The sequence below is a fragment of the Cydia amplana genome, chromosome 6, assembly GCF_948474715.1.
Source record: "Cydia amplana chromosome 6, ilCydAmpl1.1, whole genome shotgun sequence".
Taxonomy (NCBI): domain Eukaryota; kingdom Metazoa; phylum Arthropoda; class Insecta; order Lepidoptera; family Tortricidae; genus Cydia; species Cydia amplana.
Window position 1 is genome coordinate 20,318,979 of NC_086074.1, and position 136,019 is coordinate 20,454,997.

At 38.3% G+C, this 136,019-nt stretch overlaps 3 protein-coding genes across 5 annotated transcripts; 1 reads left to right on the forward strand and 2 right to left on the reverse strand.

Moving 5' to 3' along the window:
* Positions 1-14,696: 14,696 nt before the first annotated feature.
* LOC134649062 (mucin-2) lies at positions 14,697-93,787 on the forward strand. 2 transcript variants are annotated; one of them, XR_010096937.1, is made up of 12 exons: positions 14,697-14,749; positions 23,326-23,385; positions 23,606-23,815; positions 24,106-24,195; positions 24,560-24,772; positions 25,098-25,289; positions 25,770-26,604; positions 26,717-27,138; positions 27,361-27,480; positions 27,600-27,794; positions 27,929-29,005; positions 93,776-93,787. XR_010096937.1 is itself a non-coding variant. In XM_063503776.1 (11 exons), exons 1-11 carry the CDS (start codon positions 14,722-14,724, stop codon positions 28,942-28,944), a joined length of 3,381 nt encoding a protein of 1,126 aa, XP_063359846.1. In that variant the 5' UTR covers positions 14,697-14,721; the 3' UTR covers positions 28,945-29,012. The 2 variants fall into 2 exon arrangements, 1 of the variants encoding a protein (XP_063359846.1); XM_063503776.1 differs by lacking the exon at positions 93,776-93,787 and having other exon boundaries at positions 27,929-29,012.
* Positions 32,527-42,287, reverse strand: LOC134649297 (rhomboid-related protein 2-like). 2 transcript variants are annotated; one of them, XM_063504024.1, is made up of 5 exons: positions 42,215-42,287; positions 34,718-35,108; positions 33,858-34,010; positions 33,349-33,524; positions 32,527-33,182 (listed from the first exon to the last, which is right to left on the reverse strand). In XM_063504024.1, exons 2-5 carry the CDS (start codon positions 35,066-35,068, stop codon positions 32,876-32,878), a joined length of 987 nt encoding a protein of 328 aa, XP_063360094.1. In that variant the 5' UTR covers positions 35,069-35,108; positions 42,215-42,287; the 3' UTR covers positions 32,527-32,875. The 2 variants fall into 2 exon arrangements, with proteins under 2 accessions (XP_063360094.1, XP_063360095.1); XM_063504025.1 differs by having other exon boundaries at positions 33,858-34,006; positions 34,714-35,108.
* LOC134649180 (protein piccolo-like) lies at positions 51,625-55,919 on the reverse strand. The gene is made up of 3 exons (XM_063503896.1): positions 55,829-55,919; positions 54,414-55,476; positions 51,625-52,605 (listed from the first exon to the last, which is right to left on the reverse strand). Exons 1-2 carry the CDS (start codon positions 55,917-55,919, stop codon positions 54,428-54,430), a joined length of 1,140 nt encoding a protein of 379 aa, XP_063359966.1. The 3' UTR covers positions 51,625-52,605; positions 54,414-54,427.
* Positions 93,788-136,019: the final 42,232 nt, after the last annotated feature.

The window sequence follows — 136,019 nt, forward strand, 5'->3', positions numbered from 1 at the left end:
AATAAATTATTAGCCCTAAATCCTGGTAGTGAGTGTAGTGACCTACCAAGTGCGGTAGGGTGCCCTTCTGCAGGCTGGCCGCTTGCCCCGCTGGATAAGAATGCTGATCCGCATCATCAAAAGCATACAGATATAAAGCGCTTTGACAGCTCCTCATAGAGGCAACGCGCGCTAGGCCGCACGCCATAAATCTAAGCTAAAGTCTTAAATTCGAGATCATGAACATGAAATATTGTTCGCTATAATATTAAAATCATAGGTATTAGACCTATGATTTTACTATTATACCGAAAAGTTAGCAGGCGGCCGTGCCGTGGTCGTGATAGGTACAGCATGCGTGGACCAGACAAGCAAACCCTGAATTATGTCCCTACCTATTTTACTATACCTTTGTTCACCATTATGTTCACCTATGTATATTTACTCTTCTTTCCAAGATAATCATCTTTTTCAAGATGTAACCCGTATAATCGGGCTGTATAATTGCCTCAATTTTTTTACACAAAGTTGTATATAATCTTAATTCGATAATTAATGATGTTTTACATATTTATCATATACTATTTTGCAATTTTTTCTTGGATATTTGTACGTTGTTTATTTAGATTGACGATTACTATGACAGCGTTTTTTTTTTCTTTTTTGGCATTTACTACAGTAGCCAGTGTCATGTCGATATAAAAACACTTTAAAATGGAAAGGTTGAGTCCTCAATACAGTGACATTATAACTCAAACAAGAACCATCCAAAGGGGGGTGGGGGGAAATTTCGTTATCTGCCTCTCTATCACTCTTGCATATACGAGCGAAATTTAATGGTGGCAGATAACGAAATTGGTATCGCGGCTAAACCGCCTTGATTCATCAATGTTATATTTATTAGGAACAAACGTTGACTGCCGACTGTCCTATATATTATACTACTCTTTGCTGCCCACTTCTAGCGCTGGCGGTACACCGCGAAAATCAGTAAAATGCTGCAAATGGTGTTAAAGGTCTGAAAATCGGTACGATTGATCTTTAGGACATTTGAAACAATTTGACCCGAAGCGCCAACAAATAAAAAAAACGAGAGGAGTTATGACGTCATGTTTTTTTGTATGAAATAAAAAAAAAATGTTTAGAAACCTATCGTGTATGGTATTAAACGAAAGGGCTTTCTGAGCCAATGCTAAAAATATATCACATAGTTACATTTCAGTCATTTTGTTTAAATTATAATAAAAATAGTTTTCAAAACATACCAAGTTTGGGCTTCTCCAGATACAATACCATAATTTTTTTTTGTAAAATATACCTCAAATTATCCCTAATATCCTCATATCTAACCCTAATAAAGCAATTTTGAAATTATTTACATTTAGGTTTTTTTTTTTAATTTTTCAATTTTACAAAGTGTAATAATAGCCCTGCCGAATTACTCAATACGAGTAATAATGTCATTCGGGTAAAATAAGAGTATTGAAACTTGCTTTTTCTACTCCCGTACTGTTATTTGTCATTTAAAGGGTCGTGCACACACCTTTAAACCCCTAACTTATAGTTATCAACACAAGTCTTTAGTCTATTCCCCAAAAAAATATTTGTGCATACACGCAGTATCTTTTTGGCACTTTTACGATACTTCGTGTAATCACCACTTAAAAAATATTGTATGGAATACATTGTTTCCAATCTAATTTTAATTGTCATTTCTGACAGATGAGTAAACCATATACATGTTTTGGTTAATGGTACGATTATTTTCATCTTTATAGGGCTGTATCTCCTAAACCGTGCGTCGTAGCACAAAAATAATCAAATTTTCGTTCCCCTTTGAAACTCCTAAGTAATATTTAGAAAACACGAAACCAAAAAAAAAATAAAGATTTTTTTTTATAGGGTTGTATCTTCTAAACCGTGCGTCGTAGCGCAAAAATATTAAAATGTTCATTCCTCTGTAAGAAACCCTAATTAATATTTAAAAACAAAACACAAAAAGAGATTAAAAAACACAAAAAAAAAACTTTATAATGCTGTATCTCCTAAACCGTGCGTCGTAGCGCAAAAATAATCAAATTTTCGTTCCCCTTTAAGAAACCCCTAAGTAAGATTTAAAAAACACAAAAAAAAGAAAAAAAAAAGAAAAAGAGGAAGAAAAATATTTATAGGGCTGTATCTCCTAAACCGTGCGTCGTAGCGCAAAAATAATAAAATTTTCGTTCCCCTTAAGAATCCCACGCACTGAACAACCTATCACATTAGGACATGAAACAATCATCATCATCCATTTTTATTATTATTTCATTGCATTTCAAAGTAAGTGCTTGGTCGTAGAAAAAGTATTGTATGCAACGTTGTTTAACTGAGTCAAAAAATACTAGTGGCGTCTTTATTAACAATTTTCGGTTGTTGTTTGTTGTTATTGTTGCTCACGCCACTCGCCTTTTTTGACCTCTCTTAAACAACAGTTGCATAAAATACTATTACATGTTCCTTTGGTAATATCTAAGCTTTAAGTAAGAAAAAGTTCTGATGAGTGGGGGGTGGAGAACTCGGGAAAGGGGGGACGTTAAAGGTGAGTTTTTTCGGTTAATTCTTTCTTAATTATTTCATAGACAATTTTTACTACGACTTATAGATTCCGAGATATAAGCGACTTTCTGAAAAAAAACCGTTATATATTAATTTTATGCTTTCTTTTTAAATATTTAATTGAGAGATTCATAGATCACACTATGTAAAATTGAAAAATAAAAAAAAACCTAAATGTATATAATTTCAAAATTGCTTTATTAGGGTTAGATATGAGGATATTAGGTATAAGATTAGAGGTATATTTTACAAAAAAAAATTACCGTATTGTATCTGGAGAAACCCAAACTTAATTGGTATGTTTTGAAAATTATTTATATTATAATTTAAAAAAAAATACTGAAATGTAATGATGTGATATATGTTTGGAATCGGCTCAGAAAGCCCTTTCGTTTAATACCAAACACGATAGGTTTTTAAACAATATTTTTTTATTCCTTACAAAAAAAGATGACGTCATAACTCCTCTCGTTTTTTTTTATTTGTTGGTGCTTCGGGTCAAATTGTTTCAAATGTTCTACAGATCAATCGTACCGATTTTCATACCTTTAACATCATTTGCAGCATTTTACTGAATTTCTCGGTGTACCGCCAGCGCTATATAGGTATACTTGGTCAACCAGATCTTGACAGTAGAAAAAGGCGGCAATTTTGAAAAATGTAGGCGCGAAGGGATATCGTCCCATGAAAGATTTGAATTTCGTGCCTTTTTTTACTGACATGATTTGGTTGACCAGCTATATACATATTACTAGTTTTTTGCTTTGTGCGCGGGGCCCGAGGGCCCCGCGGTGTGCGTGTTGTTGTTGTTTGTTGTATTGTTGTTGTTGTTGTTGTGTAGTTGTTGCTGTTGTTGTTGCTGTAGTTTTGTTTTCCAAAGGGAAAAAGAAATGAAATTGTACTTTTGCTCGAAAGAAAAGGTCCGCATGCGAGCATTTCATTCCCGCAGCTCGGCCTTCGGCCTCGCGTGCTTGGGGACTGGTAAGGGACGCTCCGGGCCTTCGGCCCTACGCGGAGCTCGGCCTTCGGCCTTCGCTGGGTTTCGAAGCTCAGCGTCGGGCCTTCGGCCCGCCGCTTCGCTTATTAAAACACTCGGGGAGGGTTGGTTTCCGCTTGGGAGCGTAAGCGGGAAGTTGGAGCTCAAACACGACCCAATAGTAAAAGTGTCTTGACAAGCTCACGTCGGGCCTACGGCCTTCGGCCTTCGGCCCGCCGTTTCGCTTGTCTAAGACACTTTTACTATTGGGTCGTGTTTGAGCTCCAACTTCCCCCTCTCGTGTGACGCTTCGGGCCTTCGGCCCTACGCGGAGCTCGGCCTTCGGCCTTCGCGAGCCTCGACGCTTCGCCGCCGGGCCTTCGGCCCGCCGGCTCGCTCATCAACACAGTTGACTCGGTAGAACGCTTGGAAGCACTTCATTCACGCAGCTCGGCCTTCGGCCTCGCTTTAAATTACTGGGGGTCGCACGCTTGGGGGTCGGGGTGAAGGCTCCGGGCCTTCGGCCCGTCGCCGGGGTCGGCCTTCGGCCTCCCGGCCTGAAGCTCGCCCTTCGGGCTCGCTTAACACACTTTTTGTATAGGATTTCGCTTTGCTCGTCATTCCCGCGGCGAGGCCTTCGGCCTCGCCCAAAATTACTGGGGGTTGGACACGCCCGGACGCCCGGGGTGAAGCTCCGGGCCTGACGGCCCGTCGCGGGGTCGGCCTGCGGCCTCCCAGCCTGAAGCTCGCCCTTCGGGCTCGCTTAACCTACTTGGAAATTTGACTTTTGCCCCCGCCCGCGCCGTTTTGGACTTTTCCAAAAAATTTTTTTTACATGGTAATCTTGGGCCCCCAGGCTCGCCGCGTGCCAAATCTCAGCGCGCTCGGACCGACTTGAAAAAAAAAAAAAAAAAAAGTCGGCCATTTTGAATTTTTTTGAATGCAGTTCCACTTCTCTCGAGGCCCTCTATGACATTTGGTCGAGCACCCCCCGCCCATCTCGCGCCGTTTAAGAGTTGCCATACAAAATAAAAGTGGCCAGTTTTTCCGCAATTGAAACATTTTTGGAAAAATTTTTTTTTCATAGGAATCTAGGGGACCCCGAGATTCCGTGACCGAAATCTCAGCGCGCTGGGACAAACTTGAAAAAATTAAAAAAAAAATGTTGGCCCGTTTGAAAAAAAAATGGCGGCTTCAGAAACTGCCCAGGGTTCTCTATGACATTTGGTCGAGCACCCCCCGCCTAAGTCTTACCGTTTCGGCGTGCTCCTATGCAGAATCGTGGTCTTCCATACAATCCAAAAATCCATATTTTTCTGGACCTACAAATTCCGAGCTCTATACGAAACTTTTTTTTTTTTTCACCCAAGTGCTACAGTTTTCAAATAAAACATCTATATATGAAATCAGTCGTAATGTAGCTATATATAATATTAACTAGTTTTTTGCTTTGTGCGCGGGGCCCGAGGGCCCCGCGGTGTGCGTGTTGTTGTTGTTGTTGTTGTTGTCGTTGTGTAGTTGTTGCTGTTGTTGTTGCTGTAGTTTTGTTTTCCAAAGGGAAAAAGAAATGAAATTGTACTTTTGCTCGAAAGAAAAGGTCCGCATGCGAGCATTTCATTCCCGCAGCTCGGCCTTCGGCCTCGCGTGCTTGGGGACTGGTAAGGGACGCTCCGGGCCTTCGGCCCTACGCGGAGCTCGGCCTTCGGCCTTCGCTGGGTTTCGAAGCTCAGCGTCGGGCCTTCGGCCCGCCGCTTCGCTTATTAAAACACTCGGGGAGGGTTGGTTTTGCTTGGGAGCGTAAGCGGGAAGTTGGAGCTCAAACACGACCCAATAGTAAAAGTGTCTTGACAAGCTCACGTCGGGCCTACGGCCTTCGGCCTTCGGCCCGCCGTTTCGCTTGTCTAAGCCACTTTTACTATTGGGTCGTGTTTGAGCTCCAACTTCCCCCTCTCGTGTGACGCTTCGGGCCTTCGGCCCTACGCGGAGCTCGGCCTTCGGCCTTCGCGAGCCTCGACGCTTCGCCGCCGGGCCTTCGGCCCGCCGGCTCGCTCATCAACACAGTTAACTCGGTAGAACGCTTGGAAGCACTTCATTCACGCAGCTCGGCCTTCGGCCTCGCGTGCTTGGGGACTGGTAAGGGACGCTCCGGGCCTTCGGCCCTACGCGGAGCTCGGCCTTCGGCCTTCGCTGGGTTTCGAAGCTCAGCGTCGGGCCTTCGGCCCGCCGCTTCGCTTATTAAAACACTCGGGGAGGGTTGGTTTTGCTTGGGAGCGTAAGCGGGAAGTTGGAGCTCAAACACGACCCAATAGTAAAAGTGTCTTGACAAGCTCACGTCGGGCCTTCGGCCCGCCGTTTCGCTTGTCTAAGCCACTTTTACTATTGGGTCGTGTTTGAGCTCCAACTTCCCCCTCTCGTGTGACGCTTCGGGCCTTCGGCCCTACGCGGAGCTCGGCCTTCGGCCTTCGCGAGCCTCGACGCTTCGCCGCCGGGCCTTCGGCCCGCCGGCTCGCTCATCAACACAGTTGACTCGGTAGAACGCTTGGGAGCACTTCATTCACGCAGCTCGGCCTTCGGCCTCGCTTTAAATTACTGGGGGTCGCACGCTTGGGGGTCGGGGTGAAGGCTCCGGGCCTTCGGCCCGTCGCCGGGGTCGGCCTTCGGCCTCCCGGCCTGAAGCTCGCCCTTCGGGCTCGCTTAACCTACTTGGAAATTTGACTTTTGCCCCCGCCCGCGCCGTTTTGGACTTTTCCAAAAAATTTTTTTTACATGGTAATCTTGGGCCCCCAGGCTCGCCGCGTGCCAAATCTCAGCGCGCTCGGACCGACTTGAAAAAAAAAAAAAAAAAAAGTCGGCCATTTTGAATTTTTTTAAATGCAGTTGTATTTCTCTCGAGGCCCTCTATGACATTTGGTCGAGCACCCCCCGCCCATCTCGCGCCGTTTAAGAGTTGCCATACAAAATAAAAGTGGCCAGTTTTTCCGCAATTGAAACATTTTTGGAAAAATTTTTTTTTCATAGGAATCTAGGGGACCCCGAGATTCCGTGACCGAAATCTCAGCGCGCTGGGACAAACTTGAAAAAATTAAAAAAAAAAAGTCGGCCCGTTTGAAAAAAAAATGGCGGCTTCAAAAACTGCCCAGGGTCCTCTATGACATTTGGTCGAGCACACCCCGCCTAAGTCTTACCGTTTCGGCGTGCTCCTATGCAGAATCGTGGTCTTCCATACAATCCAAAAATCCATATTTTTCTGGACCTACAAATTCCGAGCTCTGTACGAATCTTTTTTTTTTTTTAACCTAACCCTCACAGTTTAGAAATAAAACGTATACATGAGAAATCAGTCGTAATGTAGCTATATATAATATTAACTAGTTTTTTGCTTTGTGCGCGGGGCCCGAGGGCCCCGCGGTGTGCGTGTTGTTGTTGTTTGTTGTATTGTTGTTGTTGTTGTTGTGTAGTTGTTGCTGTTGTTGTTGCTGTAGTTTTGTTTTCCAAAGGGAAAAAGAAATGAAATTGTACTTTTGCTCGAAAGAAAAGGTCCGCATGCGAGCATTTCATTCCCGCAGCTCGGCCTTCGGCCTCGCGTGCTTGGGGACTGGTAAGGGACGCTCCGGGCCTTCGGCCCTACGCGGAGCTCGGCCTTCGGCCTTCGCTGGGTTTCGAAGCTCAGCGTCGGGCCTTCGGCCCGCCGCTTCGCTTATTAAAACACTCGGGGAGGGTTGGTTTCCGCTTGGGAGCGTAAGCGGGAAGTTGGAGCTCAAACACGACCCAATAGTAAAAGTGTCTTGACAAGCTCACGTCGGGCCTACGGCCTTCGGCCTTCGGCCCGCCGTTTCGCTTGTCTAAGCCACTTTTACTATTGGGTCGTGTTTGAGCTCCAACTTCCCCCTCTCGTGTGACGCTTCGGGCCTTCGGCCCTACGCGGAGCTCGGCCTTCGGCCTTCGCGAGCCTCGACGCTTCGCCGCCGGGCCTTCGGCCCGCCGGCTCGCTCATCAACACAGTCGACTCGGTAGAACGCTTGGAAGCACTTCATTCACGCAGCTCGGCCTTCGGCCTCGCTTTAAATTACTGGGGGTCGCACGCTTGGGGGTCGGGGTGAAGGCTCCGGGCCTTCGGCCCGTCGCCGGGGTCGGCCTTCGGCCTCCCGGCCTGAAGCTCGCCCTTCGGGCTCGCTTAACACACTTTTTGTATAGGATTTCGCTTTGCTCGTCATTCCCGCGGCGAGGCCTTCGGCCTCGCCCAAAATTACTGGGGGTAGGACACGCCCGGATGCCCGTGGTGAAGCTCCGGGCCTGACGGCCCGTCGCGGGGTCGGCCTTCGGCCTCCCGGCCTGAAGCTCGCCCTTCGGGCTCGCTTAACCTACTTGGAAATTTGACTTTTGCCCCCGCCCGCGCCGTTTTGGACTTTTCCAATAATTTTTTTTTACATGGTAATCTTGGGCCCCCAGGCTCGCCGCGTGCCAAATCTCAGCGCGCTCGGACCGACTTGAAAAAAAAAAAAAAAAAAAGTCGGCCATTTTGAATTTTTTTGAATGCAGTTGCACTTCTCTCGAGGCCCTCTATGACATTTGGTCGAGCACCCCCCGCCCATCTCGCGCCGTTTAAGAGTTGCCATACAAAATAAAAGTGGCCAGTTTTTCCGCAATTGAAACATTTTTCGAAAAATTTTTTTACCATAGGAATCTAGGGGACCCAGAGATTCCGTGACTAAAATTTCAGCGCGCTAGGACAAACTTGAAAAAATTAAAAAAAAAAAGTCGGCCCGTTTGAAAAAAAAATGGCGGCTTCAGAAACTGCCCAGGGTCCTCTATGACATTTGGTCGAGCACCCCCCCTCTAACCCCCACCGTTTGGCCGGGCCGTCAAACATTTTTCGACCCGGGAGCCGGATCCAAAAATCCATATTTTTCTGGACCTACAAATTCCGAGCTCTGTACGAATCTTTTTTTTTTTTTCACCTAACCCTTACAGTTGTCAAATAAAACATATATATGAGAAATGAGTCGTAATGTAGCTATATATAATATTAATACTACTCTTTGCCTACGCCTTTGTTTTAAACTTTTTTTTAACAAGTTTTCACAGACAATTAATAATTTGACATAGACACATCAAGGCGGTTTGTTTACAAAGGGGCCTATCGGGAAGTGCGAAAATCGAAACTCAGCTATTTGCCTCTTTATCGCTCGAATATGCAAGAGTGATAGAGGTTAGATAACAAAATTTCTAATTTCTGACTGTATTTTTCTTTAAATATTTTCAAATATAATTAAGTTGCGTTGTTTTATCACAAAGTTAAAAAGACTTAAAAGACCACTTGTCTGTATCATCACCATCAGATCAGCTCGATGGTAACCATAAAAATATTGTATTGTCACCCATATTACATATTATGTACTTATGTAAATTTTCAGCTTCATTGAACACCCGAGAAGTGGGTCAAATCTAGACACGCGGTAGCGTGTCCAGCCAAGTTCAAAGAAAAAGGAACTGGCGACGCAGCAACCGTGTGTAATATTACACGAACCATTTCGAGCTACTTTTGACCCCTTCACAACTTGAAACCTACTTAACCTACACACATGAAATTTGGCACATGTATTCAAGTCCCTTAGCTTGTTCAAAATACACTATTTCATAAACATAGCTCAAACTGTTATTGATAAATTAACCTTTAAAAACCGGCATTTTTGTGACTGACTGACATATAGATCAAAAACGTAACCCACTTCCAGGTGACCTAGAAACTTGAAATTTGGCATCAAGGTAGACTATTAGGTGTATATAGAAGGAAAAATGTGAAAATTGGAAATGATTGATATTTTGATGGAAAAAAAATAATAATTAATACTTATAGACCAAAAACCTAACCCACTTCTAGATCACTTAGAAACTTGATATTTGGCATCAAAGTAGACTATTAGGTGCATATAGAAGGAAAAATGTGAAAACTGGAAATTATTGATATTTCGATGGAAAAATAATAATTAATACTTATAGACCAAAAACCTAACCCACTTCTAGATGACTTAGAAACTTGATATTTGGCATCAAGGTAGACTATTAGGTGCATATAGAGGGAAAAATCTGAAAACTGGAAATTATTGATATATCGATGGAAAAAAAATACTTATAGACCAAAAACCTAACCCACTTCTAGATTACTTAGAAACTTGATATTTGGAATGAAAGTAGACTATAAGGCGTATACAAAAGAAAAAATGTGAAACTGAAACTTTTTGACAATTAACCGCGCGTTAGCGAGGGTCTCCTTTTCAGCTTAGGCAAACTGCTTTCATGATGAATACTATAGTAATTTCTGTACAAAAAGTAATGATATCCCAACAAAAACATAAATGTGAAATGAGAGCCAAGTTCAATATTGAGAATATGTGTCGTTGTTAACTCGCCGACAAAAGAATTGAGATCTATATGGGTGCCAAGTTCTGTGCTGTGTAGAAAATCCTGAAATTATAAAGGATTTGTCTTGGCTAGTTTTTACGTATAGGCATATAGGTAATATATATTTTTCTGTTAGTTTTTCAAAAACTTGGTTTGTTGTTAAAAACTAGCCAAGACAAATCCTTTATAATTTCAGGATTTTCTACACATTTATGTTTTTGTTGGGATTTAATTTGCATGATTTGATTGGAACCACATTGGAACAGACAGACAACCAACGGGACAGATGAAACTAAGTAAAAGCTTGAAAAAATGTGGCTTTTTCAATTTCTATTGCAACTTCAGATGAAAACGGGGTTTCTATTGTTTCCCAGATAGTTTTAAGCCATAATGTATTGTTTGCTCGAATTTTCGTTAGTCATAATTCATTTGGTTCAGAAACGCGTCACTTTTCACGATTGCCATAAAACAAATCTAACCTAACCTAACCTATCTATAGGATAACCTAACTAAAATCTTGAAATGTTAACGGTTTCAGTTTTATGAGTAATGATAATATGACAAACAATACATTATGACTTAAAACTTTATGGGAAACAACGGGACCCCATGAAAACGTCCTTATTGAAGCATAAGGACCCTTAATTTATGGAAAGCCACATATAACAACCAATTCGAGGCTACTAGGTGGCAAAATACGACTCAATACGAGTAGGTAGGTCAAATACACGAGAGTAAGGATTTATATTTGGCCAAATATTCTTGTGACAAAGTTATTCTTCCTCGCGTTATCTCGATTTTGCCACGGATCATGAGAACCTATTGTTCGCTTGACAATTAATCTCAAGGATTGGCGTAGGCACTAGTTTTTCCGAAAGCAACTGCCATCTGACCTTCCAACCCAGAGGGTAAACTAGGCCTTATTGGGATCTGTTAGGCTGTTAAAGTTTAAAGTTACCTACTCGTAAGTCTCGTAACACAACATATAAGTTTCACATAACAGAATTACTTACATATATATATATATATATTATGTACCTAAACATATTACTTTTCTAAAAAAAGGACTGAAATCTAGTGCTGCGAAGAAACGGTATTTTTGTTCGGCTTTTTTGTTGCTATTTGGCATATGGATACATGGTAGAAGAAGTAAGTATGGAATCCTCCTCCGTTTTGCGTGGTCCGACGCACCTGGCTGGGTTTTCGCGATTTTCCGTCAATGTCTGTCAATACCTTATTTCTTACGAACACCTAAAATAATAAGTTTAAAATTAATCTCAATGTCTCCAGTTTGCTGTTCATTCAAACTGACAAAATCCAAATTTCTGAGGCAATATACGACCGCTGTCTTATATAAGCCATTAAAATTCGTCATGAATAACCCCACGTTGCGTTGTTATAAATTTAATTAAATAAATAATTATTGTATTTAATTTATAACAACTAATTAGGCATAGCGTCCAATTTAGAATATGACACAGGCACTAGTTCTTACGAATTTTACCTTAATTTATTAATCAAAGGACCTGAGGTAAAAGTGAGAAGAGGTTAATAAGCAGATGCACCAGCTAGTCGCCGACGCTCCGCTTCCCCCGGGATTAGCCCTTAAGCCTGCACCTAACAGACTGGCTCATAGGGGGCTATGAGCTTGCTGTTGCGTCAATTTTCATTTTTAGAAAAAAAACTAGTCTACTAACTACTAACAACACAATAAATGCTTATTTTGCCGCATTCTTCACTATCTCTCCCTATTTCACTGCCATCTAACCCAGAGGACAAAAATATAGCTTATTGTGGCTACTGGCTACTCCGTCTTCCTCATGACTCATGATATTTTACTTCACCATAAAGTAATTGGTGTAATATCAAATGATATTTTTCACACAAGTTACAAGAAGTTCATTGCTAAGAGCCGGGGTTAGGACCCACGACGATTGGTTTAAAATTTAAACTTTATATATAATTTGTTACCTTTATTATACTAAATCTGTTTTCTTTTTGACATTTAGTGGTATATGTATTGCTGTATGTTTATTGTCAAGTTTTTTTTAATTCTGGACAATTGTCATATATTCGTTTTCATGATAGATCTACACCAACGCAACTGCATGTCATGTTCTTGCGGTTTATTTTTATAACGCCAAGATCGAAATTTGACTGTTAACTCCATCTTGCGTCGAGTAGAGGAATCAAAAAACTATAGAAAATAGAAATGCAGTTTACTCTATGCCATAGAATCCCCTTTTAAATGTCATAAATCCAAACATGGCGGCCATACCAATAGACAACCAAGTCTAGCGATGAAATGATTTGTTTACATGAGATTCACTGACAGGTGACACACTTTACCTATTCGACAACCCATGATTGTTCAGATTCAAATGAACTTCAACATGCGACGTCAAAAGTGGCATGTCGAATAAGGCCCCTGATCCCATTTAAGTTTTTCATAAAATAAGTCGTACCTACTAACGCCTTTAATTGGCGATATTTCAGCGATATTTCGAAATAAATTATTACTGTGATTATTTTATATGATATACGAGGCAAACTAACTATAACTATTTTGGCTCAGTGATTCAAAGAGAATCTTGGCCTCCGAAACGAGAGCATGCCACCTGTCCCGATCCTGCGCAACTTCCTGCCAGTTACAGTCTGTGCGGAAAGAGAAGAGTCGTGGAATGTATTGGGCCCTATACATTCCACAACTCTTCTCTTTCTGCATAGAGTCTACTAAGCTGAAGCAAACGAGCAGATGAAGTGCCTGATGGTAATGTACACCAGCAACACCAGAGGGATTGTACGTGCGTTGTTACCAGCCTTCAGGATGGGATTATGCTTTTTTCTTGAAATATTGAAGGTCGTATCGGTTGGGAAATACCACAGGCTACCTACAATTAATTTCAGTTTAGTTGTGTGAGCAAGAAATTTCTGGAGTAACGCACAATTGAGCACTAACAACCATCTAAGCGGTGAAGATGGAAATGTTGTCGCGCAGAGTGACGGCGGCAAGAAGCGGCAGGGATTAATCCGAACAAGTCACCGGAGCACTCAATCGTCTTCAAATTTTCAAAATAAGTAAATGGAAACAAACATCTCATCCATAGATTAGTGCTCTGCCGATGTTCCGGGAAGGGCTAGTGCGAATATCGCACTCCAATTACTCAGGTGATTAGCTGTAATGGGCCGTTTGTTCGTCCGCCGCCGCACGCGCAGCCCTTCCGGCGCAGTGTAAGTATAAGTAAAGCAGTAAGTATCTTAACAAAGAGATTAGGAGCTAAGAATAAGCATTGCTTCTGCTGCATTTTGGCCTTAACCATTGCGAGGCTCCTAACGGAGATCTTTGCCTTGATTTCCTTGTCTTCTGTATTAATTAAATAAAAAAAACAGTTGGGCTTGGTGGGCAAAGTCCCGGGCAATTACCCTGCTCGCCTCGCCACCTAAAACCGCCACAGAGTCTTGCCTACTCCCCGTAAGACCGCCACTGATCTTCCTTTGCTTAAAAACGTTATTTTGTGGAGGCCATCACAGGGTCTAAGTAAGTACCGACAGTGGCGACAGTACTGATACCCGTCGGAAGAGGTAACAGACGGACAGACAGACAGAGTTACTTTAGCATTTAATATAATAAAATTAATATGGATATCTCATAAAGTCGCATTACTGCTGTACTTAACTACTAAGCTGCGCATCCGACGTGTGTGATGCTATGTCATTTTATCGCAGCTCCGTACCGTTGGGAGCAACATAGTAGGTAACCGTTTTTGTGCACGGTCAATACGCAGCGTTTTGACGTACTGAGGGTTTATTCCCACGTGTTACCGACTTTTTTATAGGACAACCTCCTTACACGAACTGACTAAGTCTCACAGTAGGCTCAAGAAGGCCTGTGTACAGTCGCACAATATCTTAACACGCACTTTGACGCCCTGACAATAGAGGCGTGTTCAGATATTTGTGATACCTTAGCCGCTCCGATATATCTGATGACGACTGTACATAAAAAACACTCATGAAGTCAACAAATATCAGATATTGATATTTGTTGTTGTTGTGAGATGATGAGCACAGATTCTGTGCTCATCATCAGCATTAGGTAAGTTTAAGTAGCTACTAAAATGACTCAATTGACCAATTAATTACTAAATAAGAACCAAGCTACGCTTACGCCATTTGCTACGCTTTCATTGACAATTGCCAAGTTGCGTGACGAAATTATCTAATTACTTAATAAGTTATGATATAGGTAGCAACAAATTGCGGTAAGAATATAATAAATTTTATGGGATTAAGTAGTCGAACAGCTTATTGAAACGGATTCTATTCTCTGTGTGATATTTGAGACAACTAGGTACTTATATTTTAAACGTCTAAGTAGTCGAATTCCCTTTTTACATCTGCATTCCTTGTCATTATTTTATGAATATCACGGATGCTTATAATTACGAGTACTTATATCAAGCTTATATCGCAACTCAATTTGCACATTAGGACCCATTTAGACGATGCAAGAACTCGCATGCGAGTTTCACCAACAGTCCACAATGTAACTAAAATCGCATGCGAGTTCGCGCACCGTCTAAATCAGCCCTTATTCAACAAAACCGTTCTTTAATCAATCCAATCTGTCCAACGGCAACCCTATAAACCGACATGTCAGCCGATAAACGCCACCAATTCGCAACATTGTAAAAGCTTCAAGTTTTCATGAAAGTTTCGCAGATCGCGTCAGTAAACGCGCGTGCGCGAGACGCTACGGTCGTGCCGCCATGCTCCTCGCGATCATCGTCTGCGCAGGTAGCAGGACATATCAATTGCTTTTCATACCGAGGCGTATTCAGAAACTACTTGTCAAATTTGTCTTGTATTTTTACGCGTTGTGATGCGCTGATTACATAAGTGCGAGCGTGATGTTGGTATTGGTATTATATTATTGTTTCTGAATATGCTTCGATCCTTCGGTCAATGACCCTGTGATATACGCGAAGGATGCAAGGCCCATTTTTATTGCCGCGATTTATGGTTGAAATATCGAATGGATAAAATATCGATCGGTTTGAAATATCGATAAACGCCAGGTTTTGCTGATTTGTTTGTGTTGCGTGTTTGAGATGAGCTTTATGGCGGTCGTCGTTGGTATGTTCTTTTGGTGTAACGAAATTAAAGTGTTGAGTTATAGGGATCCTTTGTGAGTTAGGTATTTATTTGTATATTCTTGTTATTCTTATACTGATATACAGTGTGTGGCCTATAACGCGGGAGAAAAATTAAAACGTAGATTCTGCTCCTCAAACTAGACAATGTTTGTTCAGCGACTTTTAAAAATAACTTGTGGTTTGTATTTTAAAACACTTTAAAATTTAATCGAACACGCAATGTATTACGAAATTGATTATGCCTGTACGGTGACAAGACTGACGGGCAATGTCAATTAGACGGAATTTAAAGTACATTGAAAATATTATTTAGTTTGTTTGAAAAAGGGACAATTTTAAGACTACATAATTTCAAAAAGTTGTTGAACAATAGTTTTATTGTTTGAGGAGTAGAATCTACATTTTAATTTTTCGCCCGCGTTATAGGCCACACACTGTATAAGTGCGAGTTTCTTTAGGCACACTTCAATACGAGGAGCAGTTTGCTCGGTATCCACTGCAAATTGTATTTAAAGATCTTGAAAAATCTATAAAAGCGTGTAATATAAGTCATCTAAAGCTAGGTCTAGTTATATACAATATATGTACATATATAGTATATGTAGCTATCCGACGTAACTTTTTTTCTGATAAATTGAACCGCAATCCAATAGAAAGCATCCATAATTCAAGAAAACATGTCATAAAATGATTACTTACTTAAAGTACTGGTAATTCTAGTAATTAATATCCGTCTTCCTAATTGCAATACAGGAGCAAATAAGTAAATAAATATTATAGGACATTCTTACTTAGATTGACCCCCCCCCCAGCCCCCAAGGTAAGCCCCCAGGATGCTTAATTGTGTTATGGTACTCAGTCAACGATATATATTACAAAATAAATAAAAACATACAATAAATAACTCCTTTAACATAAGGCATAAGAACGGTTCGCCCACTGTAAACAAACAGACTGACACAGAGAATTAACCCCTTAATTATAATAATTTATTAAATGCCCACCATATTATAATAGTAGTTGTTACAAATATACAAGGTGTGACGTCCAATAAGAACCTGCTACAATGAACCATGAACTTTGGTCAGGCTAGTGACCAGTGATATGTCTCTTTATAGAGACTCATTATAAAAATGCGAAAATAACTAGTTTTAAACTTTGCAATTCTTTAATTTTATATTTAATTATTAATTGTATTTTTCAACAATAAACAAACGGTTATGACTTCGTCACCGTATTAGTAGTAGTAGTTGCTATAAAAGTTCCAAATTATATCTTTCTACATCGAACGGTCTCATAAGAAAGCGTTTAACCGATTTGCAAGACTAAAGTAATCCCATAATTGCTCCGAGAACTAATAAGTTATGCACGGAGTATTAAAAATGAACATACATACATAGACATACCACATACATACCGATCGATATAATAATCCTCCTTTTGCTTCGCCGTAGTCGGGTAAAAATTGGGTACTTCCCTTATCTTAGGCGGTGCCAAACCTAATCTAACCGCGCGATCATCTCCCGCGCAGCAAAGAGTTCAACGCGCGCTGCGCCCGCGCCTCTTATTCGCCATACGTAACAAATTAACTTAATATTCATACTTAACCGGGTAATGAATAAAACATCTTTTACTTAAATCAGAGCTTTAAATATAAACGGATTATAAAATAATATTAGAAGTTGAAGAGAGAAGTTGTGTCACCAGCTGAATAGGTACCTACGTAAATGAAGTCAATATATAACCATATTGGTCATATGGTCATTTTTGTATTGTAAGGAACTAGGAATGTCAACTATTTTGCAAAGGGGTAAACGGTTTTTATGAACACATAAATTACACATAAGAATATAAAGAAACTGTGGAAACTACAAGTATACTTATCATTGCGCATTGGTAAATAAATTTGAGGTGTTTTGTGTAAAAAGTGACCAATATTCATTAAATTTAGTTACAAATACTTTCGTATTAAAATACTGCCGAAACGATATGCTCTTACATGCTCAATATGATTGATTACTTAGGTGTAAACAACTAGATGACAACTATGATCGCTTTACAAATATTAGTTGCCAAATTATTATTTTAGACGCCAACTTATGACTTCAAGTTCCCTACACATTTTTTGGGTGGCTTCATTTTGCTGCCCGTTTTTTTAATAATATGATGCTTATATTTGAAGATAATATAAATGAATTATCGCTAAAATATGAATGCACAGCCAAATTATATTATTATATGCCCAATGAAAGTTCCTGTTTAATATTTTAATTGCCCGGTTAATAATAAGCCTATTATAAGTTCCTATATTTCGTTGTGCCGCACCGCACCGTCCACCGGACAGAGATCCTACCGATAAAACTGCGGCTCTTTAACTTTGAACTAGACAGACGGCGTTGCTTATCTTTTGTTTAGTGATCGAATATCTACCAAATTTTGTTCTGAACATGTTGTACTTACCTACTACGCTGGCGTTTGTAAAGGAAAATTCCACCAAATATAAATCTAGGTTTAGTGTTCTTTTAATAGTTGTTAGACATTATTCAAAAATTTACGATATGCGAACGTCGTTGGAATTTCCGAGCTAGAAAATAATTGTAAACCTTACCTGAAAGCTTAAATAAGGGTATATATAGCTGATGTCATTCCAATAATCTCTGATGCTTATGATTTTGGCGTTCAAAAGGCAGGAAAGGAGGGAAAAAAGTAAGTACCTACCTACCTGAATAAAAAATTCTTAAATGCCATAAAATGATCTGTTACACTAATTTAGAACTTACGGTTTTTACGGTTTTTATAAAGGAACAATAATGAGGTCAGCCTTTGCCCAAATTGAATGCATTTCTAACGTAAGTATAAATCATCAGGAACTATACTTCAAATTAAAAAAAATTGAAGTGTCGTATAACTGTATTAAACCCAAAATAGGACCATTAGGACCCCTATTGTATTCACACAAGTACAAAAGCCTTCATTCAGTTTATGCTAATAGTGAATGAATAGATGCCGGCGCCGGCGCAAGACGAAATATGTATTATCTGTCACTTACTTTAATTAAACTCGTATTCGGTGTAAAATTATTACACGTAATGGGAACATAATGATATAGTTAATAAATAAGACTACAGTGTTTTGGATTTGTTAATATGAATATTATCATAATAACTCGTAAGTCTCCAGACTATAGGCTCCTTTTTGGAGACCCAGTATTGTAAGATATTCTGCATTGTAAATAAATAATATTGTGCAACTTTTTACGCAAAATATGTAACGTAGTGTTCCCACTTATTTGCCATAAATGACACTGAGCAACTCTGTATAGTTAAACAGTGAGTCAACACTCATTTCTATACAAGTAGCAGGACTCGTAGGCTCAAACAGAGACAGCAAAGTGTGCAGTAAAGTAAAGCAATGACACTCGATGTGGGTCGTTCCTATTCACTGTGAGTCGCAAAATTATGCCTCCCGCTACGCAACTGACAATACTGGCTTGTAGCTATTTAGGCTGACTTTGAATAATATTACAATGTAAATATATTTTCGGCAGGAGTGTTAAACCTTGGCCATAATACTGTAATGTTGTTGTAATTATCTTTTCAAATTCAAAGTGTCCTAGAGAGGCGAGTTTTCAGGCCAAAGGCCGAGCTGCAGGAAAATAAAGATCACTGGAGAATCGACTCGACTAGCTCGAATATCGGGCTACCGAGAGCCTTAAAAGCTCATCGATGGAACCTAGGAAGTCCCTTTGTAACAAAAGCTGTCGAAAAGTGACATCCGCTAGTATTACAAGTTACAAGCTTTTGAGAAACGGGCCCCCATTCTAAGATTTATCATTGCCTAATAAAATGATCAAGCTTTTAATGCAAATTCCTCTTGAACCAGATATGTGACACTTAAAACGAACGTATCGGGATGACAGATGCTACGAAAAATCATGCGACTATTTCCATACACTATTTAAGCTTCAATTGGCGTTTTCTATCAAAGATTGTCATCTTGACTAGGCCTGAGATTGTTACCATGCAAAGCCCATTGCGTCAACCAATAAGGCACAGATCCCATACAAAACCGTCACTTTTCATACCGTATGCTAATACCATGACCCGCTATCCCACAACCAACTTACCTAGTCATCTAATCAACCAGAAAATATTCAAAATTAATAGTTAGGTCGTTGGAATAAGAACGTTACATTATTTTCGGCGCGACAACTGGTTTGGGTTGACAAGTGTAAATGTTTGTCCGTCTGTCCGACCGGAATACGGCATACTAATTTACGTACGTGTAGGTTGATGGTCTAGTAATGTGATATGAATTTACGATATTCATACTAAGAGAACCACCACTTACTTAAAACAACACCAAAATCTGAATCTTTATTGTTATATTATGTTGACATATGTTACAACTGAGACGAATTTAACTTAGGTTTTACTTGTAATAGCATGGAAAACTGGCGGTTACACGATCAAAATTCCTCTAGAAAGTTTTATATTATTATTAAATACTTTTATGATTTAATGTAGTATTTCTGCAACAGAACTACGTGAAGCGTTTAACATTCACAAAATTTTCCCATAAACGCTTTTGAAATAAATTGTAATATTTAAGTAACAGTCGTACCTAATATGGTCTTGTTTTGATCGTTACGCTCTATGCATAGCTTAATTTCATGCAGTTAAATTACTTTGTTCGAACACATTAATAACAAAATGAATATTTATTGATGCATTTATATTCTCACTAACAATGGCGGCAAGCGGCAATAGACCATACTATGTAATATGCCCAAGGAAATAAAAAAAACTTTAATATCTAATATAGGCATTGCCACTGATGGTCTTACTAGAATCATTTCTTTTTAAAACTTGATGTCGGTTACAAAACCATTACAAATAATTAAAAAAATCTAACTGTGGTTATTATGTAGGTATACATGTACTTTACATCAGATTGTGTATAATTATTTTCCAACTAGTCAACATTCACCGAGGATAACGGGGACTTTTCCATATAAACTTATTATATGGAAAAGTCATCCTCCACTAATCCTCTCAAGATTAAGTCAGCTCCACTGGATCAAGAAGTTATCTGCCTAACCAGCTAGTGGTCAACCGCCCCGGGCTTTGTTCTCCGTTCCCAGGCCGGCATGGGAACGGAACAGTTATCCGGCCGGGAAATGTGAACAATAAATTATATTCACGCGCCTCACAGAGGGTCAATCTTGATTGTCCGCCATTTGAGTGGGAGGTGAGATTTTCTGAGTTGTGTATTAGGCTGCGCTTGTGCGAGGAATCGAGGATGCGTAGCGAGGGATGTTGTTGTTTTCTTTACGTGTCCTTTACGCTCAGCGCAGATCTAATGGACAATATTTTATCGATTCTTAACAAACACATTCTCGCACATGGAATGGAAATCCAAAGCGCGGGGGGGGGAGGGGGGGTTAAACTTCCTTAACTCAGTTGTTAGAACGGTGGGCCGTGGTCCGACAGCCAAAAAGCGCAGTTTTTATTACCAACTAATCCCTGTTTTACAAACTATGTAACTTCTTTAGCAGGCAGTTTTCCCGAAAGATAAACTAAATTAGTCTTAAATCAAATCCCTGTACATTTTTTTAAATGAAGTCCTTAACTACCACCACGAGGAAACCCAAAGTAGCACTAAATTTTTTATGCCTTTTAGCTAAAGGAGTACTGTCGGAAACTTTAACCAACCACCACTAAAAACAAGCAGGAAATTATACGTACGGTAGTTATCGTTTTCGCAGACAAACGCCCGATGCGCCGGTGCACTGTGGCAGCCCACACGCGCATTTTGAGGTCGCGGGACAGTGTAGGACCACCCACGCGGGAATAAGGACAACAAAACACTGTGGACAATGGATACCAAGTTTTATATGCGCGGTGGAAACTGGAATAAAGACAAATTATCGTTAAACACTATTGCTACGAAAATATTCATGAAAACAAAAGATTTATTGTGAACTTTCTATTCTCAGATACTGCAGACATCTGCAGCGTGTTTTAGAGCTGGTTTTTAGCTAGGTTTGTAACAATCAGCCAATTAGACTCTAATCATCATTCCTCCAGCCCAAGAACCCATGACTGCAATGTATTTTGCCTGACAGTTCCCAGGCCCTTTGTCTCCAGCCGCGAGGCGTAATTTTCTGGCCAATAATCTGAACAAATCATCGCGCATGGCTAGGTGTCAAACTGGTTGGACTACAATCAATCATCAGTATCTTGGGGTCTACTTATGTTATTGCAGAATATGAGAATTGCCGGCAGGGCGCAAATAAGAGTAGTTATACTTGTTATAGTCGTATAAGAATGAATTTACTTTATCTAAAACAATTGTAAATCTAGCGAAAGTGCCTTGGGCAATAAATAGGTCGAGTTTTTACTTTGATAAATGTTTGTATTCTAAATTCTATTTAGTCAAAAATGTTGGCACTTAATAAAAGCCAAAAATATTTACGATTGGAGTTCTAAAGGAGTTCTTTTTGTACAAAACTATACCACTCCCGCAGATTTTGAGGCCTAATTGAATCATCTTTGAAAAAAGGTGTAAGTATTTTGTAATAGGTACATGAATAGGTAAACTAAGTGACACTTACATGCATGTTGTGGAGTAGATTTAGTTTCGTTTAATAAGGGCCAGAGCTGTAGGATTCAGGTTCTAAAGCCTTACTTGACATTAAACACCCATAAAACCCTGCCAATATTGATAATCCATAAAATGGCACATTCATTACGTGCGTGCGCTTAGCAAACAACTCTCGTGCAAGCATAAGTTACCGCTGACAAATCCTAGCGACTAAACCTGCCAAGCCAGTCCTGTGGCCATCAGCAGCGTTCGAACTTTAATAATATGATCTTAATGTGACATTACTATTCAATAGGTATTCATCTTAACCCCTTATTTATATAATTTTGCACACTTCTCTTAAATGTTTTCTCTTTCTAACAAACACAACTGGCAAAATGACAGAGCGATTGTTAGATTTACCAGAAATTTATGAACTTCGCCATTACTCTCATCAAAGGTCGGACATACCACATATATGGAAATAAATCACTTTATCACGACAATATCTGGGTGACCGAGCTTTGCTCGGAAAACATACAAAAACTCAAAAATGCACGTTTTCCGAGAGATAGACCTAGCTAGATCGATTTTTCGCCCCCCAAAACCCCCATATAGCAAATTTCATCAAAATCGTTAAAGCCGTTTCCGAGATCCCTAAAATATATATACATATAAATAAATAAATAAATAAATAAACAAGAATTGCTCGTTTAAAGGTATAAGATATCTGTTTACGAATGAATGAATGTGTATATAATGTAGTTTCACTTCAACACTTACTTACTAGTCCTCGCACTTTTTAAACGTAAATAAATATTTTGTAGGTAGTTACTCTCAGTCGCTGTAGTGTCAGGTGTCAGTTGTGCTTGGGTCAATACCTAAGTATGTAGGCATTCGCGATATAATAAGTGTTTGCGTGACCTACGCTACGAGCAATATCAAATCAAGACCAGATTTGTAAAGTAAGAATGTGTCTCTAGTGTGTATCGTCTGGTCAATGGGCGCACGGCGGGTACTGTTACGGTCCATTCACGGCGCTCCCACGCGTCCGAGCAAAACACGGGAACGGGACAGTTCTGCACGTTAAACGCTGCGCTGTCTTGCTGTGGAATTAACAGGAATCTTTAAATCATGATTATGAACACGGAAAAGATGAAGGGATGTTTTTAATGTGCAATCAGCAATTATTGAATATCAAAAATCTGCATATACTGGTTATATATAGAGGTACTAGTACCTAACCTAACGAATTTGTTTCTATTTAAGCATGTTATGTACCGATTAGAGAACGTACCGAATCTAAACCTGGCGTTTATCGATATTTTTCTTCTGCATGCCAATTTAAGGCTTTTGCTAAGAAGTTTTTGTTCTGACGGAAAACGTAACTACCTATACATAAATAGAACGTATTAATAAATAGAATGCAAACTTGCAAAATAATACTATAAGACATCGGCAATAAAAATAGTATAAAGCTATAAACAAATGGCTTCCGGTCTTCTAGGTTCCTCTAGCATAATTAACTGCCATTTTGAGCAAGCTATCTTTATCTACCCATTTATGATTATTGATTAGTTTTCTTAGCTACTATACTGTGGGTTTCTAATAATATGTATTTTTATATTTCAGGATTATTTCAAGTTTATGCTGCTAGATTTAACTATACCGACCGCAGCATCCGAGCTATAGGTATGTATTTGTATAAGAACCAATCTCATGTTTTCTTCTTCACACAAAACCCACCAGTAAAGGCTAGCAGTCTGAATGGTAATTTAATGTGTCTTTGGCGAAGCGTATATACTGTATCTGTGTGTGTAATTGAACTCTTCATAAATATCGGCTGGACCAACATTGCTGATAATATATATTTGAGTTGGTTCCTAAATTGTTTAAATTTACCTTATTCCAGATCCATTAGACCCCGGAGGCTGCTACCATGAGGGCCGCTGGCACGCCGCCGGCACGCCTGTCCGCACTCGCGCTGCGTGCCTCCGCTGCACGTGCGCGCGAGGCGTGCTTGCGTGCGCGCGCAGAGCGTGCGCGCCGCTGCCGGACCCGCCGCCAAGGTGCCATGTGCTGCATAGGAAGGGGTCTTGCTGTCCTGAATTGCATTGTCCTGGTATGTTATCATTTTCATTATAGGTATTATACGTGCATCTGTTGAGCATAGGACTCGACTTGCTAGAGGGTTTGGGTTAGTAGCTCATTGGCTATTCTCATTACGAAAGTTCTAGTTTTCGCCGTTTTAAGTTATGGTGTTGTGTTAGGACTAGGACTTACTCCACCTACTAATACTTCTTTCTGTTAGGTATTAGGTATTTATCTTATCTAGTTACCTACAATTAATCATAGACTTATAGTTATTATCCAAAGCTCTGATTACCTAATGAGATATTTTGTAAATTCCAGATGGGGTGAAGTTGACGGAGCTCGGCGCATCAGCGCGGTTCGAAGACGAAGACTTCTCGGAGACAGCTTCCATCTCGTCAGTCGGACATGGTCAGTAACGTTCCATTATCTGTTTGTAATCTACCTTCCATTTCTTACCAATTCTGCTCTGTTTTAGGAATAAGCATAAAATAGACGGGTATTTTTCCTTGCATTAACCTGGTGATGAGTCTATTTTACCTGCCTTATTCTTATGATATCAGTATTTTGAGTTTTCGAAATTTTCATGTACTAGAACGCTATTCGCGAACCGCGAAAGTACCGAAGGCGTACAGCGAACCCTACCAATACATGCCCTCAAACAGTTTGCAATCCTTTCGCAAATGGCGCGCTAGCAGCACTTTCGCCAGATCCGTGAACCATTTTATTAAGCCCATCAGTTTAACTGTGCTTGACCGTCCAGCTCGGTTTCCAGCGTGCGTGGAGGGCGGCTCCGTGTTCGGCGCGGGGTCCGCGCTCGCACCGGGCGTGGCGTGCGAGCAGTGCTTCTGTTTGGGCGGCGCGCGGCGCTGCGTGAGGCCTACATGTTTACCACCGCCGAGGGGATGCGTCGCGCGGCCTGCTCCAGGAGCGTGCTGCCCTCAGAGATACTACTGCTCACATGAACCTCCAGCGCATGGAACACACGGTAAATTAATAGTTTACATTGTTGGGATCATTGTTTATTTGGAATTATCGTGCATTCGCGTGCATTGGAGAGTTTCTGTCTTTGGGCCCCCAAAAACTATGACTGTTCAAAATCTTAGACAAATCATTAGGCAGTTGAAGAAGTCTGAAGTCCAAGGATGTACCTACATGGAAACGTTAATTTTTTACTGGCACCTGTGTTGTAACTGAAACGCACGCGTCTTTTGAAGGAATAGTTGACGAAATTAGCAATTCGAACGAAGCCTTACAATAAGGGTCTAGCTTCTTGTGTTGACATCAGTATGACAGTTAATCGCTCATTTCAGACTGCAAGGTGGAAGACACGTGGTACAAAGAAGGCGAGCGCATAACGTCAGCCGAGCGCGCCTGCACGCAATGCTTCTGCCTGCGCGGTGCAGTGCGCTGCCAGCCTCTGTCATGTGCACCGCCTTTACTAGGCTGCAAGCCGCTCCTCCGGCCTGGCGAGTGCTGCCCTCATCAGTACCACTGTGAACATGGTAATACATACATTTTAAATTACACAAATATATTTTTAGGTTTATACTTGTGAGACTTTAGCGTATTTTGAGTTCGATACCTTACTTGATGTAATCCCAAGCAGAGCAAAGCTTATTAGTCGCTATCAGGATAAGGTGTTCACAAATATTTCAATCAAGTAAGTAATTATATATATTTTTGGTGGCGACTTAGAGAGTAATAAAAGTTGCCTAGGTGATAGAAATAGAAATTCATTTATTTGCAAGAATGGAGGTCAAAAACGTTACAAAAAGGGTAAATACAAAGTTCCAAATACATTCCGCCACATAATGGCATGCAATATTATTTACATTCTTAATTTAATTCTAAGCTTAATTCTAGGTGGAGTTCAATATTAAATATTAATTCATTCTAGGTGTCTGTCAATTATATTAGATTCACTGTCAATATACTTATGTAGTTGTAGTGCTCGTGCTATAGGAAATTTATTTCTGTTTCAGATAAATCTCATCCGTTGCTATCCAGCAATTCACTAATATCAGTGCGGAATGACGACCGCTCACTTCACACGTCCGAGTCAAACAAAGTTGAAACATCAACAATATCTACTAGTACAACAACAAAAGCAGTTTCTTCAAGTATTTCAAGTACTAAGACGAATTCTCCCACGACATTTGCTACCGAAAAAGCCCCTGTCAGCAGAAGCAAAGTAAAAAGAAAAACTGATGAACTACACGCAAACACCACTAAGAACTCAGATCAAAATGTAACCTCAACAACTGAATTGCCTTCTACGACGTTTGCCAGTACCACTGAAAAGCTAGTCCGATCTAATTTTGAAACTTCAACAATGGATTTACCCGAACCAGAAGATTTGGATGGCCATGAAGATTTACCAGACACGACTTCAACAGAACAACCAGAAGGCTCAGTCAGGATTGTTATTAATGGAACCATCAACTGTACAGCAGAGCTTTCTTCAACGTCATTGCCTTTAAATCTGACAGTCAATGACACTGAAAGAATTAAGATGGAAACGCAACCTCGAATACCAATCCTAACGACAGGGAATATAGAGAGCCACACCTTCAATCCTAATGATATTATAACTGATAGAAGTGTAAATGGAGAATTTGATGACAATGAGATGTTTACCATCAACGTGACTAGTTCTCTGTCTACGAATTCTTCCCGTGTTACTTCAGGACCGTCAATTTCAACAGTGTCAAAGATAGCAACTGACCTACCTTCGGTTTCAAATATGTCGAAGAAAACGAATGAATTTGATTTCGATTATGCTGAGCCAACTCTGCCTCCATCTCTACCTAATTTAAAGTAAGCATAAGTTTAAGATAAAGTTACTGGTTTAAATACACCAAATTAAGGAACGATACTGCTTGAAAGAAAAATATACTATCCTCAATATGATTTTAATTTTTGTTTTCAGGATCATTCCATTTGTAGCAGCCGATGCCGTTGTTGACGAAGAGTCCCCGAAACAAGTGCTCACATATCCAATACTCGAGAGAGAGGACAAATACCCTGTATATTACCCAACTTTAGAAGGCAAAGATACTCCATTCGCTACAAGACGAGAAGACATTTACCATCCTACCCAATACCCAGTCTTCACCTCAGAGAAGGTTGACACGTCACAATACCCCGCTTTAAGTCACGAAGTTGACATTATTAGTTCTGACTACCCCACTGCCAATAATAACTTGCTGCATGAACAAACAGTGTCTGCGTCTTTGGGATCGCAGGCTTTGGAACTTAACAAAGCTGTCACCAAAATACCAAGTACAAGCACCACGTTCAAGCTGGAAACACCGTCTATCAACTTGTTTTCGCCTCCCGTTGAGACAGAAGGTATACCACCAGATCTTTTATCTTACTGTAACTTAACTTTTTCTGCCCTGGCTTTTCCATTGTCGGACCAGGCCAGAGTAAATAAAGGCCTTAGTAATTGTAGATAAGTTTAATTGTATGTTGATTATATTGAGCGACATAATCTCTAAGCAATAAAGCTCTTTAATAAAGAAAATAAATAAAACTTTTCCAAGTTTGGCATAAAGTATTTCTTGATTTCAGGTGGATTCATACCAAAAGGACCGGGAATAATAGACGAGTACTATGCAGTATATCCTAGCACACCTTCCGCGCCTTCTGTGCCACACCTGACCACTTCAATGCAACTGGATACAGTAAAAGGTACTTACCACTTTCTATTTCATTAATGTGTTTATTTAATATTTTTTTAAATATCTCATTACAGGAATATGACAATGTACTATAGGTTTCCCGCCTACTTCATTCATAAAATTTTCTAGATTGCTTAACGGCCGACGGGCACCGCGTGCCCGAGGGCACGACCATGGACCTGCTGTGCTCCGTATGCTCCTGCCCCTGGGGGAAGATCCACTGCAGCCCCCGTGCCTGCCTTGCGCCCGACGGCTGCTACTATAACCCTGAACAACACTCTTCCACGGCGGATGTCTGCTGTGGTGAACTCGTTTGCGTTGAAGGTAAGATTAACCATTTTTAAGCGAATACCTACCACTTAAATGTTTCTATCTCTTATCTTTTTAATGTCACATGTTACTGAAATGGTGATAAATAAAACGGCATAGGTTACTAAATAACCCTTTTTTTGTTGCAGAAAAAGAAACTACAACGACTACAACCACCACAACGACTACAGAAAAGATTTCAGTAAAACCTAGTGAAAGTACAAATTACAATACAAACAAATCAGTTGACAAAATTACAACACAAAATAAGACAGTGATAGGAGCTGCATTGGTTCCTAAATTGGAGAGGGAAAAGTCTACTAATGAAGTAACTACAACAGTTGTAAGTGAAATAGCTAATAACTATAAACATAATATTAGCACTACGTTATTAACTGTGAACACACCGTCATCAACTGAAGCTATTTTCACTTCTCCATCAACTTCGACCGCAGCTCCTGAACATGAGGTCAATCAAACACACTTCCCTTCTCATGATTACGAAGAAGAGGAAGACGACGAAGGATTCTCCTTTGGCAGTGTTCTGAAACTTCTACTCAGTGACAGTTATGATGCAACTACAGCTGCAACTCAGAAAAAGAAACCTGTTATTACAACGACCAAAGCACCGCCTACTAGAATGCCTCCGTCTCCTAGTAAAATAACCTCACCTCCCACTAGAACGACCTCTTCTAATAGAACGTCGACTTCTAAAATAACTACCACTCCGCAACCAACTAGCTCCATAGAACCACCTAAGCCGGCCATAGCTCCATTCGTCCCTATGCCTCACCACTACCCTTACCCGTACCCGCCTCCTAAGAAAACCTTCCACCAAAACACTGTCAACAGGATAGACCACCTCGTGCTTGGAGAAGCGACTGCCATCAGAAAAACGACACCACGCCCTCTACCCTTCAAACCGGTATCCCCAAAGCTAACGACACAGAAACCCACAACTACTACAAGAAAAGAGATTCAAACGTCATCTCCGGAACGAGCTCCAGCGAATGTGTTGCCTGGAGTAGGAGGTTTGAAACTGGCTGGATGTAATATCTATGGACGTATGTACCGCGTGGGCAGGATCATAGCAGAGCTGTCGACGCCTTGCCAGGAGTGTCGCTGCACGGAGCTCGGTGTGCAGTGCCGACCACTCGCTTGCTGAGAATCTAGCGATATTTTCAACTGCTGTCCCCAACTGAACAAAAACACAATTAAGAATATTCGTACTTGAAAGGAATAGTAAGTCGATTTTTAGCATGTTTTTTGGTTTTCAGCTTAAGCCTTTCAGTACGGAATTACAATTCTGGCTCTTATTATCTGCAAAGTAGATGTACATTATCATTATCAGCATTGACCGTCTCCGAAGTTGTTTTGGTCTCAACAAATACTAACACAACTTTGAGTGTTTAATTATATTGGGAATAGGAGTTACAAGCAGTTAAATTTCAAGCAGTAACTTGTATAGCAGTTGGAGAACTGCATTCACTAAATGGGAAGGCGGGCATTTTTGTACAGAGAGTACGGTCGGCAGTGACCAGCTGTAGTTGATAGGGAAGTTTTATTTATTTAGCGAACATTATTGCATTTATAGCCTCCGGCAATGATCTCATACGTAAATAGACTCAGTAGCATTCATACATGTAAAGTGCGGCCTACATGTCATACTTAATGAATAATGATTTTTTTTATTATGTACCACACCGCACGCGCTCTCAGTGTGCTAAAAGCATAAGAAGTACAATAACAAATAGTTTACCATTATTTTATTCATAAATATTTATCCAGACAAGATTAATTTTCTGAATCCTAATGCTAGAATAATATTAGGAATATAAATAAATATAAATAATAAAATAAATATTATAGGACATTATTACACAAATTGACTAAGCCCCACGGTAAGCTCAAGAAAGCTTGTGTTGTGGGTACTCAGACAACGATATATATAATATACAAATACTTAAATACATAGAAAACAACCATGACTCGGGAACAAATATCTGTGCTCGTCACACAAATAAATGCCCTTACTGGGATTCGAACCCAGGACCGCGGCTTCACAGGCAGGGTCACTACCCACTAGGCCAGACCGGTCGTCAAATAAATGCCCTGAGATTAACCATAACGATTATGAACTACTGTAAATTAATACTTAAGCAAAATAAGTGAGTATTTTTATAATAGCTCAGTAAATAAAAATATTAAATCTTTCAAGTTTTTTTATATCTCCTCCTTGTAAATTATGTTCTTACTAGCGGCCTCTATTCTCGAGTAGTAGTAGTACTATGTACCGCTACTCGTCACCAGATGGAGCTAATTTCAAAAATGACTTTATCAATAGTGGCGTATTTAAAAAATCTTTCTATTATATAGCCATGAAAGCTAAGATGCAGTCGTAGTAAATAAAAAAATCTGTAAGACTACCCAACTATAATTGAATAATAATTATTTTTGGACCATAGAGATTTTGGACTAGGTACAGTTTTACAGTGATAAGGTTTATATAACATCATGTTCAAGAACTATCATGATTTATTAAGGGTTTATAAATGAAACTTAGTTCTTAAGATATTATAATCAAATATTTATTACAAATAATATCACTATGATATGATTGATATGTTAAGGTAGCATTCCAAATGAGTGCTAAGAACCAATACAGCTAGAAGCTCGATGCGTCGTCAGTTTTCAGAAACAAAATATATTATTAAAAAAACTGAGACTGGAATAGACGTCACAGTTAATCCCTGGAGCGCCCCAGAATTACCGTAGTATGGAACTCCTATACTAGTTACTCTTTTTTCAACATAGTGACAACCCCGTGACGTCACGATATACGACAGGGAGCTTAGCGTAGATGACAATTAATCGTACATCGACAAACGTAAAACGAAAAGTAAAAACTTGTCCGGATGACAGATGTTAAGATAAAGTCACGTGACTATTTCCATACATTATAGTTTTTTTTTAGCATTAGAAAGAACTGGAAAGAAGGTAAGCGTTCTTGACATGTCTTTTAATTGAAAAACGCTTTTTAAAAATCAGTAACTATTACTTATGAAAGCAGAAGAATATAAAAGATCGTATTAGATTCATAATTGTTACATATTTGCCGTAACTTATTTTTAAAATGTGTTTTTCAATTAAAAGACACATCAAGATTGTTAACCTTATTTCTAATGCTAAAAAAAACGAACTATAGGTAAAGTCAACGTACTGGTGCTCAGCTCGACGCGGTCCCAGTACATGTCATCTTGAATCTTAAGTCATTGTCAATAGAGGTGACAGCTGGGTGTCATCTATTGGGCATTAGCATGTCGAGCACTAGTACGTTTACCTTATTTAAGTGTCGATTAGCGTTTTCTATCAACGATTTTGTCATCTTGTCTAGGCCCCAGTTACGAGTATGGCACAAGAGACACCTTATAAATATAAGCACAGACAAATGAATTATTATAGAATAATTATGCAAAGCATTGCATTTCGATATCTTCGAGTGGAGCTAGTGGAATTATTATTGGTTAATCAATAAAGTTTGAGGTTCAATCTCATGAAATACCTATTTATTAACCCTTTGAACGCTTCGCCTATCGTGTGTGGCGCGTCATCGTGAACCTTGTCGGAATGTAGCCTGGGGGCCTTTTACTCCCATACAGGTGTAATTAGAGTGACAGAGAAAAATGCCCGCAATTTGCGATATTCGATTTTTGCGGTTATAGCCCTGTAGCCGCGCGCGCGTCAGTGACGTCTTTCGCGGTCAAAGGGTGTCAGTCTTCATACAGTGGGTACGATTCTTTAGAAAATAATAATTCATTTGTCTATAATACAAATGGGCTTAAAATTACCTACCAGACTAGAAAGGTGTAATCTCGAAGGTTCCAGAACGTAAACATGAAAAATAATGACACTAATAGGCACTTGAGAACATCACTAGCCAGATTCTAACACAAACTTAAAACAAACCTGTTTCAGTACGTATGTCAAAGTCTACTATGAATACTAGTAGTTTACTAAAATAGTTCTGAAAAGCAGGTCATAACATAATACCCGTGAGGAGAATCATAGAGAAATAAGTAAGCTTAGTCGAGTGCTCACTCCGGACTTGAGTTTTCTTACTCAATAATAATAAGTTGTAAAAGAGGTATGTTAAACGTATTATTAAATTATTAATAAGTTTATAACTCGGTTAATTCTTAAATTTTACTTTAGCCCAACGTATTAAGAAAAATAATAACCGAAATTAAATGGAATTTCAATCAAAGAAATGAAAGATGGCACAAATTTGTGAGCAATACAGTTAACTAGGCACCAAATATCTGCATTTTATTGTGCACCAATCAATTTGAAAAATACGTTAATAATTGTTTACATTCTTTGGTTTAAAATACGTCAAATTAAAAATAAGTCACTTCTCCGTAACCATACAATTTACAAATATCCTTAAATATATAATAATGCTTATAATCAATTTATGTATACGAGTAACATATAATCACAAGCCATTTGAACCCAACGTTTTCATGCAAAACTATCTTAAATATTCGATTTCATAGAAATCAAGACGTATTACTAAGTACCGAGTCGAGAGAAATATTTCTCATTAATTTCATAGAACTGAAAAACCGTCGAAAATCTCATAAAAGGCCAAAAACGTTAGCCACCAGGCACAACACCCGTCTGAAAACATAGTTTCAACGTTTTCTCGTTCTAAATCTCATTTTTCAGTTCCATGAATCAAATGATAGGTATGTAAGTACATACAGGGAGTATGGCCACGCGTGATTTAAAAGCATCACATCACAATATCCAACACAAAAAGCTGTGCTAACAAACAACCACTTCTAGTAAAATTCATACGCCCTGTATAAAAGTCATACATTTTCAGCAACAAATATTCCCATGTTTACCAACATGAAAATAAACTAGAAAAATTTAACAATATCAATACGTTAAGGAAGACTCGTTGCGATCATCTGCATCATTCCTTTGCTGCTGAATCACCTACAAAGGTATAAATCCCATCGAAAGCTAATGTAATAGCGGACGGAGGAAATTGCACTTTAAGTCGCCTCTTTAAGGCTGGTTATTGTGCGTCATGTATCCAACTCATACCAGAACACATAATGGATTGTTGCTAGGGTTGTCCCTCCTATTAATGCTAAGGCAGAGATGAGCTTGGCGATTAAAATAGGTGTTTTATTGGAGTTCTCTCCTGAGAAGACGAGGAAGCCAATAGGGATGCCGACAGCGGCTCCCAGGGCGTGAGCGGACCAGGCTACTGGTACCTCGTCGTGCCACGCGCCTGCTGGCGTGCGCAGCAGCACCCAGCTTAGCGTCTCTGATGTCGCCAGCACCACCACACTTAGAGGTCGGAACCACCAGAGCGGGATGTGGCCGAATCTGGGAAAGACAATTATAAGTTAATAAAAAAAAGGTATAACTTTCATTTTTAGTAGTACAATTGACGTATTTATGTATTATAATATTAAAGTTAAAAGAGGAGTGAGCAGATTTTTTTTTAAGTTACGACGAAAAAACCAGTGTATGATAACTAGTTAAAACTAACCTAAGGCACACGTTAGGTAGATGCGCTGTCAACAAGGCATAGACGGCGGCGGACGCTCCGACGACGCGTACCCGCGGTTGTAATGCCCCGGCGCCGAGCGCGCCCGCCGCCAGCCCCGCCGTCCAGGTTGCGCACACGCGGGCGCGGCCCTGCTCACGCTCCAGCATCCAGCCCACCTGTAACAACAAATTAAAACAATATTAAATATTATGCATAAACGTAAAGGTACATCCAAACTCTAGATCTGACGAATTCGGTGCCGGCGCACCATTTGTGAATGTGTAAAGATAGCGAGCTACTCGTAGCGATTCGCAAACGACGAGCGAACAGAGGCAATGTCCATATCAGGTCGGACTTTAACTTAAAAATCCACATGTTTTGATTATTGAATTATTATCCAATAATAAACACATAAAACTAAATTCGGATCTTTTATCTGTCTAATCAGAACAGTCTTGTTCGGTTTTGCTATTTCACACATATTGTAATCAGTCAGTGTTTTAACTTACCGCAAGGGCTACGATGGCGTTGGTAGCCAAGTGCGTGGCGGAGGCGTGTACGACGCCGTACGACAGCAGTCTCCACGGCTCCCGCCACCACGCGCCCGGCGACCACTCCAGGCGCATGCGCGCGCGCTCCGAGCCCCACAGGTACATTGCTACCTGCGCAAAAAATAATCGTTCATTGAATTTAAAAAGAAAGGATAACTATAAGTAAGTCAGAATTAGATGCGAAGCTGAGCTCTGATATAATTTGTTAATTGAAGCAAATTCTACAAAATTAAAGCAGGAAGATGGGTAACTCCGGATCACACCACTCCAAAAATCATCCACATGAAGTCCATAATCATATCATAACCATATGAGTCACATAATCATATAATATCTAGTCCATTTTCGAAATTAGCTGACGTTAAAAAATAACCCGGAATTACCGGAATACACTTTACAGCTGTTAAAAAACCAACTCATGTAAACTTGGGATATTTTCGTTTTTAATTATTGCAACATTTCATAAAACCATAACAAAGTAATATCAATCACGCGCGAGTTTCCCTGAATGTGAGCAGACGTAGGTCGCGGGTTTTACGTATTGTGGACCAGGAAAACATTTAAGCATAATTGACGTAAAATACTTTGTAACGAGTAAGTAATTAATTAAATAGTTGAGTGATATCCGGCCTTTAAGATAAAAGCGTCTGAATATTGTAAATACATAAGTAATGGTTAAGCTGTCTTTTAGACATAATTTATTAAGCTTCATGAAAAATATTGTAAAAATATATGTGCGATTTTGCATTTATTAACAATTTTCATAGTTCAAGTGATGTAAAAATATTTGTAAATATAAAGAGAGATAAGAAACTTACGATTATAATAATAACGGTGAGCATAAAATAAGGCGGTTTGAGAACAGCATACAACTTCTCCGATCTCTTCTGGAACTTCGTCTTAACTTTCGGCTTCTCCTCTATCGGCTTCTCTTGCTTCTGTTTCTTGAGAACATCCCACACTCCGAGCGTGAGGCCGGCTTGGAGTTTGGGGCTCGGCGGGGAGTCGAGGAGTCGGCGGTGCTCGCCAGGGCTCCTGGTCTCCCGCTCGAGCCACGCTCGGTTCGCTGGAGGCCGAGAAGGTGCCACGCGTCTTGGAGTACCTCGTGGTGCATGCACTGGTACTGGCCTGTAGCCCGCTCGATCCTCGACGTCGGCATCGGGCGCCATCGCGACCAACTACCATTTTCCGTCAACCTCTCGCGTGCGTCTGTAACCAAGTAACACTATATTGTAGCGCCGCGATATATATACGCGTTTCAGGAGGATAATTAAATAAATCAATAAATAGACATGTGTATATTCCTATAATTGCACCGGGAAATTGATGGGTAATTTGCTTGCGGTTTGTCCGCACTAGAAAATAAACTAGAGTATTTTATTTTAGTTTCCTATGTAAATGCACTTCTATAAATAAACTTTACAGCATTACTAATGTCGATCAAATCGTGTCTCAGGGAAAAATGTTTCCAATGCCACGTTTTCACCCATTGTATTGTATTTATAAATTATTATTCATTTTATAAACCACAGCCGTGTACTCATAGCGAGTTATTTTGACATAATAAATTTATGAGTTACCACACACCTATGCCATACAAATAGCTGATGTACGTCAAAATCGTAGTCCAAAATCAACCTCCTTAGTATATTTATATATCATATAACTTATAAGTAACAGAGAAGGTTGGTATAAAAAACACGTTATGTCCTAAAACTAAATTCATGTCCCTCTTTCACTGAATTGAAATTAAAACCCTTACGAAATTCATTTTTGGGAGATAGATTATCAGTATACCAGAGGTAACTAATTGAGAAATAGTTGTCCTATATATTATATTATACTACTCTTTGGAAATAGTCTACCAGTCAATAATAATAATAAATGTGTACTATTTATTGTCTATAATCTGATTAATCTGTCATTATTGCAATAATATTTGTTATAATTTCATAATACGAAATCTCAGTAATCCTATTCCAAAAGTTCTGAAGGACCAAAATAAATACACAATGATTTAAAACCACAATATTTTAAATAGGTTATAGGTAGGTAGAGTCAGCATCAATAGTAATAAAGTACTAAGTAATACTTCACCGTAATAGGGTATTTTCCTACTAGTCAAATCAGTTACTTTTTTAGAACTATCAAAACGATTTGCTAATATGGAATTTATATGAAACATTGCATCGTGACGTCACGGTCAACTCACCTACTTTTTATATTTCTATCCGATTTATTAAATAGAACTTGTGTTTAAAAATAACTCCTATCTGTGTTTTTCTAATAATTATCTGGTGCTTTATTTCATGCATGGTGTAAAATCATTTATTTTAAATACAGTATAATACCCTATTGTTCTACATACAGGGACTTATAACTTTTTGTTAAGGTATCAGAAAATGATAGATGCTTTTGACGCGTTTTCGCTGCTGACTGTACAGTGTACACGACTACACGTCAGGTGAGAACCTACTTAGCGTCGAGTAGTATAAATATATTATAATATTATGTAGGAACATATTTATACCATATTAAATGTAATAAATTATAAAATAATTATTTGCAAATACTACTTATCCCTAATAAGTACCGTCGGGTTTCCCACAAACAGGGCCCTTATTTATTATTTATCTCCTAAGACAATTAGTATTACTAGGCAGTAAATGTCTGAAATTGTTCGACTTTTGACGGCGCCTACGCCATTTTGTCGATGCTTCAAGCAAACTTGCGGTTTTGCGCGGGCGGGGACTATATTCGCTAATTGGGTTTTCATAGAAACCCCTATAGAGATTTACGTTTAAACTGTTTTCCTAATTGCGACGTGAGTATTGTTTATATTTTGAATGAATTTCGAAGAATGCGAAGTAGCGTAAAGAATGTTGTTGTTTTGAAGGAATATGATTTAAATAAATTTGTGATGTATAATTTAAGGTTTTTAGGAAGTCATTGTTGTTTTTAGTTACAATTTTCAGATTTTAACTGGTTATGCTTATTAGAGAGAACATAAATATTTTGGAGTATTTATTCGTGCCTGTTCATGAGAGTATATTCTTTATATGTGTTTTTTTTTTCGATCTATTATAACAGTAAACAGACCGTAGGTAGGTATTTTATATTTTTCGATCTAGCAACCTCATGCATGTTAATAAATCTAGACACGTGTACAACGTACAATATCACACCATTGTTTCGCGTAGCCAGCTCGATTCTTATCTGCCGACCGTACAGGGATACCAAAGGGTATTGCGTAAACTTTATCGCGACGCCATAAAACACACCAATGGTCAGCTGTTCGTATCATCTTTCACAAAATTAACTGACAAATCGTGACCCTTGTTGCGACGAGATAAAGACTACCAAAGATCAGTTGAGCTGTTGTAGGTACTGTGTATATATACCTAAAGACAACAGACTATAAAGCTCTGTGGGAGTGTCAATGTTGAATCGACGTGGTGGGTCAGTAGACAATGAAGTGATTGGAACTTGATAATGGCCTATTTTCTTTATTAGGAAGTAGATAAGAATGTTTTGTTGACTTACTAGTACAGGACTCGTCATACTCTTATTGAAAATGAATCTTTAGTATTTATTTTTATGATATACAAGGCAAACAAGCAGACAAATCGCCTTATAGTAAGCAATTACCGTCGCCCATAGACCCGTGCAATACCAGAGGAGTTGCAAGTGCGCTGCCGGCCGTTGAGATGGGAGTACGCTTTAGCGACAGTCCATTCCACAGTTTAGCTGCATGTGCGAGGCAGGAAGTTTCTGGAGAAACGCACAGTTGAGGACTGCCAACAATCTAAGTGGTGAAGATAGAAATGTTGTCGCGTAGGGCGATGGCGGACAGAAGCGGCAGGGATTAAACCGAACAACTCCTCGGAGCACTCCCCGTTATACGTTTAGTATTTAACACATTCATACTTAAATGAATTACAAAAAGCATGTGTGTCTGGAATGCACTGTGCACATTACAATGCATCGTGTGACATGCCTGGCCTAAATGCCTGTATGTTTTCGGTGCGTGTCGAATAGAGCTGTTCAATATGCATCCCTATGCCATGAAGATGCAACACCAGACTAATGCCGTCACAACACGTGCAACGTGCAATAAAATGCAATGCATTGTTATTGGTACCATTAGCTAGTTCAGTTTCATGGAACAAATTTTACTATTGATCTTCGTTTGAAAGGTATGCTAAGGGTAAGATTGGATCGGTTCAAGACTAGATATTTCATTTTTTTCTAATCGCGTATTGGTAAGCAATTACCTACATGTCCATTGGCCCATGGACACCTGTAACACGGGGTGTTGTTAGTGCGTAGATGGCCTTTAAGTACACTATTTTCTTGAAGGTTGTATGGCTCGGGAAATACCGCAGGCGACAGTTCATTCCACAGTTACAACCGTACTACCAATAAACTACTCGTAGTCGTTTATTTTCGGGTGCTGCCAATAAAACTATCAGTATAAAGCGACAGGTCTATTTAAAGATGTTTGGCAAACGTAGCAGGAAAAGGGTGGATTTAGTTCTTAGACATCCTTTGCGTAAAATCATTACGAAGAGTAATATCATCATCAATTATAAGCAGGCATCGGAGTTTTTGTCGCATGGTAAGACTAATAGCAAGCTATGGAGTCGACATTTGCCATAAATGTAAACTCTTATTCATACTCATACTCATGATTAATTTTATTTAATATGAGAACAGATTACTAAATAGTTACTACGTATATCATTTTAATTTATTAAACCTCATTTGTTGCAATAAATGTATATTACATTTGGGTGAGTTGTACTTCACAACTCAAGCACACTATAGCAGATTTTTCATAGTCATATTGTAAATCGTTGTATGGCTCTATCCATGCCAAAATTGCAGCTATTTCTGGGTTAGGCATAATAATTAATTATGGAATATTCCTCAACGTATTTACCACATACATATATAAATAACTACTACATTTGCAATCACCAGTGATTGACACATGAAAAATACTAATCAATTTTATCAGCGGTTAGTACCTACATGACATTAGGTCTTTCGCAGCGATGTAGTTTGTATAGTTGTATGTTAAAATAGTTGAAGTTATGAATTCATAATGTAATAGAAAAATGTTTTTTTATATAATTCGACTAAGATAATATACACGACCGACCGCTCTAAAGGCATTTTAAGATAAATTAAATAAATGAGTATGAGTATGAATAAGAGTTTACATTTATGGCAAATGTCGACTCCATAGCTTGCTATTAGTCTTACCATGCGACAAAAACTCCGATGCCTGATTATAAGAGATAAGAAGGTACATTCAATGTACCTCAGTTTCGAATTTAAAACCTTTTGTTCTACTATAGTTTCAAATTCGATACCTATGACTTTTGAATGTATTTTTTTAACTTTGGAGGCTAAGTAATTGCATGCAGCACAATAAAGGAATACCTATTTACTTTAAATACATTCTAACAATTTATTTCCATTTATAAACAATCCCAAAATATAAGCAAACAACAAAGTCATGAAAGCTTATCAATCTGTTTAAAATTGTAGTCCCATATTACCCCAGTATACCTTAATTAATTTAGTTTCATCGAACTACTGGTACGAAACATAATCCATTCAGCACTTCTGGAATTCTACCCACGACAGTCGATGTCGTAATATTTTGTGGAAAGTTCGGTAATTAAGTTACCACAAATTGTTACTAAATTACCTAGTAGTAATTGGTAGTATCATTTGAAATCTAATATTTAGTTAATTTCATTTTTATGTATATTGGTTTTCTTTGTATCTTTATATTTTGTAGTTTCACAGTTCCTTGGTTTTATACTGTAATGCCGTGTTACTTATTTGATCAATAAATAAATAAATAAATAAATTTGAGGTCAATGACCTGTACAGTTCGCATTTGTAAGTATTTGACGTTGACTGTACACTTTGTATAATATATGTAGTGTATAAATAAATAAAATAAAAATAAAAAAGCCTTTTATTTCAAGTCCAATTTGTTACACTTATTTCATTACAACAATATAAGTTATCATTTATTTATAAGTATTTATTTTAGGTATAATGTCAATTAGAATTATTTATTGTTATTGTTAAGTCAATTTTCACATATTATAAATATACAAAGTATTAATTATTTGTGGTGGACAAGAACCCCTCATCGGGTGAAGGCCTCCTCCAAGGACTTCCATCTATCCCTGTTTGTAGCTATATCTTTCCAGTTTATACCGGCTGTTTTATTTATGTCATCAGTCCAACGGCTGTTAGGTTTCCCGGAGCGTCGTTTGCCTGCAGGTCCTTTCCAGGTGGTAGCTTTCAAGGTCCAGCGCGAGTCTGACAGCCTGGCAAACAACATGCAAACAGCATGTAGTGTATATGGGTGGATTAACTATTTCTCGTTGTTATTCTGTCCGGTCAGCCAAGAGACAATAGTAGCATATTTTGTTAGAAGACTTTGTACACCACCTTCTTTTGACACGCTTGGTAGACGGCCCTCAATGGAAAGGGTTTAAAAGTACCTATCACATAGAAGCGTGTTGGTGAATTTAAATGCCTAAAAATTAGGTTTTAAAGAGTGACCCAGGAGAATGTAACCATGGAAACGAGTGACAAGAAAAAGTTGATTCACCTATATATTATGTAATCTACAAATCGCTACAAATCATTATCCTTTATCATTGCATACACTGTTCCATGGTTGTACTCTATTTAAACGGAGAGGATTTTTCTGCTAAATCCAGGCTTATATTATTAATGCTACAGTTAAGACAAATACTATATTATTATTTTTATTAATAAAAAGGAACATACGAAGATTAAAGCGACTGCCATCAGACATGCCATACGCTTTACAGGGATTAGTCCAGTTTCCGCTCGATGTTGTTCTTGTCGACTTGCTGGTAAATATCAAATGGTATTTCGAACATAATTTTCAACAAACTATGTAAGTACCTATTGCAATCCTTGGTCCGATCCCGCTATGAAAGTAGGTATTTGACTTTGAATGATTTTACCTAAAGAATAATAAGCTCCTTGGTATTATTGTAGACGTTACATATACCTAAAGTCTCATTCAATAGAACTTGCTAACTATGTAAACAAACCGCCATACTTCAATTGACACTGAATTCAATGAATTGAATGTCAATTTACTAGTAACTTTTGTTTACATAGTTAGCAAGTTCTATTGAATGACACTTTATGTAAGGGGACTTTGCCAAGGTGACAAATTATACATCGACAAACTCTAAACGAAAAGTAAAACTACGAAAAGTCACGTCAAGTCCATACATTATTCTAGATCAACGATTTCTACGACGACTCTATCAACGATTGGCATCTTGGCTAGACTCTATGAATGACACATTCATAGTATATCAACAAACCGATTTGGCTAAACAAAGGGCCACACAAGGAAGTGTCTGTCTGTCTGTCTGGCATCTGTCGAAGGCTGTGTCAATTCAATTTAATATAGACAAGATAGCCATCCGATAAGCCGAGGCCAGGAACATCATATGTTCTGTCAAGTTGATGTGGATCTATTCGAGAAGTTGTAACGACAGTTTGAGATTTTACTGGCATAGTGACATCTCAATAAGATCACGAAAATTAACTATAGGTACATTAATATCGCCCTAAATAGGTAACAGCCCATATCATAAAATTAACAAGGTCACAAGCTGTTACTATACACCATTTTGAATAATATAATTTTCTTATGATATTCACATTTACATTGTAAACATATCGACATAATTAGTCATCTTAAGCTCGATAAAATAAATTAACAAGTAATTAATGAAATGTTGATTGGCATGCAGTATATCATAATGAGTATGTAATTATCGGCAGCTTCTTTTAATGATAACTTGTTTGTGGAACATGTAATTGGCACTTTTATGAGATTTAATATTAAAGTAATATTTTCCTTTACCTACATGGGCTGGTTCTTATTGTTGGCGCATTTTTTTGTTAGATTTGGATGTTTTGCTAGTTCGAGGAGCTCCTATTTATTCAAATACGAAATCACGGAAAATAGCATTTTTCGTAAATCAGTCGCCGTATTTTTTTAGGCCATATGGTGAAATTGCGTTTATATTGTACATAATATCCATAAATTTTATTGAATTATGACAAATAATCGGCCCACTTTCTTCTTTACATTCTCATTGTAAATTCTGAATTTATTTAATGTTCAAATAAAATACTGTTTCACCTATAATACACCTGGAACATATTACTGACATTCTAATATATAAAAAAAAGTTATATAATTAAATTAACGAGAATAATTATCTTACCATTTTATTATCAATAACGCTTATCACTAGCAATAAAATCCGATTAAACCCTTCACTTTTTAACACAAATAATTTTTCTAGATTCTTTTACACTAATAATCAAACTTTAAATACACTGAGAGGCACCTAACTGATAAGCTTTGTACGTGCGGACCGCGCGGCGCGTGATACGAGACAGATGGTTAGAATCAGATGCGCGTGAGTATGCCGGCGCGGCGCGCTACCTGCATCCCGTGACGTCACATCATCTGCACTTTGATGCTGGGGATTGCGTTGTCATAGAAACGATAATTATGTACAGGTAAGGTAATTTTACAACTGTAAGGGACCGTGCCGGGGCCCGCTGCGTGCGGGGTACCCCGTAACGTAAAGCGCTTAAATTTGTTTATCTTCTACGGCGGCGTAGAATCGACGCTGATAATAAGACAGATGCTGCATATCTTCATAGTACTTAAACGAAATGAAATTAAAATATTCTGAAATAAGGTTGAATTTTTAATAATTGAACCAATTTAGATGAAATTTGATATGGAGATAGTTTGAGGCTCGGGACCATAGGATAGTTTTTATCTGACGAAGACGCGAGCAAAGAATAAAACTGAACATCTTTCGATCTCAGTATCTTTTATATTTTCCATTAACTATGCACCTAGCTTTGTCAATCTTAATGGTAGTCTACCTAGTTTATTAGTTATAACGTTTTTTAAGTTTACGGAATGTAGGCTTTGCTTCAGTCAGCTAATAATACAGATTTTATTATTTAAGGCCCACGCCAGATGCGTAACCAAAAAATATTTTCAATAAATCGAAGCCTGCAGGTTGGCGCCAGGTGCACTCGATAAGTAACATCTGGCTCGTTGCTGTGCGTCGACGCAGGTAGCTAAGATGGCGGAACCAGTGTAGCTTGATCTTTACAATTGTCATTTGCAATAACAAAGTGTGGCACTGTCATCATTAACGTCAAATTTCATAAATATGATGTTATAAATTATACTCCCCCGTGCACTGTGTTCTGTTCAAGTTGGTGTAAAGTTAGCTTATTAGGCTAACTCTACCTTGAGAACTGGCATCATACGAGGCTTATAACAGTTAATATCTGGGAGGCCAAGCTTTGCTCGGAAAACATATAAAATCTCAAAAATTAGCGTTTTCCCAGAGATAATACCTACTTATAGCTAGATCGATTTTTCGCCCCCGAAAACCGCATACCAAATTTCATCGAAATCTTTAGAGCCGTTTCCAAAATCCCCGAAATAAATATAAATAAATAAATACGCAAGAATTGCTCGTTTAAAGGTATAAGATAACCAAGTTAAAATCATTCGTTAATGGAACGAAGAAGGTCAAATTACGTCTTACAATACAATTCATGCACACCGTCTCAGAAATATTTTATATCTGATACAAGTCAGGTCAACCTGAGACCGCGACTCGGTAATTGTTTGGAATAATCCTGGGATCAACACCCGGCGCGTGCGCACCTGCCATCTCACAAAAAAACGACATGACAATGCTGACTTGTATAATCTAAACCCAAGACCGAGGACAGCAAAGCTTTACGTAAACATATAACGCATGTGTAAGGTTTTCTTGGAGCGAATGCTTAGTGATAGATTTTTAAAAGCATTGGAGATGACGAATATGATGGCGATAAAAGATAACAAAGCCTCAGATATCTTTGATATATATTCCTCTAGATATAATTTACTGAAAAGTGAAACTAATTAAATGTATTAAAAATTAAGATTTAAGACGTCAGCAAAATGTCTAAGGGTGTTTTTTCTCATGTGTTGAGTACAATTTTATTGTAAGGAAAGTTAGAGCGTATGTTCGTGTGTAGATCTTTCTCTATTTACTCGTATATCATTGTCTGTTATAGTTTTTTCTATCACACTGACAATTATTTATTTCAAAGATATTAAGGTCCCTTTATGCGTTAATAGTATCAAATTATGGCGCAGGTGGTGTATACGATAAAATACGTACTAGAGTCTGTGCGGAAAGAGAAGAGTCGTGGAATGTATAGTTAGGGCCCAATTTATTCCACGACTATTCTCTTTTCGAACAGACTCTATGACAAAGTGTTTTTAATGACATTTTGTTACCAGTTGTGTGGCAAAGACAAAAAGCGGGAAGTGCTATGAAAACAAGAGGGATGTAAATATCCTCTGTGTTTAAAATGTGGTGGAGATATGTAAACATTTAAAACTATGTATAATAGTCGCAGTGGTCTGAGGACCTACCGCGAACCACGTTCGACGTGTTACCTCCCTGCCACACGTAAGTACGAATTTATAAGTGCGACAGAGAGGCAACACGTCGAACGTAGTTCGCGGTAGGCGCTCTGATGTGTTTGCGACAGACACGCCCGTCTGGCGGCTACGGGACATGCGTGCCCCCAGATTCCATATACGTAGTTATAGCTTTAGTCCTGTTTAGTAGTACCAGAAACCCATGTTGGGTTTTTTAAATAGTTTCCTTAAGCCATAAATAATTAGAATAATGAAGTTATGCATTTATAGGTAAGTCTTAAATAAATTGATTAGTTATTAAAAGGACGCGATAAAACATTTAGTTTTCCTTTGATTCATACAAATCTTGATACCTACCTATTAAAATATATAATTATACAAATGTATAATATATGGATAAAATATTTAAAACTTTCGCGTTTTGAACAACTATTAAAACATAATTAGCGTAACAAACAAACGAAAAAAAAAAAGAATAAACTACACGTAAAATACACGTAATTGTACCTAAAGTACACATAATTCGTTCCACATACCTACATTCACCGAAAAGTTGTAATATTTCACTGTGTCCGTGTGTGTCGCATATGTGCAACAGATGCAACATCATTTCGAAATACGGGCATACGCCCGGAAACAGGCAGGTGAAGGCCAAGGCCAGGAATAGCTACAGCAAAATGCTTTTTGCACGATTTACGAGCTGCTCGAGACTCGAGCACTCGAGATGGAGTTTTATATCTTGTTAGAATTGCGTCAGTAATATAACTGCCAATATGAGCACTTGTGCGAGCGGTTACTTTATTTTTATACGATTTATGGTTTAGAACTTTAGAGCTTTTAATGGTTATGGGTGAGGAAAAACATTGAAAGGAGGCGTTGTATAATAAAGGGCTAAATTTCTTGTGTTAGAAAAATTTACAAATCACAGTAATCACAATTTACAATAGTCTTAAGTAATTTAATTTACAGTACATATGGTGCTACTTTCCCGAACTAGTGCGGGAAATAGCACTTTCCGTGCGTACCTATGTCGAAAGTATAAAGTGCCATATGTACTGTAAAACGTTGTACGATACACGTGCGAATAGGTAATTCGCAACTCGTGTCGATTTAAAACACTCGTTTCGAATTTCTTCTTTTCCGCACTTGTATCGTAAATATTTCCTAATACTCAGAAATATATTAATTGAACTTCTTCATTCATTTACGAGGAATTTAAATCAGGTTATCGTTTTCAGAGAATACCAACACGTTGAAGTCGTTTAAATAGATGTAAGAACGTGTTTGAAAGAGGAGTACCTCTCGTCTGTTTGCGCTTTTCTCGAAAACGATTTTTTCTGTTTTATACGACACAGCCGAGGTTTAAACCTACGATTTTTGACCGTCATACACACACGAAAGGTAGTAATACATAATATTATCTTATCTAAAATATATAAATGAAATAAATATTATCTTATCTAAAATATTATGTTATAATATAGGTATGTACATTTTCAAACTTGCTGTAAATACCTATCATATTTCACTTGGTTCTAAAAGAAAAGAAAGAGGTTCTTGATTCGGTTGAATGCGTGTTTTAATAATGTTTGTTGTCCCAGAACTTCATAATTTCTGAACTATTTGCAATATTATTTTTACTCAAGATGTAGTGGAGATGGTTCAAATGGTAGGTATACATATACAAATGCATACAAATACACACTCACACAAATATTCTCTCATACTATTTTTTTGTCCATTGATCATTCTCATGTACTTATCTCCAAAATTCTTCTTCTTCGATTTTCTTGTAGTATTCTGACACTGACGTTCAGATGACGCTGTTGTTGTTTTGTCGGGGTTTATAAATTTCTAATTTAGATTATTTAGATATTAAATGTCACGTTATAAGTATTTTAGCGACAGTTGTTACCTCAATACATATTTTACCTGTTTTGCATTTTAAGGTTATAAATTGTATGCAGATGGCAGTTGTATGTAACCGTCCCAAGCTATGAATAAACACTATAATTATTTCTAATTACTTGTATACTTGTATAATTAAAATAATAATAAAGGGGATGTGTCGGGGTTCCCCGGGAGATGTTCTATTTCCCGAATACAATTATCCTCGGTCACTGCGGTCACTTGTTTGTACACTTGCTTTTAAGGAAATTGTGTTGTTTAGGAAACAACACAATTTCCTATCATTGAATATGACATCTCGGATGTCATCTGGAACTATTTTTAGTGTCATTATAATGACAGTAATACACACTAATGACTAATGATGATGACGGACTTACGAACAATGTCAAATGAGACAGTAACGAACTCCAATTATCCTTATACAAAATTAGCCTCAGTAAAACACAAGGAAACAATAAAATAGGAAGTAAATAAAACTTTATTTACAAATACAGTATTTTTAGGTACCTATGTGATTAGTTGGGTATTTTATTTCAGATAAATACAACTTTACCTCTCTTATTATCTACAGAGTTTAAAAGCCACCAAGTATAATAAGTTAGTAGTTAGGTAGTTACAGGATGGCCCAAAAGTACGTTCATAATTAGGGTTCCGTAGCCAAATGGCAAAAAACGGAACCCTTATAGATTCGTCATGTCTGTCTGTCTGTCTGTCCGTCTGTCCGTCTGTCTGTCCGTCCGTATGTCACAGCCACTTTTCTCCGAAACTATAAGAACTATACTGTTGAAACTTGGTAAGTAGATGTATTCTGTGAACCGCATTAAGATTTTCACACAAAAATAGAAAAAAAACAATAAATTTTTGGGGTTCCCCATACTTTGAACTGAAACTCAAAATTTTTTTTTTCATTAAACCCATACGTGTGGGGTATCTATGGATAGGTCTTCAAAAATGATATTGAGGTTTCTAATATCATTTTTTTCTAAACTGAATAGTTTGCGCGAGAGACACTTCCAAAGTGGTAAAATGTGTGTCCCCCCCCCTGTAACTTCTAAAATAAGAGAAAGATAAAACTAAAAAAAATATATGATGTACATTACCATGTAAACTTCCACCGAAAATTGGTTTGAACGAGATCTAGTAAGTAGTTTTTTTTTATACGTCATAAATCGCCTAAATACGGAACCCTTCATGGGCGAGTCCGACTCGCACTTGGCCGCTTTTTTTTTTATTGCGACTGTTCAACTTTCGTAGGAATATCTGTTTTTAGATAGCGAGTTAAACTATTGAAAAATAGTATAGAGTTAGATTTCTAGTTCTATTTATATTTAAAATGAGTTAAAACTAGTGCGATCACATTGTGCGTGATGATAATAGGTAAGGGTGTGCTCAGTGGCAGTTTTCTCAGGTCAAAATAAGGTAAGGCGTGTCATCTGAAGACAAGATAGTCCTCCGGAGGATGCCTGCATGAATCTACAGGAAACTTAGCTAAGAAATGGGTAATAATTATTATAAAATATGTCAATTTTTTTTATTTTTAATTAAAAATAGGCACCAAAACATCGTACATTGTACCATAACAGAGCTCGGTATTTATTTATATTTAGTCCGATAAAAAGAGGAAACCAGTATTGTTTATTATGTAACCCACTATCCAAGCATATTGTAATTGTAGTAACATTGTACTGAGTTGCGTGTGAATCATTTGTTAGTGAACTTGGCACTTGCACGAGTCCCTTATCGTTGGGTCAAAAACATTCCTAGTTTACGTACGTCTACGTCAGAAACAGTTTAAAAAGGCCCGCATCATGGGGCATTTGAATGAAATTTATATGAAACACTAGCATGTGACGTCACGATCAAATTACCTACTCTTTATAGTTTTATACGGGTTTTAAAATAGAAATTGTGTCTAAAAATAACTGCTATCTACGTTTCCCTAATAATCTTCTGGTACTTTATTTCCTGCATGGTGAAAAATAATTTATTTTAAATATACAGTCAAATACCCTATTCAACCAATTTTTACCAACGATTACCAGCAGGTGAACTAGTCCCAACTAGGCCTAGTTTTCTCTCAAGTTGCGCCTGCTCCTGTTTATGAGCTGACTGTTTATAAAAGACGCATGTTACTGTTTTTTTTAGTAAATAGTGAAGATTATATCATTCCTCCTAGGTAATAATAACCAGCTGAATTAGCGACACGGGTCGTAGTGCTCCTTGTCCCGACCTGACCGACTTCACAAATAAGTCACTAGCCTAAGGTATTGTATTGAGGTCACCGACCTTACAATTACAACTAGCACTGACTTGGTACCAAGTACACAACTGTACACAAACCTAGTTCATTAACGTTATCTTTAACCTACATCGAGCTCCTTTGTGTCAAATCTACTTATCATTGCCAATTATTTATAAATATCTGTGAGACCGAGCTTTGCTCGGAAAACATATAAAAACTCAAAAATGAGCGTTTTCCCAGAGATAAGACCTAGATAGATCGATTTTTCGCCCCCGAAAACCCCCATATAGCAAATTTTATCGAAATCGTTAGAGCCGTTTCCGAGATCCCCGAAATATATATATAAATAAATAAACAAAAATTGCTCGTTTAAAGGTATAAGATATTATAATATATTTTGTAATCTCTCTTTTTTTGTGACAATAAATGTTTTCTTATTTTTAATCCTTACTTTTATCATTAAGTAGTATTATTACATACCTACCTAGTGCAGTAGTTACCTGAGACTTTCATATTTACTGGCTGAGGTGTGTATAATATTATTTTTGTGTTCGATGGAACTTCGCAGCAGAAAATATAATATAATTATACACATATAGTAATAAATATCTGGGTGACCGAGCTTCGCTCGGAAAACATACAAAAACTCGAAAATGCGCATTTTCCCAGAGATAAGACCTAGCTAGATCGATTTTTCGCCTCCAAAAACCCCCATATAGCAAATTTCATTTAAATCGTTAGAGCCGTTTCCGAGATCCCCGAAATATATATGTAAATAAACAAGAATTGCTCGTTTAAAGGTATAAGATAAGTACAAAAAAAAATTAATTAACCCAGAAGGTAATCGTTGAAAGAACGTTGATATTAGATAACCTTATCTATTTTACCTTCACTGACTATTTTATTAGGCTATCCCTAACAGTGCCTGAACTATAAAACTAGTAATCACCAAAATGCTTAAGAAACTATAACAATATTAGAACCTTTATTACCTTAATACTCATATTGTTTTTGATTCGTTTTTAACGTAAAAGAGTTCAACAGCACGTTATCTAAATACGAATAATAAATAAATCAATTATTCAAACAGATAACTAATTGAGATTATAATAATTACCTGTCCACTTATTGACTCGAATGGTGACGACGTTTTGATATGCATTATTCACATATTTAATCGTTCACTTATTCACTAAAAATAAATGTCTGGAGTAGATATCAGTATAAGTATGACAAAATAGCAAAATTTTATTTATTTATCATTTAACACAATGTTCAATCTTAACACCACATCTTGACGTCACTACATATTCACTATCACCAAAAACCTTCACGATTTGTTTCAGCTTCTTAACTTCATCTAGATATACTTTGAAAGACGCCGCAATTTTATTTTTAATTTACACAGAGCACGTACAATCCGTTCGCACATAAACAGTCGATTAACAGACTACTAATACTAGACAAGCAATTAAAGTTTATCTGTGTGATAAGTAATCGGACGCGTTTACCCGCCTTGATAACGGCCAGCTGACTGCGCTACGAGCATCAAACTACCGCTCGCTTAAGCAAATATGTATTCTAGGTCAACCCACTAAAGTTAGTATTTGCTTGTGTGGGCGGATGCATGGGCAGGCCATGTGTTTTAGAGGCGTAGATGTGTTTATATGTTATGATTATTACAAGTATTACAACTGAGAGATTTAGTACTGGTACGGAAACAATGTTCAGATCTAAAATTAGTTGATGGTAAATTGCAGCACGTGTTGTAGGTATTGGCCTTCTTCTCTAAAATCTTCTCGTTCAGCGTTACCGTATACATTTCCCTTTGTTCAAGTTATAGATACTTTTGTTTACATAGCTCAAAGATGTTACAATCATATTTTCATATAAATGTGGACACAAAATATGTACTTATTCTATGCAAATAAAGATATTCTATTATATTCTAATATGCCTAAAAAACCAGCGCTTCCTAATTCTGAATTTCAGCGTGACGCAAATGATTTATTACCTGCAGAAGTATTTGAATCCAAACGTATCCGTAAACAACATGAATAAATTATCTGCTAAGAAAATGTTCTAAATTGAATGGAGCAAGGGCCCGATTCGGATTTTGAACTAGACATCTATTAGATGTCTATTAGATATCACCAACTCTTGAACGATTTCCACAAGATATTATTAGGTTTAAAGATTTTTATTACTCATAAAGAACAAAAGTTCACTTACAATGAGCTTAAACTATAAAGAATTTCATGCATGGTTTACAATTACAGACATCCAGATATCGATGATAATAATTAATATACATTATCACTGATATATTTTTTCAGCTTGGTTTTAAACATTTTTACCTGATCAAACGAACTTACCTGAAGTGAAGTTCGATCATAATTATCCTGTCTTCGCCGAAGAGATTTAATCCTTTACCATGTAGTAGCCCATGCTACGCGCAAACTCAACCGCACAAGTTTTAGCGTAGAAAGAGAGAAAAAACATTCCTTTCTCTCTCTCCACTATCCCAACCGGTGACGCTGTCAACCCAACTGTCAACATCATTCTTTTTAGAGCACTAAGGAGTAACAAAAGATAACATAACAACATTGATAATCAGGGAAGAAGTGTACGGAATGTACGGATTGCGACCTTCCTGGGAAGGGTGGGTAGTTAAATCTCTTCGGCGAAGACAGGATAATTATGATCGAACTTCACTTCAGGTAAGTTCGTTTGATCAGGTAATTATCCTGTCTTCGTCCTTCGAGATTTAATCCTTTACCATGTAGATGTTCAGAGAACGATCAATGTTGTTAAAGTAAATAAATAAATAAAAAATCGCAATTATCATTTATTTATTTGTTCGTAAAGACCAACTTATAACAAATTAACGTAATATATTATATTATTCCACAATAATCATTATCAACTTATGAATCTTATGATATTCCGACAAATCAACTTATACCACAGTAGGTATGTCTCTACTGTAACAATAAAGGATCAAGTAGGCTTGTTTCTGTATTAATTATGGGCCTATTGTAAAAATTCGCAAACACAGTTGATCGCTCAGTCCAACCAGCTGACTTTCGAATGACATCGACGCTTAGACCAGCGCGCGAGGCAGCCGAAGTTGATGCGTGCCTCGTGCTGTGAGCGGTGAAAATAGAAGTGTCGATGCCACTCTCTGTGAGGGTCTGTTTTATCCAACGCCCTAGACTTTGCGATGAAGCTGGTCTATGCGGTTTCTTATAGGTTAGAATAAAATGCTCCTCGGTATTTGATCGTAAAGCTGATGTTACTAAGGCGTACTTTTGTAAAGTCGAAGCTGGGCAAATACCAAGTCGAGAGCGGAAAAAAGGTAAATTTAAAATTGGCTGAGCTCTGCCAATAGATGAGGTTTTAATTAAGTTAGTAATAGTGATAATAATTCGGTCTTCAAAGACTTTTATATTAGACATTTTTATAAATGATAACGTTTGCATTCTCTGCCCCGTTGCGAGAGCTAGCAACATTACTAATTTTTTAGACAACTGCTCTAAATTAACTGTATCGTTATCCATGTTTTCTAAGTAATTCAGAACCACGTTAACATCCCATGTACAAGCATACCGTGGGAATGATGGTTTTAACCGAAAGATCCCTTTGAAAAAACGTTTGAGACTTAAATCATCACTTATCATATTTGAAGATATTAAAGAAATAGCTGACCGATGATTGTTTAGCATGCCATACGACGACCCCCTTTGAAAACAATTCGTAAGAAATTCTAATAGAGATGATATTTTGAAATCGTAAAAATCTACATTATTCTGAGAGCAAAAATCCCACCACAACTTAAGGCTCGTCGTATACTGACTTCTAGTCTTCTCTGAAATTGATGAAAGCATGACCTCTAATGCCGTTTCAGGTACACATTGTCTACGAAACCCTTCCCGGATAACACACACGCTACCAGGGAAAGATGACGGTGTAGCGGGTGTGTTGATCTGAAAGGAGAAGAAAGTAGATATTTACTAGGTTGAAATATTATAGCTTCTTTGATACATAGAGACATGTAGAACGGGTACCATGGCTGAGATGGCCATTGTGGGACAACCACAATACCTGTTGCCTTGTCTGAAACGATCTTTTTTAAGGTTTTTAAAATCAAGGCAAAGGGCGGGAATGCATAAAAATAAAATTGGGACCAATCAATTGTAAAAGCATCAATGTTATATGCAAAAGGATCTTTTTTCCAGGATATGTATAGGGCGCACTTTGCATTTATGCGAGAGGCGAATAAATCTATGCCCGGTTTCCCAAAACAAAACACTATTCTAGCGAATTCTTGCGAACCTAACTCCCATTCTGTGTCAATATTTAATTTTCTAGATTCGCTGTCGGCCTCGACATTAAGCGATGACCGAATATAGGAAGCAAAAATAAAAATGTTCCTTTCCTCACACCAATTCCAAATTTCCCTAGTAATTTTGTTTAAATGTGGATACTGGACGCCACCCATTCTATTTATGTAAGAAATTGCTGTTGTGTTATCCACACGCAAAAGGATATCACATTCTTTTTTATTATTAGCGAAGGACATAAGTCCGAAGTAGGCTGCCAACAGTTCCAGATAATTTATATGACTGGTACATTCTGTAGCAGTCCAATGACCGCCCGTTTTGCTAGTACCACATGCTGCACCCCAGCCTGTTGTTGAAGCGTCAGTGAAGATTTCAAGTTCATAGTTTTGATCTCTTATTGGATTAATGGCAACTAAAATATTCTTCTTCCACCACAGAAGATCATCATGTAAATTGTCTGCAACTTCCATGAATGAATCATAATTTTCATTATTATTCAGTAAAGCTAAATATTTAGCTCTTTCTAGAGACTTTGTGTGAAGCCAGCCATATACAATTGCTGGACACGCCGCGGTAATGGAACCCAAAATACGAGCGAAATCACGGATACGCATTCTACTTGATGTAAGTAACATAATTATACGTTGCAAAATTGTTTGCCTCTTTATGTCTGGCAATTGTATAGACATTGTCTTAGAATCTAACACGAAGCCCAAGAATTTGCAAGTGGTTTGGGGTACTAGATTAGATTTTTCGTAGTTGATAACGAAACCTAACCTAGTCAAGCAATTAATAGTAGTTTTTGCGTTTTCTAGGCAATCTGCTGCAGAGTTTCCTAAACACAATATATCATCTAAATACCTAACTGAGAGTAGACCTTGAGATCTTAAATATGTAGCAACGGGTTGTAAAATCTTTGTAAATATGTATGGTGCAGAACAGATTCCAAAGGGGAGAGAAACAAATTCAAATAAATTGTCTTCAAAATAAAACCGTAAAAACTTTGTATGACTTTCATGCATAGGTACTAAAAAATATGCTTCTTTAAGATCTATATTAATCATGTAACAACCCGGATACATTAGTTTAGTAGCTGTTCTCACATCTTCCATTTTGAAGTGTTCTGTATAGATATACTTATTTAATTTCTTTAGGTTCAAAATAAATCTTTTGCTACCATCACTCTTAGGGATTAGAAAAATATCAGATATAAATTGACCCGTTGCAGGATTACAACGCCTTACAGCATTTATTTGCATTAAGTGCTGTATTTCCTTATTCATGTCAGTTAATTCGTTCGACGTAAAAGAACGTCGTGGATAATCAAAAGGGTCTTGAACAGGTTTCACAATGAAAGGGATCTTATAGCCTGACACAGCGGATAGTATAAAATCATCATCCGTAATTGATTTCCAATCATTAAGAAAATATTTTAAGCGCCCGCCATGTACCTGACATTGCGCAGTTAAGTCCGTCGACTGGTTGAGGAGCGGTGCGCAGGAGGAGGTGGTCGGCGTGTTGAAGGTGGAGGTGGAGGCTGACGGCGACTTGGCAGAGGTGGTGGTGGCGGCAGAGCTGCTCGTCTGCGACCTTGGTACTGGTATGCTGGGGCCGACATTGCTGCTCTTGGTCCACCGAATCGGTGTTGATATGTGTGTCCCCCTCGCTGATATCGCAATCCTCGGGCTGTCGATGGACCTCTTCCATTTAAATTAGAAGTTGTAGATGGTGGCTGAATTAATTGTCCTGTCTTTTTTATGCCGCGAGAGTCCTTCACCAACTCACCCAATTTTTCTCCAAAAAGAAAGGTGTCTCTTTTTCTGTCTTTGAAACTCTCAGCAAAGGACTTGTCTATTAGTGGCATAATTACTGAGCGGCGGGTATCAGTTTCAGCATAATGGGAATCAGCTAGCATAATGCCCGCATCATTGAGTGTACGGATAATATCTGGGATATCCGGAGTTCGTTTCAATAGGCCAGTTAGAGCCTTGCCTAGCGCTGAAAGCGCTTTACCAAGCTGGTCCTGCTTTGCAAGTAGCCTTTTATCTCTGAGCTTGCATGCCTCGGCCAACATGGCTCCAATTTCCGGGTTTAGGGACGGGCTTTTTGCTAGAGGAACGTTTTTGGGAAACGGGTATTTTTTCAAAAGTTCTTCTTTCTTTTCTTTTTTAAGCCCTTCCAACAAAATTTTCTGGAATCTTGCCGCTACGTCGGCTTGCAAATCATCACCAAATTCAACAGGATCAGTTTCTACAATTCCCAGTTCTTGTAATAGACTAGGGTCAAAGTCCCCTTCTGCAACGTTCTCCTTCATCTCCTTGTCATCGCCACTTGCCGCATAACACGGGCTGGTGAATGCTGTGGTATCAGTAATCTCACTAGCATCATCAAATGCGTACGAATAATCGTCGTATTCAGCCTCGCGTGTTTGCTGTTCTTCGGTGTTGGCGAGATCTATTACATTTTCGTTTGGTATCTGTTCATCATATAATATCTCATTGTTCTCGGTATGTTCTGAAATCCCGGTGAAAAGAAATTAGATAAGTAGGTACTTGCATCGGTATTCGAAGAATATCACAAATATAAATAACATATTTCCAATGAATGCAATGGAAATACTTAAGTTTCATAGAACACATGCCGTTGAATGCAACGGTTTTTGGAAAAAACAATTTAAGAAATGTCATCCGAAGAATACAACGGACGTAAATAGCGTATTTCCGATGAATGCATCGGAAATACATGTTTTTTACGAAATACTCTCCCGATGAATGCAACGGGTTTTCAAATAACAAAAATATCACCTATAAATGGCGTATTTCCGATGAATGCAACGAAAATACTTTACTATGGAAACACAAATCACCTTCGTTTTGCAAATCCTGCTGATTTGGAGCTATATTTTCTGATTTTTCAGTGCGCCGCTTACGTTTTGCTTCAAGCTTTTCTTCATACATTTTTAATTTTCTCATCCATCTTTCTTCTTGAGACTCGCTATGCGGTCGCTTCGACATGATTTCCTAGATTTTTATTGCACTTGTGCGAACGCCGCGCGCGCACGGACAAGAATGATGTTGACAGTTGGGTTGACAGCGTCACCGGTTGGGATAGTGGAGAGAGAGAAAGGAATGTTTTTTCTCTCTTTCTACGCTAAAACTTGTGCGGTTGAGTTTGCGCGTAGCATGGGCTACTACATGGTAAAGGATTAAATCTCGAAGGACGAAGACAGGATAATTAATGATTTACAATCTTTCACTTCACTGGGTAAGTTATTATACATCTGTGCTTATTACGATATTTTAACGTAAAAGTGACATTTGTTGCCCGAATTGAGCTGCAAAAGAGAACTACATAGTTGAAATCCAAACTACAACGTATCTAGTATAGAGATGCACCGGATATCCGGTTACTATCCGCTATCCGGCCGTTATTTTAGTATCCGGCCGGATACCGGATAGTGACCTACTATCCGGCCGGATACCGGATAGTGACCTACTATCCGGCCGGATACCGGATAGTGACCTACTATCCGGCCGGATACCGGATAGTAAAATTAACACATTTTGGGGTAAATATTGAATCTAAAAAACAGTCACGGTCATAATCGAATCAGTTTATTCTTTTAAAAGTGATAAAACTCGTTACGATCCTAGAAATGTGTCCGCGCGAACGTTTACTACGAAATAGATCGAAATCTGCACGACGCGCACCTGCAAAACTCAAAATATAGGTATAGTACCGCCGGCCGAATATCCGGCGGCCGGATACCGGATATTCGGCCAGTGTCCAGGCCGGATATCCGGTATCCGGTCTCCGGCCAAACAACTATCCGTTGCATCTCTAAATCTAGTACATATCGTATCGTTCTCTAGTCTAGAAAGGATCTTGTTTTCCGACACTTTTCCGAATACCGCGTCAAGTCCATTTTTTATTGCAAAAATATCAATGTTAAGGGGGCCAAATATTACGCAAATCGTTCCGAACAACTGACAGGCTGATATCGTCCGGCGGACTGGTAATCTGTGGGCCCCTTTTTGGTCACTGTCCACTGTTCTCCCGTTTATCTTAAGTAAGTTCTTACTTCCACACGGCTTTTGTTCTTTAATGTACTTGTTGGTCGATGCCCAACACAAAATAAAAGTTCCATATTATGTAAGGCTGACTTTTTCTGAATCATTCTATCACAACAGGAAAAATATTTTGTCCGTGGTTTCGTTTCTACAAACTCGTTTTTGTCAAAAACAGCCGGATTTTTAGAACGGAAATCTAAACTAATCTAATCTACAGGATTCTCTTCGGTTGCCAAATGAAACATCGGTGAAATGATCATAGGTAGATGAAACAAGTTCCAGGTTGTAATAAGACACTATAGTACTATAGAACATTATTAAATTATCGTAAAACCCCTACCCCCCCACCCCCTCGTTTTTTTTCGAAAATATGCGGTAAATGATACGCCAATCAGGTAGCTGACTACCTATCTATAAGATATATAAACACCATAATATACGATAAGACGTTAAAAATGTGGAATATGTCGCAAATCTCTTCTCTATTCTATCGCTTTTGTCTGGAATGGTAATAGTGAGTGAGTCAATCTTTTGTAAATGTCTGGCTAACTGGCTTGTCCGACGATCAATTGTTGGGACATATACAAAACAAGTGACACACGCGTCTGATTATGTTTGTAATTCCTTAACACTTGTTTGTTCTCTTCTTCGAGGTAGGTATGTGGTATGTTTCTTAAAAAACCAATTCAATGGAATATATATGTCAACATAAGCGCTTGTTATATGTCTTAATGTCTAATATTCAGTCAGGTCTACAATCGCTTGCCGAGCTCGGAACAGTGTGTAGGTATCTGTATGTTCGCGATAAACGCAAAAACGACTGAACGGATTTTCATGCGGTTTTCACCTATCAATAGAGTGATTCTTGAGGAAGGTTTAGTTTTATTTTATTTGTTATTTTCGAGCTTTGTTCGATGTAATCTCCTAGACCGACCTCCTCCTAGGTAGAAAGGTAACAACGATAGGTATTTCGAATTTAGATTTTTGCGGCAGCCTCAAAGAATCGTATACTTAGGTAACACAGTCGGGTTACCAATGAGAACACGCAGTCTGAGAGCTGCGGTGAATAATTGAGCCGATCGATGGACTTCCATAATGCACCGAGTCGCCTACCGCCTGCCAGGCAGGGGGCCTACCGCGAACCACGTTCGACGTGTTGCCTCCCTATCATACTTACGTACGAATTTACAAGTGCGACAGGAGGCAACACGTCGAACGTGATTCGCGGTAGGCCTTCAGGCTCGGCAAGATTTGCATCGAGCTCCAATCACAATCAATAACATAACTTTCGGGTGCGTTTTTGGCACGGTTTGCGTTTGCGACTACTGCTTAGTAGCATGTGGAGTGCATATTAGTATATGCACTCCATTTCAGTAAATATCTACTTACTTATTAGCCACATTAAAATTTGCGAATTAGTTTCTTTGTGCTTTTATTTTAAACTCTTTCCGTGATATGTCAAAGAAAAACGCCACGCATTAACAAAGAAAAACAATGAAGTTTTCAGAAAACGACATCTGAATCTGAATCTGAATCATAGCAAGTAGGTAGTCCACCACTGTCCGAGATAGGTAACAAATTTAAAATACCGACCTACTATCTCCATTTCCTTGTTAAATCCAGGTCGTGCCTGCGTCCGCCGATTTGAGGCACCTAGGTAGGTACGTACTTCATTACAGCATTGCGTGACGCGAAGCTCCGATAAGCACATTATCCCAAAACTATCTCATACCAATACTTAAAATGACTACAGGCAGTACAGGTGTGCCTTATGTCTTTGTAATAAGGTTTACGAATGTTAAAAGTATGGACGATAGAAGGTGAATCATTTTGCGACCGTGATAACTGTTGGGGTCATGCTGTTTGTATAAGGAATTAAGGATAATACCGGGACTTTCAGTGTGGAGGTTCCGTACTTAATCGAATTGTATTGTGACGAGAGAAATTAGCTCTTCGGGATTAAGTAGGTAAATATGTACAGGCACACTCTGTATAGGTTTAGATCCTACTGAATTTTTTATGTCACCTAGTAAGTACCTACTTAATTCTGGTAGATACAATTGGAAAAAATGCTAGTAATAACCTCACGATTTTCATAAAAAAATATCATAAAAAATGTTTCATGTCGACGTTCCGTCATTAAATAACTCATGCAAGTTAACGACTCAACTACTGATATAGTTACACCGTCACACGCACAAAACTTTTAGCCTCGTAAACGGGCGTTTTTTTTTGTTGTCCCCTACACTTTTTTTTTCAAATTTGGGATTTTTCATGTTATTTTTTATGTTTGACTTTGTCCTCGTAAAAGTTGTGGAATTGGGTGTAAAGGGATTACTGTAAATACTTACATTGTCTTAAGTGTGTGGTGTGCAAAAATTGTGGGTCCAATAAATCGTTCTTGAAAAGATGCAAAAAGATGACTACAACTCGGTCAGGATCTTTATCATAGACAGACAAGAGGTGTAGGGCAAATCCTAGCGTGGTACGGGCATATAATAAGCGTAAGGACGAAAGTCATGTGACGCGAGAGGTAGATGTAGATATTAGAAATTAATATGGAGTGGAGGGTTGTCAGAGGAAAGGAAAGCCAAGGAAATGTGACAGTGCTGTGTGAGAGAGACGAACGACAGAGAGCTATTAAAGAAAAATACAACCTACCGCCAGTAAAATGGGAAAAGGCCTAGCGAAGACTTGCATCTGGAACGCAATATGGCTGTAGTCCTCTGTTACGGGAAAATACTTATACCTACTTCCTCATTCGGCTTGCTATAAATTTTAGCAAATTGACATACCTATCTGTGCTCCATTTCACAATTATCTTACCCAAGTACTATTATTCATTACATCACCCTTGCCAACCTCTGTTACTGATTAGTTCATGAAGAGCGGAACGAGGTTCGCAGACACCGATCATCGCTTAACGACCTGTTGACGCTTCTATTTATCTACGTTCTAAGTTGACACCCCACTTGTCAATCGAGCCCGAGGGGTGATGGGGTGATGGGTGATGGGTATTGTCGCTGTTACACATTTTAACGGCGCGATAATGTTTTATCGGCGTCTTCACATGTCTGTATATCTTGTCTACATAATAACCACCCATGTTGACAATTTAGTTTCATGCAGCAGTGCACAATAAATAGGTATAGGTATATGTATTATGTACTACCTATAGTTTTACTATTACCTACTAAGTAGTAAATTTATACTATAGTTCCTAAATATATAGTTAGGCGAAGCGTGTTACCGAGAGAATTTCTTTAAAAGTTACTTTCTGGAACTTGCAAATCTGTATAGCCAATGGGACAAAAAGATACGGCCCTACATACGGAAATATGAAACACGGCCAAGCTTTCACTCCGCAAAGATAAGTAACATCTACCGGAATATTAATACACTTATAGTTCTTTGAAAACTACAGTTGTATGTAAACTACTAGTCAGCAACCAGCCGCCCGCATTTTTGCTCGCTACTGAAAAATGCAGCAAAAACAAACAAGAAACTAGGCGTGCCCTCTCACCCCAGATTCTCAGTCACAGGCTCACAGGGTTACTAGCGAGGCAAGTTTATTTAGTAAGTAAACTTACTTATGACTTCCACTAAATCTATTTGAGTTGCCAAGGGTGCGAGATCTATATTGATAGAGTGATTCTTGAGGAAGGTTTGTGTATAATTTGTTAACCCGTGCGAAGCCGTGGCGCTAGTTATCTATAATACTGTTGCGAAAACAATGCTTTATGATGAAACAACACTAGAGATCGATTCCAATTTGACAGTTATGGTTTTGAACTGGTTTTGACACGACCTTGACGATCGTTTTAGTGACAGCCGCGCATCTCACACGCACGACTTTCACTTCATTTTGCATGCACTCCGGGTCTTCAAGGTCGTATGACTCGTATCCAATATGTAAACCGTTTCAAATTGTTACATCAGAATCGGGTTTCTCGTCTAGCGTAGCCGTGACCCTGCCACACTCAAGGATGAAGTGAAAATAACCGAGTCACGCTGAGGAGGTAATAGTAACCGGGACACGTGGTAACAGGGATTCGGTAAAAATATCCAGGATATTTACTAGGGTACGGTGACTGCAATCACACTAAAGCTGAAATCTAAACGCTGCATATACCCGCCTAGCTTTTTAGGAATTTAGAAGCAATATATTTACATGAGGGTTCAAAATCGGTAGGTACCTAACGAGTAACGACCGCTCATCACTCGGAAACTTGTCCTAACTGCATCAGAGTGCAGCAGCCCCATTATTGATCGCTGTCCTTGACATTCGATACTATACTCTGCATGTTGATGACAGAAATGGACTTAAAATCCTCGTTTGTGAACTGATTTCTACATAATAATGATATCTGTATTACTGACCTCCTACGTGCGTGAAACACCGCTCATCTTGCACATTAATTTTCTTTCCACTGTCATATTTAAACACACACAATCAAACACTATAATGACTAAACTTACACTATTTTCACAGCACTATCACTACAGTGACGTAAGTTTCACGATCATATTGTGTTCTGGTTAAAAGGTGTTTACAAACTGGCTGGGGCGGGCGGCGCCGGTGGGCGGGCGGGGTCGATGAACGTCGCCATGGCAACCGATGCACCTGCAGTCCGAGGGTTAGCGGATGATGATAGGTTGACGGAAATATGATACGCGGATTATGAGATCAGCCTTACGATAATGATTGACACATTTTATATTAATATAGACTATATAGATGTTATTTTTGATGATACTGCGATTATTCGTTGTTACGTGCATAAAAATTACGACTGACACATTTTTTCATAACTGACATTGTCATTCTTTTTTTTTTAATAATACCAAAGAGAAATAGAGTGTAAAAGTGGTATACTAAAAATTCAAATTCTTTTTGATAATACCTAACGTAAGAAGTTTGTACTTTGTATGGCCGTAGGAAGCTATCTACCTATATACATCTCGGACCTACAAACCTACATACAGGGAAAACTATAAAATGTGTATGATAGACAGATAAACCATTTATTCGCTTATGTCTGACTTGAACCAGGTCGGTGAAGGCTTCCACTTTGCACACGTTGCACACGCTCCAGTAAAGTTGACCCCCACAACCTCTAGGTAGGTAGGTACCTACTATTTAGAACCTTAGAACTTAAGTAATAAAACTCAAAATCAGTGAAATAATAATGTTTGGTTAATTAATCACTGATGATTAACTCACCTCGGCGAGGGAAACCCTTTGATGTCCGAAAACTATTGGGTTACCGTGACCCATCCGTGACCACAGTCAACAGTTCAAAGGATTCGGGGTTAGATTGTGTTGGTAAAAGCATAGAGAAAAAGGAAACCTTGTAGCACCAAAAAACATCATGCACCGAAGAACCAGTTTACTTTTTCAGATTTAAATAGGCTTGACTAGGCTATGTTAATAGAAAACTGAATTTAATTCAAATGAAATACACAAACAACAAAAACATGAAAGTTCCCATTGAAATAAAAACCTTTTTGAAGTTTAGCGTCACCTAACGAACGACCACAAAAACCAATTTCTGATATAGCGCCATCTTGTGTTGAGTAGTAAAACTATCTAAGTAAGGCTAGAACTATCTGTGAACCTACTACTACCTTTTTGTAGGAACCATACGTGTTTGACAAAATGATGTCGTAGTTTTTCAATAGATGGCGCTATTAGTATTAAGCTGAAAATTAAGTTTAATTTTTTCACCATTGACTTTTTAACCGCCTTAAAAAAAAGGAGGTTTTCAGTTTGACCCGTATGTATGTATGTATGTATGTACTTATGTATCTAAATCTTTTATGTATGTTTGTTCGCGATTAACCGATTTTGATGCGGTTTTCAGAAAAGTGTTACATTCTGGAGACGGTTTTAGTATACATAGATCTGAGCTGATGCTGAACCCTGGCTGTACCTAGTGGAACTCAGGTTTGGTGCAACATAGGCCCACGCTGTTTTGGTCATCCGACACGCCTTGACGAGCACTTGGGAGAGCAGTACCCAAGATAGAGCTGATGCTGAACCCTGGATGTACATGTACCTAGTGGAACTCAGGATGTACCTAGTGGAACTTAGGTTTGGTGCAACATAGGCACACTTTGTTTTGGTTAACCGACTTGTCGCCGTGTGCCTATGTTGCAGAGTTCCACAAGGCGGGTCGATCAACTTTTTTTCTAACTGCCTTTAAAAAATGAGGTTCTCAGTTTGACCCGTATGTTTTTATGTATGTGTGTTCGTGATTATCTCGCGGTTGGCTGAACCGATTTTGATGCGGTTTTCAGAAAAGTGTATGTTACATTCTGAGAAAGGTTTTAGTGTACATGGATGGTTTGAAAAACCAATTGGATCCGGTAGGTGCAGGCGATGCTATCGGTATACCTACCATCAAATTTAAGTTGCTGAGACCGATTTAGATAAAATAGTGAGAGTGGGAGTGGGAGTCGGAGTCGTACTGGGAATGGGAGTGGGTCTGAGACTGGAAGTGGGAGTGGGAGTGGGAGCATACATACAAAGCACCGAAACGCCATATTATGTTTTGTCGCGATTATCATCGATTTAGGCCATCACCAACATTAGTAGGTAGTTACTAGCCCAAAACTAAATGGAGAACCTAACAAACTAGTATTTTAGCCCAAAACACCACCACATTATGTTTACACTACAAATTTATCTTTATCTTTAACCGAAAATAAATGAAATATTATCACTAAAAAGTAAAAAAAAAAATTATTATTTCTATGAGATTAAAGTATAAACTCGCTAAATCTTGGAAAGCAGAAAAATCTCGTTGTTTGTTTAAATTACCAAGTGGAATGATTACAGATGAAGCTGTCAGATGGACGCAACTTTGCGTACAAACCGAAAGTATAATTCGAATTTATGGGCAATTACTTTAAAAGTTTTATAACACGATAACACATAGCTACGAGAGAATAAAACGCGTTAATTGATTGCGTTTGTTTTCTCTTGACTATTTTATCTCTTCTCAATTGGATCAGTTATAGTCATTATATTATATTACTTACTTTCATCAAATAACACCAAGTAATGAACATCTAATCCCAGGAAAATCCCTACAAATTATCTGCTAGATTGCGTCCAAATCGTACTCTACAAACCATCGGCCGAGACTCCAAAAATAGAGTTATTACTGGTCAACAAATCAAAACATTAAATAGATATTTTACTACCGAGTGTCCCACGCGACACGGGTCGTGTCATCTAATAACCACTATCTCTAGCCCTTTCTACATAATCCAGGCCTTATGTTAAGGTTCAAGAAATTCTGGTTTGTGTATTATTGGATTATTCAGCTTCCATGTTTGGCGAGAACTCATTTTCTGCGTGATTCGGCGCCGAATGTACATTTATTGGCGGAGACGTCGTTAAAAGCGTCAATATATACATATATGTCGTTTATACCTAGCTAAGAAGAGATAATGAAGGGAAAGACTGTCAATTTTCAGAACATACTCGCATACTCGTATCACTATTCCTCTTGATATCGAGTTAATTTGCAAAGTCTCACTACCCTATTAATAAACCTTTGTATAATTTTGTCTCTTTTTAACAAATACCATAGTTACAATGAGGGGTAAATAACAATTGTCCACAGCTTGTTAGTAGAGTTGATATGAATTGCGCAATCACTCTCTATCTGTAATATAAAATACAATGATGTTTTGTCTATATATTTTCCCCTCATATTCCTCAAGGGGTTATTCATAAATTACGTCATTACAAATTGGGGGGGGGGTCTGGACATCGAACGGGGTCATTCGAAGCTTGATTTTTGGATGATTTTAGGGAGGAAGGGTCAAAAATCGTCAAAAATAGATGACGTAATTTATAAACAAGGTGTGGATATCAAAACAAAACGAAATAGGTACTCGTACCTAAGTTAAGCTTGCTATTTACGTGCTAAATTATTTATTTATTTTTTTATTTATTTACATAAGGAGATCCAACAGCTAACTAAATGACAATGGAATCTTAAATAGATACATAGAGCCAATTACAGGAACTCACAAATAGATATGTAATAAAAACATATTATATGAAAAAGAGTTTAGTAGTTTAGTCGTGAAAAGGTAACAGACAGAGCGACGAAGTTAGGTACTACGTGCAAATGTAAAAAGCTAATTTGTTGCCATGCACAACCATAGAATATACCTCTGTGGCCGTTGAAACTGCACTCTGTATTATTCACTAGTCCAAGAAATATACATTAACGTCGGCAGAAAGAGTCTAAATGAAGAGAGACTGGCTACTCGAGGCGTTTAATGCTATCCATTCAAGATAATGGGTGGAAATGTGTATCTAGTGCAACAATGAAGCTTTGGTGTGGGAAGTTGGACGGTTAATGGTCTTGTAAAATGTTAAGTACATTACTTGTGCACTTATCGTAGCCTATAGGCGCCTGTAAATGGGCCCACTGATTACCAGTCAGCCGCAAAGAGAATATAATCACTATACGTGTCCGCCGGACGATATCAGCCTGTCAGTTGTTCGGAACTGTCACCTTTCACAAAATAAAATAAAATAAAACCTGCCTTACGACAAAGGCACAAGCGATAATGGGAACCAAGTAACAAACGAGGTGAATGTCAACAAAGTATCTATTGGTGAAACCCGACCCGGCCCGGGTGTTGCAAACAGAACATAAATAGGCATACTTAACATCCATCGAAAAGGGGCACTTTGCGTAGAGTGTCTATAGACATTAACCCATTTTTATTGCTCTTTGGGTGTATTAATTAGGTGCATGTATCAGATACCTGATATTTAACTATAGCTTGGAAGTTAATGAGTAATTAAATGATTGAGATATGTACCTAAAATATTATTTAATTGGCCATCGTTTTTCGCAAAATAATTTGTGTGTATTTGTTTCGTATACTTTTACCTCGTACCTACTTTGGTAAAGTGGTGCTTGATGATTTGTGCATGTTTATAACATACGTAAGAAGAACGTACGAAAATGAATCCAGCATAACTAAAAAATATCGCGAATTTCTTTTTGTTATGACTATCTATTTTTTTCTGGTATCTTCAGCCCACAGATGTATCCAATGATAAGTTGTTTGAAATGTGTTAATGCTATAGGTAAGTATACTTTTCTCCCGTTAGAGAACCGGCGATATCTGTTGTTTATTGTTTAGATAAATCCAGTGCATACACTGAGATCTGTGCGTGGAATATCAAAGGTTTCTTTGATGTGGATTTAATCCTGGTAAATTGGTCCGTGAAATGTGGGCCAGACTATGCTTGGGGCCAGATTGTGAGCAGACACGTGGTTTGATTTGGATTTGGGATTAAATAGCTTTATAAGCGGTAGGTACTTATTGATTAGTATTGAACACATTTATTTAAATTTAATGTATTTTACTTTTCAGTTGTTCTGTTTGGGACATTCAAAATTAAAGAGTAATAAAATGTCTGTTTATGTGAAGATCCTAAATAAATTTTCGCAAATTTAAAAAGGAGGGACTCCAAAAGGTTTATTTGCGCAGTATATTTCTTACTCAAAATGCAAAAGATCCTTTTATGAATAGAAAATTAGAAAATGTTAACAAATGAATACTGAGATACATAAAACCTAGTCCCAATTTTATTTAGACGGGAGGTTTTGCCGTTTAAATTACGTTTTACTCGAAATGAATAGGTATCTAATCTAAAACTGCCAGTCTATATTAAGTTTTAGCAAGTGACCACACACAATTTACCCGTGTATCTCACATCGTTAAAATAACTGGGTCCTAGCCAAGATGACAATAATCACAAAAGTTAAAAGAAAATGCCAATCGAAACATAAATAATGTATGGAAATAGTCATATATGACTTTTCTTAGCATGTGTCATCCCGGTACATTATTTCTATTCGTTTGGCTTGTGCCGATGTGAGTTTGCCATCTTGGCTAGGCACCCTGGAACTGGTTCGACTGCTCCGCTTCCGGCGTCGACTCCATCGGTAGTTCTTGTCGCTCACCATGGATACGAGCAGGACAGCGTCCAGCCCATGTTCCTATTTATGTACATGAGTTGGTTGAACAAGGTCAATCAGAACATGTGCGAAGCTTGACTTGAATTATTCAAGTGTATAATTAAAAAGAATACAGAGGATTAAGAGAGATAACTTACAAATCACTTATAACCTATAATATATCATTATAGGGACAGATTATGCGTTGTCAGCATTTCCGTGTCTACGGTAGGTCCAACGCATAGCTCGCTCCTTAGTTGTCTCCCGGTCGCGATTGTGTGAATACACGTTCTTAATTAAGTATTCCTTTTGCTATGACATACTCCCAGATACCCCTATAATCATTAACTGGTTTACCACCGTTTGACTTACCAGCGCCTGCGCAATATTCAATTGGAGTAACGGGCAACTGAAAAGGGTCCTATATTCCTCTCGACCATCCATTGGCGAGACTTTATCTGATCCGAGTGATATTTACTTATTGGAGATGAAAAACGATTATAAATAAAAGTAATCGGTGAGCAGATGAATTGATTAGTTTGATTAGTAAAGTAGAATTTATGGGAAGTCGATTTAATTATTCTGTAATCATCGAGCAATCGAAATAAACAAAATAAACGAAGGGGCATAGCCATAGCGTGGTTACTTTTCGTCGAACTGTTCAAAAATATTTTCTATAATGTTAATATCCAGAGGGACTACATTTGTATGATAGCGGTCGTCCACTTTTGTCATTTGCCGAATGTTTTTAACCCAAGTAGGGCTAAAGATTTACACCAGTCATAGTCGTTATCTCGGTGAGCGGGACAGCAACAGTCCTGTCTGAAACCCGGAACAGAAACCGGTCTTCAGGGCCGTGGGACGTTAAGCTAGTCCTGACAACTCTACATGGCAGGTTGAAGGATCCAGAGCAGTGTATCTAGTTAGGCGTACATGTACAGTTATTCCTTCGGACCAGTTAGTCGACGGTTAAAGGATAACTTACGCTAGACCGGGCCGTGCCCGGGCCGATGCGTCCGACATGCCATGCTTTGATCTGCTTTCACGTCCGGTTTGAATTTCCTAAAAAACTTAATCTATTAGCGGCGTAGTCCTGCTTATTGTAGCGTAAATACAAAGTTAACATAGGCTTAAAAGCACCTGTCGAAACAGAGATGATAAAGCAATTACTTGTAGGTAAATGATTTTCATATACCTAGGTACATACACGCCACGTAAATCTTATTTCACATCATTTACTTTTAAGAACAGAGTGATGAGTAGGTAGATCGCATTCTCTCGGGCAAAAACAATCACTTTGATTACACTGTAATTTTCCAAATACAGCAAATCTCATTTAACTAAAAAAAGAACTTACTGGCGCAGTCGGTAGATGCCGATATCGTAGATTTGTATTATCATATCTATTTTAAACACTTCATTTCCCATAGGTACTTATTCATATTTAACATATTGTTTTTTGACCAGCACCAGCAGTCATTTTGAATCACGCACCAAAGTTATACTCATAATATGTATATGTAAAATATGTACGAGTAAGTACTTAAATATACTTTGAAAAATGGATTGCTTTGTCAATTAATGTTCACCTTATATAGAAAAGAACACTTCAAACTTTGATTACATGTGTAAAGCTAAAATTTAAGAAGCTTGTCCCCTCATTATATCTAGATTCAGGCTATATGATAAATAAAATAAAAACGATGCCTTTAGGCAAAGCTTAATCCTCTAATTGCTCAAATAACAAATAAACTAGCGAAGTAACGAAACTACAGCAAATCAGATTCCAAATAATTAGAAAGCCTAGCTCAAGGGATTAGCGATCAGATTGAAGGGCATTTATTAGAAAAACAGGCCAATTCGAACGTACACTGACATCAGAATGATATTTGAATCATGTTATTTAGTTACCGTGTATTGGCTCGTATTGGCGCGGGCGAGACGCTCGATAACTAAATAACTGATTCAAATAAGATTCTGTTGTTAAGTAAGTTCGAATTGGCCTGTTGGCCTGACCTGATAGTCTGTCTGGGATAGACGCGAAGTAAAAGAAAAACATAGTTACTCGGTAATCAAGAAGTTATTAACCTTAATTACGTAGAGAAAATATAGATATAAGTATGACGTGGATTAACTTTATTTGTCTTGTTATTCAGACCCGTTTTCCGAGGGATAATAGAAGACCAGTTTGTTCGAAGAAATGTCGTTTCACGTTTCAATAACATGTTTAGTAGATGGCTCATTCTGTGAAATAGCTTTTATAAGTAATTACCACAAAAGTCTGCTCCATCGTAAAAATGTTGGTCTAAACTAAATATATAAACCGATCGGTGAATCTAAATGACCCGTGATTAGGAGTTATTGCAAGGATTATGAGCGGAAAATTCACAAATATTCAATCACATATTCAAGAAATTATATAGAAGTCCCTAAAGTTGATTTCAGGATTGACAGGATATGGCCACAAAATGAAGACTTATTAACTTACTTAATAAATTTTAAGTTACAGGTAAAATCATCTTACATCAAATATGCACAGACGGAGTTTTGGAAGGGTGCTTTTATCCGAGAAAATACGTGAAGGCTGATATTTGCTTTTCGATACGTTTGTTTTAGGAAGATCCATTATTTGCTGGGTGACTGGCCTCGGCATACACCGTGGGCCACCCGTACCCGACTATATTCAATTCTGTATAAAAACTATACTTAAGTATATACATTTTAGATCATTTCTATGTCAAATGTTATTACGTAACAAGAACAAAATGTCCTTAAACCTAAGAAAAGATTTCGAATACCTTATTCTTCGCATATTCACCTACCAATTAAGCAAACTTGCAAATCTCAAATAATATAATAAATATGTTTTTGTAAATATTACTTCATAAATTCCTACTGTTTTGGTAACATGTATTTATTTATTACGTACTTTATTAAATAAATATCATGTGAAAGCGTTACCTCTTTGGATTGCCAGATTTATTCTACGATTAGCATATTTCGTATATAAGTTTTGTATTACATTTATCATATGTTATTTGGTTACCTCTTATCCACCGTGTATATCTATGTACAGTTGTACACCATGCATTATGAATATATGATGATCATGTCAATATTCTCGTGTTTTTATGATGATTGAAGGCAACTCCAAAACAAAATTATATATTCATCCATCAGAAACTTCATCCTTCATTGTTTTAGGCCGACACGTATTGGATACGTACCTATTTGACGGACCCAGAGACTTATGTATGGTTACGGGTGTTGTAAATAGAGAGTACACTCAGAACTGAACATATTTAGCATATTAGCTTCGTCAAACACATTAAATGTTAACACAAAACGAGTTTTTATCATGTGTCTGCAAACGATAAAATATTTTTTTTTTTTTTTCAATTTAAAGAAAAATGGAAAAATTCACCGCTTTGGGCAAGTTCTATGTTTTACCTTTAATTTAAAAACATTAAAGTCTTTTTTTTGTAACAGATATAATGATTAATAATACATTCTACTATACTTAAGTATTAATTATATTATATACCTAACATCTATGTGTTACAAGGGACAATGTTTTGGGTTACGTCAGGTTCTATAAAACACCTGACGTAACCCAAAACATTGTCCCCAATGTACAGGCCTCATTGCCCGCCCCGTCGTTCATAATATAGCTAGAGCTATTCCTATTAGGCTTAGCCCGTGGGCAAGATACGCCCCTGCCCGGAGGTCGCCAGATACACCATCTAGGTAGGTTTTGCGATATATCTTGCTTTCTAGGCTGTATTTTTACGAGTATATCCCAGATATTAACACGATCCCTGGGGCCACAGCTAATTTTACGCGAATCAAATTACACATGTATTACACCCAATTATTTATATTTTTCGTGGAAATATCCTTGATTGCAGAGCTCCTTAATTACCTTATTTACGTCGCTCAATATAGCTTTCAGTCTCACTCTCAGTTCATTAAACTTAACTGAGCGTTTAATTTTACCTTTTAAGGTAAGAAAACAACTGCAGCAAGTACGAGGAAATATTTTTCATAAAATTAGACACGATCACAAAGAACCCTTTTTACAAATGCTTATGACTAATAAAATGTATTTGTAAAAAAGGGTTACCGAATTATACAAACTTAGATACCTATCATATCATATAATTCATACGAATTGTATGAGTTTACTCATACGCAGACAAGTTTATAACAAGGACTGTCAATGTCAATTTCCGAGAAAAGCGAGCTTCATTACTGTTGTTGTAGATTCCATCACTGTCGTGAGGACTAGCAATGTTCTACCTAATATACAATATAAAAAGCGGCCAAGTGCGAGTCGGACTCGCCCATGAAGGGTTCCGTATTTAGGCGATTTATGACGTATTAAAAAAAACTACTTACTAGATCTCGTTCAAACCAATTTTCGGTGGAAGTTTACATGGTAATGTACATCATATATTTTTTTTAGTTTTATCATTCTCTTATTTTAGAAGTTACAGGGGGGGGGGGGACACACATTTTACCACTTTGGAAGTGTCTCTCGCGCAAACTATTCAGTTTAGAAAAAAATGATATTATAAACCTCAATATCATTTTTGAAGACCTATCCATAGATACCCCACACGTATGGGTTTGATGAAAAAAAAATTTTTGAGTTTCAGTTCGAAGTATGGGGAACCCCAAAAATGTATTGTTTTTTTTCTATTTTTGTGTGAAAATCTTAATGCGGTTCACAGAATACATCTACTTACCAAGTTTCAACAGTATAGTTCTTATAGTTTCGGAGAAAAGTGGCTGTGACATACGGACGGACAGACAGACGGACAGACGGACAGACGGACAGACGGACAGACAGACAGACATGACGAATCTATAAGGGTTCCGTTTTTTGCCATTTGGCTACGGAACCCTAAAAAGGGCTTTCAGAAAGACCACTGGTTATGTTTTTGAGACCATATTTAATATTCTTTTACATTTTTTATCGTCCCTATCACATTTCATTTCTCTTTGTTAGAAAGAGAGAAATTTTACAAAAGTTTGTAAGTTGCTAAGTTTTATGAATAAGGGTTTAAATTGCTCGTAGGGTGTAAGTTTAAAAAAATACTTGTCCATTGCCCATGAATAGATAAATTTACACACCTAATTTTTAAAATTTTTGTACACTACGGTTTTTATATGTTATTTCCCTTCAGATTCACGGGCTCCTTCTATCCTAATTCCTAAAAAAAAATTAAAATTATTGTTCAATCCTGATTAACTTAATTACTTAAGTACATAACCTTCGCCCGATATAATTAGATCCAGGAAGCACTATCAAAATAATGGGTTTATGGCTGCTGTAACACCAAATGCCTTATTAATTGTCTTTTTCTTAAAAGGTCTCTGTCCCAGACTAATAAAGCAATTATCCAATTGAGAGCGGAACTAAAGCGTTCTCAAGTCAAACAAAGAACTTTCATTCATCTACGAGTAGTTATTAACTCATGTCTACATAGTACACATGGCGCTGGAAGTCGCCAGCAACATGCTGAGATGAGACCATTTCGTGGCACTTTATCCTTTTATTCTCTGTTATATCTCTTGTCATCTCTTGTTATATCTCTGTTATATCTGTTACATCTGTTTCTATTTGGAAAGAATAATCATTTATTTACAAACAAGATATATACAGTGTATTACAGTGTGTTTCTATTTTGTGTTTGTGCTCACGAATAAAATTATTTCTATTCTATTCTATTCTATACAATTTAAATTGTGACTGAATAAATGAATAAATGAAATGATGTTTCCGATTAGTTCGCTCTGTTTGGATACTTTGGATTAAGTGGCCGTAGGAAATTAAAAATGATTACATTTTGAACTATTACGAAAGTATTGATTTGAAGGGCGAAGTGTTACAAACGATTAATGGGCGAATCAAACTTATGTTTAGAAAAGAGGATAGTATAAATAAATCATTTAAGAACAGCTTGACTACTTAGCTGCTTCCACTACATGACTGTATACATAAAGATACCTAAGTACCTATAACCATTTTGCATATTCACTAGAGGTAGCTTGACGGTGGTATTATTTGCCATAAAGTTCACTGCCTTAAGAACAGGAATTTTCCTTCCACGTTCGTTAAATATTCCCAAATCTGGGCTTCTTGTAATTTATGAAGTTCCGAGGGAATCTCATTTGGAAATACTGAAGAATTAAACTGCACACGAACGCACATAATTTCTGGTGATATATGAAAAGTGTGTATTAAAAAAACCGGCTAAGTGCGAGTCGGATTCGCGTCCCGACCATCGCTTTGAATATTGTATAACCATTACATATATTTATTTTATTTTATTTCGAAATTTAAATCAGGCAACAAGGCCCATATTACAAATACGTTACAGACTAACATATATATGCATTTTATAAACTTAAAAACTAAACACTATTTAGGCGACAAAACGGCGGATTATAACCACATTAGGCTTTAACACACGCTCGAACGGTCCGGGTCGGGGCCGGAGCTTCCGACACACACTATGACGGGTTCTCGATGATAACGTGATACGTTTTATAGGAAACTAAAGTGTCAGACGCTAACGTTATAGCGTGAGTCATCCTTAAAATATGGTCAGCTGAATAAACCTGGGTTTAGGTAGACCTATAATAGTATAATTATTTTATAATAATAGGTCATTAACGAGGAGAAAGTGGAGTAAAAAATTGTACGATCCACACCCCGTCTCGCGTACTTCCATCTTAAAGGCCGGCTACGCATTAACAACCCCTCTGGTGTTGCGGGTGTCCATGGGCAACGGTAATTGCTTGCCATCAGGCGACTCGTCAGCTCGTTTGCCTCATACAAAGAAAAACAAGAGCTCCCACATAAAACAGTGGAAGTTTGTCTCTATTACAGTTATTTATTCAAAGAATGTGTAAGTTGATTACCGTGGCTGTCTTTCCACATTGAAGAGGGTCTCTTATTTTCGTGATTTTCTGTGCGTACCTATTTCCAGTAGAATTAAGCTTACATTCAAATGTTGACTTGCTGCTTTAAGGTATCTAACGTTCGAATGTCAACTACAGCTATAGGGCTATGATGGCCGGCTCTTTATCATTTGTCACCATGGCTGTCACGTTCTAACAAATATTTAAGTGCGAAAGTGACGCATAGCATGACAGGTGATAAAAATACGACGATGATAGCTGGTGTATTAATATTGCGGGTGTCGTTGTTGCCGCCTAGTCAATTTCCTTGTTAAAATGAGTAACGCTGATCGACGCATTACTGCCGCGATTATTTACGTTCATTCCGTCACTTGACTTCAAATTAACAGACACAGCGGCGGCAACAACGACGCCACAACAGTAAAGCAGCTGCAGTTGACATCCGAACGTCACCTTTAGGCGGTGCGAGAACTTGCATGCGAGTTTCATTACATTGCGTTATTTGATCGGTCGGCTGAATTGATGTCACCTCAATGGCCCGCATTGTATAACTAAAATCGTATACGAGTTCGCGCGCCGCCTCCATAAGCCCTTAAAGTTGCAACCATTATTACCTCATATATTCCGTTAGATAATGCGTCTGCTTACATTTATTTGTAGTCCAATATAGTTTTCAATAATAATACCGAAAGTACGAGTATACTTAAACTATGCATAATTCATGATCATGATTTTGAGGTAAACCTAAATCACTAAAAAATCTGTTGTAAAAAATAAAATATCAGCTGAAATTAGTTTTCGTGCGTCGGATCAACAGCTAAATAGCTAAATTTGAAGAATGTTTTATATAATGGGATGAAATAGCTTCTATTTCTTGATCGTATTTAGTTTTAACTCCAGGGGCCGAGAAGGAGAAAATTGTAAAATAAGTACACTAATAGTTAAATTGTAGTTCTTTAGATTTAGGTAGAAGATATATTTAAAGCCGAGGTAACCTTGGTAGATAGAAGAAAAAGCGGCCAAGTGCGAGTCGGACTCGCCCATGAAGGGTTCCGTATTTAGGCGATTTATGACGTATAAAAAAAACTACTTACTAGATCTCGTTCAAACCAATTTTCGGTGGAAGTTTACATGGTAATGTACATCATATATTTTTTTTAGTTTTATCATTCTGTTATTTTAGAAGTTACAGGGGGGGGGGGGACACACATTTTACCACTTTGGACGTGTCTCTCGCGCAAACTATTCAGTTTAGAAAAAAATGATATTAGAAACCTCAATATCATTTTTGAAGACCTATCCATAGATACCCCACACGTATGGGTTTGATGAAAAAAACATTTTTGAGTTTAAGTTCGAAGTATGGGGAACCCCAAAAATTTATTGTTTTTTTTCTATTTTTGTGTGAAAATCTTAATGCGGTTCACAGAATACATCTACTTACCAAGTTTCAACAGTATAGTTCTTATAGTTTCGGAGAAAAGTGGCTGTGACATACGGACGGACAGACAGACGGACAGACGGACAGACGGACAGACGGACAGACAGACAGACAGACAGACAGACATGACGAATCTATAAGGGTTCCGTTTTTTGCCATTTGGCTACGGAACCCTAAAAAGGTAGGTATATAAACGGTAGAAGATTAAGTTTGTTAGAATCACCGCGTACCTACAATCTTTCTGCTTTCTCCTAAAGTTGACTGCATCACCTTGGAAAGTCGGAACAGAAAATACAAATTTTAACGCTATATCCGCGGTTTATCCATGTGTTTGTGATTGATCTCTCAGTGTCCGTCAGTAGTGGCCAGATTTGCGAATTTATTTATTTATTTTAAAAAACTAATTGAATCTCTGTAAACTTTTCTTAACGAAAAGGGGTATAACTTTCGTTCGATCCTAAGTGATTGCAGCCTGCACTTTGCTTCTTACGTACTTAATCCTTATTTGCGAAAACTTTGCAAAGGCGTGAAAATTTACGTAAAATTTTGATACCCTTTAAATATCAATACAAAGTAATCTGTTTGCATTTATTTTGTATGTATTCTAGTCTTGAAGTCGTTAGTGGAATCGCCTACAAAAGTGATGGTCTTGGATTCGAATCAATCGCCGCCGCTAAGAGGACCGACTACCTAGGTAGAGTAGGTAGGAAGCAGGGATGTAACGGATGTGGTTTTATCGGAACCGAAAACGGAAACAGATGTTTTCAATTTAGTTTAACGGAATCGGAAACGGAAACGGAACCGGAAACGGAACCGAAAACGGAACCGGAACCAGAGCTATAACCGCGAAAATCGAAGTCCGTCTATTGCGGGCATTTTTCTCTGTCACTTTAATTACGTCTTAATGAGAGTAAATGAGAAAGATCCCCGCAATTTGCGAATTTCGGTTTTAGCGGTAGGCCTCCTGAATCGGAACCTGAGGCACTAGTCCACCAAGGGCGAGTAAGCGATAAGCTATCGACTATTTTTTCGTTCAAGAAACAAACAAAATATAGAGATTCCGTGTCGGTAAAAGAGAGAGGTACCTATATTAATAGTTGATCGCTGGCTGTTCACACTGCCGGCGAGGACTCTCTTTACACTCTACTCGCAGCGATAAAAACTATCAACGATAAGGCCGGGGTCGTTTTCACTCGCCGCCCGCGGCCGACAGCGGCCCGCCGCCCGCGGCGTCTGAATGGTATGTTCGGGAATGCTCGGGAGTGGTCGTTTGCGGGGGGACGCCGCACGCGGCGGGCCGCTGTCGGCCGCGGGCGGCGGGTGAAAACGACCCCGGCCTAAAATCGCTCAGCGGTACTCGCTTGGCGGTCGGAGAGACCATGCAACTAGCGATCGTTCTACAGTACATGCAGCGTGGATTTCAAAGCAACAAAAGTTTTTTTGGTTCCTAGTTGCGTCGATCTAAATAAGGCGAAATCCTAGTTAACACGAAATGAAATAAAATGCCATTCCCTTACCTTCAAAGCCAAAATCCTCCATAACTCGAAATATTTAACCTCACAGAATAAATAATAGTACTAAGTACAGAAGACTCACTCTCTAACAAAACGCGTCTGTTACGATCAGCACAGATATAGCCGCTAGGTGGCGACAGCGCCACGCGCGGCTTATGGCTTTCCCCAAAATTGGGGCCGGAACGGATGTACTTTTAGCTACCTGTAGCAAAGCGACGAAATCGCGGAGTGAGACACGCCTGCTAAGATGAAGTAACCAGCGATTCCCTTTACAACTATTCACTACATTTTTTACCTCTATAACTCGGAAAATAAAATTTGAGCTCTACAACAAGAACCTCTCTAAGTCGATGCCCTCTATACGACGAAACCTCGTTAAACCACGAAGTTTTTGGCGTTTCCCTTGAGATTCGTGCTATCGAGGTTCCACTGTACTTTTATTCTGTGATTAAGGTTACAATACTTAATTCTCGAAGGCTGATTTGTAATTTCATACAAAATTTTAAGGAGAGTAGACCTTATTAACCTTAAATACGGTGATTTAAAACGTCAAACTCTCATAGGGCGAGTAATCGCCCGTTTCATTCGAACACTCGCTTTATAGCCGAGCGACATATCTATCAGAACTACACTCGCTTCTCGCTGCTCGCCAACTCGTTTCTAGTTTCTAGCTCTAATCGCTTCTCGCTCATCGTTCTTGATGGGACCAGTGCCTGAGTGATAGATAGGTGGACGAGATGTTAAGGGTAGGTCTATTAAAAACAAAATTCAAAATCGAACTTGATTTTGATTTCATTGTTCGTTTTTTACTCACTAACATTCATTACATTCACCACACACAGTCTAGTAGTCTGTAGTGTACTGTCCGTAGGTACACATTACACAACACATACGAATAGGTAGTTTTAATTTCAATAACACGAATAATACAAACAAATTAGTGTAGCACTGTCGTGGCAAGCGGGGCGATGAGCGAATGACTGGTTGTTTGTTTTTGATGTACGCCGCTCATGTCCCGCTAGGGTTGCCAGATCGAAAGGCGCTATTATCGGGAAAAAATATAAATTTTTTGCGGATTTTGGGACTTAAGTCGGGAAAAAAGAAACATTCAAATTAAAGTAATTGTATTAAAAACAACGATATTTTACATTATGGGTACGACGTCAGCTGCTCTGCGCAATCTCGCCATGTCGCGCTGACGGGCTCGACGCGGGTAGCTCGCTCGCTCGACGACAGTTAGGAACTTGAAATTATTGTTTTATAACGTGAAGCTGTTTTTCGGGACAATTTTCACTTTGTCGGGAATCGGGAACACATGCTAAAAATCGGGAGAATCCCGCCAAATCCCGACCATCTGGCAACCCTATGTCCCGCCGCCGCGCTAAGCATTGACATCCGATATACTTCCGTTTCAAAAGTAACGGAACCGGAACAGAAACGGAACCAGAATACCAAACGGAAGTTCCGCCTTAACGGAAGCGGAAACGGAGCTCCGTAACATCCCTGGTAGGAAGGATAGGATTATCCCTTGAAAGCTTAGATAAGAAGACTAGGTTTTTCTTTATCAATTAGGTACATAAATAGGTACAAGTACCAAGTTGCAAGAGGACTGCGAAGATATGGCTTAATAATAGGTAGTTTGAGCAACACCGTCAAGGGCACAATAAATTAAAATAGAAAGTATAAAGTTCATTCCACGCATAGGTATTTCAATTTGCAATAATATTTAACACAAAGCGAATCAAAAATATAATTAAATAAAACAAAGAAGCTTAACCAAATGAAGCCTAAATAATTCAAATATCAATTAACCTCGCATAATTGCTTTAGGGGTCGGTATTTACTTTTAATATTATTGATGATGATGATGATGAATAGACATAGACATAGACATAGAAAATTTTTATTTAACACCACATTGAAAAATGTTTACAGGCAATGCTACAAAATATTACAAGCCTTAGAATTAAACTTAAATAGGCACAAATTAATTTGTTTACATGTAGATATAAGTTTTTTTTAAATTATGATGCTAAAAAGGAGCGAACCTCAGCATGTGTTGCAGCAGGCTTACCTACTACAACGCTGGTTTTCAGGCCGACCCTTCGTACAATACGAATTTGCTTGCTGTTTGTCGGAAACTCTACGGCTAAGACTATTTTAGTTTGTGTAGAAAATAATATAGGTATGTATATATATATATATGTTTATGTTTGTGTATGTATTTATAAGATTATACTATATGAACCGACCGAATCTCGAACCGACGGAAAGTGCTTGTGACCCTAAGGTTATTTTAAGTACATCTATCACAATAGTTAACCTACAGACCACAATATAGTATGTAAGTACTTGCCATTGAGATAATATTCAAAAAATAGTAATGACATTTTGCATGTTTTGTGAACATTAAGCCACCTCCTGGAAACTATTACCTACCTAAAGATAATGCAGGCTCTTCAGAAGTACACATTATTTAAATTAATACCCTTGTTTTTACTATGGGAATAAAAAAAGGAATCTGCGTATACAAAGTAAAACCGAACACCCATATGGCGAAGCCAGGCCGCCGTATAAGGATCGATTTCTGCATTGAGTGCAGGACACACGGACTACCTCGTGTAGATTCAGCATATTACAAAGTCCACAAAGTAAGCAGAACGAATACAGCTGGTGATGAGATTCAAGAAGCGCTCAACGATACATAAATAGCACTCGTGCAGAGTAGATACTCAGGTACTATGGGTACCTACTATGCTGCGACCCGCACTGTACAGTTGTAATTAAAGAGCGCCATTTTATTATTATTAGGCTTGAATCAATTTGCCGTGCATTATTTTCATACAAGTTCACACTCCTATTTCTTTCCTCATCATCATCTTCCTCGCGTTGTCCCGGCATTTTGCCACGGCTCATGGAAGCCTGGGGTCCGCTTGGCAACTAATTCCAGTAATTGGCGTGGGCACTAGTTTTACGAAAGCGACTGCCATCTGACCTTCCAACCCAGAGGGTAAACTATAGGCCCGTATTGGGATTAGTCCGGATTCCTCACGATGTTTTCCTTCACCGAAAAGCGACGTAAATATCAAATGATATTTCGTACATAAGTTCCGAAAAACTCATGGGTACGAGCCGGGGTTCGAACCCGCGACCTCCGGATTGCAAGTCGCACGCTCTTACCGCTAGGCCACCAGCGCTTCTATTCCTCTTTCTTTCCTAATTCCTATTCTTAAGTTTAATATAATTATAAATTTTATTATTGGTAACTCGTGATGACCATGACCCCCGCGATACAGGCCATGCCTATTGCGGGGTTCACTGTGACGTGCCTGTTAAACTTTTATCGTCAATAAAAATATTGTTATAGTTATTTTTAAATAAGCATAGGTACCCATGCTTTGTTTTATTCAGCCTAGAATTTTTTAAATTAAATATTGGTATACTACAGGCCCTCAATGCATTACAAAAATACTTGGCTTGATGTATACGCACATGCATTTAGGAGGAGGCAAAATCAAGCGGTTGTTCTCTCATACTTAAATAAATTTAAGATAAGAAAATAAATAGGAAAAATAATTAAACACAATTAAATTACTGCTCTAAAAACAAATGATATCAGTATCACTCAGCCTAAGGCCACGTAATGCCGGCATTACCTACCACGATGACAACAGAGTAAAGCCAGTCGTCTTATATGCTCAAATTTTCAATTTCAATTTCAATTACATATTTATTTATAAAATTTACATTTTATACGTCATTATACAATTACAGATAGTTAACATATGTTCCCTAACATATCTCCCTCTATAGAGTAGGTCTGTGGCACAGCAAGGCCGTCGACAAAGTCGTTGCCTTCTGTAATGAGACAAAAAAGTACAAAATAAATGTATTCCTGTACGTGGAACGCCGCCAGCCGTACACGCAAGCGTCTTTGCAAAATAAAATGAAGACGGGAAAATGCTGCATTCTGCAGGTATCTGTGAAACAAAAGTAAAAAGAGGTGTAGGAGAAATAGGTACATTCTGTGGGTTTCGCTTGGATTTTAGCAAATAAATCTATAGCCATTTCACATGTGTTATATACACGAATACACACTATGTAAGTGTTGAAATACACGAATGGAGGTTGAAGCTCCATTCGTGTATTTCAACACTACATTTTTTACTGCATCAGTTTCCCATTCACGTATGGTCCAGGTCATAAATAAGTACTTATATACTTTTTTACCTTACTTTTTATACCACGTTGGTGGCAAACAAGCACACAGCCCGCTTGATGGTAAGCGGTCAGAGCGTAGCGTATGGACACCTACAACTGCAGGCGGCGGTCTAGCATGAGTTGCGTTCTCGCAACTCCATACATCTTACGCTACGTCTTACGTAGGCGAACAACGCGCGAACGCCGCGCGGCCGCCGCGCCGCTTCGCGTCTAAATCGCTCATGTACGAGTAGGACATACCTATACGTATCAACGGTTTTTTTCATCCTCGCCGCGCCGCGTTCGCGCGTTGTCCGCCTACGTAAGCCGTAGCGTTACGCAACTTCAAGTATGGAGTCTTGCGCGAGAACGCAACTCATGCTGACCGAGACCGCCAGGGGTGTTACATGCAGGGGTAGGGTTTGCAATCCGGATCCGAAATGTATGAAATTATCCGAATCTGGATCCGGATCCGCGGATCTTCCCATACATTTCGGATCCGTCGTGCAAACCCTATGCAGGGGAGATACTTTTGGTGCGTCATTTCATTCGCTGCTATTGAAGCTGACTGTATAGTAGGTATAGTAGGCAATGCAATGCAGGCATAGACATGCGCAGGCGTCTGTGGGATGCCCAGCGTTGGGCGTGGGAGTGGGAACCGGTCCCATCAGCCTTTGTTCTTATCTTTATGTCGACCTACGAACATGTCCTTGAATGCATTATCGAGATGTTTGTATAGACTTATTAATATATTCGTTGGAGGTGAAATAATTCATTAACACCAGAGGCAAGTACCCGTAAATATAAAAAAAAACCGGCCAAGTGCGAGTCGGACTCGCGCACGGAGGGTTCCGCACCATCAACAAAAAATAGAGCAAAACAAGCAAAAAAACGGTCACCCATCCAAGTACTGACCCCGCCCGACGTTGCTTAACTTCGGTCAAAAATCACGTTTGTTTTATGGGAGCCCCACTTAAATCTTTATTTTATTCTTTTTTCAGTATTTGTTGTTATAGCGGCAACAGAAATACATCATCTGTGAAAATTTCAACTGTCTAGCTATCACGGTTCGTGAGATACAGCCTGGTGACAGACGGACGGACAGCGGAGTCTTAGTAATAGGGTCCCGTTTTTACCCTTTGGGTACGGAACCCTAAAAAGTCGGCCAATCGGTGTCGACTGTCGGACCACGCATAATAGAGGGTGCCGTACAATACAACTTATACAACAAGCCATACAAGTAGAAGAGATCTTCGCGGCACTTACGTCGTTTTGAATCTGGTGTATTTCAACCAAATTTAATTTTTGAACATTAAAAGTATGCAGTCATTTCCCAGTCCGATAATTTTCCGCCGTCCAGCAATTTTCGTATGTTGTTACAATATTTCACGAGCGACAGGTAAAGTAGCTCCAATATCCGGTGATCAATGGGGGTATTGTTGGAGTACGTAAAAGCGTCTAGACATAAATCAAATGTAAGGAAGGGCGTATTTAGATACCAGGGCCAGAAAAAAATTGTTTCATAAAATGTGATGTGAATGTGATCATATTATTTAGGACACATCACATTTTATGAAAATATTAGATTTATGTCATTTCAAGTAAAAACTTTAGTAAGTATACATACAAATTATTACATCTGAAATAAACGTGATAATTTTTCTACGTAAGAAAAGTGACCAAGGCCTCCAAGGCCGGGTACTATACCTATTCAGTTCATGTAGAGCTCTGTTACATTAGAAAAATATGTTTTAAATTGTATGACCTACACATATTAAGCCCGATTCAGATTGAGCTTGCTACAGCTGCGTTCCTAATTTTATACGATTTTGAAGATTGCTCACGTTGATTGGTGTATAGATACTAACTTCGAAAATTGGCATTTTTCTGTCCGCACCTGCTGATTTGATCGGGAAATCAAATTGGCGTTTGCGTCCGCACGGCCTGATTCAATCGGATAATTTCATCAGATTGGCGAAATATTGTCTCGTCTGGACTCCACTTAAGACAATCGCCATGGTCGTATCAAAACCATAACATAATATATTGTTAAATTAGAATCGACCTCCTAGTCACTCAACTGTGCAGTTCGGAGTAAGTTTAAGGGTGAAATCACATCTGTCAGCATCGAGCCGCATTTTATATATGAGAAATCGCTCGTTAGTATGAAGATGCGTACGCATCGGAAAGCTGAAAGCATGCGTACGCATCTTCAAATGCGGCTCGATGCTGACAGATGTGATTCCACCCTAATAGTTTCCAATACGGTACGTTTAGTATTCATGAAGCCCTAACTTGCGAACTTTCATAATGTTCATGTTGAATATTCTTAGGATGCTCCGTATCCTGTTACTCGTAAATGTTCCTGATTTTGAGTATGCCTGGCTGAGGCTGGGTGCCTCCTTTTGACACTTAACGGCAACGCGCTTGTGACATCGCATTTATAGTTGAAAAATCCATAGTCTGCGGTATCTTATACATACACACACGCACACACACACACACACACACACACACACACACACACACACACACACACACACACACACACACACACACACACACAGGATAAGGATAGGTCTAAAAAAAATTAACAATAATACCTACACCGGTTCTTATAATGTGTGAGCTTCGCTAAGCATAGAATCTTGCTTTAGCTGGCGATAATGCTAGGCTTACAATTGGACTACACCTTATACACCCCAGCGATTAGTAACGAGGAACAGTTTGTTTGATCTCACGAGTTCACATTTCCAAGGTTGAGTTACAAGATCAACAACGTTGCATCCACGTCTTAAATTATGAACATATCCAACTGAATGTATAGATAATATTCATATTTTTAAATGCCAACGTTAAAAGGGCTAATGAAATCGCACAAATTACATTAAATAGATACACAACTACCGTTATGTAACGATACAAGTAGGTAAAGTGTTATTCTATGGAACTTCATAACTATAAACAAAAGTCACAGTAAATTCATCATTCAGATACAATTTCAATATGGCGGTTTGTTTACATATTTAGCAAGTTCCATGGAATGACACTTTAGTTATCTACATATACGTAGTATAAGCATACGTGAGCGTATTATCACAACGAAAGCAATTCAAGTATTCCGCCCTGTTGACAAAGCAGCCTAATAGAAACCCAATTTGCGAAAGCAACCAAATGGGCCGCATTATGTCGCAGGCGCCTTTAATATCAGTACTATCGTCCACACCACTATCACACCCCTACCCACTTCTGAGTATTCAGGCAATTCAACATGCAATGCCTGCTGTATACCATCTACAATCTGTAGCTTGCCTGTCCAGCCAGCGATAGACACAGTTTTGAACGGAATGTAAAGTGGATGGAGGGATCTGGGTAGGGAGGCTCAAGGAGATGAGACAATGAAGCCTTGGTTGCCCCAGGGAGCTACACTGGCATCCAAAGATCATTAGAGATTGATAAAGAATAGTCACATTTACGCCGAACTTGGTAAACACAACGTAAGTAAATAGGGGTACAATAATGTTTCTTGTTCCTGGGTTATTCTAATATGTCCTAAACATCAATGTTTGTGATTATGTATGGACATGGATATCTAATCTAACCATTCTGTAATTATGTCATGTTATGTATAAGCACGTATGTATGATACCCAATAACATCTTTATAATAATATGTCTTGTATGTGTAAGAAATATCGTACGCAGTTAATTTTAATTTAACCTCAAACCAATAAAATAGGTACCTATTTAAAATTCCAAAATTCATTCTTCGACATGGATAAATCCGCAGACGAAAGCTAATAATCATTTATAATAGCTAGTGTATATAACCTTAGCATTTACGAATTCAAAAATAGAGTAGGTAATTTAGAGTTTCCAAAGCAATTTTATCGTAATTTAGAAGTTTTGCGGCTTGAGCTCTTAGTTTGAGTATAATAATTATATGACTGTTGTTATTCCAAACAGCCTAAAGTCAAACTTTGCTTCGCCGCAGCGATTTGAGTTACCTAAATGTTTGGTCACTAGGGATGTGATTGGGGTTAAATATTGTGACCTGGTCCGCAAAAGGGATCGTTAATAAAGTGAACAATCTCTGCTGATTTTGTCCCAGTTGTCCTTCTCGGTCAGACAAACTACAAGTTTTGCTGAACTTTTTTTTTAATCTCTCATTTTAAAACAGCATGCTTATATTAGATACGTAAACCTTGGCATGAACAAATATCTATCTTTTAAAATAATTTTAATTGATTCGTGCCTCACAGTATGAGTTTTATAGTTAAGTTAAAATTGCAAATCTATAAGAGAAAGTAAGACAAAATAAAAAACGTTCTAGGCTGTCATACTTAGGTACCTACTTACTTCTATGGCGCAGCGACCCGAAGTGGATCTTGGCCTCGGACACCAAATACCGCCATGCTTCTTTATCCAATCCAAAACTGTTTCTGTCCAGTCGACGACGATGAGTTCGCTAAGATCTTGGTGAACTTCGTCTCTCGTCGTCGTTTAGACTGTCATAGCGTTGAAATAGTTATTTGTTGAATAATACTTAGCCTTACTTAGTTTAAAAATAGTGAAACCAAACAGCTTTGTCATGCCACTCATGCCCCGCCTTCGCTATAGTGAGATGCATTACATCTTCCTCACGTCAGAGTTTTTAAGAACGCGTTATTGATCGATGATGGTGTTATTAGAAACGGGTAGAACCCTCCCACGACATGAACACATCCATCAAGAGGGATCTGGTAATCGATTACAGGTGACGGCATTATCACTAATGTGGGATTAAGTGCCGGTTGCATTAACCGTCGGACCAAGCTAATACTTCACAGCATTTGCAATTGCAAAGTTTGGCAATGTCGACATTAATGTCAAATTTCTATAAAAATATGACGTTCTTCACTTTATTTCTATTCAAGTCGGCTCAAAGTTTTTAGTCTTGGAAGCAATTTAACTCTAGAAGCAATTCTGTTCCTATCACTACTAATTAGGTGTAAGCTTGAACTATGAATGTATTATATTAATTAAGATACGTATAAATTTTACATTAGGCGCGTATAAAGTGTATAAACTTAGTGCTAAACCAACCACATGCGCAGTGACTAAGTGGCTACTGTGGTTTCTTTGTTCGCGTTATCTAAACGAAATGCTATAAATGTTCGTTATACAGTCATGTTTAATTAAAGCTAGCTTTAGAGCTTATGGACATAGGTGTAAGGTTGAAAATTGCGTGTGGAAGATTGGTAACAAGCTCCGCATAAGTGAGTCGATCAATTTATTCCGCGCATACGCAGCGGAGTCGTTATAGTCGCGTAGCGAACTATGGTAGCCGGACTGTAGTATTTTCTTAACTCTAAATAAAGTACAACGCCAAACATTTTCTATGCAAGAAACAAGTGAGCGCCCTGACATACTACACATATATTATGACTATTATGAGTCTTCATAGATAAAAACAACAGACTAATGGTCGTAAGACTCGAAATAATGCATCCTGTGTTTAATGCATTTGCGTGCAAAAGCAGCTGCTTCGACCACTTATAATGGCAATGGCCATTAAAGACCGTCGACAATCCGGCACTTTGAAAAAAGTCATCAATGGGTCAACCGATCATGTTAATATATAGAAATACATATGCCTTATTTGCCTACACATAGGACACAGAAGATACCTACTTATTTTAAACGCCTCTTTTTTCGCCGGCGGTTAAAAATATATATTTTTATATACAAACATAATAAATACAAACGAATTTCCTATGCTCTGTAACGCGTGCTTTATCTGACTAAATTGTTGTTCTTCTTCTTAGAATCGACGCTCGGTTTTTTTTTGTTATTATTCTCAAGACCACGTTATACTGGAACAAATAAGCGTATTAGGTCTCGCTGCGCCGATGCAAGCAATGACAGGCCAGGATCGTATGATGTATGTTGATGCGGGCGCCATTGTGCCGTACTCCAGCCAAATACTTATTGCACACTTTTCCACACCTATCAAAGTTTTTTTTTTTGTTTACGGTACAAAAGTTCACAACGGTATTTAACATAAACACTCTTACTATATTTTGCCTTTGCCTTTTATGTTAGGTTAGATATAGACATAGACACAAACACAGTGTTAGGGAGTTCGTTCCAGCTGTGGCATTAGATAACCATTTAAGCTAGTTTTAGCCTGTGCTATTTGGATACTTAAATTAAAACCCACTTAGCTAAGAGCTTTTACTGCACGCTCCGATTTTAGACTCATCATATATTTCGGCGTTCGTTCCAAGTTGTAGCAATGGATACAGGGTTAGCAAATTAAATAAAAATATTGTTTGTTGGTTTCTAAATAATGTACACAAAAAGTGATTTATTTAGTTCTCTGACACATTGTCCACAAAGGACAATCTAGCTTGTCCTCTGTATGGTAACAGTGGACCTTTCTCCACGTTTTTTAAAACACCATGAACACCATCTTATAACTTTCCTTACAGATATTTTTGTTATTGGGTTTAAGAACTCAGGCTTACTCACTTACTAATTTTAATGAGTAGAAGCGAATTTTATCATGTGCGTCGAAAACGACCAAATGGGCATATATAGATAGGTTAATTTCCAGTCCATTTATAGTCCGGATCCAATCCCAGGATTGGCAGACCTTCCTGGCGCCTAAAGCACTTGTCAGGGCTAATGGTTTCGGAAATAGCCGCTGTCAACCCTAGCTCACGAATCACGATATTGAGCGGTATATTTCGGTTCAAATACGTGATACACGTGCGATTTAGAACTATTAAATTAAGTAGATTAATCATATTTATTAATGAAACTAGACTATATGTCTAAAGTTTTGATAACTTTAAAACGCTTCCACCTAACTACTTACAACACAAAATTTATACAGGTTCGCGACGCGACGGTTGCCAAGTGGCATCATGCGTCGCGAGCGCGACAATTAACAATTACCATGTGATACTTATCCCTCACAGTACTCTTTGTAAGTAGATACTCTCTGCGCAATTCTGCGTATAATTAGATAAAGCGTGTTCCTTGTCGCAGAATTATGCTTAATTGAAGAGTATTAAGTTTAATTCTGCTCATTTTCTGTCGCAAAACATAATTCGTTCCGGTAGGTATATAATTAAATTTACTTTATTACGCATATTGTGCCTGTCAATTAATTAAAAGCGTGTTTAAACTTAAATTGTTACCTGATATATGTATGTAGGTACTTAAAAACGTTAGGCGGAGTCAGGAAGGCTTGCCCAAGGGATACCGCAGGAAGGGCGACGACCGAGCCGAGGCAGAGATGGGATAGACATGCTGCAGACTTAACCCTTTATGATTATTAAATGTTACGATGCAATAGCTATAAAAAATTGGCGATAGATACTATTATCCAGACAACTACATGGATCTCTTAGCCTTCTAGAACTATCTCAAAGTGGGAAATCTAAAGTTAAATAAGAATATTACGGTATCTTCTCGAAAGTTCTGTGATGTCTGTGGCGGCCCAAGGCCTAAGTCATAGAGAAAAAAATACATAGAGTGCTCACTCCATACATCAGTTTTAGTACCAAAAATACTATTAGCATCTAGCATCGAGTAGCGGAACTATCATTACTGCTACTTGACAATAGATGTAGCACCGACCGGAAAGTCTTATGCTGTTGCTTATCTTTCCGGTCGGTGCTACATCTATTGTCAAGTAGCAGTACTGATAGTTCCGCTATTCGATGCTAGATGTAGACACTGAAATTAATAGTCTGAACTGATGTATGGAGTGAGCACTCTTTTCTTACTATATATCTCTAATATCTCTATGCCTGAGTGTACCTATGACTAGTGCCTTGTCCGCCTAAAGGCGATTACAATAGGCCAATTAGCCCACTCGAACTTATCATCGGTGGTGTAAATACATTCACAAAACACTAAGCTATCTTATTATCTTAGCTCGTGTTTGGTGTAGGTATAAACTTAACACATATTTGTAGCATTCCTATGCGAGATAAGAATACCTAAGTGATGTGAGTTTAAATTAGAAGAACCTGACACAGTTATAAGCGCATAAAATATTTAATATTTTGTAATTCATGAGTTTAGGACGTTTTTAGGGTTCCGTATACAAAACAGCAAAAACGAATTCTTAATTGACGGAGATCCAACTTGAACTGGACATGTAGTGTGCAAGTTATTGTGGTAGTAACTATTATGAACGGCCGCCTGTCAGCACCCCACGCCACGCTAACCTTTGCTTACGCCCAAGGCGGGCTTTTTACTACGCCTACTAAGATAGGGTAAGTGTACTAGTAGATAACCCAACAATCTTAGCAAGAATGCATCGCGACATTATCTCGCGCGCGAGATGGATCACTCGTCTTGTTGTAAGACTGTAAGTGGTGTAACTGTATCAATTAAAGAGACTAGTTCGTTGCAGTCAGGGTTCCAGGTACGTGGTCTGCATAGGTAATATCGTTTTAGAACTTAAGACGAATCTGCTTAATTTAAGAAGCAAATTTGTATGGCCAAGAGGATTGATAGTGTTATTACTGAAGATTTAATAAAATGTATATTTAAAGTGGTTTGTTTTTCAGAGCCACCCACACTCATGTCACTCACTGTGTTTTTGTAGTTAAAAGAGAAAAAAACTAGGGCCATCTATTTGTGCCTTTACCTACCTTACCTACTTATAAAGTTCGACAACTCTCGTAGTCATGCGTGATAAGATAAGGGTAAGGGTAAGATTAAATGAGCACTCGTCATTTTCTAACAATCTTAATTTGAGTCTATATTTCTAAATGTACTACCTACATAAAGAAATTCCAACCGTGGTTTGAATACTTTTAATAGTTATAAAACAACCTTCTTAGTGAAAAGTCGTAAATTGTGAGCTTATGACGCAAGTTAATAATAAACTTAAGGGGAAACAGTTTGCGTACCTACCTTTGCGTTTTTATTTTATTATGTTTGATTCAGTAAAATGGACATGGCAAAAAAACTGCTGTGAAATTTTTTTTTAGGTAATGTATTTTTTCAATTTTTCGATTCAGTTAAATTTCTTTATTTCAGAGTACTAGGACCCCAACAAGGTGTTACTTACATACTTAAATCTGGTTTATAAACAATGTAATATTTATCCTAAATACAATAAAAACCGTAATCAAAGAAATACGCTACCCCTTTGAGCTATTGAATTTAGTAACGGAATATAAGGCTGTCGGATTTTTCCGCAACTGTTAGAATGCGGTTGGAGCTCTGTCTTTACTATGTTTTTACCTACTAGGTAATAATAACAGTGTAACATGTTTTATTCCTGCATTCAACGTAATTTTACGATCCCTGTCGATGTAACTGTAATAACGTACATTATTTGTACGGCAAGTGACCCGAAACGTTTACCCTTAAGGTGCGCTGTAATGTTTACCCGTAAGATGTTTAATTTTAACCGCCACTCTCAAACTTAATGAACAAAAGTCGTAAGTAACATACCAATTAAAAGCATGTACATCGTTCCGGCGACTGGTGGGGCAGGCTATTTAGCACACGCAAAGGTGAAGGCAGGTCGTCGCGCCGCGGGCGGACCGCCGCAAGACAGGCTTAAATGTAAATAGGACCACTCGGTCTACTGCAAATGTGTACCTACGAGTATGTGGCTGGCAAGTAAAGAGTTGGGACTGAGTCTCTAGACACAGAGCTCGATTCAAATTTAACAACCTGTTATGGTTTTGATACGACCTTGACGATCGTCTTGGTGATTGGCACGCAGGACTTTCACTTCATTTCGGATGCACCAATCAGCGTGGCGATCGTCAATGTCGTATCAAAATAAGATTAACCCGTAACCAGTTGGTAAATCTGAATTGGGCTTGAAGCTATGTTTTATATTAGCAGAATTTCGTTAAAATATGTCTTAGAATTTTCAAGTAAAATTGCTGTGACGTACGGATGGACGGACGGACGGATCGACAGACGTGGCAAAACTACAAGTGTTCTGTTTTTGCCGATGTGGCTACGGAACCCTAAAAAGCCAAAACCCTTCCTGTCGATGCTTACCAATTAAGTTAGTGATGACTTCCCTGTAGTGATGTAAAAACATTTCGACAATCCATTTTATAAACAGTTCACGAACTAAAGAGTCGCCTATTTTGAAAGCTGGTTCAATTTTGAGGATCGGAAATAAATAGGTCGATTGGAAATTTAATCGAACCAGCAGCTCTCGGATATTGGCGGATGCTGTAATCTCTGCCCGGTGCATATTCTCGAACATGTGATTGGTGAAAGCCAAAGCCAGTTTTAAACGAATTCAAAACGGCCGCTTTTTGTAAGTCATGTCAAGTGCCAATAAGCCAAATAGTAAGGTACAATACTGGTCAATAATACCCTCAAACAAGTAATGGACAGCTTTCTTTCCTTCTTATCGAACCGCACCAGTGCTGCAGTGTCGGCATTCGGTTCGACAGTGTGATGACGCTTTTAAGATCTGACTTGACACCGACTTCGAACATATACGCTTTTTGAAGTAGGTTATTTTTTTGTATGTAGTGGACGTCAAAGATATGTATACACCTTACTCCTATAAATATAATAAAGCAAAAAAATTACACATTTCTTTGACGCCGTGTGTACAGAGGTTTATTTATTTAGAAATATTTTAGAAAATAATAATTGCCAACCTACGTAATTGTAATTCAGAAGTAAAAATTGCTACAGGCCTTAAAGTCGCCCTAAATGTTTGATGGGTCAGGAATCCGCATTCAAAAGCACAATAAACCTTGCCGACTGCCAACGGCGAACAATTACATTGTCACAAACTTTTTTGTAAAATATTATATTAGAAATAGAAATTCTTGGAGTTTAGAAGCAGGAAGAGTCTGAAGAAACGCACCGTTATGTTGATAATATCAAATAAATAACTCACCTACCTACCTAGGTATATCTCGATTTATGATTTATAGTAGAAGATAATAAGTAATTATGCGTAGAAGCGGCTACATTTATATACAGTTACTCCAGACCTGTTGCACCGCTAGACGGATATCTCATAAAATAACCAGTAGCATGCATTAAATCAATCCTGGACATCTAGGGCCATGTGCCTATCCCCCTCACGCTTATGGACTATCTTAATGTGGGAGTAGGCGGCAACACGATCGACACTAAATAGGCGAAGCTGAAACAGCTGGTGGCCTAGCGGTAAGAGCGTGCGACTTGCAATCCGGAGGTCGCGGGTTCGAACCCCGGCTCGTACCAATGAGTTTTTCGGAACTTATGTACGAAATATCATTTGATATTTACCAGTCGCTTTTCGGTGAAGGAAAACATCGTGAGGAAACCGGACTAATCCCAAACGGGCCTAGTTTACCCTCTGGGTTGGAAGGTCAGATGGCAGTCGCTTTCGTAAAAACTAGTGCCCACGCCAATTACTGGGATTAGTTGCCAAGCGGACCCCAGGCTCCCATGAGCCGTGGCAAAATGCCGGGACAACGCGAGGAAGATTAGTAGAAGATAATAAGTAATTATGCGTAGAAGCGGCTACATTTATATACAGTTACTCCAGACCTGTTGCACCGCTAGACGGATATCTCATAAAATAACCAGTAGCATGCATTAAATCAATCCTGGACATCTAGGGCCATGTGCCTATCCCCCTCACGCTTATGGACTATCTTAATGTGGGAGTAGGCGGCAACACGATCGACACTAAATAGGCGAAGCTGAAACAGGTCCAGTCGTTTAAGGCAAGAGGCAATTATAGTGTAATTTATTGCTGAAACCGTTGGCGCTCGTAAAGGATGCATTGCCTTATATAACGCTTATAGGAATTCTTGTTATACTTAACTTTGGTTATGGAGAGATTGGAGAGGCATAAGTATTTTAAGTATTTATATAATTATTTACAAATATATTAAGTTTATCATGAAGCCGCTGCCATAATCATAAATGCTCCCATACAAAAGCCCTTTCGAAAATACACTCCTCAGTTGTTACGTAGAATAAGAACAGCAGAGCGAGTAAAAGTTTTCAATGTAAAACTTTTACTAAGTAATATTTATTAGCACAAAAAAAAACTTCATTTACTCGCTGTAATTTCTTTGAATTACCTAGCAAGGAAAGCTAGTACCAGACCTGGACAATTGGACAAGGACTATTTTATTACTGGTCGACTGCACCGCAGCAGTGAATGTTTTCGTTTTCGCGAACTAGCTAGTTCTGTAGGCCTAGCACAGGAGTGACGCGACAGAGTACAGATAGACTATCTCGCGGGCGAGATACTGTCGCGCCAATCCTGTTCTAGGCCCTCCGCGGACTCCGCGTATAAATAGTTCCGTTGTGGTGGAAGTGTGTCGCGGATGCTCGAGACGTCTTTATCTTGCAACAAATAGCAGCGACCAATTAAAGGCAGAATAGTTCGCTAATTGGATAGTTTCTGTGGCAATTTGAGTGCCTATTGAGTTAGTGGTATTGTGGATGTGGAAATGACAGTAAATGATGATAACGAGCTGTTGAATGTGGTAGTGGTAATGATAAAGCATATTAATTGAAGATTAGTGGTATTCTCCGCGTAACTATTGGCTAAGTAGTAGCTAGGTTTTTATTTATTTGTTTAATGTACCTACATACGAGTACACTGGTAAAATATACTACTAGGTGTCCTTACTAAAATCATCATGTGTTTAACAAGGTTGAAAGGCACCATTTCAGTCTCGGGCTAAACTACCTCGACTGAAATATTTGAGTGCCTTTCATTCTTTGGCTAACAATCGACTATTGACGTTGACTATAGGTACTCAAAGGATGTTTCAATCCTATTGTGGTAGTTTCATAAGTATTGACGTATCGCTCGATAGAGATTAGGGAAGTTGGTTCGTAACGAAGTGGACAAACAACCTCGAACTCACGGACGCAAACTTTGATGTAAACATGCTTCAGTTAATTGAAAGTGATAAATTCGTTGAAAATACAATTATTTGTGAATCAGAATCGCCCTTGAATTATCAAATGAAAGTTATCTGTGTACTTAACTGTGGTTAGACGGACGTACGCGCGAAATTTTTTGTTTTAAAGTATTCCATGTAGATAATATTTATTGTTATTGGCCTTATTTCGAGAAGAAGCCGTGAAAGGATATTGTACTCTTAGGTAACAACTATAGTTTTATCATGATTACATTCATTTACCTACCTAGAGCTTTTCCTATTTTTTCACTAGTTTTAATAAGTTTTCCGATGTATAAAGTGCTTAAACTAAATGATGGTTTCGCTAGCTCAGCGTTCATAGCTACGACGATTTTCTAATCTATAAACACAGCTCAAGTGTTCATGTGCAACGGTCGTAAAGAAGCTACAAGTAACCTGACTTACATTTATGTACCACTCGTAGTTTATGCGGGTATTTGCGTCCCGTAAGTCAGCGCGGATTGACTCGTAATCCTGTTGTGAAAGTTTTATCGCCGCGTGCGCAGTTATTCAACAAAACTCAACCGACTCAGCTATAGGCGGACCAGGGGGCCTAGCCTAGCCTACCTAGAAAACTTCAATTGAATTTAAAATAGTGCATGGAAATATTGTCGTGACTATTCGTTGGAATTTGTAATCAGTACTTTTCACATTAACGAATATCGACAAACAATTGCCATCTTGATGACTATAGGGCTCTTTAAACCTGCCAGCCTATTATGGATAGCTTTATCCATCTTTATCCACGTGATAAAATAACTGTCACTGTTTAACACCGTGGGAAAGAAAGTGACGGACACCGTTTTATCACGCTGTCACGTAGACAAGAACGACCATCATATCCGTACTGATTATAGGAAGAGAGAAGATGATTCCAGCAGTTTATAGGTAACAATGTAAGTATATGTTGGTATACTTATTATTGAAGTCCAAAGTTTTAATCTACCTACTCAAAAGATTTTAATGAGTGAGGTATCAATTGATTCGGCTCTAGAATAGACGTAATTGTTGAAATTAAGAAAAAAAAAATGTTGGCGAATCGAGAACCGTCAAAGTTTTGAAGTCGATTTAAAATGACTTGTTGAATAGTTTAGCCGGAGTTCACACGCATGCGGAACAAGTGCGTCTGGACGCGCGCCAAGACTTGCTTTTCTGCGCGTACGCAGTGAAAAGGGCGCTGATAGTAGGAGCAGACCAGTAACCTAAATACCTATATTTTTAAACGGTACGACTTCAGACCAGTTTTATGAAATATCTTTGGAGGAAATTTCAGATTTCTTGCTGATTTATATTATAACCGAGAACATGATCTTTGGTAATGCTGAAATACTAAAGTCCTAAGTCTTTTTGCGTCGGTTCTACACTTAATAATTTAGGTGCATTATTTATTTCTCTGCTTCATTATCATCTGAAGTACTTAAGTACGGAATCCAAGCATTTATTCAGCATGCGTACTTATGATAAGAAAAGTTTCTGTTATACACCGCGGGATTTAATAACCCGAAAGACTTAAACCACGTATTTTTGACGACAGTACGAGTAAATAATGTTATATCAACATGGGTCCAATTATGTGTTTTAATTAAACTACTATTTCAGTACAAATTAAATCATATTAATTTACCGCTTCTTTGTGAACAAACCTTTACTTCAGAGAGTGAGCGAGCTTAATTAATCTCAAGTAGAGAAACAGAGAGCGAGCATGACATTTCACGAATCACTCCGATATCATACGATGCACGGCGAATGCAGTGACTTGTGTTCCATGACAAGAAGTGTCAAGTTAAGTTACCTATGTCTAGGATGATGTTTACGTTGAAATTATTTCAATTTATTGGCACCTCAAAGTACCACAAACTGTATCAAAACTTTATTTATTAACCATGATTATATCCGAAAGAAATCATGTCTCTTATTGTTTTAACTCATACTACAGCTGGAAAGGGATGATTACTTTGTTAAAATCAATGAACTTTTGTTAAAATATCGATCATGCTTATCAGTACCTATTTTAAATTCTCGATGAGTTGATTTATACTGAGTAAAGTAAAATAAACAACTATGTTAAACAATTACGCTTTTTTATTAATTTAATGAATTAGGTTTTCTAAGTGTCTTTTCAGCACAAAGATCTAATTTTAAACTGATTTCATTATTTAGGTTTACAAAAGTGTTCTTTATTTCTTCGGAAGCCGTTCGAATTCTTATTAATAATTCTTCTCCAGAGTTCACTGGTGTTGAGTATTCCTTATCTTTCAGAGTTCCCCATAGAAAAAAACCCAATGGCATTAAGTCGGGTGACCGGGCGGGCGAGGATAGGACGTTGCTTCCACGGCTAATCCACCTCTCAGGGTATTGTTCGTCTAGCCAATTTACGAACTTCTAGGCTGAAGTGGGTCCGTCGTGCCGGAACCACATAGTTCTTCGGGTTTCCAAATCCGTACACAATGTGAATATCCGCTAAATGAGCCGGAGGACAATGCGGCATGGCGAAATTTATTTAATTACAGTCAATCAAATTTTTAAGATTTTATCTTGCGTGACAATAATAATATGAAATATGTCATTTTATTGACATCAATTTCAAACTATCAGCCGAGTATCAGCCAGTTATCGTGAAGGTAAATAGTTTGCAAATCGCGAGATTGAGAACAGAACAAAATTTCGGTAGTGAAACCTTTTTGTAGGATAGATACCAAACTTAATTAAGTGAACCTGGCTAATAAAGGCTTGGCCAGACACAGAGCGCGACGCAGCGCCGCGTGATGCCGACGCGATGACTGTTCAAACAGGACGCGCGCGGACCGCGCTCTCAACACGCCCTCATCGCGCGCGCGAACGCGGCGCGGCCGCGCGCCACCGCTCGCTGCCTAACGTCCGATCCGACTAATGTGACCCAGCGCGACGCGGCGGCCCGCCGCGTCCCGCCGCGTCCGCGCGGCGCAGCGCTGCGCGGACGCAAGGGGCCGCGCGGCGCGGGGCGCGACAGAAGCGGGGCGTGATACCGGCGGGACGCAGTCTGTTTGACGTCGGTAACCTGTTAGCATGTGCCGCGGTCGCGTGGCACAGACGCGGCGCTGCGTCGCGCTCTGTGTCTGGCCAAGCCTTAACCATGCAGTTAGTGCGTCTGCGTATAAAATTAGTTGGTGTCTACGTCACGCATAAGGGTGTGTTAGAATTGAGGTTTTTTAACTTGTGATTTGTTTTAAATAATTAATATCTCTTAAATTATGGGCTTTTGGACTATATGTTATATAACTTTATATAGTCTAATTAGGCTCTAAAATCGTTGGTTTAAATCTTTCGGATTATTAAATCCCGCGGTGTATAATTTTCCTCTAGTGTAGGTACTAGTAAAAGTAGTAGAGTTTATTCTAGCGTTTTATGAACACTTGGTAAACAGGAAACAATAAATACAGATGTCTTCATATTTGGAACATTACCCGTACCTTCGCCAAGCGAGGACAGCAATGTCGGCTCCGAAATTATACCATTAACCTTTTGACCGGCCAAGAAGTAATATCTGACGCGCGCTGCTACAGGCAATATCAACCTTCGTGCGTCTTGACAAGGTTCACGATGACGCACCGTGCATGCCAAAGGCATGATATTTAAAGGGTTAAGATTCCCACTTCCTCTTGCAATCAATCCTGCGCAATTTATACAAACTTTTATGATCCTACAGATGCCAACGGGAATATGACTTTATTAAAAGATATAAATATTGCTGGCGATATTAATATCTTTGTTTTGTATTTGGCTGCGCTGTATAAACACACTTTACTTTTAATAATATCAGAATCAGGCTAAATAAAATGATCAAAACTAATAAATAAGACGATAATCACACCTACTGAACTTGTAGCAAGTGTGTTTTGCTGTGCAATGGTATGTATATATAGGTAACTAACTTTTTCTACTCCCGTACTATTATTTGTCGTTTAAAGGGTCGTGCACATACCTTTAAAACCCTACCTTATAGTTGTCAAGACAAGTCTTTAGTCTATTCCCCAAAAAAGAATTTGTGCATACACGCAGTATCTTTTTGGCGATTTTACGATACTTCGTGTAATGATCACTTAAAAATATTGAATGAAATACAGTGTTGCCAACCTTATTTTAAATGTCATCTCTGACAAATAAGTGAACCATAGACATGTTTTTTTTTTAATTTCATTCATTCATTCTTTTCCCGCCCGTACCCTCCATTTTTGCTACTTCTTGAATTAAAAATATTTGTTAAATTTACAATTTTATTTCAAAGTAAGTGCTTGGTCATAGAAAAAGTATTGTATGCAACGTTGTTTAACTGAGTCAAAAAATACTCGTGGCGTCTTTATTAACAATTTTCGGCTTCGCCTCAAATTGTTACTCACGCCACTCACCTTTTTTGACCTCTCGGTTGCATAAAATACTATTATGTACTTACATAAAATACGGTACTATTAGAATCCAGCTAAAAAGAGATGACAAAAAATAGTACCTATGGCAACAGTACCCTATAGTTTACCATTAGTAAGATTTATTGGACTTTGACAGCTATCGTAAGCTAGAACAGTATGTTGTGTTCATATATTATAGTTATCGATAAAAACTGATAAACAAACATATTTAACCACAATCTTTTAATAGTTGCGGTTGCGACCAGTGACGTGGATACAATACAACCACACATTGATCCGCCTCGAACGCAACAAGAAACCGAACATTTTATTGAACGTACCTACGCAAACCCACGATTTTCCTCGTCTAAACACTGACTGATTAAAAATCAACAAAGGCTCGGTATCCAAATACCTACAACATTTGAAATAAATAGTTTTGATTTTATCTGGAAAAGAACCGATCTTTTACTGAAAAAACAAATATGTATAGATTGGCGGAATGGGCTGAAAGCAGTATTTCAGCCAATATAAAGTTAGCTCTTGTTAGCCTAAAGTGAAGTTTGTCTTTCGGTTCCTTCGAGCAATGAATACCTACTAAATGTAGGCATACGTAGCTGTAGGCGAATCTAAATAGATCAAATGAGGCTTATTGGAACCGTCTGAGAGCTATTATTTTGGCGAGTCTACGACATCAAAGAGTAGGGTTTGACGGAAATTGCAACTCAGAAATAATGATATTATGCTCTGGAGTCTCCGCTGCGCAGTGAGACTACGGAACGGCAGACATCTTATTGCAGTAGAACCTTGATAAATGGGATCAAATTGCCAAAAGGCAAAATCGTTTGTCTGTGGATTATAACTAAGCGCATTTCCACTAACCCGGGGTTAACCGGTTAAACCGTTAACCCAGTGTCAAATTGTACTGGTAACCATGGTAACTGCAGGTTTAACCGGTTAACCCCGGATTATTGGGATGTTGCAAGTAGGCCTAAGTGTGATCTGAGTTTCAAATATGAAAAATATCCAAAATTTTCAGTGTAATCAGTAAACAATATTTTTCTATCGATAGCATCGCTTTTAAGTGACAATTACTTAGATTTGCCATCGTTATACGAATTTAATTTGCGTTTTTGAACTTTAATCGTCTCTCTGTAAGACGAAACCAAACACGAAGTAATTAAATCTCAAAAATCTAATTATCAAGGTTCTACCGCACAAATCCGCATAAGATGAAGCTGTCATTGTCGCATGTGCAGAGAACGCAGCGACGTTCTCAAAACTCAACGAAGCGAATCAAAACATTGTGAAAGGCGACGACAGATTAAATATAGCATTCGCGGTCACTGTCATTTGGATATTTTCGGTATTATCAACAGCTCCAGGAAAATCAGAGGGCCGATTATGCTTTCACGATTTGATGTGGTTTTATTTTGATACGACCTTGACCGTGAGCACCAACCATCGTTAGCGGCTCACGCTGACTATGGTAGAGGAGCCCAAGAGCGGATATTTGTATTACTCAAGCGTGTCAGATTATGATCTGACAATTTTTTGTACGCGTTTTCTTAATCTGGCAGTTACAAATTCGAAACACGTGTACCAAACTAACCAAACCCACAATATACTTAACGATTTTATAACTGCCCACCAATCAACTAACGGACCAACTTTGACGGCTAAAAGTGGTTAAGGTAGACTCCACTCATATTTTAATTTGACACGCTCAAGTAACAACAACAGTGTTCTCAAGATATTTTTAAAAATAATTCATTATAGAATATACAACAAAATTGACAAAAACATCAGTGAAACACAATTTGGTTTCAGAAGCGGATTAGGAACGAGGGAGGCTCTTCTTTCCATTCAGGTACTGATACAACACTGCTTGGAATTTAAAAAAGACGTCTTTATATGCTTCATAGATTTTGAAAAGGCATTCGATAATGTCAAGCATGATAAATTAATGGAGATATTGAATAGAACTGAGGTGGACAGCAAAGACCTTTATTCTCTAAAAAGCCTGTACTGGAAACAAACTGCACACATTAAAGTTGGCCAACATTGCACTGAAGATCAGAGGATATTAAAAGGAGTCAGGCAAGGTTGCATTCTGTCACCGGTTCTGTTCAATCTATATTCAGAATTTATTTTCCGAGAAGCCTTAGATGATATTAACATTGGTATAAAATCGAATGGAACCATAATAAATAACATAAGATATGCCGACGATACAGCTATCTTAGCAGAGTCGAAGGAAGATCTTGAGTACTTACTAAATCACCTGAACACCAAGGTAAAGGAATATGGTTTGAAGATGAATATCTCAAAAACAAAATTCATGTTAGTTAGCAAGAAAAAAAGACACTGTGAACCAGTCAAAATTGACGGTGATTACATAGAACGAGTAGAAAAATATAAATACCTAGGCTGCTGGGTTAACGAAGAATGGGACCCCAGCAAAGAAATCAAAATTAGAATAGAAATTGCCCGAAGCACATTTATGAAAATGAAGTCATTTTTCTTAAACAAGGATATAAATCTAAAATTAAGATGGCGGATGCTATGCGATGCGGAAATGCTATGTATTGTCAGTACTTCTCTATGGGTCGGAAAGTTGGACTCTTTCTAAAAAAATGCTTTATAAACTTGATGCTTTTGAGATGTGGTTATACAGACGCATGCTTAAGATATCTTGGCGAGATAAAGTCACCAATCAAGAAGTACTAAAAAGAATGAAAAAGAAACAAGAATTAGTACTTACAATAATGAAAAGAAAAACCGCTTACTTTGGACATATATACAGACATGACAAATATAATATTGTTAAAGGGATAATAGAGGGAAAAATCGAAGGGAAAAGGGGCAGAGGAAAAAGAAAAACAACCTGGATGGATAACCTTAGGAGTTGGACGGGAATCGACGCTGCCACGCTAGGCAGAAAAACTGCAAATAGAGAAGAGTTCCGGACTGTGGTAGCTGACATCCGTAGAGGATATGGCACCTAAAGAAGAAGAAGAAGTAACAACAAAAGTCCCCTCTTGGGCTCCCCTACCATTGGTGCTAACGTCGGTCGTTTTATAAGGCATTTCGGTCGTCCTTTAAATGGTACACTTGTGATGCCTGATGAATTGATGATATGACTAACGAGTAAGGTCGTATCAAAATTAGAAGAAAACAATATGAAAATCAATCTGAACCGGCCTCCAGGATCTTTAATTCTGGAATAACTGAAAATACTTTGTTTACACGTTGGTGATTTCTGCGTTTACACAGAATTCAGATGAAACACATTTAACAGGTTATTGGATGTAAACAGATCGCTGTAAAAATATTGTGGTTAAACAGAAACTAATCGTCGACATTGGAAACGCTTTTGATCGTTTTTAGGGTTCCGTACCCAAAGGGTAAAAACGGGACCCTATTACTAAGACTCCGCTGTCCGTCCGTCCGTCCGTCCGTCCGTCTGTCTGTCACCAGGCTGTATCTCACGAACCGTTGTAGATAGTTGAAATTTTCACAGATGATGTATTTCTGTTGCCGCTATAACAACAAATACTAAAAACAGAATAAAATAAAGATTTAAGTGGGGCTCCCATACAACAAACATGATTTTTGACCGAAGTTAAGCAACGTCGGGCGGGGTCAGTACTTGGATGGGTGACCGTTTTTTTTGCTTGTTTTTTGTTGATGATGCGTAACCCTCCGTGCGCGAGTGTGACTCGCACTTGGCCGTATTTTTTATCACGCGCGAAGGTAAGGTCTGAGTCAGGAGCCGAGTGATGAGCCCATGGACCATTCGCATGAATTGAAACGATCACAAATAAATATAATACTTCTTAGCGCGTCTAGAAGTTTGGTACCGATGTAAAACTTCTACTTAACGTGCGACGGTTTGTAGTAGTTTGTAAAATTTTGTTGCTTACCTATTACATACATTAATCTCAATGATGATTATCAAAAATGACGTGTTTCAACAGCGACTCACTCTCGCTGTTGTACAAAAAAATCCCGAACAGAAAAAGATTCAGCTAATATTAAAATGGGCCGTGTACTTTTCAGGTTGATCCCATCCATCGTCAAAAAAATATATGCGTTGTCAGAAAGTTGAAAAAAAGTTGCATATCCTAATCTAAGTATATTAAATTGAATTAATTTAAAAATTGTTTATTCGATTTAAGTTAAAAATTGTTCATAAATATACACCTCGTTCGACTATCGAGAGTTTATTTTAATCATCTTACTATTACACCTACACTAATGTATAAGTACCGTGATATTTTTAGCCTGTACTCCAGTTTAATCGTGTTACCATGCCGTTACCCAGTTCACGGTGAATAGAAATAGGAATCGACCAATAAATGAACATAGGTTTTTTCCGTCGCCGACTCCATTTAATAAAAAAGGCCAATTCGAACTTAGATTCTAATGTCAAAATTATGTCATCTTGTTATCTATCATACGCCCATGCGTCTCGCTCGCACCAATACTTGTATAAATAAATATCTACGAGCGAAAATTATACCTACTACTAGAACGTAAACAGGTAGAAGTAGATACAAGAATAAACACCTAGGGATTCCGAGGCAGGCACTAAAGGAGGCAGTTAGCAACCTGAAGACATTGCTAGATTTCGCTTCGTTTTTCATGCAAAATAGGCACAATGGTTGTCGATTTTCGGAAAATTCCCAGCATAACTAACTAAGTACGAGCGAAATGCACGCCCGAATAATAACAAAATGATATCATTTTGATATCGGAATGTAAGTTCTAATTGCCTCAATTTTGCGCGAATGGCGCCTGCGTCACTGGTGTGATGAATGCGGCCAGAAATAAGAGTTATTGAAATAAATACGTCGGGAATAAACGAGACAGAAATAAATAGATTTATGGTGGAACCGAGGGCCAGCGGATTCTGTTTGAAAGTCCATTTTAAAATATCAAGACCTTTGGAGTATGTTATTTTTAATTTTTTATATTAATAAAGGAAAAACGGAAATATTTACCACCTCCGGCAAGACTCGAACTTGCTCAAAGTAGCTCAGTTGTTCAGACCGTCGCTCGGTTGGTAGCAGCGAATTGGACCGGTATACTATGGTATCCGTCGCAAGTTCAAGTTTTGCAGCATCAGCCACCGCAGCCTAATAATGGGCCCTGATAATTACAATCTAGGTTGGCCTTACGCTTGTTTGCCATCGACGTACTACCTATATAAAAATATAAAATAGGACATACTTACATCTTCCTACATAACTAAATAAATAGACGTTGCGTGACAACAGTGGGCTGCGGTTTGTTAAATTTTACTTACGACAACGTCCCGTTTTATTCACGCCTGGAAACACAACCTCATTAATTTCGTTGTTACCAGGCATGAAACGCGATGCCGACCACTTGAATATTTCAGGTCTAAATGTTACATGCCACAATATGCCAGTCCAGTTTGCCTCGCATTATAAGAATAAGTAGTTATTTGTACAACAAGAGATCAAAGTTTGATATTTCTTCGAGTGCTTATTTTGAGTCCCGTGCAAGCGAAAGATTCTATATTAGATCTAATTTAGAATCTTGATCGTAGTAAGGGACTCAAAAGCGCACGAGATGTAAATAACTTTGATCTCGTGTAGTTCACAAAACTTTTCACCTCAGCAGTGAGAACATATTAGAGAATCCGAAAAATGTATTCCTTCTTCATCACTTAACTCTATTCACTCATGTTTTCTTAAGATATACCAACAATTAAATTTTCACCTCAGCAGCTCGAACAAGGGTACTTTGCTACTTAAAAACATCGCATTTTGCTCATTTTCTCTCACTCAGTGAGCAAAATGCGATTTTGCTCTCTGTTTTTAAGTAGCAAAGTACACTTGTTCGAGCTGCTGAGGTGAAAAAACAACTGAACCTGTTTAACTAATTGTGTTTTAATTAAACTCGTGGTGAACCGCCTAAACAATTAAAAATTACTCTGTTCATCGCTACGCCAGTTATGTGATTTATTCTACCTGTTACATTCGGAGAAGTCGTAGAGTAAGCAGTGTTTTGATATAATCTATAGAAATCCTGTATGAAATCTGTATATAGAGGATTCGGATTTCATCCTAAAATAGCACATTTTGAACACTTGGCCCGTTTATAATGTTACTGGTAACCGTAGACAATTTTATCCCATCAAAAACATTACATGTAAAAAGGTGCAAGTCTCGCAACGCTTTTACGACAAAAAAGTTTTGAGATGTAATGTGAAACCAAGTCGGTTATTTTAATCAGTGCCAGGGGGTGTTAAAACCGTATCAATAAGATATCTTTAATTTGTAATACGTATAATGACTTGGCTATCGCACGGCTGCATAATGACAAAAGGATCATCGTCACCTATTAAAAACAATTCCAATTGAACATAACGCTAGCGCTAATTGCAGTTTGAGCATTACACATATTTAGTACGAGTACGGTACGAGTAAAGCATTATGTGCGATTGCCAAGTCATTATATGTATTACAAATTAAAGATGAACCCGCCGCCAAAAAGCTCCTCCCATTAGGACTAGTTTCCGTTGCTAAAAATACAATACATATAAATTATATAGAGCGAGTAGACATTGTATATACGAGTATACTGTAAAACTACTACAGTCTACACGTTTGATTTTTTATGTATAACAATTTCTTGCAACGTAAATAATACCAGTCATAGATATTATGTTACTTGAATGTTCATGTACCTACATGTTATTTCAGAATGTCGGTTTAAAATGAGAGCGTAACTTGGATTAAAATACGGCGGCGGCTAGGTTCGTGTGACACTTCAGTTTTCAATATACCTACGTTAGTCTCGACCCCTGTCTAATACACTTTGTGTCACTCATGCGACGTCACGGTTATTCGACAGTTGACGTACCTACAGGAGAACAATGTTACCCCAATGTCTCGTCAGCCAAGGGACAGTCCGCTATTTAGGGAGGGCACAAGCTCGTGTTGTATATATAAGTTATGGATGTGGTACAGTATAAAAACAGACAGTAAGCTATTCCAGAACCTTTAGGAATAAACTATTGAACGTTTCTATCTCCGACACGTAACGATTCTTCTTTGACCCTTAGTCTAAGATAAACACAATAATCTTTCAGTGATAGTTCAAGAGGAACGTTTATGTATAATATGTTAACCCGTGCGAAGCCGGGGCGGGTCCTAGTTTATTTATATGGCTCTCTATCGCTCTTGAGAACAATAGAGAGGCCAATAACGCGATTTTATTTTTTGGCAAAAGACCTTTAGAGTTATGTCGAGAACGAATAACGTAAGGATATACATTCGTACCCCACGCCTCTGTGCGTTCGCCGTTCGGGGATGGATCAGAGAAGGTGGAATTAATAGGTAATACTCCATGTTCCTTCGTGTCGCAGCGCAGGCCAGCAAAACTCATTTTGGGTCGTCGCTGATACCCGCATGGATCGTTCTAGATGTTCTTTTGTTTAAAGAGTGATTATACTCTTTTATTATCTATTCCGTGTGCGGCAAAGTTATTGACAGGTGACACTTGACAGGTCTGACCCGCGGCAGACTGAGCGTGGCGTCCCTTCATCTGACGCCATCGCCGTTCGACTGTGACTGGGGGTATCTGAGGGACTGTCAATCAACTAGCTACTTTATTATTTTTATTTAATTGAAATGAGGAAATTGAATGGCACAATGACGATAAAAGTTGCATGAGCATACCGATTCAATGCAAAGTTTTGTATGGCTTTCTTCAGTCCGCGACTGTACTTTTAAAAGTTGCTAGGGAAAGTAGCCTACTACTAGTTAACTTTGTAATCTATTCATTCACTCCAAAGTAACAATACTCCGCTAGTTTGAATATATTAAGTGAAATAAAGTGACAAAGTGTACTTATACTGTAAATGAACGAATAAGTAGCTTAACGCTAGGCTAGTTACACATGGTAGGAAATCTTTTGTACCATATATTTTATTTTTTTATTTTTTTTAAATAGCTGGAGCCAATGGGGGTTCATGATGAGCTCTGTCACAGAACCACTACTTACCTATTACAATCCATCACAAAACATTCGTGTGTAATAATATTTGCGCCGTGCGTGCACACGTCGCGCAAGCAGATGTGCCCTCTCTTATACGGATCTGTATATTACAACGCGCACGTACAGGTATAGTAAGCTGCAGAGATAACTGACCCCCTGCATAGAACATTGTTTGTAGCGGGGGGGTCAGATACGTCTACGCATAGGTATGCACACCCGGTGTGCAGTTGTGCAAACGCCTTTAAGGCTGTACCTTAGTTTGTAGTTTATGCAAAAGACAAATGGCGACTAAATCCCGGCACTATTGGCGTCGCAAATGGACGCTTTCTATGCAGACAAGATCTGCATTAGCATTCCATTAGCCGGAGATGGAAGCCTCTTAATTTTGTCAGGGTTTCTTTGTCTATGTTCATCGATAACTTTAAAGCTAATAGAGCATAAACTACTAGCAGTATAAGGTAGATATCTCTATTAGAATTGCGATCCTTTCGTTTGGTGGTTTCGATATGAAAGCCTCATTGTTTTACATTACGAGTGAAAGAATTTAATTTATATTTTGTTGAAAAGCTACAAAATATATAATGAGTCGTTTCTCCAATGTTCACCCTTTCGCATAAAACAATTGACTGGCTGATTAACGTAACTCGGCATTCTCAGCAGAGAAATATGAAACATCCCATGCAACAGCCTTTTAGCGAACGTTAAAGTTCGATTACAGGCGGTCTAATGCAGCCAGTAAGTCGTAGTTAATATCAACCGCCAGCCGGCAACATTAGGCACATCGAAACACACTTAGTTACCGATATGAAGTTCCTCGTACGTCGTACGGGCGAGTCAAAGTTTGGGAGCCGAAGTGGAAGTTGGGGGAGATAACGCGTTGGAAATGTAGCTGACTATCGCGTCGCGTGTACCACACACACACACACATACACAGTACATCTTCTCACTTAATAAAGTAAACGTATGATCGTATAATAATGCTGTATGTATGCTGTTGAGAAATCTTTTGAACGGGTCTCTATTGTTTCCCAAAAACTTGTAAGTCATAATGTATTGTTTGCCCGCATTTTCGTTAGTCATAATGTATTTGGTTAAAAAACGCGTCACTTTGCACGATTGCCATAAAACAAACCTAACCTAACTTCTCTATAACATAACCTTACAAAAATCCTGAACAGTTAACGGTTTCAGTGTTAGGACTAATGATAATATGACAAACAATACATTATGACTTAAAACTTTATGGGAAACAAAGGGACCCCGTTTTGAACATAGCGCAAGTCTACATAGATAAAGACACAAATTGGTATGGCCGTATCACGCACAACAACCATATTTCTTGCGTTTTAAATGGTAGTGTAATGTTCTAAAAATAGCACTTTTTCAAGGCGCGCGGCGGCAGGAATGAGGAAACTGGAAATAAATCGTCGCATCGATTTGTTGAACCCACGCGGTGCACTTGAACCCGCACCAAGGCCAGACAGTTTGGACACTTTTAGGTGGGTAAATGTGTATTGCGAGGTTGCTTGAGATTGAGACCCGACGTGTTCTACGTATCTTCTCTTTTTAGGGTTCCGTAGCCATAATGGCTGAAACTATAAGATAAATTATTTTATACCGGTAGTGGTGGTGTGGTGTACTTTAATTTAATCAAATAAAATTGAACGTAGGTGTATTTTTTGACTCGCTTCATGTTATTTGAGAAGTTAAAATAAAACAAAAAGTAACAGACAGAGGTTGAGGTAATAGGCAATAGCAATGAGGAAATTGGGAATAAATAGTCGCATCAATCGATTTGGTCTCACAACACAACCCACGCGTTGCACTTGAACTCGCACCGAGGCCGAGACAGTTTAGATGGTGGATGATAATCTTTCGCGACAGACGACAGTCTCTAACCACGGATTACTTAACAACAGACACTACAGTCTTGGGTTATTTAAGAATAATAAGAATAAGAATAAGAATAAGAATAATTTATTTATAATAAAATAGGTAGGCAATCACAAAGGTGTCCGGTAAGCACCAAACTAGGCTGAGCCTGTATCTTGGGGCTTACAAAAGAGTAGGTAACATACGGTAACTAAACCTAATTAAAATGATGTGTGAAAGAGGGTGATAAGGTGTATGCTTTTAGGGTGTGTATATGTGTGTGTGTGTGTGTGTGTGTGTGTGTGTGTGTGTGTGTGTGTGTGTGTGAAAGGTGTAGGAGAGCGAGTAAGGACTAGATGATGACAGACCTAAACATAAGAACGTATTATATTTTCCGTATCATTGTAGGATAGGGTCACAAACCATTTTTTGAGTTTAGATTTAACATTTGATAAAGTACACGTTTTTAGATAGATAATTTTGCAAACAGAGTTATATATAAATGGGTGCATATGGGAAGCAAACCTCTTGGCGTGAGATGTATGGACAGCAGGTACCGGGACTCTATATATACGTCTGCTCAAAATGAAATAGGTAGGAAATCTAAAAGGTTTTCTTAGCATGACTTTGATGACAGCACGTTGCGCACGCTCTAGTTCTAGGAGTGCCGTCTTACCTGCGCTGCCCCAGACTGCAATACAATATTTTATAACAGATTGGCACAGGGCATGGTAGACAACGCGAAGGACACTTAGAGGTGAACAGTCCCGCAGCCGTTTCACTAAATAAATCAGTTTTCTCACTTTTTTGGATAGACTAGTCAAGTGTTGTTTAAAAGAAAGGTGTTCATCAACGATAAGGCCCAGATACTTGACGGTGTAGCATCTACTTATGGACCCACATGAGCAGTTTAAGTTATTTGTGTCGCAGGAATGTAACTTTAAGTGGTATGTGAGCGGAGCAGAGGAGACTGATGTCTTTGAGAATGGGATGTGATAGCTTTTGTTCATATTTAGAGTGAGAAGATTGTGATCCAACCATTTCGATACTAATGATAGTCCTGCCTCAGCTGACAAGTATGTTTCCTCCCAAGTATTACCACTAAAAAGAGCTACGGTGTCATCAGCATAGCAGATAAATTCTGAGTTTGGGATAGTGGTTTGAAGAAGGTCATTAATGTATGTAATAAAAAGCGAGGGACCGAGAATACTGCCCTGTGGGACGCCGAAGTAGATGTGAGATCTGCAGCTTGTTGAATCTCCGATCTTAACCGATTGCTGTCTATTTGTTAGGTAGCTGGAAAACCAGTCGTGTGCAGAGCCTCGAATTCCGAGAGCTTCTAGTTTCTTGAGAAGAATGGGAATTGAGACGGTGTCAAAGGCCTTCGCCAGGTCAAGGAATACCCCTATACAGCATTTACCGGCATCTAGATGACCAGAGATTATGTTTGTGAGAGTAAGCACGGCATCTTCAGTCGATTTGCCGCGTCTGAAACCAAACTGATGTTCTGACAACAGTGAGTGTTTCTCTAAATAGTTCACGAGACGAATATTTACAATTTTTTCTAAGATTTAGAGAAAACGCATAAGAGAGAGATGGGTCTATAGTTAGTGGGCAGATCTTTTGGGCCGGATTTGTGAATCGGGGAGACAATAGCTAATTTCCAACAGTCAGGGAAGTATCCTTTTTCTAGACTAAGGTTGCAGAGACAGACAAAAGGCTCAAGGATTACCTCTTTTATTTCCTTGATTAGTAAAGGTTTAATGCCATCGTATCCAGGAGCTTTGTCAGACTTGAGTTGCCTAATAAGGATCTCTACCTCAAAAGTATCGGTTGGCTGCATGAAAAATGAGTGTGGGGTGGTATGTGAGGGAACAAACTTGTCAGCTAGAGTATGTTGAGATTCCGCGAGTTTGGAAAGTATCTGATCAGCTAAATTACTACCTACCGTAGTAAAGTGAGTGTTACAACTATCAAGGGATTCTTGAGCGGAGTTTCCAGATTTGGTTAGGTGGGCGGCATCGTTTATATTGTTTGAGAATTGGCATATAGTCTTAATTGTTTTCCATAGTTTCTTAGGTTTATCTTTATTTTCTTGTATTTGCTTGTTATGAAATTCAGTCTTTAAATTGTATAATAAGTTGTTACAGAAGTTTCTGTAGCGGGTGTATATTATATGTGTGATCGGATTGTTAGGAGAGGCTCTTGAGTCCCTATGGAGTTTATCTCTGTGTTTTAAGCACCTTATTACCCCAGGTGTTACCCAAGGCTTAATATTGAATTTGGCACGGCTAATTTTTATCTTTTTCGTGTTATTTTTAATTGCAGAGCATAGGATAGTGTTGAAGTAGTTAGCTGCAGTGTTAACATCGCTACTATTAGAGATAGGACTCCAGTCGACCTCCGACAGCTCTTTAGCAATTAATTTGTAATCTGTTTTTAGCACCCAGCGATTTCTGTTATGGGAATTTTGTGAAGGACACTTGAGACCAGCCATAACAATGTTATGATCTGTTACGGAGCATTTACAAACAATACCTATCGAATCAACCGCGGCCTTAATAAAAATATGGTCCAGACACGCATTGTCCCTCGTGGGCTTAGTAATCGCAGGTAAAAACCCGTGGGCCGACATAAGGTTCAGATAATCTGATAGGTTATGATGGGAGGGCGTAGCATTATCGGAGATGTCAATATTTAAATCGCCAGCTATGATGATTTGGCGTGAGTTTGTAACATTGAGAAACGTGTCTAAGGAGTTCAAAAATAAGCTTGAATCAGAGAAGGAAGGAGAGCGGTAAATGCCTAAAACTGAAGTTTGACCCTCAATATTCCACCACGACACGCTAATGTAGGTATGATACTACCTAATACCTATGGATGCAAGGATAGGTACTGGGCAGTATCTAGGTTCCAGCTGGGTTCCAAGTTTGTGATGGCAGGAATGAATAAAACGGTTGCATCAACTAGCATCTAAAACACTGGATTTAAATGTTTTAAAACTAATTTCAGTTTTTCATTTTGATATAGGTATTTTTTACAGATTGGTTTCCTTACAAAATAAAGAATATTTATTTCTTTTAATGTGTAAAACAAGCGTTATCCAAATTAATCTGTTTTTAAAATCGTCCCACTCCGAATCTAAAATTGAGTCACGTAGCTAAAGTTTTTGTAGCCTTTTTTAAGTTCTATTAAACAATTGAGTACCTAAATCGTAAGCCGCTTACGTCAGACCGTAAGACCTTCGTGTTCTGATTGGACACGGCTAACGATAAACCAGAGACGAGTTAATAAAAAGCCCGTTTAACCCTTTGAAAGTCAGCGTGAAACTTATCGGCATGCACGAAGGTTCGAAGGTTGACATTGGGCTATAGCCGCGCGCGTCAGTTAGGTGACTTTTTTGACGGTCAATGAACATAAAATTCGAAAAATGGTCACTCATTTGAATGTCTTATATCGCTTACACACAGCCTCTGTTTTTATTTTCTTTCAGGGAGCATATTTTAGGCGGATTCATTTTATTCGTGAGAAGTGTTAATGTCCAGCTGAAGTTTTAAATTTAAGCCACTACACTTACTAGATAGCAGACCTTTCAACACATAACACAAACGGGAGCGAGCGTTAATTATGAAGGGGTAAATAGGACCTTATCACGGTTTCCGATGTCAATGCCATCTACAATATCATCGTCATAGTATCGATCGAGATTGCCAGTCTGTATAATATACAGGTCTCCGGTCAATGTGTTATTTTATTCGTAATCTCTAGGCTCTAAAATAAATCCCTGGATTGAAATGCACCCATTATAGATTATAGTGAATGCAGCACGGCGATAACATGTCGGCTATTCATTACAGCTATCACGAGAAACGGCCGCGGCACTGGACTATTGGATGTGCGTCGCATTCCGAGAAGGAAATATAACACCTTATAGTCTTGTTATAGGTAAGATAAACGTCATAAATTCGTATAAGTAAATACACATTACAATGAAATTACATTTGACATTAATTAAGATGTTATTTTATTTTCGCTGTGCCTTATTTTTCAAAACAAAACAAACATTCTCGACTCTTTGTTTTTTTTTATGTAGGTATGTCATCAACATTTTTAGGTTGGTAGATATGTATATATTTTTTGATAGTTCTATAAATTAGCACTTTAAAGAGTACTTAATATGACCCAAAAAACCTTAAAAGAACCGTGTTATTGGGGCCCAGTTTACATAGATAGAAATAAGCGTGAAAAATCCAAACAGTCTGAGAGATTATTTTCCCCCTCCTTCAGTCATGGAACTATTTAATTGAAATGCTTACCTGCATAGTCAATACTTTTGCAGCTGACTGTAGAAGTACCTGTCATTATCATAAAGCGTAGTTTTTGTTATCATTACGGCTTTTTGCTCTTACAGTAAGTAATCATACGTTACAGTCACAAAAACTCCTATTTAAGTCGTCAGAGGAATCCAATTTTCACTCGAACAATTTATACAAAAACTGGCGTGTAGTTACTGAAGTTTTTAAATTGGCTTAATTTACTCGGATGATGTAATCGGCATGAGTGATTTGACTCATTTGACTGATACGCTGTCTGGAGAAGACGATTCCTCAGCGGCTAAATTTGTTCTAAAATTGCTACTCGTTTGACAAATTTCCTAAAAACTGATTTATTTCACAGACATTTAATTAGACCTTACAAGTACATATCATAAAATTATTTTTTGGGATGTAACTTCAAAAAGATAAATGATCATACATACACTTTTTAACAATTGTGAGAAATTAATGAGTCCTAAAAATAACCGCGCATGTCATCAAATAAAAAAGAATTGCAGAAAATGCAGAACACTACAAACCTAAACCAGTTTCCAATATTAAACTTTTTCGATTCGCATAGTGTTTTATTCAATACGGTTTTGTTTTAGTGTTTTATACGGGATAAATTAAGATGTCCTAGAACCCTTGGTACCTATATGTATTTTGATTGACTCGATTCATATGTGAAAGGTAAAATTAAAATGGCGACGCAGCGCTGCTGCAGACTGCGTTGCAATACTGTTATTTTATCCACTGATTTTAACATTCACGATTTTCACACATTAATATTTAGGTACCTACTTTTATGGGACCAATAGCATTCGAACTTCAAGATATTCACAAGAGACGACACACGACACGTACTGGATCCATTCTAGATACGTTATAGTTTAGATATCAACTAGTTCTCTTTTGCAGCTCAATTCGGGCAACCAATGTCACTTTTACGTTAGTTACCTAGTGTTAGATATCTATTAGATGTGAATCGGATCTCTAAGTCATAATCTTGTGGAAATCGTTCAAGAGTATCTCCAGAATCGCAGAAATGTCAGATTTGATAGGTTAGATCTTAAACATATCGTTATCGTATCTTGGTGACGTCTAAAAGATATCTAGTAGATATCTATTTCAAAATCCGAATCGGGCCCTTAGTCGCGTATACCTTTAGGTTTAAAATACCTGCGACGTTTCGAGGACGGCATGCTCGTGGTTTCGGAAGAAGCTGGCTAATGTTGACATCATCATCTAGCTGCGCGAAGTTTTTCGAATCCGCACACCGTGGTCTTGTTTATGTTTGTTCAAGTTGACAAAAAAAACGAGATCCCTAAATAGGTGTGTTCATATTGATTGTCACTGTGACAAGGTATAGTGACACATAAATCAAATTACTTGAATATATGTGCTAGCTATTTCCGTTGCTGGCGCATCAAAACCAGTAGCACAGTAGGCCAGCTAGGCTGATTGCCGCCTGTTCATTCACAAGACGCAGCTACTCGACTATGAATATGCTCCATTAGAAGCTGTGTACACTACGTATAAGTATATTGCAGATACTAAAATAAAATGAATGTCCGACCGCAGTTTCGGTTTTAGATTTTGGCGTAAAAATCATGTTCCGGCCGAAGATTCGCCTTCAGCCAAAAAACTGCCAAACCTTTCGGCCATGCCACAAACTGTATTTTCGGTTCCGACCAAAGTTTTGGTTTCGATATCGGCATAACAATCCGATTTCGGTCGAACACTAAAAATTACAGTTTAATTAGCCAATTTCTACCCACATTTCCTGTTTTTGCAACAATTATGTACTAACTAAAGTGACAGGTCAGATGGACAAATTGGGGCACTCGAACTGTCATTTTAGTGACGATATACAATTTTAATGAGTGACGATACAAAAACAAAGCTTAATCTTAAACGAAGCATTGTGATAACATATTGGCATGACTACTACACGCAATCAGTGGTAATACTGGTCAGCCTAGATTGAAACGGTAGGTAAGTCAGCTTTGTGAATGTACCAGCGTGCACTTCACAACTCAATTAGAACACAATTCGTGCCACGAACGAACAGCACATCTATTCATGGTTATGACTTAACCACTCGAAGGTACCTACACGTTTTCTTTCATTCTGGCTAGCATGTGCGTTGCGCACTTTTGAAACGTCCTATATTAGGTAGGTACAGTCAGCTGCAGAGAAAAGGTACCACCCCTGCATAGAAGTTTGTATGCAGGGGTGGTACCTTTTCACTGCTGCACTGCTGCTGCGCAGCTGACTGTACTAAACCATTCTTAAAAATTTAATCGTCAATGTAGTATGTTTAGATACCTAATTATGTTGAAGTACTTACGTAAAAATAGCCAAACGGATTTAAATTTGGTACACGTATAGAATAGAATCTACATTAATGTATATTTTTTATCATGTTTAAATCAACCCCTATCAAGTATTATTTGCGTTGGGGTTTGAATAACAGTTGTATTAACAAGTTCTACAAAGAATAAAGGCAGACAAGCGTTAGTCATTTAAAAATACAATGTATGAAATCGTATATATCGCCTAGAGCTCGTCCCAGCGCGGCTGAGCTGAAGTTATGACCAAGGATTACTTCCACGAGATCGGAATCCGAGATCGCTGGACTTTTCCATAAACTGAAACTTCCTTTCAACCAATAAAGATCGTATGTGTGTATAAATTGTTACATTTTTACTTCCTTTTTCTTCCAGAACGTTGAGCATTGCCATGGCCTCACACATTAGAAGCTATTTCGGACAGCCTATCCAATCGTTCTGTTTATACGATCGCTTGGTACTGTAATTGACTTGACCGATGAGCTCCAAAATCGATTATCAGCGTCAAAAATAGCATGGCGATTACGAGGTAGGTACCTAAAAGTAAAACACTTAAATCAATAGTATACTTTATTTCGTTGAAAAAGATGTACGGATGGTGTATGTATGATGTAGAGATGATTGTTTGTTGCAAATATAGTTTCAGTCGATGAAACTTATAATATTCATATTGATTCACGGGCATTGAACTCGTATAAACTTTAAATATCCATAAATCAAGGCTTTTCAGAGTGACCCAGGCTACTGTTAACATACTGCTTTTCACATCAACTATGAGGAAAATAAAAAAATCTTAGTGTTGACACAATCTGATGCTTAAACAGATTATATAAGCTAAAAAAAAATGTGCAAAAAAAAGTTAAAATACTGTGCTAGAACAGAAAAGTGTTACTTTGATCCCTCCTAGCAGGGAGGAAAAGTGCCACTTTGATTCCTCCTAACAGGGAAGAAAAATCTCTTTTCCGAAAAAGTGGTGTGAAAAAAATATTTACCCATTTATATGTCTTCAACCTAAACGGAGACATTTCGAAATCTACGGAAAGTGACTAGCAACTGTTGTTTAAAAGTAAATTAGCTGCTTCGATTGTGTGTAGGTGCATCGCACTACCTAAGCGCTTACTAAGCACCTACAAAACATTCTAAAATGGACAAAAGAGTGTAACAATAGACGTGCTCCACATTCGTAAATCGGTAACAACACGCGTCATTGCATATGCTTTTGTAATACACTTTCGCTCAAATTGCGGAGTTCCATGAAACGCCGAAATCAACAACTTTCCATTTCGAACACCGGACACACGCAAACGTCAGCCATATCATTCTCATTGAACAAGCACGAGTCGAATAAAGTGATCTAATACGTGGAAAGGGAGGAGGGAGGCCTTTGCCCAGCAGTGGGACACTCTCATATAAATAATTAATAATGTAAAGTAGAGTAGATGTCAGTGGCAAACAAGCATATATTTGGTATGGAATACATCTCGAGCTTTCGTGTAAGATAAGTTCTTCTGTGCGGATATGATGGTCGTTCTTGTCTACGTGACAGCGTGATAAAACGGTGTCCGTCACTTTCTTTCCCACGGTGTTAAACAGTGACAGTTATTTTATCACGTGGATAAAGATGGATAAAGCTATCCATAATAGGCTGGCTGGAACCGCACATTAAGTACTTACCTACGCGGTTAAGGTTCTATGTAATTGTAGAGTGTGATGATTAATGACAGAAGAGAGACAAAAGAGAAAGGAAAGAGAGGTAGAATGCAACTGCTTAAACTCTCTGCCCACTACACCGTATCATACCAGGACCGTAGTAGGAACGTGTCAGGCAAAAAAATATTCTTTTCACCTCAGCAGCTCGAACAAGGGTACTTTGATTCTTAAAAACAGTGAGCAAAATGCGATTTTGCTCACTGAGTGAGACAAAATGACATTCAAGTGACCTTTATAGTCAAATGACATTTCAACATGCGAGGTCTAATAAAAGTTCGAAATACTTGGGTTCTATTATATCTGTCCCTTTCACACAGTTAGCAAAAAGAATCAGACAAAAAAAGTTAAAACGACATTCAACGGTATATTCACGGTTTATAATAGACCCCCGAAAAACTTCAGACCACGTCGTTCCAAACCACGTACGAGTATGAATTCTTAATAATTAATTAATAAAAATAAAGTTTAAGATTCGATAAAAACTAATGAAATACTATATTTTAGGTATTTTATTGTACAATTAAAATAATGAACTCAAAAAATACACAGATCATCACGCAAAATTAATTATTTTACTTTTAAGAATTACTACCATAGTTGACAAATAGTACGTATCCGCAATTCGGACCGTATCTTACAAAGATTTTTTTACAAAAAAAAAGTTGTCGATTGAAGTGTCAGTTAATGTTTGTTATTTCTATATTATTTTACTGGAATTTATTATTACGTTTTGTTTTTGTGTTCCATTGCGGTAATTAAAGTTAATTGTTATTGTTTGTATATCGTAAAACATGAGTGCAGGTATTAAGTGATGAAGAAGGATTAAATTTTTCAAGTTGTCTAATAGGTATGTTCTCACTGCTCAGGTGAAAAATGTTGTGTACTACACGAGATCAAAGTTATTTACATCTCGTGCGCTTTTGAGTCCCTTACTACGCTCAAGATTCTAAATTAGATAGAGATAGATCTATTATAGAATCTTTCGCTTGCACGGGACTCAAAATAAGCACTCGAAGAAATATCAAACTTTGATCACTTGTTGTACAAATAACTATTGTATTAAAAAGTATGAGACTATGCCCACTAGCCCGTTCCGTCACCGACCATACCCGTAGAGTGCCATACACGGACCGTCAAAAATTGTCGGCGAGGATATTTTGCCGGTGCCGAAACGCTCCGTGCATGGCACGCAACGTTGCTAGAACGGTGCGTGCGGGCGGCGACACGGTGAGCATACGGGTTATAACCGCGTATGGTGAAAGTCTAAGCCCTTATAAACGCGTTGCCGTCTCTGTCGCTCGCTTTTGCCAGTATGATAACCATTCGCTCGCCCTTTCTGACGAGTCTGGTTCTCGCGAATATAACACGGGTACTAAGGGGATGAAACGCGGATGCTACGGGGATTATAGGCGGATGCTATGGGGATGATACGCAGTTACTACGGGCACTAAACCCGTTATGTACGCGCGGATATGAAACAATGTGGACACGGTGTAGTGGGCATAGTAGTCCGTCTCGCGTTACAATCGGTGCCTGATACGTTCATAGCACGGTCATGGTATGATACGGTGTAGTAAAGTTGTACAATGTGGTCTTGTAGGGGCTCTGAGGGCTTGTAGCTTGAGCTGAAGTCAAAGAGCCCAAGCAACACACCAAGCCTTTGTTGACTTTATTCAACATTTACGTATTCCTACTACCAAACAGTAAGGGTCCCTGGAAAGAAATATATCTTTGTAGTTGTGTTCACTGAAAAAAGAAAAAGTGAAAAACCACTGCTCTATGGTAAAATGTTGCTCTCAGCAATTTGAATGCCAGCATGGCCATTCCATCCAAGTTGCTGCTAACTAATCGTCACTGGTACTACTGTGGCCACTTTTACAAGTCTCAAGTTCATACTACACTGGTTAGATCGAGCATATGACTCATTTGCGCACACGCACCAATACGAACGAAGCGTCCTTGCCGCGGTCAACGGGTCACAAGTCACAATACAATCAAATGACACGTAATCAGGTGAAACGAAGTGTCGCGCTTCGCTGCACGGCGTGTACGCAGACAATGAATATAGGATGTAATAAATACACGTCTGGGGCCTAGACCCAATAACATTAATAGCAAAAAATGGTAAGCCATAGCAAAACATGTAGATCGAATCCAGATCAGTCCAACTGGCTAAGGAATTTGACCTTTCAGAAGACAACAGTCAAATAACACTGTTTTTTACGTTGTTTCATTTCAGATTTCCTAAGATTACATTTCGACTCCATCTGCTCTTATATAGACATAGACATTTAATTATTCATATAATATTATCAATGTTAGATGTCAAGCATTATTCAGTAACCCAAAAGGCCCTCATCAAAAACTTTCCATTTCACACCGGACACATGTTGTCCTTGAGCGATCAGTGGGTCAAAACTTACAACAGTCTGTTTACATTTACAACGTACTTATGACATAATATACGAGGACACGTAATAAGGTCCAACAAGTACTAGGCAGGTAAGCTTTTTTGTTCATTGCGATGATTTCTACGATCCCAAATTTTACGGGTTTAGATTTGATTGCCTATTATAAAATCCTCCCAGCCTTTCAGCTCCATCATGACCAGCTCACAAAAGGCCATCAACGACTTTCCATTTCGCACCGGATACACGCTGTCCTTGATCGGGTTACAATCAAAAGTGACATTCGGGTTAAACGCGTCCGATGCGTCGCGCTCCGTCGCGCGGCGTGTAGTGTGCAGACAATGGGTCATACACAATCAGAAAATAAAAGTTGTGTTGTTTTCCCGAAATTTAAGGTCAAAACCGGTCGCGGCAATGTTTTGAATTGTGCAAAAATTTTGGGCTTTTGATTCACTAATGTTCATAAGCTTTGGTGAGGTTATAAAATAATATTGTTACCGTACAGATAAAATGACTGTGCTTTTATCGACTATCGTGTCATGCTTCACTCTTGCACTTGTATACTTGTTCGTTTTTTTTTTCATTATATAGGAGGTAAACGTGCAGATGAATCGCCTGATGGTAAGTAATCACCGTCGCCAATGGACACCTGCAACACCAAAGGGTTGCAAATGCGGATAAGATATTAAAGAGTATATTACGCTCTTTTCTTCAAGGTTTAAAGAAAATTGTCCGGAAGTAATTAGTAGTAGTAATTTAGCTATTAGTATGTGCATTGTGCATTGAGGAAAGACGATATAAATACATTCACACACACATTCTACAAGTAGGTAGAAGTCCCCTTAACCTACTGATAAGTAGATACGTACGGTCATCGGCTGACAGTTGTGGTAATTTAAGTCCTACACTGAACATCTTTATAGACTCGTATAATGCCGCACTTAGGATTAAATAATAATCATACACACTTATCATATGTCGCAATTTGTAGAAACTGTAGGAAATGTCCAAGTGGCCGGCGCCGATGGATTTACGCGCGTCGTTGGCCGCCTGATTTATGCCCACAGCTAGGTATATTATCCACTAGAATATTTTAAGATTTCATTCATTAGATATTTTTTTATTGCTCAGTTCAAATACAAATACAAATACAAAATACAAATGCTTTATTCGTCGATCATAGGTGTACACAACATGATATTGCATATGATGGTAAAAAATAAAAATTGTTCCACTATGTCGTACCCAAGGGCATGCGAAATTAAGTTTGATTGCTAATAGCAATTAGCATGCACCATGAACTAAATTAAGATTTACAGGCAGTGTGTATGTCAAACAATAAATTAAGTAAAATGTTCAATAATATAAATTAAGAATAATAAAAAAAAAATCCTCATCTTGCCATCTTTAAGCCCGGAGTCAGTTGGGAACCTCATTAAATTAGCGCAGACACTTTGTACCGTCCAACACACGGGAGAAATTAAATTTGTTACAATTTGACCACTTTTATTAGTGATTTTTTTCCTTGAATTAAAATCGATCAAAAAAGTAATTTTTTTTTACGAAATATCAGGAAATGTTAGGTATTTTCTCAAATTTGGCAGCTTTGGGCTAAGGTTTGACTCATAGTATCCAGAGTCAAACTCACCCTGGATACACATCTAGATACTCAAGTAGTTAATAGGTAAGTAAGGTGTATCTTTTCCACTGTTGTCAGCGCAGCGGTATCACAGTTTAATGAAAGCGCACTGCAATGCCCCTCATTATGCAGTTTACACACCAGTGCACTTGCACTTGTTGCACCTGGATTGTATTTCATAGTCATATTCAGGTATAAGGTATAGCCCAGTAATCCTTATTATTAATATAATGTATGTAATCAAAACTTTGGAAATAGATTTTGTTTAAATGCAATAAGTTTTTCAATCACCGCGATCGTGACAAATTAAACTACACAAAGTTAGTAAAATACCAATCATTCAAAATTTAAGATCACGTAATAAATTACTTTTTCGAATTCGGGCATTTTTTAATATATTTTAGATGTACGAATCAAACTTTATGAGTTATGAGACATCTTGCAAATTATATGTCAGTATTTATTAACTTCAAATCGTTTAAATTTTACATAAGAAACCTTTTACTAGTTAGCTCTATTTTTTGGAAAGATTTGTTGATTATAGGTAGTTCAAGTAAAAAGATTGTTGTTTATTGCGATACAAATGTAGTTATACCTATACCACTACCACCAGTTTGGCACTGACATAAAAGTCATCGAGAACGTAATTTACTTTCTATGCAATTGCATCTCGCTCGTACTCGCATATTAGTGCAAACGAGATGTATAGAAAGTAAATTACGTTCTTGAAATCGTTTATGTCAGTTTTGACACTATCAATGACTCGTGGTACGGGCTCTGCTATTTTGCGTTTTTATTCAGAAAAACGTAATAAACTGAAATAGAATGAGAATCCAATGCTACGATTATTTATAAATCATCATTTCCAACCATTTTTCCTGAAATGAAATATAGCAAGAGTAAACATACGCACACAGACGGTAGAAAATAAAGGAAATGTACACACAAAATTCAAATATACCTGTCCTCGTTAAAAATGTTCCCACAAAACTGTTTTTGTTTTTGTTTTAAGATTTTTTTTTAAACATAATAAAAGAGCTATTAATATGTGTAACTATATCTTGGGATTTCAGGTATTTCCACCAAAACAGTCATAGTAGAAACGCCTAACGTCATCGTCGTCGTCTACTCTCGTAGGTAGGTACCTACTCGCCACAAACACGGATGGACACTGGATTATTTACAAACAAGTCGTAAACCAACGCAATAAACTTCCATCTGCTCAGAAATCGACCGCATCGCCGGCCACTTAGCGAGATCCCGTCGCAAATAAACCGAGCCGTACTTTATTAGAGTATCCAGCTAGGCTAGGAAACTGCGATTAAAATCATAAGGAACCCTCATAATAAATAAATTGACTCGTATACTTTATTATATTTATAACTAGCGACCCGCCCCGGCTTCGCACGGGTTAACAAATTATACATAAACCTTCCTCTTGAATCACTCTATCTATAAAAAAACCGCATCAAAATCCGTTGCGTAGTTTTAAAGATCTATTAACCATACATAGGGACAGACAGACAGCGGGAAGCGACTTTGTTTTATACTATGTAGATTGTAGAGTATGTAGTGAAAAAGGCCGGGCTCTCTTACTTAAACTAATAATATTAAAAAAAAAAAACAAGTTTCGTAAACCTGTGTATCCTATTTAACTTGCACGTTCCGCAGTAGTATAAAGTTGAAAATAATAATAAGTATGTAGGTGTTTCCTATGCACTTGCGCCACTAATTGCAGGACGCTGTCCCGATAGTCACCGGCATGAGAGAACTGCGGCGGTGTCCCAGCCTATCAATCAGCGGTATGGACGTCTGCCAGCATTAACGAGCAGTAAATGTAGGCGGAAAGCAGACGCCAACGCACGCCGCGACACGCGAGCACATCAAACGAGACCGCTGGTACTCGTGGCCTAGTAAATCGAGGCTACAATTAAGGGATGCTCAAAAGACGATGACTCACTGTAAGAGCGCATTCACATTGTCCGATCCGAGGTCGAATATCGGGTGACTCGTAAGAAAAACAGCCCTATGGCATAAAGTCTTTTTTTGAAGTGAAAACTTCTTTAGCGGGGCTGGGCACTTTTTGAGGTGGGGAAAAAATGATAAACTCGAGACAGATAAGGCGATCACGTGACCGTACGGGGCGTAAGGCGATCACGTGACCGTAAGCCCCATAAGGTAAGGTGGCCACTCATAATTTAAATGGCATTTAAATCAGTAAAGATAAACTCAATGTTATTTGACATTTATGTTGCGGACTCCTTTTCAAGACTCTTTACCTATGTTCAAATAATTTGACGTTGTCATGGCAGTATGTAAATAAACATGTAAATGAAAAAGTGTGATCTTATTTGAGAATGATAAATAATAATATATAATAAATAAATATAATACCTCCGCTAAACGTATGTATCGTGTTACCGGGCGTCGGTAACATAGTGAGGTGAGTTTTCACTTCTACTGGCACTCCCGGAGTGCAACCGTTGTTACTTGTTATTTATTAACGCTATATAGGTGGCCAGGGTCAGGGTTAGAGTATTAAAAGTGTAGTGTTATGGTTCCGTATGACTATACATTATTTACGTCATAGTTTCCCAAAGTGGGCAATACCGCCCCCCAGTGGGCGCTGAAGAGTTTCAGGGGGGCGGTCGGGGCCGCGGAAGCGATTGGGGGGCGTTCATGGCTGCCCAGGGGGGCGCTTCCGCAAGTGAAAAAAAAAACGAAAATATTAGATAATACAATAGTTATTTGTACAACAAGAGATCAAAGTTTGATATTTCTTCGAGTGCTTATTTTGAGTCCCGTGCAAGCGAAAGATTCTATAATTTAGAATCTTGAGCGTAGTAAGGGACTCAAAAGCGCACGAGATGTAAATAACTTTGATCTCGTGTAGTACACAACATTTTTCACCTCAGCAGTGAGAACATATTAGAGAACCCGAAAAATTTATTCCTTCTTCATCACTTACCTCTATTCACTCATGTTTTCTTAAGATATACCAACAATTAAATTTTCACCTCAGCAGCTCGAACAAGGGTACTTTGCTACTTAAAAACAGTGAGCAAAATCGCATTTTGCTCATTTTGTCCCACTACTCCCACTCAGTGAGCAAAATGCGATTTTGCTCACTGTTATTAAGTAGCAAAGTACCCTTGTTCGAGCTGCTGAGGTGAAAATAGATTTATACCTGAGTATACGGTTTATTTGTGTTTCCTACCTAAAACAGCATTTGAGGAATGATTTCTCAGCAAGCTGGAAATCGTTTTAATACCTTCATTAAATATTTGGTCCTAAAATATATGCGTGTAATCAGAGTTTGCTCAATTCCAGAAGGTGTGCATAAATTTTGTGAGCCTTGGAAGTTAAATTTTTCCTTGGATTTCCAAGCCACTCGATGCAGAAGGAATCCTCAATTACAATGTCACGACTAGCAAGATATTGTGAATCAGATACTGGCGAAAAAGAATTTCGGATATTAACACAACTATACCAAGAAAAAAAAACAGAAATTCAAAGTGGCAGCCAATTTTACAAACTTTGACTACGAATTCATATTTAACATACTTTTCGGATCCTCAGATATAAATTTTTATCATGTTTAGACAAAATTTTCCGTCAGACGTAGGTACCGTTTTCGAGCTACAAGTAAAAAAGTGAAAATGAGCTAGAATTGTATGCACACCACCTACGGATTGAGCAAACTTGGATTACACGCAATTAGGACCAAATGAATGTTTTAAAATGCGTTCTAGCTTGCTGGGAATTAATTCCTCAAAATGTTTTTTGGTAGGAAACACAAATAAACTGTACCTATGCTTAGGAATACCTACATCTATTCGTATTGTCTAAAATTCTAATTTAATATAATTTTAACAAGTTGAAAAAGTTATTAAGTTAGGTCTTATTTAAGTCTTTCAGGCCAATTCGAACGTGCCCCTGACATCAAACCGTAATAAGTATCGGTTGACATTCACGGTTATTCCGTGAATTAAAAATACGTCAATTCCGCTTTTATTCTGTGATGGTGGGCGCTGAATTTTTTTTGACAATTAAGTGGGTGGTGGCCCAAAAAAGTTTGGGAACCTATGATTTACGTGTACATGGGACTTCCAAGACTTCGAACTGTATTCTTCATAAACGTACCTCCTTGTATTTCTCAGTTAGGTACTTATTATAGTCTACCGAATAAAAAAATTGACTTTTACATGTAAAGTGTAAAACAAAATGAGCATCATGAAGTGTTGTACGTGTAGCTACTTATACAAGTTACACAGATTTACGAAGTTTCCACAAAACACTGTCTCGGGAAAACATATCCAGTCCATTCAATTCACGGCAGCAAGCGCGTCAAATATTGTAACAATAGCACAGGCTCTATTCGACACGCACCGCTATCAATGCGCGCGCGTTTCGAGCAAGGTTGTCTCTTTGACAACACAACAAGGCACATGACTTCTGTTCTCCGGTCACTTGTAAGTCTTTTTGGAATGTAGCTGGCCAAGCATGTCCGATGACTGACGGTACACACGCAGGTTATGGTTTTCAGTGGCCGGAACGGTTTTCAAAACAAGATCGTTGTGTACAAAACTGTCGGTCAGCTTACGTGAATCATGAATTGATCAGGGATATATGCCAATGAGATATAGGTACCTATACCAAGAAATATTCACGGTGTCGAAAGAAGGGCTGAAATCAGTACGGACCAAAAGAAAGCAGAGACCATTTTCTGTCTCATGGGCTGCCATAATTAACTTATGGCCCATAAGACTCAAAATCATTGGTGTGCGGGGTGCAGGCAGTCTGAAAAAGAGTAGGTACCTACATCCCGTGTCACATAATTCACGAGAGCTAAAAAATAACCACTGACCTTACAGATCCAGCCAACCGTAAATTTCGCGGGGACTAGACCCGAAATTTTAAATGTATACAGAACAAAAAGGTGTGACTTTACTTAAGTAAGATGGGTAAAATATGTATATTCGTTAAGTAGACAACTCAATTACTTTAATCTCTATTACTATGGGAATTACTCATGTGCAAAACTTTATAAATTAAATAGCGGTCCTTATTTAAGCAGATGTCGCCATGATGAATTAATAACCTAAAGGGAAAGCGCAAAGCGTCGCGTCATGACTCTCCCGCCGTGAAATAGGACCCTTTGATGTCGCAGGTAAATAAATATCATTCGTTTTCGAGGGACTTTACACAATGGTCGTGTAAATTGGGTTTTATCTTCTACCGAATAGGTATAGCGAAAGCAAACAAATGGGTAACGGTAGCCAAGTGGTTCGTAGGCGTCGACCTTTGAAACGAAGGTCGGGGGTTTGAACCCGGGCTCATATAAATATACTCACAGAGACGGTGAGACCAAGTGAACCTAATTTAGATTTATAAATAGAATATAACACATTATTTATTCATAAGCACACACTCAATCTAAACTAAGTACTACTTATATTTGAACTGCTTAAAACCCAGATAAAAACAGCGTTCTTCCAATTTGCGTAAGTATTTAGTTATCAGAAATCAGAAATATTTATTGTATAAACTGTGTAGGTACAAGAAGTATAACTAGGTACATTTTTATATTTTTTTTTATAACACATATACTGCACATAGTAATTATTAAGTTTATAGTGACATGATGTACAGTTGCAAAATACTGTTACAAATGCTACAGCTACTTTAGAGACAGTACCATTTTCAATACCAACGACTTATTTTTTATTAAATCTTTACCATAATTGTACCTAAATACTTTACCTATTAAGAAAATCAGTATGGCAGGGCAGGTTAATTAAGTCCACTATAATCATTAAAGTTACCGGCTCCATGTGGGGCGAGCGGGAAGCCGGGACCAGGACTTGTATTCCTACTGCTAGACGAGTCAGGGGTTCAGCTGAGCCAGTCTAAGGCTGCCTTGGTACTAAGACGGAGATAAGCGGAGACAAGAGGAGACGTGCGGGAATCAAGGGCCGAGGGAAATATTCGGCATCCATGACATCGTCTACCAGCGAAACGTGTAGCGTCTTGAAGCACGCCGGAGACGACCTTGACGCCTTTGATAGGAACTGGTGGGAAACGGATCAAGAACAGGATACGTGGAAAGGGAGGAGCCTTTGCCCAGCAGTGGGAGAATCTAGGCTCATATAAATAATAAATAAATAATTGGAGAGCACAGCACACTCAGTGCTCTTTCAGCGTTTGAAATGACACCTATTGGCCCGTTAACGATACCGTATCTTCTAATGACTATGTATCATTTCCTTTAACGACCCTTCGAGCGACCGCTTCAACTAAGCATGATCCAATGCTTCTCGAGTATCGACACTTTGTCTACTTGCTAGTTCCAAGCGAGCGATGGATATTATACGGTAACGTTAAGTATCGTTGTGTGACGATGCAGGTGTCTCCCGCTAACGCAGGAAACTAGAGTCAATGTATAGACAGTAAATGAACTAAATATGATAAACGACAATCAGTTTTTAATAAACGTTTACTATTAATTAAAATTGAAGCAAACCGAAAGTCGTAAGTAACAAACAATGACTCCCAAAGAAATCATGCCAAACATCAGCAAATCCTAACGCGGGGTCACTGGCATTCTGAAATGATTCGTTGATTGGCTATGTCCACTCCCAACCATCAGGCATGGCAATCGCTTACCGTCAGGCACGGTGTGTGCCTTGCTACCGACATGAACTGGAAAAACGATTTACTTCAATCAACTCTGGATTCCGTAGGAGCCTATAAGATCATAATTTCTAATAATATATATTTCAGATAAAAAGATCCATATACATTACATAATTAATACAATAAATTAAATTAAAAATTCGATTCGATTCGATGCGATTTCTGTGCTGTAGATAGACTCCTATGAAATCAAGACCTGCTTCAAACTTTTATATGGGCTCAAACCTCAACTGTGCTGTATACTCGTAAAGCAAAAAATGCTAATGACAAAAAAAATTACCCAGGGTCCTTAACAACTTAAAATACACAGACAAGAGGTTGAGAACAGGTAAAATCTTATTTTACAGTGAGGTATAAAACTATTCGTAGGTATGTGTTTACTTTAGGTACTGTATGTTTAAGCTATGCTAGCATAACTAGATGCGTGTGCGCAGGTAAATAGTAGCGATCTGTCGTTGGCTAATGACTGCACTTAGTTGACTCCGGTGCACCTGTTGATGGCACCAGGTTCTAGAAATAGAAATATAAACCATTTATGTATTAATATAACCTCGAAAACGGGATAATTTTGAATAGGTATCGCTATATAATAGAGTCTGTGCCGAAAGAGGAGAGTCTCTGAATGTATTGGATCCCATACATTTCACGACTCTTCTCTTTTCCGCACAGACTCTACCCGCTTAGCTAGAAGCACTTCATATTTTGGCTTTGTTTATTTAATTATACTACTGAATCGCTTACTTGCATTAGCACTTTGCTTGCTTTTGCTTACAATAGAAAGTAGTGCTTTTAGTTTAGTAGATATATTAGCGGTTTTCAAAATAACACCGCTTTCGAGGTCACCCCAAGGCATGGTAAAACATATTTTGACCCGTCCACTTTAATCTGGCAAAAAGATTTACAATTAACGTCCATCAAACGAATTCGCGAAACTGTGTAGTCATGGCGCTCCCCATAAAGTCAGTTCTGGTCATTGTTCTCTCGTGGCACGACCTTATGACCGCTCCGGACGAGTGATGACTTTCTCTAACATACTGCTGACTCACCCTTTGCATTTTGTTTCTATGTGCCACATTATAGACCTACAGTATTCACTTAATACTGTGCGTGAAAGAGAATTTGACAACATCTCAAACCTTAAAAATAAGGTTATAGAAATGAAGACGCGGGCGATATCGATAGCGTCTGGTGCAGCGGCATTGCAGCAGCGGGGGGTGAGAACTTCCTTAATAAATTACGTTGCTGTCGTTGTCTCGTAGCTTAGTCGTCAGAACATTTAATATTTAATTCCTCGCTTGTTTTATTATTGATAGTGATACTTATCGCCTTTTTCATGGTGCTGCACCGCTCCGTCAGTATACTGCGCACTGCAGTCGCCTGCCGTACGTAGCTACACTTCCACTGCTAAACCAATGAACTAATAATACTCCGAAGCGTCGCTCAGTACCTATTAACATGTTCTAGGTAAAGGATTAACTTGGACAACTTAATACGAAACACTAGGTATAATATAAATAACTTTTTAATACAATCATGGCACGAGCACCGCCCACGAACACTATAATTCGAGGAATTCTAGGACTAGGAGACTAACGTTAATATCTAAATTCATAAATTGTCTACCTTGCGTTCTTGTCACTCGAATATAGCAGGCTGTAAGAGCGATTTGGCAATCTCTTTTACAGGATAAAGAGAGTGAAGTGGAGAGATTGATAGACAGTATCTACGTATAAGTATAAAAAAACGGGCCAAGTGCGAGTCGGACTCGCGCACGGAGGGTTCCGCACCATCAACAAAAAATAGAGCAAAACAAGCAAAAAAAACGGTCACCCATCCAAGTACTGACCACGCCCGACGTTGCTTAACTTCGGTCAAAAATCACGTTTGTTGTATGGGAGCCCCACTTAAATCTTTATTTTATTATGTTTTTAGTATTTGTTGTTATAGCGGCAACAGAAATACATCATCTGTGAAAATTTCAACTGTCTAGCTATCACGGTTCGTGAGATACAGCCTGGTAACAGACGGACGGACGGACGGACGGACGGACAGCGGAGTCTTAGTAATAGGATCCCGTTTTTACCCTTTGGGTACGGAACCCTAAAAAACACTAAGAGGGACTCCACACGAACCAAGTTGCGGGCAGAAAAATAAAGCAAACAAAGAAAATGGGGTAGGTACTCAACACCGAATTTGATAAATGTAAATATGTACCTGCCACAACCACGCCACATTAAGTCACGGAGTTTTTTTTATTTAACACTCAGTTTTATTGGAGTACTAAGACAAACACACAAACTACGATGCTATAAAGCGACTGCTCATGTCAGCTGATAAAAGTGCGGAAATACATTAAAACTTTTCGCTTTCAGTGCACATTATTCTATTCAGAACAATAATAAGGCTCGCGGAGAGGCTTATTTAACTGCGTACTACACTGACCTCCCCGTCATGACATGAGTTTATGTTATGTTTTTAACGTGTTAACTAAAAAAACAAAATTGCGAGTCATAAACTTAGTACAAAAACATAAAGGTAAAAATATTGGCCCAGATCGCCGTCAACGGGCAAGGTGACCACGTGTGTTCCCTCTAGTCGCCAGGAGCTCTGTTAGACGCGCCGACGCCCTTTCTGAACTTTTCTGTACCTATACAATACACGCATATATGTGGTTATTCGGCAACCTAACGTGACCTTCTAACCTAGAAGGTAAAATAAACCTTGAGAAGCCTTCAACGATTTTTCGACGATGTTTCTCTTTCTAAAAAGTTACATGGTATTAAATGACATTGGTACAAGACGGGTTAGAAATCACTCCACCGCTACTTACAGTAAATCTCATTATTAGCTAAAGTTCAAATAGAGATCCGGAAGATTTAGTACGGACTACCCAAAATATTCTCACAAAAAATACAATTTGTAGTGTGAATGCGTCTCGGCAGGAGGCTCAATCGTACATTGTTACCTCACCCACGCAGACCCGTAAATAAAGGTCATTCAGTCCGATTTTACCACAAACAAGTATTGGATAAAGACTATCAACCTCTGTAAAAAGTCAAGTTCTCCCTCTTTCATGTAGTTATCTTCAGCAACCTGAGCAACCTGCTTAGTGTAATTTTTGCCATAGGCGTTTTGAATTCCGATTAAAACCCAATCACGCCAGCCGTAATAATCATATTATCCAGTAGATACGGCTTCCAGCACTGTGCTGAAATAAGACACATACGGTTGTTATGCTTGTATACCTAATACTGTTTTAAAAAGCCATAAGGTACTTATTATCTTAAAGAGATACAATGAATGGTGTTGCGGTATAAGCAAGGGTTAAAGAGATTCTCAAAGTCCCTACATCTTCTCTGGTAGAACATAAGACCCGCTTAAAAAAAACAACTTACTTATATGTGTACTGCCCTTCTGTATTATTTATGTGTCTCGGGATTCCTCGGACGGTTATTTAGTTGCCGTAGATGGAGAGTAATGGAGCCGATGTGTTGGAAAAGTAAATTAAAGGAGCTCGTTTAAGAAGCCTTCGCGCAAATTGTTCATTTACCTCATATATTTAGGTATATGGCTCATTTCCTTTTAGGCTACTGTTTTCCATATTAATAAAACGATGCAATAATGTTTAGGCGTTTAGGTAAATTCTACACATGACATTTAACTTTTCCTAGACTAATATTAGGCACTAGTTAGTTAGGTAAATAGGCACAAACTTTGTGCCACAAAGTTCAGCTTGGCTCAGCTTAGACATGACGCATGCATGTATTATAAACAGCCAGTGTTGACATTGTACCGAGTGTGAGCAGCACCTATTGACGCAAAGCATATGTTTGTCTTTGTACTTGCACCGCACGTCAGATCCCTATTAATGACGGTCCCTATTTATAGTTTTTCGAAAGTAACGGTGGCCCATAGCAAAAAAATATCGAATACATAAGTAATTTTAAATTAAAATTTAAAGGTAGGGTAAAGGCACCAGTAGTCAGCCTTATAACGACTTTTTTAAGTTTGAACGTTCGGCATTTCTACAGGATTAGTCGGATAATTAAACAAATGACATGGTTAGATCAATTGTTTATCATAGTTTTAAAACAAAATATTTAAAAAAATAACAATCCTCTTTATAATATCTCTAATTAAGTTTAAACAAAAAGTGGCACTTTTCTCCAGTAGTCAGCCTCCAAAATCCAGTAAGCAGCCTCTGTGTACCCAGTACTCAGCCTATATAAACTATTCATAATAATTAGATCAAAATTACTAATATTTATATCAAAATCAACGATATTATAATATACTTTTTTTATAATTTTTGTTATCGTTATTGTAATTAGTTGTAGTTTTTAATTTTAGTTTTTGGTTTTAGTTTATAATTTTTTTGCATATATGTATTACTTACCTACTTGTTTACTTATTTAATAAAAAAAATCGTATAGGTACCTACAATTCTTATGACACGAAATTTGTTGGCCATAGATACTTAATTAACTAACACTATTCTTGCAAACTAAGAATCGCAATATTTATTTTCTAAGAATTAATCCGTCAAAAATTAACGAGGTAAATCAGGTAATATATAATTATGTTCCTAGTAGGTATTCGGTAAAAAAATAATTAATCGAGTCTATGCAGATCTAATTATCATTAATAAACAAAGTCATATACCGACCAGGAAAAAGCAAAATGGTAGTTATGTATAGTTAAAGTCAAAAATATGTATACAGTTTTGAACCTTATTTCAATGAGATAGGGTTTAAAAACGTGGACATATTTTTGGCGGTGACATACCAAGCAAGGTCAATGGCCGAGTACTGGATCCGCGAAACCCAGTGCTCAGCCGCATCAAAACGTTATTTCTAATGCGGCTGACTACTGGGTTTTACTTTAAATTGACTAGGGCATGCCTAACTAAATTTGAAAATGTAAATTTAACGGTCCTAACGGTCGCAATGGCTCGAAAATAATAAAATAAACGAATAACCCAAAGGTCAGCCGTGGGGGGCTGGGCACTGGATTATTTGGAAAAAAGTGTTATCCAGTGGCCAGCCCCCTCAATTTATAAGTGAAATATTGATATTTTCATTCAAATATAATGCAATTTAATAGATAAACTAATAAATAAACCAATGATTAACAAAAACAATAACTTTTAACATTAAAACATAGTTTTTCTTGCCTGTTAAGAGAACACCACGTGCAGTAAAAAATATGGCGGACATGACACTATTGCACTCGTCGACAAACAGCACCTGTATGAACGAGTATATTTCTTCCCCCCGTTCCCTCACCGCATCTGTCGTGTGACGTATTAACCAATAAGGAATCAAAGCTCCTATTTGAGTACTCGCGATTCGTTTAAACGAATATACCAGATATTTATGACCAATAAACGACTCAAAAGGCTGACTACTGGTACCTGGCTGGCCACTGGTGCCGTTACCCTATTCTTTCTAGTTTAAATTTAGTTTTTTTGCACCTCCTAATTATATCATTTTTAATTTCTCCACTACCTAAAGGTTGTCTGGAAGAGATCGCTCTTTAGCGATAAGACCGCCTGTTGTTTACCTCTGTCTTCATGTATTATTTGTGTTTCCATGTACATTTATTCTGAGGTTGTGCAATAAAGAGGATTTGTATTGTATTGTATTGTATTGTAATCTCCTACATAAAAATATTTTGCTATAAAAATATTCTATAGGTATATTCTTTTAAGCTAGGATCAATATTTAAAAAGATATTAAAGAGGAAAGTTAATTATTAGAGATGCACCGGATATCCGGTTACTATCCGGTATCCGGCCTATCCGGCCGTTATTTTACTATCCGGCCGGATACCGGATAGCGACCTACTATCCGGCCGGATACCGGATAGTAAAATTAACACATTTTGGGGTAAAAAATGGAATCTAAAAAAACAGTCACGGTCATAATGCTAACGACACTGTAAATAGAAATGAATACGTAACCAATGTCACACAATACACTTATTTGTTTACACAAAAATACGCGCGCGCACTTGTAACTATAAACGAACTTACTACGTAATGACATGATAAAACTCGTTACGGTCCTAGAAATGTGTCCGCGCGAACGTTCACTACGAAATAGGTCGAAACCTGCACGACGCGCACCTGCAAAACTCAAAATATAGGTATAGTTCCGCCGGCCGAATATCCGGCGGCCGGATACCGGATATTCGGCCAGTGTCCAGGCCGGATATCCGGTATCCGGTATCCGGCCAAACAACTATCCGTTGCATCTCTATTAATTATAAACAATTTTACACAATTAATGGGGAAGTAATTAAGTGCAGTGAGTTTGCGATTTCGTCCCAAGCGATGCCGATTGGAGTAAGATTGTTCCTTGGATCATACTTAGTTGATCTAATGCCCTAGCCACGAGATTTACTTTCGGATACCCCCTAAAAAGAGAGCGGGAAAGGCGGTTCCGGCGCCCGGTCAAGTTTGCGCTCTGAGGGCCTACCGCGAACCACGTTCGACGTGTTACCTCCCTGTCACACTTACGTACGAATTTACAAGTGCGACAGAGAGGCAACAGGTCGAACGTGGTTCGCGGTAGGCGCTCTGTTTCTACCTACCCTGTAGCTGTCGATAAGAGGTTAGTTTCACTGTAATGTCAAGTTGCCGTATTTAATCATTTCATCAGCAGACAATTGCTGTCATTACAATGTGGTGACTATTATGGCGTATCTAACACTTCATCTTAACTTTCTACTTAATGCATTTCAAATTGCAAAATTGTACTTACTGTCTGCTGGTGATACTTATTATCCCCTCTTTTAATAAACGTCGAATATTATTTTTAAAACAACGATCGTCCGACCAAAAAACCTACTTTTGTTAGCTATTTTAGCTAGGTACTACCATAATGCCATTTAAGTTTAATATAAACGAAATCATCATGCTCTACATAAGTATTTCGCATAACATTTCAACATAGCAACAAAGTTAGTAGCGTGTTATGTTATCATAACATTTAGCAGCTATAAAATTATCCCAAGTTCCGGATGTTGATGTATTTTCTGAGCTGAACATTCGCCGCAGGTAAACAAGAAAGGAAGCAATTAGAAGGTCGAGGCAGATTATAGAAGTCGGGCACACTAACGTGGTTTTAGAAATAAGTCAAGCTAAATTGACCTTTTGGTTTGACTAAGTTTCATGGCCTATTAATCCTATTATGTTTTGAGAGAACAATTCAGTAGCTGTTTAGAAAGTAACACAGCTAAAATATATGTATTATTTACCTAGTACTCATGAAATGGTGTTTAGAATCAACTGAAGTAGCAGCAGTTTTGTAACAGGCATGCAGCCCTTCGGTAAAACTAGATACCTATTAATTAAAAAAGTGATCGTCTCGCAGATTATAGCTATAATCTAGAGATTTAAAAAAAACTAACCAGAATCGTCTAGGACTACGCAAAGTTAAGCGTACCACCAAAATAATTGTGTATGTAACAGGCTATCAAAAACATAATTACGATTTAAAGGATACAGTCATCTAACAGACATGGCCACGAACAGCGGAAACTTACTAATAAAGTTTCATTGACACCGTTTGGTTTAGAACCCTTAGATACACATTTTCTACTTCCCTCCCTAATGGCAGAAAAATAGCAATCTTGTTTGGATGAGCCGCATGCAGGCGTGGCCGCTCCGCAATGCGTTCCGAGCAGCGCGCTGCACTCATGCACCGATGCACGCTGCACTCGCAGAATGCTCTTTGTTCCTTATCATTATCAGCCTCACGCTCCAGTGGCGCACATCACTATACTCCAAGCGATGAGGAAAATTTATAACTTTAACCTAATTTTACGGTTTAACTCACATTTTTAGTCATTCTGCGACATGTTTCTGATGAATAACCTACCTACTGTTACTTCTGGAAAACGAAAGTCTAATTCTTCATGTACAAAAGAGTAAAGTGCAAAAGTCGTAATATTTATATTTCACGTCTACTGTAACTCCTTATTTACCCCAAAAGTTGTAAATATAATTATGTTAATAACGAGAATTATTCAAGTGCTACTTAATTGACAACCACGAAGAAAGTTACTAAAGCAAGTGAAGCGAAAGATGCATGTCAGGGTCATATCAATTCGACACATTACTGGCCTATCATCCTCGGAAACAAAGTCCTTGGAGCATCATTATATTAGAGCTTTTTCGGAACAGACTGCCGTATTCGAACTTCAAGATATTCACAAGAGACGACACGTACTAGATCCATTCTAGATACGTTATAGTTTAGATTTCAACTAGTTCTCTTTTGCAGCGCAATTCTGGCAACCAATGTCACTTTTACGATAGATCGTGTTAGATATCTATTAGATGTGAATTAGATCTCTAAATAATATCTTGTGGAAATCGTTCAAGAGTATCTCCAGAATTGCGGAAATGTCAAATTTGACAGGTTAGATTTTAAAAATATCATTATCGTATCTTGGCGATGACTAAAAGATATCTAAAAGATCTCTATTACAAAATCCGAATCGGGCCCAGAGTCACTACTTGATTGGTCTAACACCTACTAATAGCTAATCGATGTT

Bases quoted from the DNA above. Each gene is read 5' to 3' on its own strand.
- LOC134649297 (XM_063504024.1), bottom strand. From the start codon at position 35,068: ATGGCGCCCGATGCCGACGTCGAGGATCGAGCGGGCTACAGGCCAGTA. The intron at 34,011-34,717 runs GTAAGTTTCTTA...TTTTTTGCGCAG, and splicing joins TCACCGTTATTATTATAATC to GTAGCAATGTACCTGTGGGG. The intron at 33,525-33,857 runs GTAAGTTAAAAC...TTGTTGTTACAG, and splicing joins ACGCCATCGTAGCCCTTGCG to GTGGGCTGGATGCTGGAGCG.
- LOC134649062 (XM_063503776.1), top strand. From the start codon at position 14,722: ATGCTCCTCGCGATCATCGTCTGCGCAG. The intron at 24,196-24,559 runs GTCAGTAACGTT...CTCGGTTTCCAG, and splicing joins CATCTCGTCAGTCGGACATG to CGTGCGTGGAGGGCGGCTCC. The intron at 27,795-27,928 runs GTAAGATTAACC...TTTTTGTTGCAG, and splicing joins TGAACTCGTTTGCGTTGAAG to AAAAAGAAACTACAACGACT.
- LOC134649180 (XM_063503896.1), bottom strand. From the start codon at position 55,919: ATGTATGAAGAAAAGCTTGAAGCAAAACGTAAGCGGCGCACTGAAAAA. The intron at 55,477-55,828 runs GTGATTTGTGTT...CCGGGATTTCAG, and splicing joins GCAGGATTTGCAAAACGAAG to AACATACCGAGAACAATGAG.